The sequence below is a fragment of the Arvicola amphibius genome, chromosome 7, assembly GCF_903992535.2.
Source record: "Arvicola amphibius chromosome 7, mArvAmp1.2, whole genome shotgun sequence".
Taxonomy (NCBI): Eukaryota; Metazoa; Chordata; class Mammalia; order Rodentia; family Cricetidae; genus Arvicola; species Arvicola amphibius.
In genome coordinates this window covers 97,966,098-98,110,276 of record NC_052053.1, presented here as the reverse complement: position 1 = coordinate 98,110,276, position 144,179 = coordinate 97,966,098, and the positions used below count along the sequence as shown (strand labels likewise).

The 144,179-nt window shown below is 43.2% G+C and overlaps 2 protein-coding genes across 2 annotated transcripts; one reads left to right on the top strand and one right to left on the bottom strand.

Annotated features, from left to right (window-relative positions):
- Positions 1 to 10,954: 10,954 nt before the first annotated feature.
- Ccdc177 (coiled-coil domain containing 177) lies at positions 10,955 to 13,066 on the bottom strand. The gene has a single exon (XM_038335750.1). It carries the CDS (start codon positions 13,064 to 13,066, stop codon positions 10,955 to 10,957), a length of 2,112 nt encoding a protein of 703 aa, XP_038191678.1.
- Positions 13,067 to 46,316: 33,250 nt separating this feature from the next.
- On the top strand, positions 46,317 to 142,107 carry Susd6 (sushi domain containing 6). Its single transcript, XM_038337185.1, has 6 exons — positions 46,317 to 46,577; positions 91,904 to 92,131; positions 132,153 to 132,350; positions 133,460 to 133,598; positions 137,643 to 138,070; positions 140,667 to 142,107. The coding sequence occupies exons 2-6, from the start codon at positions 92,011 to 92,013 to the stop codon at positions 140,690 to 140,692; spliced, it is 912 nt and encodes a 303-aa protein (XP_038193113.1). The 5' UTR covers positions 46,317 to 46,577; positions 91,904 to 92,010; the 3' UTR covers positions 140,693 to 142,107.
- Positions 142,108 to 144,179: the final 2,072 nt, after the last annotated feature.

Genomic DNA, 144,179 nt, shown 5'->3' with positions numbered 1-144,179 from the left:
GTGCTGCCAGGAGCAGACATGTCTCATTGTCATGAACAGTCCTAAGTTATTAAAACATCTAAAATGCGATATTCTGTAGTCTTTGAAAGATATGAAGAATGCCTATGTAACTTAAAATATCTCTATATAGCTCAAAAATCTAACTAACATAACTACAGGTTTTAATATTATTGATAACTATCCATTAACAACCTATATACATTACATTTTTAAATGAACTACACAATCACAATACATTAATCAGTATCAGAAATACACATACATATAACAAAATTTACCTTAAATTTAAATCACTAAAGCAAAATCCATATCAATGCAAATTATTCATCTCCATATAATATCCCCCTTTAAATGTAAAAAAAAAAAAAAACATTTATAAACAATATTTGGGAACATGGGCACAGTTATTTCTCTCCAAACTGCTTCCTGCTGAATGGGGGCGCTGTTAATCAGATCTTCATGGTGTAACGTGTGTGCCAGTTTTATCTCAGTCATTAGTTGGGTGAAGTAATTTTCTGAAGATGTTCACAGCAACCTTTCAGGAGGGCGTGGTCTATCATACCATATTGGGATAGAAGCAATCCATAGGGTCTCATTTTCTGTAAAAAGAAAAGAAAAATCTCTTTTCCAAAGTATCATATCCTTAGATCCAAATTCTGAAGTCAAGGTATTTTCAAGATATCTTTCTTGGATTAGTACAGCATCATTTGTAATCAAATATCTTTTAGCAGCTGTTGCTCCTTCCTCAGCATTCAAACAATTCAAAAAGAGCATAATAGCATACAGTATCAAGATTCTCTGTGTATTTTCCATCTTTGTGCGGCTTTATTTTAACCTCTATTTTGTTTATTTTTACTTTTATTTTTTGAGACAGGTTCTCTGTATATCTTTGTCCTGGAATAACTCTGTAGAAGAGGCTGTCCTTGAACTCTCAGAAATCCATCTGTCTCTGCCTCCCCAGTGCTGGGATTAAAGGTGTGTGCTACAACACCTTGAACTCACAGAGATCTTTCCCTCTCTGCCTCCCAGGCATTCGGATTAAAGGTGTGTCCTGCCACACCTTGAAGTCACAGAGGTCAATCTACCTCTGCCTCCCAAGTGTTGGGATTAAAGGTGTATACCACCACAACAAACTACTTCCTTTTTCTTTCTTTCTTTCTCTTTTTTTTAACTGTAAGAACTTTAACTTTTAGCCTGCATTATTTTTAACTCACTGCAAACCATTTAGAGGTTTTCTTTGTCTTTGAATCTCTCTTTACTGTATATCTCTCTTTTTCTGACCACACGAGTCTTTACTTTACCAAACAATATCAGTAGGACTAAAGCCGTGACTTTGGCGGCTAGATCCAGCCCATTCCCTAGCTTTCCAGCCTCATGGCAGAGGTACCTCAACTCTTTGGCGGTTCAAGGTCCCTGCCAGAAAGCAAGCTGCAACAGTGTTAAACAACACTCAAAAACTCCATAGTCAGGACCGCCTGCTTGAAAGAACCAGAGTTTGCCCTGGCAGGATGGCTCAGAAAGCCGGCATTTTAAAACGACACAGCTTTTTTCCTGCTACGGCTGAAAACCGAAAAGCATGCAGTTAATTTTCATCAACAACATTTAAGTGTTTCGTAGCCGAACCTCTTAAAGGAGCTGCAATGTTTTGCAGCTGAAGCTGAGTCAGGAAGCCTCTCTTAGATGAGAGTGCTTGCTTGCCAGACCCGAAAAATAGAGCTTTACTCTATTCTTTCCCAAGCTTTCTCAAGCTTTCTGTGGATTCGGTTATCCACGTGGGCGCCATTCTGTAGTGATGAGCTGTGGGCTGCTTTCCTGCAGCCTTGCTCCTGATCGCCGCACTAGCTTGTGCCCCGAAATAATTACACGGAAACTGTATTCTTTTAAACACTGCCTGGCCCATTATTTCCAGCCTCTTACTCACATCTTGACTAAAGCATATCGAATAATCTGTGTAGCACCACAAAGTGGTGCCTTACCAGGTAGATTCTAGCGTACGTCCATCTTGGGCTGGAGCTTCATCGCATCTGGCTTCTCTCTGAGGAGAGGCACAGCGGTCTGCCTAACTTAAGAGAGGCATGGCATCTTACTGATCCTTCTACCTCACTTCCTCTTCCTGTTCTGTCTACTCCACCCACCTAAGGGGCGGTCTATCAAATGGGCCAGGCAGTTTCTTTATTAGCCAATGAAATCAACTCAAACAGAAGACTCTCCCACATCAGCTTGGCTTTGAAGGTTACATCTACCCCTGGTCCCTGCCTGGTTTTCTCCTTCCTGTTCATCCACATGCTCCTGTAACCATAGTATTTTGACTCGGTCCCAGAATCAGCAGAGCAGGGACAATAGGCAGAAATCTATGAAACTATGCACTGAGGTGAATCTTTTCTCCATTAAATCGTGGCATGTAATCTGTCATAGTGACGTAAAAATAAATACAAGGAGGTAGGAAGACACTGCCAATGGGAGTTTACCACAGTGGCAAACTGAACTTGAGTTGGGCTTGTCTTCTGCAATGAGGATGGTCAGACTTGAATATGTAATATGAACCACCTGGGGGCCCTGCCCCACCCCCCCAAAAAAACCAAAATAAAACAAAAAAAAAACAGCCTCTGATGCAAAGGGTCTGGATGGCGCTCAAATGATTTGTCTAACAGACTCCCAGGTGGTATCAATGCTGTGGTCAGTGGATGTCTTCATTCAGAAGATGCTGGAGCAATACTTTCAAGTAGGAATGGTTCTCAACCTTCCTAATGCTTCGGCCCTGTAATACAGTTCCTCATGCTGTGGCGACCCCCGACCACAAAATTATTTTCATTTCCATTTCACAACTGTAATTTTACTATTGCTATAAACTGTAATGTGAATATCTGTGTTCTCCCCTGGTCTTAGGTGACCCCCGTGAAAGGGCTGTTCAACCCCCAGGAGTTATGGCAACCCACAAGTTGAGACCCACTTCAGTGGAGCTTTCTGTGACGTTCGAGATTTGTGCCCCCCTATATCATGGCCACTCCAACATGTGACCGCCGACCACTTGCCAAGATGGAGCTGAATTTTCAGTTGTATTTGAATTTAGTTAGCTAAAATTTAAGCAGACACATGTCACTCATGAGTAGTCTTTTGGGAAGGACAGTTTCACAGCAGTGGCTTTCAAGTTTGAGGGCATGTCAGAATCATCCAGAGAGGTAGCTCACACCCAGATCGAAGGTCCTACTGGTCTACTGGTCCAGGGACCACTCTTTGAGTTTTTCTGCTACAGAAGGTGCATTATCTCGGATGTGGTAAGATTTAGCATCAGTACACTGGCCCCTTGACTCTCTGGGCAGTGAATTTTATTCCACCTTGTTGTCAGAAGGACCCATGGAGTCCAAACTTTAGGAGTCCCATAGATATATCTACTAATGGGCTACAAATAGCTGTGGTTGGGACACTCTGAAAAGACCTTTATAAACTTATAAAATACTATTCCCACTGATTGTAGGAAGCAACAAAACACACTGCATAAATAATGTGTATTGTCCAGCCAGGCTAACTGGGTCTAAACCAGCTCTGCACATTTGTTGGGTGACTTTGGAAAGACTGCTTAGTGTCTCAATTTTATCACCTCTAGAATGGGACTAGGCACTTGTTATCTCAAAGACATCTTGTGAGAGTTAAGTGCTTTAAAATGTGACCAGTGAAGATGTCTTTGTGGTTAGAGCACTAGCTGCTCTTCCCGAGGACTGAGGTTGGATGCCCAGCATCCACATGGCGGCTCAAAACATCTGTAACTCCAGTACGAGAGAATCCTATGCCCTCTTCTGGTCTTTTGGAGCAGGGCACCAGGCACACACCTGGAATGCAGACGCAAATGCAGGCACAACATTCACATGCAGGGCTGGAGAGATGGCTCAGAGGTTAAGAGCACTGGCTGCTCTTCTAGAGGTCCTGAGTTCAATTCCCAGCAACCACATGGTGGCTGACAACCATCTCTAATGAGATCTGGTGCCTTCTTCTGGCATGTGGGCATACATGGAGGCAGAATATTGTATACATAATAAATAAATAAAAAATTAAAAAATATTCACATGCATAAAATTAAAATGGTAAATGATAAAAATATTAAATATCATCAGCATGGCATAAGGACTTTGAATGCATTAGTTATTATCATTCTTGTAATCCTATCCCAAATTTAGCAAATTTTCCCATCTGCTCTGCATTTTGTTCATCCTGTGAGTTCTTTTCAAACAAGCAGCTATTCCTGGGAGGCACACTCTGCCTACTCTCACTTTTGCTGAGGGCTCTGGGACCTCTAAGATCCCCTGGGGCTTCCCCTCTAGGATAGCCAAGGACCGAAGAAAGGTGACAAGTGGGAGCACACCCAGCAGGGTGCTTCGTTCTTTGTCTTCACGGCCAGTGCACAGCCAGGGCCAGCACAGGCCAATCCATCTGCTCAGTGTCTCTATGGATCAATATAATCCATATAGCACAAATTCCAAAATGACCACCCATGTCAATTCAATTTTACTGCCTAATAAGGTAGATTAGTAAACAACATACCCACTCCTACCCCCACCAACCTGAGACTAACACATAGCCCCAGGGGAATCGTTATCCCAAGACCCCCTTCCTTTGAGATATTTGGGGGTCTTGTCATACAGTGATTAACACAGACAACTCCAGAAGAGAGACCATCCAAATCTCGTACCCACCCACCCCTCAGTTTCAGGCTTAAGCTTAAGTCTCCCTAATTCCTTCCTTACCACACCCTAAGACCAGTCAACACTGCCCACTAATTGCGTGCTGTTTCCAAAGATTTTAAAGAATGAACTATTTTAACAACTCCCTACCAAGTAGGATCTATGTCTCCATTTAACCTATAACAGAGAGGCAGGCAGGAGAATGCTGGATTGGTCTAAATGAGCCAAGGTACCTGCTCCTTTGACAAATCCCTTGCTCTGAAAGTGTGGTAATCATGTGGAATGGATTTTTATGGCATTGTGAATACCATTCATTCTCTTACTCTCAGATGGCCCCAGACGTCAAGAGCAGAACACCTAAATTCCATCTCCCAGTCAATCAATCACACTAAGTGAAGGAACACCCTAGAAAGGCGGGGTATAGTACATCCTGAAAAGCCTTGGCCATCCTTGAAGCTCAGTAGAGGACCTAAAAAATGCAAATACCACACTTAACAGAACAGAGTCTGAATCAGTCTGCAGATGAAACCCTTCCGCTCTCTGGAGGGAGGTGAAAGGAAGAGACCCCCCTCCACCAAAGACTAGCTCGATTTCCCTTGTGAATAGGCTACCGCTCTCTGGGAGAGCATGGGGGCCGCAGGTTCCTTCCCCCTTCAGAACACCAACACTAGGGTTGGCAGGGTGTGTGTGTGTGTGTGCATACGTGTGTACAGACAGTAGTAGATGTGGATCATCTTCCTGACAGCTCCGTGAATTGTGGAAGAGTCAGATGCAAAAACAGGGTATCAGCACTGTGCCAGTGGAGAGGAAGAAAGGCATAAGCCCTTCAAAGTGACAGATGACTTAAAAATCACATGGGACTGGCATTTCTGCTCATGAGGGGTGTGATTATGCATGATGAATGGGTAAAGGCTCTTGTCATCATGAGGGGCAGCAATAACTTTGCAAATGGTTGTGTTATCAGCAGTCCTCCGAAGAAAACATCCCACATCCCATGCCTTGACATCAGACAGCCTCTAGCATGGACTAACCCTGACCTGTCAGAAGCCAGGCAGTGTCAGAGGTGGCTGTGAAGGGCTAGGGGCAGACTGCTGGGGAGCAGACAAAGCAGGAGGAGGTGCATTAGGGAGAATGCCAGAGAGACCCATGTTTTGAGTCAATGAGGTGCCCTTCTGTAGAGACATGTAACCAAAGCATGTGACCAATTATAATACTTAGGCTCTACTCCAGAAATACAAAGTCAGGCACTACATAGAACACTTAGCAGTTCTAGAATCTACAGGTGCCTGCTGCTGGGTCCCTAAGAGCCTCTTTCCAAGCTGTGCCAAGTGATGCCAAGCATTACTAGAAATGATGATGCATGCCCGCCATCCTGAGTGGCTTTTGATCAGGAGGATTGTGAGACCGAGACTAACCTGTGCTGCATAGAGACTGTCTCAAAAACAAAGCCCACTTTAAAAACGCCCGTTTCCTTCTGCCCTAGCAAGCTTCTCTAAGACATTAAGATAGAGCTGTAGTTATGCAGTGCGGGAAAGGCAAGTCTCCATAGCAACCTGTGGTTGATGTCTGTTACCTAGATGCTGCTCATTAAAGGGAATGGGATACTCTTGTTTAGTTAACTTTCTCATCAATTTAGACTTAACCAGAAATTGCTTGGGGGAAACAGTTCTGAAATGTTAACTTTCTTGTCTTAGCAAGAACAGCTGAATGGTGGAGGAGGCACTCCATTTGGTGAACTTGGACTTTGCATGGCCAAAGGCTTGGTTTTCTTGGTCCACAATGATGATTTATGCCTCTTCTCTAAACTGACATATATCATCCTGGAAGGTGATATTCTTGGTCTTTCTCTTTCTCTCTTCCCTGCCTTATAATTTAAAGCACATGGCATTGTAAACTTGACCTACTTAACCAAGCCTTTTGTGAAGAAAAAAACGAGCAACAATGACTAGATGATAGTTGACTGGCAGATGGCCTGTCTCTAGGAGTCCAGAAAGGCTTGAAGTTAGTATCTCGAGGGACAAGTAGGTCTACTTGAGAATGTATATACCCAGGTGGGAAGGTAGGTAAACGCAATGTTCATGACTTTGCACAAAATACCCTTCAGGTCAGTAATCCGAGATTCAATTTCACCAACATCAAGAGTGGTATTTGGGACTGGTCGTGCTGGCATAGACTTTAATCCCAGCACTCAGGAGGCAAAAACAAGTGGATACCACAAGAGTTGAGGCCAGGCTGGTCTACAAAGCGAGTTCCAGGACATCCAGGGCTACAGAGAAACCGTCTCCAAACACAAAGAAAGAGTAGTATTTTTCGCATAGTGGGTGCTCAATGGATATTCGCTGATGACTGCGGATCTGCACACACATCTGTTCTATGCAGAGTGCCTCTGATCGCCGTTTGTCTGTCCATCCATCCACACCCCCAACCTCCCCTCCACCCAGTATTTACGTACTTGTCCTAAGTAAGGTTCCACACCATGGACTACAGGAGAATCCATGGTAAATAAGATGCAGCCCCTTATGTAGAGTCGCATCTGTCTCAACAGACTGTGTGATGGAAGGAGACTAAGTGACAGTCTACAAAATATCCAGACTACAGATTACCTTCTCATGGCTGTATCTTGGATATAGTTTGCCCCTCAGACAGTTCATGTGCTGGGGCCTTGGTTCCCACGGCGATAGTATTGAGATGGTGGGATCTTGAAGAGCTGGGGCCTAGTGGAAGGTATTACATTATGGATTCCACCCTCTGACGGGATGAATGCTAGTGTTGCAGAATGGACTGGGTCTTGCGGGAGCGGCCGGATTCCTTAACGGGTGGGTTGACACACAAGCATGTCTGGTTTCTCCTCGGTCTCTTGCTTTCCTGTCTTATGTGTGAAACCCTTCCCAGGTACCTGAGATGTGCCGTCCCCCTGTAGCCCTCCAAAGAAGGCAAGTAAATACTGGTAACATGCTCTACACCCCCAGAACTCTCAGCAACAAATCTCTTTTATTTTTATCTTAGCCTTGGGTATTATGTTAGAGCAACATAAAACAGACCAAGATATCCCTCTAGCTCCACTACCCTGCAGACCTTTAGCCTTTGGCAAATCCTGATTACTGCTCCATTGAAAGCCCAGTCTGTATGCTTCCAAAAGGGAATTTTCATTTTCCTGTCCAAATGGGTGTAGACGCTGGTTCCTGCCACAGCAGAACAGACTGGTGATTTCCCCAGTGATTTCTTCTGAGGTGGTTTAGGTTTGTTTTCTTGGTATTTGGCCGAACTAAAGCTTTTCCAATCCTCTCCCACCCCCACTCATATTACTTCACATTTTCTCTCTCTTGAACATCTTTACTCAGATGTTTCGAGGGAGTAAACGTGAGGCTGTGGCCACTTCAAGGTTGGGATCTCCCAGGTGGCAAGAAATGTTCAGCATGTTCAACTCTGGACACCCGTTAGAATGCTATTTCGGGACAGTTCTTCCCACCATGTCCTCTTGCTGCATTTCAGAGTAAAATAAAACTTCTCTGGAAACTTATATTAGGGGCCCATGAAAGACTTTGGACATTAACCATCTTCAGGGAGAGCCATGAACATTTAAAACATGCAGGTGGCTCTCCTTCCATTTCTGTTTGTGTGGTTTGTTTTGACAGTGTCTCATGGAATCAGTTTAGTTCTCCCCCTACTCCAGCTCCCTCAGTGCTCGGACTATAGATGAGAGCCACCACGTCCGACTTCAGTAGCATACTCTAGCAGACAGCCTGGAACTCGTAGAACCACTTCTTACTGCCTCCAGATTTGAGTTATTTCTGTTTTTTAACTATACTCGGTCGTATGGACTTTTAGGTAAAAACCTACAATGTTTGTATTTTTACATAGCCGTTCTCTCAGTGTCTAATTTGGTGACATTCAGGCCTGGGCCTTTGCATGTGTGACACTGTATCTGCAACGTGCTCCTCACAACCTCTCCTTCTGCACTAAAGCACGACGGTCCGTTACCTTCTCCAGCCACAGTGGTCACGTCACCCTGTGGATAGCCACTGCACCTGCAGACCCAGAGGGACGGAAATGGCAGTCGCTTGCCACTGTCATCCCATGTTTGCACAAACCAGAGATCAGGAACCACCATGCCCATTCTACACCAGAAAGGTGATCTGCCCAAAGTCACACAGTAAGATGGGAAGCAAACGGGGTAGAAGAGCAGGCTGGATCGCCTACGTGCCTCCCAGTGCTTGGCCTGCAGCACCAGACTGCCTCCCCAAACAAACGCTCATGCTTTGGAGAAAGTCGTTTTAAGGCTGGCGCATTCTACAAGGGTTTCAGAAGCAACTCAGGAACCACAAGATCAAAGGTCCATAGTCACATTCACTTTTTAGTAAATGCTCCTGTCTCAGAGACAACACCGGTTATTACAGCTCCCCGACAAGAAGGGAATGCGAGGGGAAAACCACCCACTCAAGAAACAAGCCTTGGTACATAGCTCCTTTCCGGGTTTCACATTATCTCACACGTGACACCTAAGCACGGCTGTCTGCGACACAAGACTACTCTTAGCATGTGATAGGGTAGGGTTGATGAAGGGTGTGGGCAATAACCTGCCATTTTAGGGACGACTCTGCCAGCAGAACACACACAAAACACATCTAACGCAGGACATCTCTACCCTGATTCCTGTCTTTTTGGTACTTTTTTTTACTTCCTGACCTTGATTAATGGCAAAAGGGATGGTTGACTTTCCACTTTCCCTGGTGAAGACGCAACCGAGAGGCAGATAAAAGTGGGGTCAGTTTCAGCTTTGTGGAAGGAGCACTGTATGGGTTAAAACTGCCTAGTGATAACTGAACCTTCTGACCGGGAAGCGGCTTGGCATTGCAAGTACCTCCACCACACACACGCGCACACGTGCGCACACATACACACACACACACCTCACACACTCAATGACCATCTCTCCGTGATGAACTACCCTGTCTATATTACCAGAAACAAACTAGGCTCAAAGCAGTCCTCCTGCCTCCCAACTCCAGGTCAAGAAAGGCACAACGGAGACCAACGAACAACACTGTAGTGGTGCTTTGGATCCAGGAGACCTTGAGGTACCAGAAGAGTTCTGATGGCCCCATCTGGCAGATGGGAAAGGTGAGGCACCAAGAGACTGATTAAATACTTCAGGTATAAATGAGAGGGTACCAGGAATTTAAAGAGGGAAGACTCTTACTTTCCTAGGGAAGAGTGATACCCTACCAACAACAGCACAACGCAACGCAGAGGCAATTCTAGCCCTTCCATCGCCACAGCCACGCAGCCAAGGATGCTAAATTGTCCTCCAGGCACTGAACTATTTCACAGAGGGAATCCTACGCACTCCAGATTCCTCAGGGTTTCACCCTTGAGACTTCATTCGAGGCTGGAGCTTTAGGCAAGAGTGGCCTGGGCAGGCACAGAAGGTAGCTCTGCTTCGTAAGGCAATAGCTTCTGTCTGCAGGAGCTGGCCCCACACAGGGATGTGGCCATCAGACACTGCCTCCACTGAACTACCTCACCATCCACGGGAGCTGCACAGGATGGAACACTGCTGTCTAAGGAAACCACCACCTCCGGGGAGGTGAGGGGATGGAGGGCTTCCATGAAAGCTAAACAGCATCATCAATCCGACCCATTTCCCATGCCACGTGGGAGAATAAATGATTATTATCTGCAGATGATTGTCTAACTAGAAAGCCTAGGGACTCAACTGAAAAAGATGATGGGAACAGGAGAATTTGTTTAGGTGTCCGATTAATAGTCCAGTGCTCGAAACAATAGCTTTTGTGGTCATTTGTGCGTGAACTAACATCTTCGAAGAGCTGTGCTTTCTTGGGAGACTTTAAGTTCTGTGCAACTTGTATTTTGGAAGATAGAGGTGAGTCTGGGCTCTATCTCCTCGGCTGATGCAAGTAAAAGTCATCTTAGACACAAATGTCAGAAAGATGTCCAAGACACCGACACCTGTGGCAGAAAACCCACCATTCACCTCTGTGCTCTCTCCTAGGGGGGCCCTCCCCCTCCCCAGCTATTTTCTGTTCCAACCCAAAGACACAGGTGGATGTGGGTAAATTGTGCCATGTCATTTCCAAACGATGTCAACGGTGGCAGATGGAAAAGTACCACGTCTGGCTTCTCATTGTCTCATGGTTCATTAGTCTGGAGAGTTCATGGTATGGCCCCCGGACTGGAGATGTCTAGAGTTTGGTCCAAGTGGCTAAGGGAGGCCCCGCCTGGCTCTATAAAGCAGTATGGCCTGCGCAGGGCAGCTGTCATTTACGGTCCAGGCTGGCATGTAGCTGGGCCTCTCGCACCATACGGTCAAATGAGCGCGTGTTGGTCTCCTCCCTCACCTTCTCCCGCACGTGGAAGGAGGCCCGGGCTGTGGAGCGAGCACTCTCTAGCGCGCTTCGCCTCTCCCTAGACAGCTGCTCGCTGCGCTCCAGCTTGCGCCCGATGGCCTGCAGCAGCTCCCGGCGGCGGCAGTCTTCGTCACGTTCCACCTTCTCCTTGTTGGCTCGCTGGGTCCTCTCCTTCTCCAGACGAGTCTGAACCACGCGCCGGGCTTTCTGCTGCACCGCCTCTTCGGCCACCTGCGCCGCGTGCTGCAGCCGTCGCTCGCCGGCCCGCGCCAGCGCCTCTAAGTGCGCCTGATGCTCGCGCTCTTTGCGCTCGGCCGCCTCCTTCGCCCGCCGACCCTGCAGCTCCTCCTTCCGGGCTCGCTCCCGAAGCTCCCGGGCGCGCTGCTCCTGCAGCTGCTCGTAGTTCTCCTGCGCGCGGCCCAAGCTGGCCTCCAGGGAGCTCCGCAGGCCCTCCCGCTCCTCGTGCTGCTGCCGGACCCGGCCTCGAAGCAGCGCCTCGTGGCGCGCCCGCTCGGCCCGGCTCAGCTCCCGCTTCTCCTGCCGCAGCTGCCCCTCCTGGCGCTGCTTGGCCCGCGCCGCCCGTTGGGCGCGCTCCCGGCGGGCCAGCTCGGCACGCTCCCGCCCTTCCTGCAGGCCCTCCTCGCGCTGCTTCAGGTTCTGCTCCTGCTGCAACTTGCGCTGCCTGTCGTCGCGCGCCGCGCGCTCTGCCCTCTCCCGCCGCAGCAGGCCCTGGCGCTCCGCCAGCTCTCGCCGACGCTCCTCGCTGCGCTCGCACTGCTGCTGCCGCCTCCGCGCTGCCTCGCGCTCCTCCCTGCCACGGCGGCCCCGGCGCTCCTCCACCTGTGCCTCCCAGGCGCGCCGGCCCTGCTCCAGCGCGCGCTGCTTCTCGCGCTCCTCGCGCTCCCGCCGCTGCTCGGCGCGCACGCGCTGTTGCTCCCACTGGCCGTGGGCAGCGGCGCGCTGCTCCAGCAGCAGGCGCTCCTCCTGGTGTCTGGCCAGCATGAGGGCGGCGATCTTGCGATCGCGCTCGGGGACTCCGCGCAGGCCTCGCTCGGCGCGTACTTGGCGCACAATGCGCTCCACGTGCTGGGCGGTCTGCGGCGAGTGGCTCAGGTCGCCGAGGCTGAAGCTGCGAGCCGTGAGTGGCGCCAGGTCGAGAGCCGAAGGGCGGCCCAGGGGGTTGGGTGCAGAAGACGCTGACCCCGCAGGGTAGCTGTGCCTGGCGGAAGCTCGAGGTGGCCAGCGAAGCTCCCGCAGGCTCTCCCCGCTGTAAGACCCGGAGGACGAGGCGCCGGATTCGGAGCTGAGGGCACCGTCCCGCCGGCGGGACAGCGAATCCAACGAGTGGCTCTTCCTACCTGTCCGAGCAGTGGCGGGCGGAGGTCGGGTCCTGGCGGGGGGACTGGGTGAAGTCCTTCGAGCCACCCGCGATGCGGGCGAGGCCGGGAGGCTGCTGCCGCTGCTGCAGCTACTGCTGCTGCCCGCGCTCAGCGCGGAGGCCGAGGCCGGGGCCGGGGCTGCAGCCGGGCCCTTGGGTGTGAACAGGCGCCGCTTCTCCTCGCGCATGATGCGCTCGCGCTCGGCACGGCACTGCTGCAACTTGGCGAGCCGCTCGGCCTCGTAGGCCTCGTACAGGCCCGTGGCCACGCGCATGGAGCGGCCGGGGGCCTCGCGCACCAGGTCAGCCAGGGCCCGGGGCAGCAGCTCCACTGGCTTGACCGCACAGCGGGCACATGCCTCTAGTGAGCGGGGGCTGGTCAGGACGTAGCGGCTGCCCTCTGCCTCGGGGCAGGCGAAGTTGAAGAGATCGAGGTGCAGCAGCGGGGACTGCTCCCGACGCCCACCTTCTGCTCCGCAGGGGACTTCGGCCTTGCGGGGCGCTGCGGCGGAGGCTGAGGCCGAGGAGGCAGCAGGCTGTTGGGCTCCCTGGGCATCGGGGGGCACGGACGCTGTGGCCCCATCCCCTTCTGAGCCACCAGGCTCCGCTCCCTCTTTCTCCTCTTCTGTCACTGGGTCCACCATAGCTGAGTCTCGTCCTTTGTTGGAGTCCCTGGGATGACGGGGAGGGGGACATAGAGGAATGCATCTGTGAGATGTTTCTCCCTCCTCAACCAATATTTACCCATCCCAAGTTAATCCGATTTCAGACTAGGCTCAGGGGCCTGATGGAACGTAAATCCTAAAACCGATGCCCTGAAAACCCGGGCTAAGCATTTGGGGGTGGGGGTAGGGAACGCTGGGGCTCAATCAGCAGCCTCAGTGTTCCTCAGTCTTAGAACGCAGGGCCTGTGGGGAGACTACATTGATGTTAGGCCCACAAGATGCATCCCCTTCCTGCTAAGACTGAGGCACAAGGCAGCAGCCAGAAAGGGAGGCGCTGGAGGATTCCCGGGAGGATTAGCTATTTGTTTGTAGCTTAGGCGGGCTGCTGGGATGCAGCTTTGCAGGCACACAAAAGGGGAAGGGGCCTGTTCGTGTCAACGTGCATTGCTGTGGAGGGCCCCAGTTGCCAAGGAAGAAGTTTATGGTTGATTTCCCTCTGCCAAAAGGCCCCGGGGCGCAGGGCCCCTGGGAGATGGAAGAGCTGAGAGAAGTCTCCAAAGGCTCCTTTCTGAATGGAGTGATGGATTCTTTCTCCTGCCTCCCGGGCAGGGCTTGCTGAGAGCTCTGCCTGCTTCTTCTTCCAGCCCCCACCAGGTGTTTGCCTGGGATGCACAAGGCACCTGCTTCCGACCAGATGCGCCCGATCTCTATGGCTGAATGAATGTGCAGCTAAGGGTACCATCAACCCCAGTATGGTGGACTCAGACACTAGCCCCAGACACCCACCAGTTCCTTCACCGCATCTCAGGGAAGTGGGCTCGTAGCTCTGTAAACCCTGCCGCTCCGTGCCGGGAGCTGCTAGGTCCCCGGAGGGTTCACTTACCCCAGGTCCGGGCTCCGGCCCCCACGCCGAGGGCTTTTGTTCACCTCTCGCTGCTTTTCCCGGCGCCTCTTCAGTCCCTGCGCCGGCGGGGTCGGGTTACTGCCGGCTGCAGCAGCCAGCGTCTCTCCATGGGGGATTACGAACAGGGCGCACACATCCCAGATGCTACCTACCCGGGGTAGGGGGAGTGCGACAAAGTCTCCCCAAAATAACGTGGCTCTGCTCCCTTGCTCACACTGATTCTTAAAAAAGGAAGCTGGGTTCCCTCGCTGCTGCATCCATCTCCACCTCTAGCGCCAAGGTACCGCAGGTCTTTCTCTGCCTCTGGCGCCTCCTGGTGGCCACTTAAGGGTGTTCATTTGTTTGCTTAGAGGACTACAAAACAGCTAAAACACAGTAACTACACATATTTATGTACGCATATGCAATGCATATATACAGGGAGGTGTGAATATAGCAATATCACGAGAAACCTAATCTTTGGACCCCTTAGGTGGCTGGAATAAAATGGGTGAAATGGAATATTTCTCAAAGGGATCCTGAGAAGCAAACCAACTAGACATCAAGTAATTGGTTAGAATAGGACACCTGATCCAAATTGTGATTTTATTATTTAAAGAAAACAAAGATGGGAGAACGAATGAGAGCAAAATATAATGACACATACGTATGAAGATGCTATTACTTTGTATGCTAACCTAACCTAAATTTAGAAAAAAGCCAAACAAACACAACAAAAACACGCATTTGGGTTTGAGGCAGGCAGAACGTAAGTGACTAATGAAAGCAACTTCTGAATTGCTGGTTTCATATGATAAAAACAAGTTAGTACCATTTAATGAGTGCTGTTTGCTGACACCTCATCCCACCGCTTCCATTTTGAGTGGTAGTGGCCAAAGAGATTCCAGATTAGAATCCTCCGAGTGGTGTGGGTGAGATGTAGCATCAGGGAAGGTCGTGAACTGTGCTGTTGAAGACTCTGGCAGGGAAGCTGTCAGAATAGGAATATGAGTAGGGAAATGGCATGGATATATTTCATATTTTAAGACCATAACTCTAGCAACAACAAAAAGACCAAGGAGGCCCAGTTAGGGAGGCACTGCAGTTACCCAACACGGGGAATGGAACCAAAAACGGAGCAAAGGCAGGAAAAGAGGAGTCGGGGTTCTGTAAATAGAAAGGAACAACACTAGAAGATAAGGAAAGTAAAGGATGAAGGACCACTGCCTGGACTAGTAAGATGCTGTGTGTGTCATGGAAGGACAGTGGATCTAGGGGGAGGACCACCTGGTATGAGATACCAGTGTTGGACAACTGCTCCCCTCAGTCAGAGGAAGGCTGCTCATAGGGCAGCTGAGGAAGTCATATATGAGGTCTATACTGGAGCTAGATTGAGGCTATGTCATCACCAACGTAAGGTTCTTGCACTGGCTAGTTGTAGAAACTTGACACGAGCTAGAGTCATTTAAGATGAGGGAACCTCAGCTGAGAAAATGTACCCCCCAGACTGCTCTGTAGGCAAGACTGTGTTGCATTTTCTTAATTAGTGATTGATGTGGGCGGGCCCACATTTGGGTGGTTTCATTTCTGGGCAGGTGATCCTGGGGCATATCAGAAAGCAGGCTGAGTAAACCTTGGGGAGCAAGCCAGTAAGCAGCACCCCCCACTGCTGCTGTATCTGTGCCTGTCCTCAGGTTCTTTCCTTGAGTTCCTGCCCTGACTTCCTTCGATGATGAAGCTGTGATGTAGAACTGTAGGCAGAAATAAAATCTTTCCTCCCCGAGTTGCTTTGGTCATGGTAGTCTATCGCAGCAATAGAAAGCCTAAAAAAATTAATAATAATATGAGTGAGATCACCCAGGGAGGAAAGATGCATTGATAGGAGGACGTCATTGATGGGACTTCAGAGGAAAAAGATGTTTCCATGAGACCAGTATGGAGTAGAAGGGGAGTGTGCTGTGTAGGCAGAGCACTCAGAAGAATGCCAAGGGCTACAGAGGTCCACATGGGTTTCTTCTGGAATCAAATAGCCAAAGAAACTAACAGTTACCAGCCTTGGGTAACACTGGCAAAAACAAACAAAAAGAAAAAAATAAACCAGAGGAGTGTTGTACTGGGAGCAGATGACAAAGCGCAATGGTGGCTGAGGAGGTGGAAGGTATTGATCCTTTTGACTCTTAGGTGATGATGTCACAAGCTGTAAGGTTTGACCTTTATCCTACTTACAAGCTAGCAAGTTAGCCTCCAGGGTGCATAGATGCTGGCAGAAGACATGATACTCTTGGGCCAGAAACAAAGTACTTTGTTACTCATGACAGCAAGAACATGAAGTTCGTTTTTTCTTGATTGGAGAGTGGGACCAAGTAGATACTGCACACAAAATGGGCATATGTTACAGTTGGGGCGCTCTAATCTTTTAAAGGGGGCTGTAATGTTTAATCTTTATCATCTTGATTGGACTTAGAAACACCGCTAGGTGTGTCTGTAAGGGCATTTCCAGAGAGAGAAGACTCAGTCTGAACGTGGGAGCACCATCCCATGATCCAGGGGGCCTGGACTGAATGAAAGACTGGAATGAGAGGTGGGGGCGTGGCTCTGTTGGTAGAGAGCTTGTCTGACACGCACAAAGAGCTGGGTTTGAGCTCTAACAGCGTATGAAACCCTGCATGACAGTGCACACCTGTAATCCCCGCACTCAGGAGGTGGGGGCAGTCAGAAGACTCAAGGTCATTGACTCAGAGGCTAACCTGTGCTGCATTATAAAGACCCTGCTGTCTCAGAAAGGGACAGAGAAGGGAATGTGAGCTCAGCACCTATAGTCTTCTTACTTTCGTACATCTCTGTTTCCTGACTGTGGACACAATGTGACCTGTCACTACGCCTTCCCATCATAATGGACTGTTCCCCTTTTCAAACCGTGAATCAAAATAAGTATTTTCCCCCTTAAGTTGCTTGTTTCAGATATTTGGCCATAGCAATGTGAAGAGTAGCTAAGACAGGAGCTAATCACAAACATGGTCTTGCTTTGTCCCAAGGGAGACATTATTTTAGTTATCCCCTCTGAGCTGGGGGAAACCGCTATCTCTGTTGTTCGAGGATGCTTGGTGAACAAGCATCCATGCAGCAAAGTCTACAAAAGTCTTTATAAGACATGAAACATGAAATAGAAAAGGAGTCATAGGTCACATGGCCAGTAAGAGGTGGGCTGGGGTTTGGATCAGGATCTGTCTAATACTGAAGTGAATGCCATGCTTTGTACTTCCACACTAAGCTGTGAATCTGGAGAGATGTCGATTCAGGTGGTAATAAGTGGGGTGGACAAGTCAGCATATCCATGTCTGGGTGTTCCTCTGCAGAGAATCCCATTAAATTATCTTGCAGAACTAGAAACACTATACAAGCAAACATATTTTGAACGAGCAGTGGTAAACACCATTTATTTTGATTATTTTGCTAAACCACGTAGATATGGTCAAACCAATAGGAAGATGTGTGTATGAATATATAATTATATATTTATATTATATATAATTACATATATTTACACACACACATATTAGCTTAAATTTGCTGAGAATGCCCTGGAACAACTGATTCTTCTAGCTCTACCTTCCAAGTGCTGGGATTACACAGAGGTGAAGGGCTGGTGCCATCACAGGGAGATTCCCTGCATGCCAAAGATCAAGAAGTTACACCCAGTTTCATTGTGGCACATAGTAGAGAAAGCAACACCCACATGCCCATGGTGGTAACACTGTAATGGTGAAGAAAGGTGGACTTAAGAGGTGGATAGGTTAGGTGCAATTCTACCAGCCTGTGTTATTTCAGGCAATTTTTAAAATCCTTTTTATTTATGGTGTGTGTGTGTGTGTGTGTGTGTGTGTGTGTGTTTGCAGAGGCCAGAAAAGGTTATCAGATGCCCTGAAACTGGAGTTGCAGGCAGTTGTGCCCCAACTGCCGCACACCATCCTGGGGGGGGGGGAGCAGAACTGAACTCAAGTTCTCTCGAAGAGCAATAAGAACTTCTGACCTCGGGTCCGGAGAGATGGCTCAGTGGTTAAGAGCATTGCCTGCTCTTCCAAAGGTCCTGAGTTCAATTCCTGGCAACCACATGGTGGCTCACAAAAACAACCATCTGTAATGAGGTCTGGTGCCCTCTCCTGGCCTGCAGACATACACACAGACAGAATATTGTATACATAATAAATAAATAAATATTTGAAAAAAAAATTCTGACCTCTGAGTCGTCTCTCTAGTCCCCTGACAAGTTTTTTTAAACCCCTCTGACTCTCACCTTTTTTTTTTTTTGACTCTCATCTTCTTAAACACAGATTTATTTTGCCTTACACCAGCCCTTAAAGATAACTTATTGGGTTCTTTCTTAGGCTTTTTAATGCATTAACTCATTAATTTAGGCTAAAGCAAAAACAAATCCTCCATGCAATGTACATATTATTTTCTTTATTTCAATTCCCTTCGCCGTCAAGTGTGTTCGTCATCCTGTCACTCAGGAGTTTGAGGCAGGAGGCTTGAGGCTGCAAGACTCTGTCTTAGAAGCAACCAATGAACAAAAACCCTGAATTCCTCCCGTTGGGCCTCCCTCTTCTGTCTTGGCTCCATGCGCCCTACACTACTCATCCCCCTATCCATATACTCCTCTTTCTGGAGAAGAGGTTTGGTTTGGTTTTTCTTCCCTTTGATGTTCCACGTCAGGAGTTAGCTCAGTTGGTTGCCAGTTTTTGTAAATCAGGTTTTACTGGAACCCAGCCACACGTATTTGTTTACATATTGTCTGTGCTGCTTTTGTATGGCAGGGGCCAACCTCAGTAGTTTGGACAGAGACCTCATGACTCACAAAGCTCTACCTGCTTATTATCAGGTTCCTGGTGGAACTGTTTCTCAACCCCTGTCCTAATGACTGACAACTGCTTATGTCAATCATCAGCTTACAGCTCCACATCTACCCTGCTGTCCCTGCCCTGGAAAAACAGACTAAGTCCTTCCCACTTGGCAGTGAGCCTCACGTGCAGGCTCACCAGGGGAGGGGAGAACCAGGGCAGGCATGGGGCTCCTGCTTCTTCCTGGCCACTGGCGTTTTCCTATTCTTGCTACCTGACTAGTGATACAGACGCGTGGGAACTTCCTGTGGCACTGTCCTCCAACTGAACCCCCAGAACAGTCCCTTGGTGATGCCTGGGTTTAGGGACCACCTTCCTTTGCCCTCCTGAGGTAGACATTGCCCGCCGTAAGCCTTGTGTCTTCTAGTATCTTGACTCTCCAGCCTCAATTCACCTGCAATTTTGAAGACCATTTCCTCCTTGTACAACAACTGTGGGACAACGTGCATCAGGCAGACATATTTGCTGCCTCAAAGACTGCAACATCACCTTTTCCAAGAAGGCCTGAACCGTGATCTCGAGGAAGGGTCCTTCCTTTCACTGTCCTTCCTTGAGCACCCAAGGCCGAGAAGGATTTTAGACCTCTATGTGTGTGTACATTCATTCCCTTTTCTTAGTGTAATTCCTCTTTAAGTTTCCTCTGTTTAAATTACTGTGGCTTTTTGTATCCCAAGTGGATCCAGACCAATATAATTAAAATATCACCATTCTTAATTTTTGAGATTAAAGAATTAAGAAGAAATCTCAAATGTAAACCAGCGGGTAAAGGTAAGATTTGACAAAAGTATGTTATATTTTATGCTTTAATAAGTAATATGTTCTGTGGCTGGAGAGATGGCTCAGCTGTTAATAGCATTTACTGCTCTTCCAGAGGACCTGGGTTCAATTCCCAGGACCCACATGACAGCTTACAACTGTCTGTAACTGAAGGATCCAACACCCTCACACAGACATAAGTACAGGAACAACATCAATGCACATAAAATAAAAATAAGTAAAATTTAAAAAGTAATATGTGCTAATCAAAATAGGAAATTAGACAATACAGAAATTAGGAAGGGAAAGGGTCACCAGTAGGAAAAGGTCCCTCATAGACCATCACTGTTTCAGCTTGGTATGGCAACGGAAAAGATTTCAGCTGCCCTGCAGGCAGGCAGAGCCTTGTCTGTTTGGGTCACGGCTGTTTAGGAATGTATCCTTCCTGCCCGGTGCATCATTGAGAAGGAATGGGGTCTGAGTGGTGCTACACTGTTTGTTATGTGTTGTGAAACCGGCTGCATCAAAATATTTTGAGCTACTAAGCTGCTTCAGTCAATCTGTGGCATTGAACGTCTGGAGCAGGTAAAGCTCTTTCCTGTAGGGGAGCAGGAACCCACAAATTGGTGGCTGCACTTTTGTTTCCTGGCCTCCCAGTCCCCAGTAATCACACAGAAATGACTCTGAGGCTTAATAGTAATTAGAAACTGTTTGGCATCTTAACTCAGACTTATTATTAACTAGCTCTTACAACTAAAATCAACCCATTTCTGTTATTCTATATTTTACCATGAGGCTCATGGCTTGTTACCCCACATCTTGCTTCTCCCATGGCTGCTGGAATCCTTGACTTCACCTTCTTTTTCCCTGTCTCTTTGCTTGAATTTCCTGCCTAGCTATATTCTACCTGACTATTGGCCAAATCAGCTTCTTTTTAAACCAATGGTAATAAAACATATTCACAGCATACAGAGAGGCATCTCATATCATCTCCTCTTTTCTAATTAAAAAGAAAGGTTTAAACTTTAACATTGTAAAATTACATATAACAAAACAGGCATCAAGCAAGAACTGCAGTTACAACATTTAGTCTATGTATATTTGGTGAAATTAAAGAAAATATTCTATCATTTATTCTATCTTTGTGAGTCTAAAGTTTCATAACTAATTTGTCTTTTATCATAACTAAGAAAACTATAACTATGTAGTCTTCAACTCCATTGAAGCCCGAAGAAGGATATAATATTACCTAAGTAAACAGAAAGTGCATTGTAACCAACTTCTAAAACTCTAGAAATGACAGAGACATCTGGCTGCCTGGACAGTCACCCAAAGTTCTTCTGTAACATTGGATCATCCATCTTCAGCTTATAGGCCTAGAGTGTCTGTCAGATTTCTCAGTGAAGCAGGAAATTTGAAGGACTGTCTTGCCTATTTTAGAAAAATTTGTTACTTTCTTCTGTGCCCTACAGAATGTCTAGCAGACTCTTTCATGAAGCAGGAACCCTGAAGGGCCATCTCACCTTGCTTTGGCAAGTTCAGCAGTCATTTTCCTGTGGGTCCTGCATGTCTGGTTTATATAGCATACAGTCAAGCAGTCCAGGCAAGAGGAGTTTCTTGCCAAATGGCTAGTCTTGCCACATTGAAGACAAACTCTGTAAGGAGCTTCTTCAATGCCCATCTGCTCTGCCAGGAGCAGATGTGTCTCACTATTGAGAAAAGTCTAAGTTTTTAAAACATTTTAAATGCCATATTCTGTCAGTTTTTGAAGTGTTTGAAGATTACTTATACATCTGAAATATATCTCTGCATATCTAGAAAAATCTAACTAACATGACTATAAGTTTGGCTGTTACAGATGACCATTAATTTGTATTTCTTAACTATACATTACATTTTTAAATGAGCTATATAGGCATAATACCCTAAATAATTGTAGAAATATACATACAGTATAACAAAACTGACCTTAAATTTGTATCAATTTACAAAAATCCTTTAATGAAGAACATAAACATATATACAGTATAACAAAATTAACTTTAAATTTGTATCACTATAGCAAAATCCATGTCAATGCAAAATATCTGAGATTAACAATTGTCTCTTTATCTTATATTCCTATATTCCCCTAAATCTAACAAGCATCCATAATCTACCAAATAACCAAAGACTATCTATACCCCCCCAAACTCTTAGAAATATGGACATCATTTTCTCTAAACTGCTACCTACTATCTGTGGACAAAGTATCTTTAGAGTCCCTGGTAAAATTTTGAGATAATGACCAAGTCCTAGAAGGACCAGTGGTGACATTTGTTGATAGCTATCACCTGTCAAGGTTCAGGAAATCTCCCTTGATCAAAGCTGGTCCATCTTAACCTGGAATGCGTCCATAGCCTCTTGTTTCCTGTGGAAACAAAAGCAAAAGTGCTTCTCCAAAGCAATGCATCTTTTAAGTTCCATTTTACAGATATGTTTTTTGACTTCTGTTTTAAAGCTAAGGCATTTTTAAAATATTTAGGTTGTCACATTTTATCAGTCTCTCTTTCAGTCCCATGTCTCTGAGCAGCTGTTCTTTGCTTTTCAGCAACCAAAAAAAGTTCAAAATCGACACAATACCATACAAGATCCAGACTCCCTGCGTATTTTCCATCCTTATGTGGCTTTTTCTTTTATATTGCTTTTACTATCTCTTTAAATATTTTGTTTTCCTTTTTAAAACTCTTTATTTCTTTTTATAACTGTCTATACTCTTCTCTCTCCCAGGCCCACATACATTTTTTTAAACACACTGTGACCCATTTAGAGAGGGTTTTTTTTTTTTTTTTGGGTCTGGATCTGTCTGTGTAAGCATAAGGACCTGAGTTCCTCTCTTCCGAACCCACATAAAGCTGGGCACAGTAGCACGTGTCTGTGATTACAGCATCCCTATGGTGAGATGGGGCACAGGGACAAGACAATCCCTAGACACTTTTGAGTCAGCTAGCATGGGAACACAACAGTGAATAGCAAGAAACTCTGTCTCAAACAAGATGAAGGGCCAACACCAGCACCTGACGATGTCTTCTGAATTCCATATGTGTGCCATGGCATGCACACACCTGCTTACACACATCCACACACAAATCAAACACACATCCAGTCTTTAAAAACTACCCACATAATGGAGCTTGTCATCAAGGAGGCCTAGAGGGACCATTATGATCAACCCAGTGGTGTTTTTCTCTACGGCCATTCCAACCAGAGCCATCCTAAAGGATACTGAGGAGGGACCCTCCTTCCTGAGGGTGATCATGAGTTGGGGTGATCCCCTTTGGACATTTTATTGGTGGCATGTGAGTCTGCATAGGCGTGAGTGTTGCTCAGAAGCCGTGCTTGTTTCTAGCGTCTCTGTCTCTCTCTCTCTCTCTCTCTCTCTCTCTCTCTCTCTCTCTCTCTCTCTCTCTCTCTCTCTCTCTCTCTCTCTCTCTCTCGGGGTCGTTGCCCTGTTACCTCTTCCAGCAGGCTATGTTGGAGTCAGATCCATTGTTTTTCACAGGCCTCTTCCCTAACTCCGCCTCTTTATCTCCTCATCTCCATCTTTTTCTCTTTTTAAAAAAGATTTACTTTCCATTTATGTGTGAATGTATGTGCACATGTGTGTGGATGCCTGTGGAGGCCAGAAGAAGCCAGATGCCCTGAGACTGAAATTCTAGACAGTTGTGAGCCACAGAACCTGGGTCCTGGGAACCGAATTCTACAGGAGCAGAAAGCATCCTTAACTGCCGAGCCATCTTTCCAGGCCCCGTTTTTTTTTTCTATTTTTAATGGGGAGTCCTAACTTCAAACGTTGTACACCATTGCCCAGTATAATACCTTAGACCAGTTATCCTGAACTGCATTCCGAGATAAGTCATACTAGGCTTCTGGAGACAGATGTCCCCTCTATATGCGTCGCTTAGAGATCAGGCATTTGCCTTCAGGATCCCTTTCACACATTCAAATGTGTCAATCAGTCACACAGCAGCAATAAAAAATGCCCTGAAAGGTTTCCACCGCAAGCCATCGGACCGTGGGAGCTAGTGTAGAGTGCTTGCCTAACACACACAGGCCTCAGGTTCCATCTCTGCACCACAAAACAGCACACCAAGCTTAGCCTGGAAGTCTGGAAGCGTAGAGAAGGAGAAGACAGGGCTCTTGCCATGCGTTTCAGGAAGAATAGCAAGTCCCAGACTTTCAATAAGCTGATAAGTCAGTTACAAGAGCTGCAAATAAATGTGGCTATAAAGCAGAATGTGATCGACGCTTTGCTAATTAGTTGTACATGATCAGTGCCTCGAATGCTTGAGACTTTCTTGATAGTGTTCACTTGCTAGAGCTACCGTAAGAAAATGCCACTGGCTGAGTGTCTTAACCATGGAAGTTCAGGTCTTTGCCTTTCTGCTGGCTGGAAGGAAATCCAAGACAATGTCAGCGTTTTTGCTTTCTCCCTTTCTAGATTCTCACTGTGTCCACACGGGGGCCCCATCTGTATTTCCGAGTTTTGATCCCTTCTTCCTTTTTATGTAAGTGTATGTGTGTGTGTGTGCGCACACACATGTGTGTTTAGAGTTCAAGGACATGCAGTTTGTCTTTCCTCAAGTTCTGTCTGCTATTCGTTCTCTTTCTGGCTCAGAACTTATCAAGAAGGCCATGCTGATTGGATAGCAAGCCCCAGGGCTCCTTGTTTTCACATCCTTAGCTCTGTCCTAAAAAGGTGGGCATCACCATGCTAACTATGGTTTCTGGGACCAAACTTGGGTCCTTAATGCTTGCCAAGGCATTGACAGACTTAGCTATTGTTTCTCCAGTCCCTAGCCTCCTCATTTACCTCACTTATCAGAACACTAGCCACGTAGGAGTTAGAGCCACCTAGACGATTCCTTTTAACTCATAGAGTTTTTGTTTTTTTTTTTTCTTAATGACTCTGATTGTAGTCACAAGGGAAGGTGTCAGCATCTAGGGATCCAATGAATATGAACGTTGAGGGGATACAACTCAACAGAACATTGGTAAAATGGAAACAATGACTTCTGCTACCTTCAGCCACTCGGATATTGAGTGTCTCCTGGGTGCCAACCACTGGGACAGCAGTGGCATAGCCTCTCGTCATGGAGACAACGATGGGGGAATCTATTATAAATCCACCACGCTGTGCTGAGAAGGACAGGCACGCCTGGGTGGGCATCTAATCGGGTAAGCAGTAGACAGGCCTGAGCTGAGGCTGCAACGGTGGGGACAGAGAGCAGAGGAAGATATCCAAAGTCTACATGAGAGGGTTGAGAATGTAGCTCTCCGTGGTAGAGAACTCGCCTCTGTGTATGAGGCTCTGAGTTGAGACAGCTCACACAATTGGTGAGTGAACCTGTGGGGAGTTAAAACCCCTAGGTTTCTGGGATGGGCCACCGAGTGAGAGTGGAGGGGAGATAGTGTTATTTACTCAGAGTAGAAAAGCCGAATTAGGAAAGGCAAGGTCGATGAGTACCACTTTGAATGTGTTGGGTGGCCGTATCCATCAGGTTGCTTAAGGATAAGCTCACGTGCTTCAGAGTCTATAACCAGAGTTCAAATCCCGGTTTGTCTGTATCTTGACTCTGTGGCCTTGAGGAAATTACTTAGCCTCTCTGAACAGCCATTTGACCACTATAGAATGGCTGTAATAAGGAACCTTTTTTTTTTTGTCAATAAACCCTGCTTGTCCTTTGAGTTTATGGCCTTGTTCTGTCATGTGTATGGGCATTTTGCCTGCAGGTATGTCTGTGCGCCACTTCTGTGCCTGGTTGGTGCTCAAGTAGGTCAGAAAATAGTGGTTGGGAACCCCTGGGGCTGGAGTTACACATGATTGTGAATTGCTGTGTGGGTGCTGGGGCTTGAATCCTGGTCCTTCTGAAGAGCAACCACTGAGCCATCTCCCCTGCACTTGATTGGCCGTCTTCTAAAAGGGGGAGGGGCTATAATACATCTCACAAGGTTGTTACTGAGAATTAAATGGGATTAAATATGTTCAGCACATAACACAGCATATCCGTGTGCCTGGCAGAATAATGAAAGGCAGTTATTACTGTTAACTAAACTGGAACGAAATGATGAGCAAATCCAAACTTCCCAAACTTTCTTTTGGTGGGTTTTCTTTGCACTTACAAACCATGTCTCTAACTGGTATCTCAATTCCTCTGCTCCCTTTGGGAACGTTGCCTTTTTTTTTTTTTTTTTTTTTTTTTTTTTTTTTTTTTTGGTTTTTCGAGACAGGGTTTCTCTGTAGCTTTGAAGCCTATCCTGGAACTAGCTGTTGTAGACCAGGCTGGTCTCGAACTCACAGAAATCCGCCTGCCTCTGCCTCCCGAGTGCTGGGATTAAAGGCGTGCGCCACCACCGCCCGGCTGGGAACGTTGCCTTTTATTTTTTCCAGTTGCTGCTGGAAATGAGAGAATTTCTCTGCTGCTGGGCTCCTGGACAGAGTTGAATGGCCCCTGGGTTAACAGTTGGTAACGCAATGTGAGCTCCTACCTCCAGGTGGTGCCACTCCTTCTCATCAGCGCATAGTGAGGCCCTGACACCTGACCAGCTCTTTCAACCCAGGAGTGTGGCTCTTACCCAAAGGTCAGTTTGATAAGGGGGCTGGATGACAATACCCATCTTTACTGTGGAATTGATTTACAATCCACCTCAAATGTCATCCCAGGGAGGTCCTCAATGACCGAGTCTTCAGTTTGGGTTAGGCACCTCTGCACAATACATAGTATTTGGGTGAGTGGCAGTATATAAAATTTAATGTCTTAGCCTTCCTTCTTTTCCTCCCTCACTCCCTTCCTTCCTCCTTCCTTTATGTCGTTTTTTTGTTTGTTTTACTTTTATTTTATTTTATTTTATTTTTTGAGACAGGGCTTCTCTGTGTAAAAGCTCTGGTTGTCCTGGAACTTGCTCTGTAGACCAGGCTGGCCTAGAACTCACAGAGATCCTCCTGCCTCTGCTGGGATTAAAAGCATGCACCACTACGCCTCCCTTGATTTTTTTTTTTCAGTGTTTCAAAACAGGGTTTCTCTGTGGCTTCGGAGCCTGTCCTGGAACTAGCTCTTGTAGACCAGGATGGCCTCAAACTCACAGAGATTTGCTGCCTCTGCCTCCCGAGTGCTGGAATTAAAGGCGTGAGCCACTATTTCTTCCTTCCTTCCTTCCTTTCTTCCTGCCTTCCTTTCTTTCTTTTCTTTTCTTTTTCTTTTTTTGACAGAGTCTTACTATCTAACCTAAGTTGTCTTGGAACTTTCTACGTAACTCAGGCTGGCCTGGAAACATAATCCTGCCACAATCACCTGAATTACTGCGATTATAAACTTAGTACTTTATTACAGAGAAATTAAAGTGTGTATGTGCATGCGTGTATGTCACACACACTCTACACGCCATAATGCTAGTTTAACAGTAGCTATTTTTCTTACCCAGTTCAAGCCCTGGAAAGAGACCTTCGTGAGGGGAGGACCTGTGTTTTGTGTCATTTTGTCCCCAGCTCTTATGCTTGATATACCATAAAGGTTTGTGAAGCAAATACTTGCCAATAACTTGGCCCCACTTCTTTTCCCTCCTTTCCTTAGAGCTTCTCCCCACCTGTGCCTCAGCATTTGAGAGGCAAGCAGGGAAGCAGCTTTGGGCATTCTCCCCAGCACTGAGGACAAAGGAGAGACTGCCACAATGCCCTCCTCCACCAAAGCTGTGGAGAGACACAGCATGGGTTTAGGACCAGATATACAGCGCTCTCTCTCTCTCTCTCTCTCTCTCTCTCTCTCTCTCTCTCTCTCTCTCTCTCTCTCTCTCTCTCTCTCTCTCTCTGTGTGTGTGTGTGTGTGTGTGTGTGTGTGTGTGCATGCTCTATAGAGGTCAGAGGACAACTTGTAAAATTCAGTTCTATGTGGGTTCTGGGGATTGAATGCAGGTCACCGGTTTTGGTGGCAAGTATTTTTACCCACCTTGGTAGCCCTCAAATTACTTTTGTGGTTTTGTTTTGGTACTTAGGATTAACCTAGAGTCTTGAATATACTAGACAAGTAGTCTACATTGGAGCCAAATCCCTCATCAAATCACTTGGTTGTGAGTATCCATGCCATGGCTTACAACAAAAGCCTTGTGCATAGGTACATCACGGAGCCATACAATAGAATAACCCACCAACAACAAGGGCAGAAATTGTGTCTTTGTTAATCTGATCCCAAAATATTTAAATGCTCCATAAACTAGATGGAAAGATAAATTCCTAGACACTCCCTGACTCCAAAAGACATCAAGTACATTCTAGAGACACCCTCTTGAACTCCGAATTCCACAGTATATTGCTTAGAACTGATGAGGAATTCTGCCTGGGGGTCGGTATCAACGTTGAAGGTTAAATGTGTAAATCACACCTGTTGGCTCCTTGGGCTGTGGAGAGCCAGCAGGTGCTGGGTAGAAAGGCCTGCTGAAGTCAGAGCAAGTGCATGCAAGCCCTCCCTTTTAACTTTGTGCCTCTTTCTTCATTCTTATCCCTCCCCGGCAGCGTGGAAATCAAAGCTGCTCGGTAGACAAAGTCACTGCTGGAAAAGCCACAGAAACATTGCTGCCCTTTGCTGCCGGGGCCGGGAGTGGTGCCAGATGGGAGAGTTTGTGAGGGAGCATCTCAAGTTTTAGATTAAACCTCTGGAGCAGATGTTGCTGGGTGGGTGGCCAGCATGGACTGGGGTGCAGATGTCTCAAGAGACCACAGGACAAAGATCCAAAGACACTGTACAGAGGCAGAGAGGAAAGGTGGGGTGTCAGGCTGTCACCCCGGAGATGAGGAGCCCAGGAAGTCTTTTCAAACTTCACAGAAAGAAGACAAAACAAAGGAGCATGTTAATAGCTCCCTGGCTTTTAAGTTACAGAGTGTTCAAACATAGCCCTCCCTACATCTCCTTCACAAAATACACAAGACAGAGTCCTTCCTAGATCTCCATCTGGAGTGCTTGACACAGAGTCCGTCTTCTTCCAGCTTTGAACTCAGCCTCTCTGTTTTTAAAACAGGAACAATTTAATGCCTGAAGTTTGCCAAGGAGTCAAAATTTAAGAATTGGTAGAACTGCCAGGTGGTGCACATCTTTAATCCCAGCACTTGGGAGGCAGGTGGATGCCCTGAGTCTGAGGTCTGGTCTACAAATTGAGCTCCAGGAGAGCAAAGGCTGCACAGAAAAATGATGGAGGAGAGTTATCTGTCTATGTTTTTTTTATTGGTTAATTAATAAAAAAAACTGCCTTGGCCCTTTAAAAACAAAAAATTAGGTAGGTGGAGTAGACAAAACAAAATTGTGAAAACAAGGAAGTAGAGTTGGAGAGACGCTTTAGGCATTCGCCATAGTGAGTCTCCATGCTTCTCCTCTCCAAGATGGACGCAGGTTAAGATCTCTCCTGGTAAGCCACACCTCGTGGTGCTACCCAGATTACTAAATATGGGTTAAAGAAAGATGTAAAAATTAACTAATAAGAGGCTACAGATAATGGGCCAGGCAGTGTTTAAAAGAATACAGTTTCCGTGTAATTATTTCGGATATTGTTCTTTTACATTTAAAGGGGGAGATGATATAGATATGAATTTACATTGGTATGGATTTTAAGGTCAATTTGTTATATGTATATGTATTTCTGATTTTGATTAAGCTATTGTGATTGTAGTTCATTTTAAAAAATGTAATGTATAATTAGGAAATATAGGTTGTTAATGGATAATCATCGATTAATAGTCAAGCTTGTAGTCATGTTAGTCATTTTCTAGATGTACATAGATATATTTCAGATAGACATTCTTCATATCTTTCAAAGACTACAAAATATGGCATTTAATGTTTTAATAACTTAGGGTTTTTCATGACAATGAGACACGTCTGCTCCTGGCAGCACCAATCTACTTCGAGAGGAAGATGGGCATCGAAGAGGCTACTTATGGAGTTTGTTAGCCATTTGGGCAAGAAAATGCTCTTGCCTGGACTGTTGCATAAACTGGACACAAGAAACCCACAGAAAGAGGACTGCTAAACTTGCCTAAAGGTGAGATGGTCTTTCGGGGTTCCTGATTCATAAAAGAGTCTGCAAGACGTTCTGCAGGACACAGCAGAAAGTGACTGAACTGTCTTTGAAATTTTTCTGCTTCATGGAAATGTCTGCTGGATACTGTGGGCCTGAAGCCCGAAGATGGATGCCCCAACGGTACAGAGAAACTTTGGGTGACTGTCCAGGCAGCGAGTTGTCTCTGTCATTTCTAGAGTTTTATAAGTTACTTATTTCTTGTTTACTTAGGTAACATTATATCCTTCTGGAGTCTTTGATAGAGTTAAAAAATAAATAGATAGTTATAGATTTCCTTAGTTATGATAAAAGATAAAATAGATTTAAATATTGTAACTGTAATACTTGCTTGATAACTGTTTTGTTATATGTAATTTTGCTATGTTAAAGTTAAAGCCTTTCTTTTTTGTTTAAACAGAAAAAGGGGAAATGATGGAGGAGAGTTATCTGTCTATGTTTCTTTCATTGGTTAATTAATAAAAAAAACTGCCTTGGCCCTTTAAAAACAAAAAATTAGGTAGGTGGAGTAGACAAAACAAAATTGTGAAAACAAGGAAGTAGAGTTGGAGAGACGCTTCAGGCATTCGCCATAGTGAGTCTCCATGCTTCTCCTCTCCAAGATGGACGCAGGTTAAGATCTCTCCTGGTAAGCCACACCTCGTGGTGCTACCCAGATTACTAAATATGGGTTAAAGAAAGATGTAAAAATTAACTAATAAGAGGCTACAGATAATGGGCCAGGCAGTGTTTAAAAGAATACAGTTTCCCTGTAATTATTTTGGGTAAAGCTAGCCAGCGGCGGGTGGCGGGACGCAGCCCCGCCGCTTCACACTACAGAAAAACCCTTTCTCAAGAAATAAAATAAAATAAAAAGGATTGTTAGAACGAACGTGGGCACCACACCTGTGAATGTGTCTGCACCCAAAGCTGAGTCACTCGGGCACAGTTGACCAACCTACATCCCTCTTGAGAAGAAGTTACTTGATGGACCACGGAGGTTTACCTACCGGAAGACATCTGTCTCCAAGGCACGCCCGAAATCCCACCACTGCCACTGAAGTACTATGTAGACTGACTAGTCAGGGCAAAAAAAGAGAAGCCAATGAAAAGGAAAGGCCAGGGGCTGAGGGCGGGACGGGGTTCAGCGCTGGAGCACTGGCCTAGCGTGAATGCGGACCCAGCACAGCCACACTTCACCCCACTTCCTAACGGACAGCGGAAGATCTGAGGATACTTGGTGAAAGGTCAGCTTGACCAACTCTTCTAACCTGCTCAAGGCAGCTTTAGAGGAAAGACACAGCTCAGGGTAGAAAAACAGTCTGTAGGCGGGTAATGGTGATGGGTTCTTTTCTCAATCCCGACGGCCATTGCTAAAGTCAGGCTCACCTCATGGAGTTGCAGTGCATGCGAATGTGCATTTTCAATGGACGTTGTGTACATGTGTGATTCATTAAAAGCCGTCACTAGCAATGTGACTAGCAATGTGGAGCTAGGATGTCCTATTAGCTGAATTTGCTTTGCTGTCATTGTTTGGCTGAGCTCAAGAACTCAGCATATCCTTGGCTGGTGACTTCAAAAGTGTGTTTCCCTGGAGTCCCTAAGAGGCTGGAGCCATTGAAGGGTTCACATGAAAATGACATTTACATTTGAAACCAGTTTCTCTTCGTCATGTTTCCTCCCCTCTCCCCCGACACACGCCATTCTCAGCCTTTGGAAGAAGGGCTTTCATATATTGCTAGTCATCCTAAAGTTGATTTTCCTCAAAATATTTCTTACTACCAAAGACAGTTGGGCCCTACCCCACAAATGAGCTCCATGGGGCAGGGCAGGAGAGGAAGCACATGTTCCCTGCATTGGAGGGCTGGCAAGACCAGGAGCCGGGAGCCGGGAGTAAAGTCAGGAAAGGATTCGTCCCATAGCAGTCAGAAAGGGTGTGCGGGGCTACCAGTGACAGACTAGAATCCTTGACTTAGTGGGTCACTTCATACGTAACCACGGTAAATAGTAATTCCTTGTGAACAAATTTTTGGTGATGACAGAGCTTTCTGTCCTTGCCAGGATCCACAGCAGCTGCTCTCCCAGGCACGGGGAACACCTGTGTCAATCTGGAAACCCACACTGATGGACCCTTACAGTCTTTCCGCCCCCACCCCCTTTCTCTAAACTTCCTGCCACCTCTTGCAGATTCTTGGGTCTATTTCTCTTACGGAATCCTCTTGTATACTGCTGTCATTACCAGGAATGGCTAGTACCTGGGTGTGCACCCTACGTGATAGTAGATTACGTGCTTGGAAGAGCCCTGCCTTGCTTTAATTCTCACCACCTTGAAATTCTCAATGTTTTTCTTTTTTGGGAGACGTGGTCTCACTAGAGAGCCCAGGCTGGCCTCCAGCCTCCGTTCCTCCCACCTCCATCTCCTGAGCACTGGGATTCTACCCTGCTATGTATGACTCAATTCTTTCTTTTTTTAAAGGAGTGTGTGTGTGTGTGTGTGTGTGTGTGTGTGTGTGTGTTACATGTGTGAAGATACTCTTGGAGGCCAAAAGAAGACATTGGATCCCTTAGCACTGGAGTTTGGGGTGTTTATGAACTGCCTAATATGGGTCCTGATATCCAATCCTAGCAAGTGTTCTTAACCCCTGAGCTATCTCTCTTCAGTCTGAAGCGACTCTTTTTATTTATTTATTTTGAAATAGGGTCTCACCTGTGTAGCCCTGGTTAGCCTGGAACTTACCTACCTGTGTAGACCAGGTTGGCCTTGAAGTCACAGACGTCTGCCTGCTTTCTGCACCAAGAGTGCTAGAATTAAAGGCACGTGCCACCCCACCCAGCAGGTCGTGCCACCCCACCCAGCACGTCTCAACTCTTAACAATTGTATCTTTGGACCTGTGCTTGGTTGGTGAAGTTCAGTACAGCCCTGAAGCAGGAAGGTGAGCAGTAGAGATAAGACACCAGGTGGCTGGTCTATAGGCACACCTATGCTTGTGACAGTTTCTGTTTGTTTGAAACAAAAGTTTCACTATACATCCCTGATGTATAGTTCCCTGTCGTAGAACTCGCTGTGTGCCTTGAATTTGCAGCCATCTCTTTGCCTTTGTTTCCTCAGGGCTGGGGTTACAGGCACGTGCCACCATGCCCTCTCTGTCCAAAACAGTTTTTAGAACTACTGGGCCTAGATTGGTGGCACATATAGGGACAGCAGCAGCAACCACAAGAGAAAGAAGAAGCTACCCAAGTGCTGGGATCCTCAATGGAAAGTCTGCTTCTCTGACCATGGCTGTATAAATAATACATCGGGTTCAAGAACAGGAGAAATTAAATTTAAATATCATTGCACTCAATGGATGGAATTTCATGAGAAACGCTTGTTAAACCCGTTATTAACAAGGCAATTTTAAAATTAATTTTCTTATAATTGAAGCCACAGTGAGAATGCATAAATGGATGTTTTAAATTATATATCAAAGCTGAAACTACTTTTGGTTTCTTGTGTGACTTTTACAAGCTACAGAAAATGTCAGAAGGAACATCCAAAGACCATCATGTAAGCCTAGATCTATAGCGGAACTCAGAAAGCACAGTGGTAGCCCAGTACTATTTCATATTCATAATGAGTAAATAATTTAAAGGCCAAATTTTGTGACCCAGTATAGGCAGTAACACCTATTTCTTGCTCTTTGAACAAAGATACCACGGTTTTTGGTTTGTTTGTTTGTTTGTTTTGGTTTTTCAAGACAGAGTTTCTCTGTAGCCTTTCCAGGAACTAGCTCTTGTAGACCAGGCTGGCCTTGCTTCTGCCTCCCAAGTCTTGGAATTAAAGGTGTGTGCCACCACCGCCCGGTGACACCATGTTTTTATTTTGCATTATTCTTTACAGATCAGCCTTAGGCTTTGAAACCCCTCTCTCTTTCTTTCTTCCAGGGAAGTCATAGATATTTATATTTGAAGAATTCCAGGCTGGGTATGGTGAGGCAGTCTTATTATCCTAGCGCTCAGGAGGATCAAGACCAGCCTGGGCTACAGAGTAGGTTCCAAGCCAGTTCAGGTAATAGGCAAAGATGAGACTAAGCATGCCACAATGGGTGGGCATGAAAGCCGTTTGCATGAAGAATCAAATTCATTCCCACCATCGGGGTGCATCACATCTAAAATGCCAACAATGCTATAGTTGAGAACCCTACTCTAGGGTGCTTACTCTAAGTACAGATTTTAGAAACAAACAGGGCAGCCTCTATGGGGAGTTGAGCTATTGACCAGCCGGTGTCATCCCTGACCTCAGAATCCGCATTTTAACCAGAACCCTGGGTGATCTGTGTGCACACCAAAGCTCGAGGAGCAAGCTAGAGGGTGTCACTCTGTAGACATGTTACAGGGGTCCCTTTCAGTTCCCTAACTGATGCTATGGCAGGTTTTCCCCGTGGGGACTTGTTAGCTGAGGTTTTCTGTCCTGCCCGGTTCCCACAATCGTTAAGTCCCAAAGAAATCACACAGAGAGGTCTACATAAGTTATAAACTGAGTGGCCCATTAACTCAGGCTTCTTATTAACTCTTATAACTTATATCAGCTCATTATTCTTGTCTGTGTTAGCCACGTGGCTCGGTACCTTATTCGGCGGGGCAGTCACATCTTGCTTGCTCTGTGGCTGGGCCAGGACTGCAGACCAAGCTTTCCTCTTCCCAGAATTCTCCTGTTCTTGTCACCCTGCCTCTACTTCCTGCCTGGCTACTGGTCAATCAGCATTTACTTAAAATATAATTGACAGAATACAGACCATTGTCCCACACTTGGGACTCATCTCAGTTACTTCTCTCATATCTGGCAAAAGCAACTTTAGATAGGAATAGTTTGTTCTGGCTAACAGTTGGAGGGTACAGTCCATTGTGGCAGGAAAGTTTCGGGGGTGTGAAGCAGCTGGTCACGTTGCATCTGCAGTCAGGAATCCTCAGATCACTTTCTCCTTCTTATTTAGTATAAAACCCGAGCCAATGCAGCAGTGCCTCCCACAATTAGGGTGGGTCCGCCTGCCTCAATTAACCTAATCTAGAAACTCCCTCACAGACACATGGAAGGTGTATCTCCCTGGTGATGCTAGATCCTGCCAATCACTATTAACCACCAGACTCTAAGGACTGTGCTGGGCCATTCCACATTCTTCATTTCTTGCCCATTTCCTAAAGTCCTTATAGGTATGGCATAGGCAAGCCCGGGCGCAAAGACCCTGTGAGCCACGTCCCACAGCATCTCAGCCCCGGTATTCAGATTTTAAACGTACTTTGCTGTCAAGCAAGCCTACAGAGAAAAGGGCTAATGCCATCTGCAGTTGGTTTCAGTCTGCCTATGCTGCAGCAGGCTGGAGGGTAGGGACGGGACCCTGGGCATTCATCTGACTTCATAGCCTGAGACTCTGAACACATGGCCCTCTCTCACTTTTATCTACCTTCTGCTCACACTCAAGGCTCACTTATCAGCCCTGTCCAGAAGCATTTGGCGTTCCTCGGGGTCCCATAGTTGTCGCCAGACAGACCTGTGACATTGACTCCAAGCTTCAGGGTCTGCAAAGACGTGGTAGGAAAGTGGACAAAAGAAACTTGGGGGTTGTGACAAGGGGCATATGGTTTCCTGACCATATGAATTCAAACTTTAGACTTTTTAAAGAGAGGTAGAAAAAATAGATTCTAAAAATATGAAACACTCTCATTTTATCTTACTGCAACTAAATGCAAGCTTAAACAAACAACAAACCACAACGCATACCAAACCCCTCTGTGGGAAGCTGGGCCTGAGATACACAATCTGTTATTCTGGGCTATGTTGACACTTGTCCTGTGGTTGAACTGTCGTCTTGTCTCCCTACTCAGCAGCTTGAGTGCCAGGCCGAGCAACAGAAGTCCCCCGTGTTCTTGTGAACAAATACATGAGGGGTTCTGTTCCTTGCTTGATGGTTCTGGCCATGCAGTATATTTAAAGCCTAACACTGTAGGCTGTTTGGACACCCTGGGGAGTGTTTTAGGCTGTTGAAGATGAGGACACCTTTGGTGTTTAGCAGGTGGGGTCTAGAGCAAGACAAATACTATCAAACATTTATTTTTTGCTTATTGTGTGCCAGGCTCTGGTTTTAGCTTTTTAATGATATGAGATCATTTAATCTTACCCAATTTAATCATTTAATCTCACACAATCTTACCCAGTATATTCTACCACCAACCCCATTTCACACATGAGAGAGCATTGGTTAGTATGCAACAGGCACGCTATCCCTAGACTGTACAGAAGCATCCTGTGTTGCATAGATCCCTGCAAGCATGCCCTCGTTTTGTTTTTATTTTATTTTATTGAGATCAGGGTTTTGTTTTGCAGCCCAGGTTGACCCGCTTCATGGTCCACCTGCCTTCACCCAAATGCTGAGATCACAGATATGCAGCTAGCCTTTAGGTGTTTAATGTAAGAAAAAAAATCCTGTTATGATTAGAAATATAGCCATCATGTATTGAAGAAGAAAATCATGAAGTTTTCACTTGTAGATCTGAATGGCCTGTGTTTTCAGTTTTGCAATGGGGGCATACTCCACTCCATAAAACAGAGTAAGTGCTCTGTGGGTCTCGCAGAACAGGTTGGTTTTAGAGGCAGGAAAGAGGTAAAGAAGGCACGAACAAAAACAAAAAGCAGAGCCCCCATTTCAAAATCCTTTTGTGTCAGTTGGGGATGGAGGAGTAGAAACAGAAAAGTTTAACTTCGAGTTCGCTGAGGATACCTATGTGTGCAGACCAAGTCAGAGGAACCATTGTTATCAAGATGACTGAAACTGGCCTGCTTGCAAAATTTGGCTAACTCTTTAATCTTGGTTTCTTTGAAAGTTAGACAAGTAGTGTAGTCTCAGATTAACAACTTGGAACTTTGGCCCAAGTGGCTCCACTTTGATTTTTACCAGTGTAGACTTTTAGTCCAAAGACTGACCTTCTGACATTTTTATTTCATGTGTGTAATTTCACCGCCCAAAGAACACGCTGCATTTTTAAGCACTTTACTAAAGAGCTTGACTTTCAAAAGTCAAGGAAGCCTGTGGTGACAATGCCCAAAGCTTTTATGTCACTGAAACCACAGCCACGTTGTACTAGTGATTGCTGTGGCCATGATCCAATCAGCTTACTCTTTCTCTTCTCATCTATAGTTAGAGCACGAAACTGTTTTTGTAAACTATATACTTTTTTTCTGTGGGTGCAGAGAGATTGAGGAAGGGGATTCATATGTAGCCTGGACTGGCCTCCAACTCTTGCCAGTATCCTCTTGTCTCAACTTCCTGAGTTACTGAGGTTACAAGTGTACACCAGCACACACAGAAGTGTATGGATCTTAAATGTGCATCTTTTTATGAACCTCCCCAACATGAACATGCCTATGTCATTAACACCCGGATCAAGAGGCAAAACAGGTCTGGGATGAGCTCAGTGGCGGAGCTTAGCATGTTTCTTGAGTATGTTAAAGGCCTTTAATTTGGTTCCCAGCACTGCAAAAACAGAAGAGTCTTGGAAGTGATGGCACAAAATTATAATCCTAGCGTTTGGGAAGCTGAGGCAGGAGGATCATAAATTCTAAGCCAGCCAGAGCTACAACAGCATGTTGTTGAATATTATTTTATGTAAAGGGGTGTTTATTTGTTTATGATCTATTTGTTTGGTGATGTAAAGATGTGTTACATTTGTTTATGTTGCATTTGTTTAATTATGTAAAGATATGCTGCTGTATTACCTTGACTGCCTAAGGCAACTGATTGGCCTAATAAATAGGTAGACAGCAGAGGCATAGGCGAGGCTGATAGGCAGAGAGAATAAATAGGAGGAGGAATCTAGGTTCCAGAGAAAACAAGAGAAAAGGAGAGAATGAGGAGGAAAGGGAGGGAGATATCCAGGGTCAGTCAGACAAGCAGCTGTCAGCCAGTCAGACACAGAGTACGACGTACAGAATGAAAGAAAGGTAAAAAAAAAAAAAAGCCCCAAAACATAGATAAAGAGAAATGGGTTAATATAAATTATAAGAGCTAGCAAGAGCTGTGTGGTGATGGTGTGTGCCTTTAACCCCAGCACTTGGGAGGCAGAGGCAGGCAAATCTCTGTGAGTTCGAGACCAGCCTAGTCTACAGAGCAACTTCCAGTACAGGCTCCAAAACTACACAGAAAAATCCTGTCTCAAACAAAACAAAGCAAAACAAAATGAGCTAGCAAGAAACGAACATAAGGTAAGACCGAGCGTTCATAACTAATAATAAGTCTCGGTGTCATGATTTGGGAGTGGGCCGGTGGCCCAAAAGGAAGCTCCAATAGCGAGGTCATGTACCAGCATTTTCGTCATCCTGGTAGTTCAGTCCTGACCAGAACTTCCCTTACAGGTCACTACCATCCCAACTATGTAGTGGTATTTCATTTGTATTTTAATAAATAAAACTTGCAAAAAGTTCAGAGAGTAAAACAGCCACACTGATCAGTCTTACAGACCAGGCAGTGGTGACACACACCTTTAATCCCAGTAGCCACACTAGTTTGCCATAGTAATCCGGCAGTAGTGGTGGATGCCTTTAATCCCAGCCCTAGAGAGGAATATAAAATGGGACAGCTCACACACACAGTCTCATCCTGAGATTACTGGAGGCAGGGTCGCCATTTCAGACTGAGGTAGAGGTAAGAGCCAGTGGCTGGCTGTTTTGCTTTTTTGGAGCTTCAGGTTGAACTTCAATTTTATTAATCGTGCTATGTGACTTCTAACACATTAAATGAATTTTGCCTACCTTTGAACTTGATAGAAATAGTGATTAGTCAAAATGACTACAGAACAGTAAAAAAAACATAGCAAAAACCCCACCCTAAGCCTTTGAGATTTTTGTGACAGAAATAAATGGCCATAAAGACTCTTGCCGGGAAGTGAATCTGCCAGAGTGATTTTCTGGAATCTGACGGTATTTTGTAGACACTAGATTAGCCAGTTTGCCTCTTGACCTGGACATTCTGAAGGACTTATCACTCTGGTTCCCAACACAGAACTTATCTCAGTTCTCCTTATCATCCCCAAAGAATGCTTTTGATGTTGTGTGAACCCCAGCCCTGCTTATCTCCGGTGGAACCTCACCTAGCTGCTGAACTGAGCCCACGTCCCAGATTTGCAAATCTTTTCTGCACCCAAATAAAACAGTCTGTTATTTTAGTCTCATTTATGATTTCTTGATTTGCAACAAAACCCACGGCATCCATTTTTAATGTCTGACTCCCTTTCGTTTTGGTTCTATTTATGAGATTCATTCACGATTTGGAAGTTTGTTATTTTTATCTACTGCATAGTAAGCTACCATAGAGCCATACTATAACCAACTGTTCCATTCCACCATTGGTGGACATTTGGGTTGTCTTCCGTTTTTGTTTGTTTGTTTCGTTTTGTTTTCTGTTATGAATTATAGTGCTATAATCATTTTTTGTTTTGTTTGATTTTCAAGACAGGATTTCTCTGTGTAATAGCCCTAGCTGTCCAGGAACTAGCTCTTGTAGACCAGGCTGACCTCGAACTCACAGAAATCCGCCTGTCTCTGCTTCCTAAGTGCTGAGATTAAAGGCCTGAGCCACCACCGACCGCCTGGCTCGCTATAATCATTCTTGAACATGTCTTTTAGAGAACACGTGCATGCCTTTCTTTATTTCCTGCAGTAACACTACAGGTAGTTCTGCTAGGGTTTTCATCCCACGGTAGTAAGGGCATCATCAGGGTCTTGCTCTGCTAAAGGGCATAGATTCTGAGGCAATGCTTGAAGTCCCCTGGTTTGATTTTTTTTTTTTTTTTTTGGATTTTCGAGACAGGGTTTCTCTGCAGCTTTAGAGCCTGTCCTGGAGCTAGCTCTTATAGACCAGGCTGGTCTCGAACTCACAGAGATCCGCCTGCCTCTGCCTCCCGAGTGCTGGGATTAAAGGCGTGCGCCACCACCGCCCGGCTTTGTTTTTTTTTTTTTTTTTTTTTTTTTTTTGGATGTCCCCTGGTTTGAATAATTGTTTCTGCTCATGGTCTGTTTGTGCCACAGCTGTTGCTCCTGCTGTCCTGTTCTAGGTGCTGGAGAGTCGCTGAAAATGCTGTTTATGGAGAGGGCTTGAGATTTATGTCAGGAGGCTGGAAGGCTGTGGTCAATATTTTCATTACCACTAGAGGTCACCTGCTTCCTCTCAGATCTGGTATCTTCATCGTCCATGGTAACTTGGGTTCCAACTATATCGAGAGAAAGAGATAGAGACCTGTGGGGCTAACACCAAACACCTCTGACCTGTTCTGTGGGCCCACCTCCCATGTTCTCAGTTATGTGTAAGGTGTTGAGGGTCCGGCTGCCTCCTTGGGTAATCCACCTTCACTCTAGTGGCGTTGCTGGTGAGTTTGGTTCATCCTAGGCCACCTGTGCTGGGCCACCTCCTCCACTATTCCTGTTCATTCACATCTGTAGATACAAGTGTTGACAACTGTTGTATATTTTTTCTTTTTTTTTTTGTTTTTTTTTTTGTTTTGTTTTTTTTTTGTTTTTTTTAGACAGGGTTTCTCTGTAGCTTTGGAGCCTGTCCTGGAACTAGCTCTTGTAGACCAGGCTGGTCTCGAACTCACAGAGATCCGCCTGCCTCTGCCTCCCGAGTGCTGGGATTAAAGGCGTGCGCCACTGCCGCCCGGCTATTTTTTCTTCTTAGGTATATAAATTTGATATTTCAGATGCAAGTGTTTGACGGTGTGTGTTGAGGTGGGAGCTGTAAATGCTTCCATCCTGATTTGAGGCTGTCAGTCCGATGTTGTTGCCTATGGAGTTGGAAAGAGACGCCATAATAGTATGACATTACTATTCCCAACATACAGAGAGAGCAGATGTAGAGAGACTTGAAAACACACTGTCCTTACCGTGTGGAAAAGTAATTAAGAAGTGATATTTTGAGTGTCACAGTAATATCACACTTTATTAAATGATTTCTATGTGATTTAATTTTGTTTAACAATAAACTTGGAAATTTGATTGATTTATTTACTTATTTGTTTATTTGGTCCTGGGGATCGGACCCAGGACATTGTGCATGTGAGCATGTGAGCCCTCCGTACCGCAGCTGTCAGGGCCTCCCAACCCTGACGATCTGAAGGAGGAGACTTGCTGAACCCATCATACAGTTCCCTCTTCACTCCATTAAGTCACGGGAAATGAACCACCAAGAAACCTGGAGGAGGAAGAGTCACCAAGGGACAGTGGTGTCACAAGACTGAGAGCTCTGTGGGTGAGGTTTGTGGGTTGGCTGCAGCCACAAAGGCCATCAGCTGTCCCCTGTTCCTTCCTCTTTCCAGGCTGGCCGTCTCCCAGAGTCCCTGCCCAGCTCTTGGGCAAAGGTGATCTGGTTGACTGGCCTCGGTGTGTGCCTGTGACAGGACCTGGCATTTCTCTCCCGCTGGGTTACCACCTGGGCCACCTGAGGACACAGCAGATGGACTCTCATCTTTGAATTATTCTCTCCCTTTCTCACCGCCCCCTCTCTCTCCTTTCTTTCTTACATGGTCTCATTGTGTCGTCCAGGCAAGTGGATGCTATCGTGGTTTTCTTTGGTGTGAAAAATGGGTCCAACACTTTTACCCAGATTACTGGATCTGTCTTGGGAATAAAAATGTGCTTAGAGTTTTGGTGCTTTAGAAAATCGGGAATGGGGCAGAGTCCACACTGACTGGCCAGGCAGACTCCAGGACACAATTCCTTTCTTTATTTGTTTAAAATTTACTTATCTGAGAAAGGGTTTTTTCTTTGTATCCCTGTCTGTCCTGGAACTCCCTCTGTAGGCCAAGCTAGCCTCAGACTCAGAAAGATCCACCTGCCTCTGCTTCCTGGGTGCTGGGATTAAAGTTGTGGGCCACCAAGCCTAGTCAGTGCTTATTCTAAGTCTGGGGGTAGGGTTGGGGTGTGCAGAATATTGCTCTGGTTGTTGGGATTCTAACCCTGACCTCTGCAAAGCCCTATCTGACCGGTTGTCTCTGGAGATCTGGGTATGAAGTCTGGCTCTCACAGGCTCCCATTAATCTGTGGGAAGGGGTATTCTTACAACAGTATCAGCTGACAAACCCAGAGCTTCCTCCTTGGATAGAATCTTCTGCTCAGCTTGGGCTGGTGGAGTCCCAGTGGTCCATTCATACTAGACTTCTGCTTTCTTTAGCAACTGAATACTTCTACTTCCCTTGGAGACAAGTAGGTTTCCCTTCTTGTTCTGTGAAGACTACCCAAGGATATTTTTTTTTGTTTTTTTTTTTTTTTTCAAGACAGGGTTTCTCTGTAGCTTTGGATCCTGTCCTGGAACTAGCTCTCGTAGACCAGACTGGTCTCAAACTCACAGAGATCCACCTGCCTCTGTCTCCTGAGTGCTGAGATTAAAGGCATGTGCCACCACCGCCTGGCTCACCCAAGAAATCTTGAATTAAAACATGAAACTGGAACTAATGCCTGTGTGAGATGAAATAAGCCAGTTATCTCCTGTGGTGGTTTGAAAGAAAATGGCCCCCAAAGGGAGTGGCACTATTGGGAAGTGTGGCTTTGTTGGAAGGTTATGTTTGTAGGTATATTCTTGTTGGAGGAAGTATGCCACTGTGGAGGTGGGCTTTGAGGGTTCATATATGCTCAAGCCATGCCCAGTGAGACAGTCCACTTCCTGTTGCCTTTTGTTCAAGATGTAGCTGGTACCGTGTCTGCCTGCGTGCCATGATGATAATGGACTGCACCTCTGAAACCGTAAGCTACCACCTCAATTAAATGTTTTTCCTTTGTAGAGTTGCCATGGTCATGGTGTCTCTTCACAGCAATAGAAACCCTAACTGAGATATCCCCTTACCTTAGCTGCCTTGGGTAAAATAGGGGGTGGTCCTGGCTCACTTTGAGGAAATTCTATGAGGATACAGTGAGATGGTAGGGTATAGACACCCTTTGAAAAAGAGGAACAGATACATACAGAGGGACCATTGTGTCGTGCCTGTGCTCCTCCCTTCCGCCAGGAGTAAGAGAAGCTGCATGATTTTTTTTTTATTTTTATTTTTATAAAAGAATGACCTTTGGAACAAACAACAAATTCTGGTTTGGCAACATACCTGCTGCGTGGGTTTTGATTGGTTGAAACCTCTCTGTGAGCCTCCCCAGTAAAACGATGCTGAGGCTTGACTTGGAAGGTGGTTACCGGAATTAGAAGTTACAGGGATAAAGATCCTGCCAAGTAAGTAGCTGGCACACAGTAGGTTCTTTATACATAGGGGTTATCATTACAGCGGTTATATGTCATAACCACAGCAACAATGATGCTGTACACCCCCACTCCCCATTTCCCGATGAGATAAGCTTCTCTTCTCTGTTCCTGGGCCCACATACTCCTGGCCGAGTTCCTGGGAAAGGACAGAATACTTTGCCTCTGGACTTTTTCCTAAGGTACTGACCACCTTAGCTGCTTTGCTCAAGACTGTCCTAACTTTAGGGCTGGAGTGCCACAGCACCCTCACACAGACACACATGCAGTAAAAAACACCAATGTACATAAAATAAAAAATAAATAAATTAAAACGTGTGTATCTGCTTATTTATTTACCTCTACCACCACACACATGGAGGTCAGAGGACAATATGAGGAAGTCAGTTTCTTCCTTCCTCCAAATGTGTTTAGAAGACCAAACTCAGGTCATTAGGTTTATGCCTTTCCTGGATGATCTATCTTGCCAGCCCTAAAGTTTCAAAACAATTTTTAAATAAAATTGTAGGATAGGATGCCATATGCCTGTATTCCTGTCTCTCAGGAGGTAATTGAGAAGATCTTCAGTTCAAGTCTAGCTTGGGCTTCAAAGACTCTGCTTCAAACCAAAACCAAAAAAACAATGGCAGGAGGCCAAGGATATAGCTCAGTGGTAAATGCTTGCCTAGCATGCACAAGAACCTGGGTTTGGAGTCTGCGGTAATGGTGCATCCCTTTATTTTCCAGCTTTCAGGGGTGGAGGGACAGAGGCAGGTCTGTGTGTTCAAGGCCAGCCTGATCTGCAGAGTGAGTTCCAGGACTGCCAGGGCTACACAGAGAAACCCTGTCTTGCAGGGTGGGAGGCCGGAAGACCTAGGTTTGATTCCCTAGCACCATAAAAATAATAATAATAATAAAAATCTTTCTCCTTAAACCAGTATTCCTCTTGTGCACTTGAGAATCACACAAGTTCAAATTATTCTTAGTTATTCTTTCACAATTTTACATAATTACATATATGATATACTTTGATCATATCCCATAGCCCCATCATCCTCTTGTCTCCAGCCACCAAACCCTTTCTTCTTACCAGCAAGTCACTTTTCTCCTACTTTGATGACTTTTTTTTTGGTGTGTGTGCCCTTCTTGTGGGAGCATGGTCTAGCACACAAAGCATTCTTAACCTTTATCTTAGGATATCTCATCACTGGCAAAACAAACAAACCAAAACCAAAACAATAACAACAACAACAAAAAAAAACCCACAAAAAAAACAACCAACCAAACAGTCAAACCAAACCACACCACAACCAAAACTTTACCCTAAGCCAGGAGTACCATCCTCATTTTGCAGGAGAGTAGAGCGAGGTTTATTATAAGCAGGATGTAAGATCTTTGACCTAGATCTATAAGGAGCATTGGACCATAAGTTATGAGGGGTAGGAAGGAGGGGAGAGGTTGGTGAGCCAGGGTTGATGAGAGGGAAAGGGGATTCACCCTGGTCCTGGTCCTGGTAATACAAGGCAAAAGCAAATACATAAGTGAAGCTAAACCGAAGCACCACCAAGGGACAGGAGCAGGGCTGCACAGTAAGAAGGGGCAGTTGGAAAAGGTCTCTCCAGGTAAGGGAGCAGCTGCTGAGGACTCGGGTGGGACAGGTGGTGGCTTGTTAGAGAGCTTTCAGCCATGTTGGAAGGCTGGAGTGTTGGTTCTTCAGAGGGGTGATGTGGTTGGATTTCTGCCAGCCTGTTGAGCACCCTGGGCATGATCTGTGCTGCGGACTTTGTTCTCCGTCAGTGGACTCTGGTAGGCAGTGAGTAACCATACTGTTTCCCGCTGTGAGATGTGGCAAGTCCTTCGTGAGGTCCCTTATTAATGGTCAAACTGCCACACATGACTGGAGACTCACCGGCCCTCTCGGAAGATATGACCTATGCCTTCATACCCAGTTTCTTCCCTTGCCTCTTTCTCCCCCGTCTGTTTGTTTACTCCGGTCTCTCCCTTATTCTGTCCCCTGATTCACCCCTCTTTGTCCCTTGGATGTTCCTGCTAGGACCCCAAGTTTCAGCAAGCAGGCTACAGTCCCACGGCGTTTCTCACCTTTTTCTTTTTGAGATAGGGTCTTGCTTTGTAGCTGAGTGGGCCTTGTTGTTGGAATTCTCCAGCCTCAGCCTCTTTCTAAGTGCAGGATTTACAGGCTGTTCAGATCCTGCCAGGCTGATGTTTTCCAACCCCTTAATGGTCCGGGCAGTGCGAGTGGGAAAATGAGTAGGATACCAGGTGTCCATTCTTCCGAGAGGAAAGGAGGAAAAGGTAGAAACACACCAGGGGTCTCTCGGAGGCCCAGTGGGAAGAGCTCTCTAGCGGGTGGCTGTGCTGTGGTGGTAATTCACAGCACCTTTATTGAAAGCTCTCTAGGTAAAAGGCCCTGAGGTGTAACTTTGTTCAAAGGGCATCTGGCTAAAGAAAAAAAATACCTCCCTCCCAGTAGAGCTAGGTAGGGCACCTGCCTAGAAAAATAGAAAAGGGCAATTCAGCTAAAAGGCCTGCCTGATTTACGAGCCACGGATTTTCAGGAAGGACTGTGGCAACATTATCGAGCACCTCTGGGACAGGTCAAGTACAAGGACACCACAGGCACTAAGAGCCACAGTTTCCACTGTCGTGTGGCCGGCCACCCCTCTGCAGTGAGAAGTCACTGTTAAATGGAGGCAGCGGGCCAGTATAGAGTTTGCTCGCTGAGATGTGCCCCTGAGCAGGGCAAAACCAGAGGCCATGCCTGCAGCTCCGGGTTCCCCAGCCCTTGTCAGTTTTCCTCAGTTTGAGATCTGGAGTGTGCAGATATAGCACTTCGGGACACCCATTAAAAAGATTCCCGAAGTCCACCTCAGCTGAATCTACAGTTCCATACCTACCTAAACCCTCGGGGCACTTTTGAGGTCGTTAAGTTACACACCATAACCTAGAGTACTGCTTAATAGGGAGATAATGACCTGCTTCAGAGATAGGTCAAGCAACGTGTGCTACCGAGCCTCTTAAACAGTAATATACTTCTCTACAAATGACAGTAATTAAAACATCCAAATAACAACCAAACAATACAGTCAAAGAACTGGAGAGCGCTCTGGAAAGGTGGAGAACCAGAGTCGACATTACAGCCGTCACAGCTAGAGCGACTGTCTCTTTAAGGGCTCCCCAACCCCACCCTTTAGGGGCGTGTCAGACGAGATCGACGGCGCGTGCGCGCGACTCCGCGGGGGCGGTCGCAGCCGCGACGCGACGCCGGCGCTTGTTGCGTGCGTGCCTGGCCCCGCCCAGGCCCCCGGCCCGTCCCTCCTCCCGCCCCCTCCGCGGGGCCTCCCCCGCCCGCGCTGTGCAGCTGGGCCAGTGACGCTGGCTCGGCGGCCGCCGCGTTCCATCCTCCGAAGCCGGCCCCCGCTCGCGTCCTGCTCCTCCCGTAGCGTCCGCCAGCAAAGCGCCAGTCCGGGGCACGCGAGGTGTCGCGGAGACCCGACAGGGAGTGCAAGCAGGCGGGCGGGCGTGTGCGCGCAGCGGCGGCGACGGAGCGGGTTCGGCGGCGCGGGAGCTGCGAGCGCCCCCTTCCCGGAGGTCTCGGCGCGACTCCCCGGTGAGTTGTCACTGGCGCGCGGGGCCGGAGGGCCGGCTTTGTGTCAGCGGCGCGCGCGCGGGGCTGGTTGTCAGGGCACGGGCGGGCACGCATCCCCCGCCGGGACACGGGCCTCAGCGCGGCCGTCAGCTCCCTCTCTGGTCGCTCCGCTCAGGTCGCTGGGCCCGGACGCTCCGAGGGCGGCGGCGTGGCCGTGCGGTGCCGGGGGACCCGAGGATCCGCGGCGGGCGGAGGCCCTCGGTGTGGCCGCGCTGGCCCTTCCCGCCCAGCGAAGCCGCGGCCCGGCGCGACGGGACAGGCTCGGCCGAGGCCGGGTTTCCTGAGGAAATGGTGCAGCCGCTCGCGTGTGCGCGTGAGCTCTGGTCGCCACTTCAGTCGCTGAAACTTTCTTATTATGTGCACTGAAACTCGCCCAAGCCACTTCCTGTTTTGTTGTTGTTTCGAATGCGACTGCATCTAGACTTTCTTTTTGAATCCTTAGTAAAATCACAAATATTTGTGAGTCCGACGCTCCCCCTCGGTTGTGGTTGTGCAGCCACCGCGGTGGAAAAACTTAACCTGTAACGGAACTGGGAGGACAGCGAGGCCCGGGCAAAGAGGCGTCAAGTTCATTGAGAACTTCACGGCTCGGCCGAGGCCTAATGTTGTCGCCACACACTTCTATGGTGACAAGGCAGTATGCTGCCCTTTGTTGCTTTTGCTGACTGGGGGTTGAAGTGCTCTGTAAAGAGAGAGGTACGGGGACATTCTCCAGTTCGGTGAAGCCTCGGGTGTTGACTCCTCTCTAGATCTGCAGTCCTTCTGCTCTTCACAGTGATCAATTCGTTTTTGTTGTTAGAATCCCTTGAGTTAAAAAAAAGATATATTCTCATATTCTCTCTCTCTCTCTCTCTCTCTCTCCCCCTCTCTCGCTCTCTCACTCGCCCCCTCTCTCTCCCTCTCTCGCTCTCTCTCTCTCCCTCTCTCTCTCTCTCTTTTGTGCTCTGGGAATTCTACACCCAGATTGTCACCATCTAGCGGAGACTAGTAGAGACATGCCCTTGGCATTGGCTTCTTAGTTTTGAGCTTTGTACTTTTTCTTTAGGTGCATATTCAAATAGAAACGAGCATTGTCTGAACTGGAGGGTGTTCTTATCCTTCAGTAAAGGAACAGTTTCATAAAGCAGGGATGATGTGCAAAACTTCTTAAGGGTTTACTGTGTACCAGGCTTGAGCTAAAAGTTTCCCTTAAAACAAATACGTTTATTTAGTGTGCTTGAGTTTGAGTGTGGGAGCTTGTGTACATATGCACCATGATGCTGGTGTGGAGGTCAAAGAACAGCTTGGCATGAGCCAGTTTTCTGCCTCCGAGAGATTGAACTTAGGTGATGAGGTCTGGTGGCAAGTGCTTTTAACCACTGGGCTATCACTGGCCCAAGTTTCACTTTTGATCTCACTTAAAACATTTGAGGCAGGGTGGATATTATTCTTGTTTTCCCAATTGAGATAAAAGCCACACAAGTTAAATAATTTAAGGCCACAAATGTAAGTTCTGGAGTCCAGATATTTCTCAAAGCACCACTAGTTGAGGCTGTTCCCCTAATTATAAGTGCCCCTAACTCTCTCCTGGATGCACATTTATGGTCAGCTTGCACAGTGCTGCTTGTTCACCTTTTTAAAGTAGTTTTCATTCTATTTTGTGTGATATACAGCATATGCCAGTTGCCTGATATTAGAGATACTGTGATGAGTAAAACTGAAACCAGACAGGTCTTCATGGAGCTCTGATTTTTGTCCTCCCAAGGCCTCTCTTTTTTGTTTTTTTGAGACAAGTTTTCTTTGTGTAACAGTCCTGGCACTCACTCTGTAGACAAGGCTGGTCTTGAACTCAGAGATCTGAATGCCTCTGCCTCCCAAGTGCTGGTATTAAAGATGTGCACCACCATGCCTTGGTTGGTTCTCAGTCTTTTAAATTTAGTTTATTTTGGTTTATTGTGGTAATTTTCATTACTCTTTGCTGCTTTTTAGAAACTTGTACCCATTAAGTTAAAGGGAGTACAGTTATTAGATTGAAACCTGTAGGTGGGATTCCTGTCTACAGAGGGACTTTAGATATTGTAGTAGAAATGATACATGAGTCAAATCCTCACCTATTGCTGTAGAGAAGTCTCAGGGTGTGCAGTCCTGAGAGCAAACCCACCAGATGGCAGTTTGACTTGCTATGCCCAGCTTCCCCAAATATAGCACTCAGGCTCATAGGGAGAAGAGGAAGACAGGTAAAAAGAGGTGCTGCAGCCTGGCAGGTGGCAAGACCTCAGCACTGTGGTTTCCTGGCTGGTCTTCATGGTGCGGTGATTGATCTGGAGTTCTTATGTAATGATGCATCTTTCTGACAGGGGATTTCCTCCTCTGCTGTTGCTGGGGCAGCAGTTCCTGCTCTACTACTTCCTCCACACACATACATACATGTAATATAGTAATTCACTTGGCTTCTAAAAGTAAGACTTTTTAACAAGTTTATTATTATTTTGCTCACATATGCTTGTCCATTTCTCTGTTTAAAACTTGCCTTTGGTTGTGCTTATCTGCAATCTCAGCACTGGGGAGGCCTGAGGTAGGAGGGTCATGAGTTCCAGCTAGCCTGGATACACACATAGTGAGACCTTGAATCAAAATCGGATAACAGAAACAGACAAAAGCCCCCCTAAAACCAGTATCCTTGCTCTCATTTCGTTTTTCTCCTTGTGCTTTTTCTGTATCTTTAGCTCTTTTGACATTCTCTACTGCTCGTATCCTCTGTAGGCTTAGAGAAATAATAGTGTCTTAAAGATTCAATTATGGAGCTGTAGTGAGGGCTTAGTGATTAAGAGTGCATGCTGGTCTTGCAGAGGGCTGGAGTTTAATTCCTAGCACCCAACCGGCTCACAGTCATTCATAACTCCAGCTTAGGGGGTTTGGTGCCCTTTTCTGGCCCCTGAAAGCACACAGACACCTACACATAAACAATAAAATCTTAAAACTTTTGTTAAAACTAGGCATGGTGGCGAATGCCTTTAATCCAACACTGGGGAGGCAGAGTTTGAGGCCAGTCTGATCTACATAGTGAGTTCTAGGACAGCCAATGTTACAGTAATGTGAGACCTTGTCTTAAAAAAAAAAGAAGAAAGTTAAAAATCCAGTGAGGAGTATGATTTTCCTCATTCAAGTACCAAAAAGGTGATCTGGGAGAATAAAGCAGAACCATTTGCTGGGCATTTGAAGGAAAGCCAGAGAACATATGGTGCTTGTGTTTTCCCTTTGTTTCCCTGTTTACCAAGTGACAATTCATGAGAGGTAGTGACAGGTCCTTATAGCCCTCTTTGCTTGGTTACCCATGTTCCATACATTAAAGATTTTACTGAACTGTTACATAGAGAAACCCTGTCTCGAAATCCACCCCCCCCCCCCCCGCAAGAAAAATTATTTCTTGCTGGGCAGGGGTGGTGATGACTTTAATCCCAGCACTTGGGAGGCAGAGGCAAACAGATCTTTGTTAGTTCGAGGCCAGCCTGGTGTACAGAGTGAGTTCCAGGACAGTCTCAAAAAAAAAAAAAAAACAAAAAAAAACAACCACCAAAAAAACCCACCACCACCACCACAACAAAAAAATTGCTGTGTTGCAGGCTTGAATGTGAAGATTATAACATTTGGGTTAAGGGCAAACATTGAAACAGTATGTAACAAGAGAATCTTTAGTTTCTCTGAAAATTGTTTCTATGCAGAGATCACTCTCTATCTCAATTCATTTCCTGTTATTGTAACAAAGTACCTGACATGTGGTAATTTGTAAAGGAGAGAAGCTTATTTGACTCACAGTTCTGGAAACCAGGAAGTTGGAGAGCTTGGCACCAGCGTCCTGCATCATAACACAGCACAGGGAATCACATGGTAAAATAAGCAAACTTGGTAACTTGAGTGTCTTCCTCTTGTAAAGTCAGCATGGATGCACCACACTCGAGACCTCACTAATCCTAGTTATTTGCTAATATATCCATTCCCCTTTTAGTCCCCAAAAGAATTAATATATAACTTCGAGGGTTTCTAGTACCTGAACTTTTAGGGGGCACATTCAAACCATGGGATGAAGAGGAGGGAGGATCTTGAATACAAGGTTAGTTTTGAGTTGTTTAGTGAAACCCTGTTTTCAAACAAACAAACCAAAACACAACACCCACATGTGTAAAAATAATGTGCCTTCACCTGGTCAAATGGTTTTTAGAAAATTTATGTTCATAAGGTATATGGTCACACTGTAGGACACTTAAGAACTTAAACAGTGAAAAGTACTGTGATGTGGGAGGACTGTTGGCTCGCTGATGGGAGGAGCAATGCACCTTAAGTTGGGGCTGCAGGCTTTGTGATGTGTATTTGAAGCCGTTGATCTTGAGACCCAGGAAGCAGTCAGGCAAACCTTGGGGTGACTGACTTTGGGCATCAAGATCTATTTGTTTATCATGACTGAGATTCAAGTAAGTAGTAGATGTTTTCCTTTGGTTGATGTATGATCATGAGTAAAAATCTTTTAGGTGAGTTCGTCAGGCACCTGTTGTTTACAGGCACTGGCTGTTTTCTGTCTTTATCCTCTTATCTGGCCTGTCTGTCGTGCACCACCCCCCATCTTTTTTTAGGCTGGAAACCAGCAAAGTTTCTTTATTTGCTCTTTGTATTCTGGTTCTCGGTGGTGTGTAGAGATATCCAGGTACCTGGTAGATCTTGAAGTGGTACTGAGCTGGGTCACTGCAGCTTCGATCCCAAGGCGGAGGGACAGTTGAGTCTCTGAACATACTAGGTATAAGAGTAGAAGGTTTCGTACAGCAGCTGTAGTGAGAACTGAGCAGGGCTTCAGACTCTGGGGCTGTCTGTGATGTGTCTCCCTCCTGGAGCCATCTGAAGGCTGCATGCCAAGCATTCATGCCGTACTCCTGAAACAGGATATTAACGAAGCATTCTCTTAAGCAGAAACAGATGTAGTTGCCTGTTACTGTGGTCAGTGCTGAGAGAGCTCTAAAATTACCTGGTAGCTGTGTGCCCTGATATACCCCTCAAGAGTACCAGTTTAAGTGTTCTGGTTTTGTTTTTCTGCAGTGCTCCATTACTTGACTTAAGAAGCTAGCCTGGGATTCCTCATGACAGCAGCCTTTTCAGACTGCAGAGGTGGTGACTAGCAGTTGTTTATTACCCAGAGCAGGATCTTTTATGTTGAAAAGTTAAATGGCTCGGGATTCTTTTCTCCTGTAGTTTGAGATTAGGAGCAGAACCTCAAGAGAAGAGATTTGAATAAGGACTCTTCCAGATTCCCCTTTCTTACTAGCCTTTCTCAAGGAGCACATGTATCTAATCTGCCCAGACCCAATTTACCACCAGCAGTGACTCCTCTGCACCCACAGGAGTTTAGGATCAGAGTGGAGTTGACTTTATGTAGACTGTCCTTGCTGAAGTTTTCTTTGGCTGGACTAGACTTTGGCCTTTGACTAGGCTGTGAATGCATGCATGTTAGTCCAGTTCTTCCTCCTTTGGGCCGCTCTCAGCAGATCTCTGTAAATGAAATAAGTGGAAGTCTGAAAAGGGGAACCAAGAAGCTGGGTTGCCTATTTTACATCTTAAATTGTAATTTTCTCTCCACACTGTTTGAAGGGAGGTTGAGGGGAAATTTTTCCTTTAGTTCCCATTAAAATGGGAAGACATTTAAAGGTTGAAAGGTTGAAATATACAGGGCAAAATACAGGGCAAAAAAACCAAAAAAACAAAAACGGTCATTATTGTGCAACCTAACACGTCATTTCTGTATATTTTTTTTCTAACATCTCTTGTGGTAATATCCCTAAACATCCAGGTTTGAATTTTGTTTTTCTCAGTTTTATTCTATAACCACTTTCTTTGACTCACCCTTAATAGTTCAAATGGCTTTGTGGTTTTATATATATGTACATATGTTTATAGTTTCTAAATTTGCTAAAAGAGATTTTTGGCATTTGGCATATTATTTGTCATGTGCCTTTTTTTTGTTTTGTTTTTGTTTGTCGAGACAGGATTTCTCTGCATTTAACAGCCCTGGCTATCCTGGAACTTACTTTGTAGACCAGACTGGCCTTGGATTTACAGATCCACCTGCCTCTGCCTCCTGAGTGCTGGGATTAAAGGTGTGCTCCACCACCATCTGACTCATGTGCCTTTTTAAAGAATTGACTTCGTTGGCTAATAACTTATATATCATAAAAATCCACCCATTTAAAGTGTGGCTTCCTTCACTTAACATATTTTTGAGGTTTGTATTATCGTGTGTTATTCTGTTTATTACTGAGTAATAGATCTTTGTATAGATGTACAGCTTTTAAAGACTATTTAATTTAATTAATTTATTTATTTTGAGTTTTTCGAGAAAGGGTTTCTCTGTGCAACAGCTCTGGCTATCCTGGAACTCACTTTCTAGACCAGGCTAGCCTCAAACTCAGAGATTCACCTATCTTTGCCTCCTGAGTGCTGGGATTAAAGGTGTGAGCCACCACTGCCCAGCTAAGATTTTTTTTTTTTTTATTTTTTTGAGAAAAGGTCTCAGTATGTAGCTCTGGCTGTCCTGGAAATCAGTATGTAGGCCAGGCTGGCCTCGAATTCATAGAGGTCTACCTGCCTCTTTTTCCTGAGTGCTGGGGTTAAAGGTGTGTACCACCACCACCCAGTCTATACCACTTCTTTATGCATCAGTTCATAGACATTTACATATACAATGCAACTGTTTTTAGTATATTTTTAGAGTTGTATAAGATCACACCAATCTAATTTTAGACTATTCTCATCAACTCTAAGTGAAATCCCTTACCAATTATTTTTCTGGAAAGGTTACCAATGGTTTACTTTCTTTCCTTTCCTTTCCTTTCCTTTCCTTTCCTTTCCTTTCCTTTCCTTTCCTTTCCTTTCTTTCTTTCTTTTTTTTTTTTTTCAAGACAGGGTTTCTCTGTAGCTTGGAGCCTATCCTAGAACTTGCTCTTGCTCTTTTTTTTTTCTTTTTTCTTTTTCTAGTTTTTCGAGACAGGGTTTCTTTGCAGCTTTTTTAGAGCCTGTCCTGGAACTAGCTCTTGTAGACCAGGCTGGCCTCGAACTCACAGAGATCCGCCTGCCTCTGCCTCCCGAGTGCTGGGATTAAAGGTGTGCGCCACCACCGCCCGGCTTTGCTCTTGCTCTTGTAGACCAGGCTGGCCTCAAATTCACAGAGATCTGCCTGTCTCTGCCTCCCGAGTGCTGAGATTAAAGGCGTGCACCACCAGCGCCCAGCACCACTGGTCTACTTTCTATGTATGTTCACCTACTTGGACATTTCATATTATTGTAATTTTGAAATGTAGTCTTTAGCAACTGATTTCTTCCATTCTAGTTACTTTTTAAAAAATGCGTATATTTTGCCTTTATACCATGTTCATGCAATTCCCTTGGATGCCAGAAGATGGTGTTAGATCTCCCGCACATATACATACAGACAGTTGTGGGCCACTATGTGGGTGCTGGGAATTGAACCTGAGTCCTCTGGAAGAACAGAGGTGTTCTTAACTGCTGAGCCATTTCTTCAGCCCTACTCACTATTCTTAAGGTTTATTGGTGGTATAGCATTTATCTGCAGTTCAGTCCCAGTTTATTGCCAGGTAATATATCTTTGTAGAGAAGATATACCACACCTTACTTATGTATCAGCTGATGGATATTTGTATTGCTTCCACTTTTGTTTTTGAGTACTGTCGCCATCTGTTGTCTGTATGTATATGTGCGTGTATGTGTGTGTGTGTGTATATATATATATATATGATATATATATATATATATATATATCAATAATGTAGTCATCCATTCTAGACTGGATGAATTTGAGATCCTTCTGCTTCAGCCTCCCAAGTACTGGGATTACAGGCATGTCCCACCACAGTCAGCTAAGAATATCCTTATATAAATTTTTATGTAGATATGTGTTTTTATATCTTGGGGCTATATTTTAAAGCTGCATCCGTATATCTGGCTTTAGGTTAACCTACTTGATGATGCAGTTTGAGGAAAAACAATGTTAGAACAAAATCTCTTCGTCTTGTTCTGTTGAGATTGCCCTATGGTACAGAACCTAATGATGAGAGTTGACAGAGTAGTATTTAAATTTAGTGCGCATATACTGCTTCTTAAAAAAAAAAAAACTAGAGGGCTGGAGAGATGGCTCAGTGGTTAAGAGCACTGACTGCTCTTCCAGAGGTCCTGAGTTCAATTCCCAGCAACCACATGGTGGCTCACAGCCATCTATAATGAGACCTGGCACCCCCTTCTGGCATCTGGGCACACATGGAAGAAATGCTGTACACATAATAAATAAATCTTTAAAAAAAAAAAACTAGAATATTTTCAGTGCGAATCCTCAGTTCTAAAATGCCATTTCAGAGAGACCTTTATCCAGTAAGCCACAGTGCTTTCATTATTAAATGTGATCTGTAATTCTCAGAAGCTTTTCCTTTTTTTGTAAAACTTGTGCTGGGGTTCCATGTACCTTCTGGGGAGTCAACCAGTGGGATAGTGAAGATCTAAGTGCAGTGCAGATGTAGATCTGAGAAACAGATCTAAAGATAGAGCAGTTTTCACGGCCCTCATACAGGTAGACTTTGGCTACATCTGAGTTTTTAAAAAAAAAAAGAGATCAGGCTAGACACCAGAAAGAGCAGATGGTGCTGCTGAGAGTGTCATTTCCCTATGGGAGCTAGCGCTGAGCATTTACATCAAGCCAGTCATTTTACTGGAAAAAAGGCTTGTTTCCTTTCGCCCTTGTCCTAATTGGAACTAGCCTTCATAATCAGCAGCAGGTTTTGCTTTTCTGGCTTCTAGAGCATTACTAAAAGCCCTTGAAACTTACACAGTTTCACCTAGTTGTTCTTTATCAGAGTGTCAAGACAGTTTCTTGGGCAGGGCATATGCTCTCCAAGATAGTAAAAAATGGGGAACTTTAGTTAGCCTTCTCGTATCTGGAACCAAGCCAAGGATTAATTCTTCTGGAAAGTTCTTCAGGTGTGTGTAAATAAATATTCATGAATGCAGCTATAACTTAACTGGCAGAGTTCATTGTCTAAAATGTTGGGGTTTGGAGAAGTCCCTGCTATTAATACAAATTCTATTCCCAAGTCTTAGAGTTTCAAGAGACCCAGTGAGGAGTCAAATTATGTTTAATTTTATTTAATTATTCTTATTTTTTGAGAAAAGTCCTGTCTATTTAGCCCTAACTATCTGGAACTCACTATGTGAGTCAAACTGGCCTCCAGTTCACAGAGATCCACCTGCCTCTGCCTTCACAATGCTAGGATTAAAGGTATGTGACACCATACTGGCATAAAATTTTTGACTATAGGTAGGTTTCTGGGTTCCATTAGGTTCTTGTGCAACAAAACAAGTATATGAGGAGAAACTGTAGGCTCATTAAAATTGGGAGAAGTGGACTTTGAAGTCTAAGATCCTCTTTCCTTCTTAGAAGAAAATGGAGAAATGGAGGCTCAGTGCTTACTTTGAAAGGATCAGTGGAGAAGGAAGCCAGGCTCCTTCCTCAGTATGATCACCTTTGTCATCTTGTTTCTTCTTGTTCTCTGGGCCTATCTTTAGAAAGTGTATTGGGTCCCCAGCCAAGTTTGTGATTCATATTGTTTTGTTTTGTTCTGAATAAACTCATGTTCTTCTATGGTGTGTTGTTTTTTGAGACAGGATATGTCACCAAGTCTGGCCTGGAACTGGCAAGTAGCTGAAGATGACCTTGAACTGTGATCCTCTTGCCTGTGAGTCTCAAGTGATGGACTGTAGGCTTCTATCCTGATTTATTTAGTACTAGGGATAAAATCCAGGGCTTCAAGAATGCTGGCAAACATTCTATTGTCTGAGCTACCCTAGTCTCTGCAGTGGTAGTTTTGATTCTAATAGTGAGCAGCACTGTGTCTCTTTATGATGTTTGAAGGCGTACTTTTAAAAAGGGGACCATTTTATTTTTGAGAGAGAGAGAGAGAGAGAGAGAGAGAGAGAGAGAGAGAGAGAGAGAGAGAGAGAGAGTGTGTGTAGGTATACTTGAGTGTGTGTACTCAGAAACCAGGAAGGGGTGTTGGATTCTCTGGCCTTGGGATACAGGTGGTTGTGAGTCACCCAGTGTGGTTGCTGGGAATCAATCTCTGGTGCTCCAGAGGCAGTACATGTTCTTAACTACTGAGCCATCTTTCCAGCCCAAGGGAATGCTTTCTTTCTTTCTTTCTTTTTTTTTTTTTTTTTTTTTTTTTTTGGTTTTTTGAGACAGGGTTTCCCTGTAGTTTCTAGAGCCTGTCCTGGATCTAGCTCTTGTAGACCAGGCTGGCCTCGAACTCAGAGATCTGCCTGCCTCTGCCTCCTGAGTGCTGGGATTAAAGGTGTGCGCCACCACTGCCCGGCTGGGAATGCTTTCTTAGTATGGGTACAGTTGCATGATAGCTAGGCTTCTTAACTAATACTTTTTCCCCCCTGTGTTGTGCTTTTTTTGTGATTCAGAAATGGTACTCTACCACAGGCCAGTGGGTTGTGTCCTCTGTTGTTTTTGCTCTCCTTAAGTCTTCCAGGTGAGACAGTGGCAGGTGCTGTTAGCATCCTAGACATGGTAGGATTGCTTGAGGTTGGAAGAAGACAGCAGTCATCTGGAAGAATCCTACACTCTACCTCCTTATTACCTTTCTCCCTCCCCACTCTGTTTTCTTCCTTCCATTACCAACAGAACCCCTTCATAGCTGTGGGTTTGACTTCCTGGCGTTTATTATGTGTGGAATCAGCCACCTACTTAAAAGACACTGTGAACACATGTCTGTAACAGTATGTCTCTAGTCAACTAGGAAAGAAACAGTTTATATATTCTCTTTATCCCATTCCTGAAAGCTTTTAGTGAACAAAGTTTTATATTTGGTGCTATTGTTTTGTTTTGGTTGGTGTTCTCAGAGCATTTCTAGACCATTAGTGAATGGTATGCCGACTGTACACACTACTATTACTAGTCTTTGATTATTTCTCGTCCACCTGTAGACAGACGCTCTGCTCTAGGCAGGCCATCTTCTTCCTTGTTTAATCCTATGGGGATTTTACTTGTTGCATAACAGTGTAGCAAGAAAAACAGACACTGGGTTTCTTAAGAGTTGATTGGGCTACTTTTTTTTCCTGTTTATATGTATTCTAAAGTTATAATAATTTATGAGCAGATAATCACTTTGGGTTTTAGACTGGTTAGAGGCAGGTAGGTAGTTGCTGCAAAAACCAAAAGGAAGCAAATTTATTTATTCAGCATTCATATCGGCTAGGTGCCATGTGCACATTTTGTTTTTCGAGACAGGGTCACTCTATACAGTCCTACGGTTTGCTATGTAGATCAGGCTGGTCTCAAACTCATAGAGATCCTTCTGCCTCTGCCTCCAGATTAAAGACATGTACATACCACCATGCCCAGTTCATATATATATATATATATATATATATATATTTCTAAAAGAGAGTAAAATAGTCACAATACTTGCCTTCATGGAGTTACCAGTCTAGAAAATACCCAGGAGTAAACTTGGAGAATTCTGTTGTATACAGTAGACCCAAAGCCTTACTGTTCTGGCTTTGTTAGTGTTTTCTGTATATTGGGCTTTCAATGACCCTGGAAGGGAGGATGGGCCTGGGGAAGAATCTTTTGGGAGTTCCTTAATCTCACTAGCAGTGAACTACTTGCTAGATCTAGGAACTTGATCTAGTTGGTGTAAGGCTTTTTTGCTGTTTAGCTTTACTTAATCAGATTTTAATCTGAGGGTGTTTTGGAACTCTGGAGTCTGTGTCTTTATACGTGTGTTGTGTATGTGTGTGTTTGGGGGGGAGGGTGGAGGTCAAATAGTAGCCTGAACTGCCTGACCTCCGAGAAGAAATTACTAACCACACAGATAAAAATATACAGAGATTTAGGACTATTGAAAACCTATGTAATTTAACTGTTTATAAAGCCACAGTTAAATAATGTTAGGAAAAGATCTTACCAAATTAATAATTCTAACAGGGCATGGCCCACCATATCCATAACTCAGTCTACTCAGACTGTGGCAGGTGGGGGGGTTCTCAAGTTTGAGGTCGGCAGCCATATGGTAAAACTCCATTTCAAAAAAAAAATAAGAATTGTGTACCATGTGTGTGCCTGTTTGCTGAGGAGGCCAGGATCCCTTGGTACTGGAGTTTTCAGGCTGTTATGACTGCTGGGAATCAAACCAGGGTCCCTTGGAAGTGAAGTCAGTGCTCTTAACCGTTGAGTAATCCCTCCAGTCCCAGGCTTTGAACTCTTGAACTTCTTGTCTCTGCCTTCCAAGTGTTAGGAGTTATAAGTAGGTACTTTCATGCTTGGTTTATGTGATACTGGGAATTGAACCCAGACTTTGTGCATGCTATGTGTGTCCTCTACGAACGCAGCTACATCCCAAGCCTTGTACTACCCCCTATTTTCTATTGAGAGAAAAAAGCAGTAAGAATGTGGGAGAAGGGAATAGATAGGATAAGTGGTCTGTATTCCATAAGTACTTTTTTCCCTCTTTCATCCCCCCCAAGTCTTCATACTTTACTTTATTTATTTGATTTCGGGGACAGGGTATCACTATAAGATAAGGGTCTGGAGAGATGGCTTATCAATTAAGAGTACTGGCTGCTTTAGAGAACCTGGGTTATAAATTCCCAACCCTTGCATGGTGACTCACAGGGTTCTGGCTGAGCGGTGGTGGCACATATCTTTAATCCCAACACTCAGGAGGCAGAGGCAGGTGGATCTCTGTGAGCTTAAGGACAGTTTGGTCTGCAGAGCAAGCGAGTTCTAGGACTGACTCCATAGCTACTGGGAAGCACTGTCTCAAAAACAAAAAAAACAAAAACAAAAACAAAAAAAAAAGATAAAACCCTCTTCTGGCCTCTGTGAGCATCAGGCACATACATGGCACACAAACATACATGCAAGCAAAACACCTATACACATAAAAATAATAAAATATTTTTAAAAAACACTTCAGGATTCTTTAAGTGTTAGGGTTGAAAGCAAAAAAGATGTGTCTGCTAATTTGAGGGTGCAAGGTTTGTTTCTATAGTCCTGTTTGCTTTTGTACAAAACAAAACCTTGGTAGGTATCAGTCATGCCCTAAAACCAATTTACACATTTGTTTTGCAACTTAGAGAAACAAATATATTTAGCACTGAGTGTAAATTTAGTTATAGATAAGGAAATAGTTAGGACAGGATGATTTGTTTCTTTTTTCTTTAGAAATAAATAATTTTGTTGGTGCTTGTTATTTGTTCTGTGTATGCTTCACCAAAAGTACATCCTTATTTTTAGGAATATAAGTAAAGAGTGGTAACATGAACAGATGTCAGAGCCATTGCTGACACCTTTAATAGGGAAGGTATAGATATGGTAGTGCTAAAGTAAAGAATTTTTCAAGTAACACATCTAAACTTGTGTGTTAATTGTACAAGAATTTATTGAGTGCTCTCTCTAATATTCTTTTCAGCCCGGTTTAACACTTGATACTTTATCTGAGTTGTTCTCCAGTGTTTTAGTTAGTCTTTTCTTACACATTTCAAACCCTTATGTGTGTTTTAAATTTTCTCTGTTTACTCTACGGGCTAGACGTCTATATTACTAGCAGCCAAAATGCAAAAATTTCTGCATTTTATAAGCTATTCTCACACAAGGCATGTCATTTCATATAAAACATATAGAACTCCCTATACAACCTTGGGAGTTCTTCATCTGTGGATTCAGCTAACCTTACATTGACAGTTTGGGAGAGAAAAATGTGTCTGTATTGGGCAATATGTAGACTTTTTTTTTCTTGTTATTCTCTAAACCATATAGCATGACAATTTGTACAGCATTAAGTCTTACAAGTAATCTAGAGAGGATTTAATGTATATGGGAGGATATTTGTAAGTAACTGCTATGCTATATTTAAATAAGGTACTTGTATCAGATTTTGGTATCCACAGGGGTTTTTGAACCAGTAAACCTTGTGCCAAGGGACAATTCTTGAATTTTAGTCCTGTTATACAAATGGGAAACGCAAAACCTTTGACAGTGAGTTGGAATTTTAAAAAAATTAATTCTTTTAATGCATGTGAGTGTTTTGCCTGTATGTGTGTATATGCATCACTTGTATGCTTTGGGTCCTCAGAGTCCTGAAGAGAACAACAGATCCCCTAGAACTAGAGGACATTACAAATGGTTGTGAGCTGCCTGTTGGGGCAGCTGGCCCAATCCCTGCGTTCAGGGGCGTGGCTGCCCCAGGGGAGTAGGATACCCCTTTTTAAGGATGGGGCATCGGAAGGAGCGCGTTTGCTATCCCCCGCGTTACCTTCTGCTCCGCTGGACCCTTGGTTCTGTAAGTTCCCTTATTTCCCCTTTTATACCTTCTGCTCCGCTGGACCCTTGGTTCTGTAAGTTCCCTTATTTCCCCTTTTATTAAAACTGATTTATTATAAAAGGACTATTTTGGTTATTTCCAAACCCCTCTGACCGCCGGTACCCGCCGGTACAGCTGCCATGTGGTTCCTGGGAACTGAACCCAGGTCCTCTGTAAGAGCAGCAAGTGCTCATAACCACTGACCTCTATCTTCCCTCCCCTGAAGAAGCTACTACTATACTTATATAATTGAGATGCTGACTCAGCCTTAAATCCAACATTGGTAGCTCATGCTGGGAAGTGGAAACTTCCAGGGATTTCAGATCCATAAAACTTACTTGCTGGCTATGTTATGGCGGTAGCTCATTTTCTGTTCCCTTAGCTCAGCACAGGAGTCCCAAAGTCAGTATACTGTTTTTGTGTATTGATGGGGTAAAAATTCAAATGTGGGACTTGGGGAGATGGCACAGTAGTGAAGAGCCAGTACTGCTCTTGAAGAGGACCCAGCATCCATGCTGGGTTACTCACAATTGCCTGTAACTCCAGCTGTATGGGGGTCCAGTGCCAAAGGCCTCTGCAAGCACTGGCACTCAGACATATTCAGACACATGCATGAAAAATGATAAAAAATAAATCTGAAAAATGTGAATATTTATAATCTGAAAAGGCTGCCTTAATATCCTAAGGAAGAATGTTCCCATATAATACAAAAGAGGAGGAGGAAATTCCCCAGGGACAGAAATACTATCTCACAAGCTATGTGGTTGAGGGTCAGATAGAAGTAAAACAAAGCAGAAATTCTGAGTTCATTAGGTTCCAAACACTGTGCCCTGGGGATTTTGAGAGGCTCCCCAAGCTCACCCCAAATTAGGTATTGTTGGAATCTTGGTTCTAACTGTCCCTTTGTAGTCTTCTGATGGACTCTTAGGCTGGTGGTGTTTCTAGGCTAATGAGGGCTTCTGAAGACACTTTATTCTTTTGATATTGCCAGGAGGAGACCAGCATGGTCTCTTGACTCTAAACCATTGTCCTTGTATTGTTTGCAGAGATTGGAGATGAGATTGTGAGCTGCAAGGACATTATAGCTGTGGCTGCCTAGAATAGAAATAATATGAAGGAGTGCCAGCATTCTTATACCAGAGATGTACTTGGGCAGCCTGCCTGCTTTTTCATTTAGTTGGGAAAGTGAAGGCGTAAAATTGGCTATGGGTCAAGTGCAGTTTCCCTGTTCCTGTGTCCTTTGTAAATGACAGTTGTTTTCAAAAGGGAGTACTTAGTAGGAGGCAGGAGAGAAGGTAGTGGGCTTAGAGTAACCTTGTTCAGTCTCTGCTCTTTCTACTTCCCAGTTGTATGACCTTGAGTGAACTGAACTTTAATCTTTAGTCTTTAAAATTTGTTTTAGATGAGGTCTCACTATGTAGTCCAGGCTAGTCTCAAACTCTTGGCAATCTTCCTGCCTTAGCCTTCTTAATGCTGAGATTCTAGGCATTTATCACTGTGTCCTACTGATCTTTCAGTTTCGTAGTTTATAAAATGAAACTGACGGTCACACCATCTCTAGAAAGGTAGCTTATTAACGTATTAATGATTACTTAGGGAGGGAATTCTAGGTCATAAAGAGAAACTATAACTTCATCTTCCTTCATTTTCTCTTTCTTTTTCTTTTCTTTCTTTTTTGGAGGTAGGTCTCCCTATGAGTAACTCTGTATGTCGTAGAACTTGCCATGTCAATGAGGCTGCCCTCAAACTTATAGAGTTTGACTAAACTATAACTTCTTAAACTATTTTTCTGTGTTACTTGATTTTTATAGTAGTGATGTTTAATTTGAATAACTTATTAAAACTGTATTTAATACAATTCATATGAAAATCAAATGGACATATTTAAAACAGAAGGCACAGTCCTTCAAATAGCAGTTTGAGTAAGAAATGATAAAAGCAGCTGACCCTTGCTTTCATACTATTTTTTTTATCTGAGTACATGACTGTGAATAAATCTTTTTGCTGAGTCTCAGCTTCTTCAACTGAAAATGGGGGTTAATAATTGCTGTGAGTTTTGAGGATTATATGAAGTGAGAACTGAAGTGCCTGGCACATGGGAAGTATTCAGCTAACATTGGGGTCAGCTCTTATTCTCATGACTATGGCTTGAAGTGAGGTGGGAATTACACTTTAAAGTTACTGAAGGTAAGACACAGGGTGATTAAGTGACTTTGCCTCCCTCCTTCACATCCTCTCTGCTTCCCTATTTCTTTCCCTTCTTTTCTTTTTAGATAGGATCTTGCTCTAAAACCACCACACCTGGTTTCATGATTAGGAGGTCTTTCTTAAAGCCGAATGTTGAGTTACAGCAGAAATAGCACTGATGCCTATGTGGAACAGGTCTGGAAGTACCTGTTCTGTTAGCATAAGACTATAGCAAACTGGAGGTCTTGGAGGTGTCCATGCTTGTACTGGCCAGGACTGTGGACAGTGCCATGGTAGAGCACACTGGTCTGCCCCCCAGGGGTTAACAAGCCTCTATTTTGGTGGGGCTGAGGCCGGTTTAGGACCACATCTTTCCCCCCACTTTCTGTGTCAGAGATGGGCCACATCCTGAGTTACTAAAGGGTGGAACTTGTTTCCCTTTTCCCCTTTCCACATCTATCTTGTTTTGGTACATAGCAGACTGTGGTTCAAGTTTCTGAATTGTCAGGCCCAGAACATTCTAGTCTATCCACTGTGGAGCAGTCCTTGCTTGCTGCTGACCACGCTGAGACCACAGTACTGGAGCTGTGTTTACATTCTCCTTTTTCCCTTGTCACAACAGCCTGCACAGACAGGTTGAGCTGCCTTGGGAGAAGATCTCCCTCTCAATCCACTTTTGTGCTCCCATGATTATCTGCTTATTGTTGATGGCTGAAAAGTTTAAGGAGTTACCCCTGAGGTACCAACTTTTTCATATTAAGACCATCCAGGTGCCTGTACATCTTTAGGAAAGTCTATTCTCAATCCTTTTGGCAGGAGTCTTAGGAGGATCTTAAAGGAAGAGAACCTCTTACTGGTAGCTAATTTCAAAATAATAATTAGTGGAGAAGCACCCTCTTACCTCTGTGTTGAGAGTTCATTTTAAGTACAGAGTGCTCAGGACTTTTATCTTTTTCTCTAGTATTGATCTGGTTTTTGAAGGTAGTCTGTTTAAAGTAATGCTGGTGACTAAAAGTTTTGGACAAGGTTCTTATGAAAGAACCAGGTTGTGGGTTTATTTCAAGGCTAGCCATGAGTTTTCAGAAGTAGCTTTAGGATACCAAGAAGAGAGACCTGGCACAATGTTTTGGAGCTGTCATCAAGGATGCTACCTTTTGGGAATCAAATTATAGGCAGTCCTTGGCCTCTGAAAACTTGTGCTTGGATCTTATGAGAAATTAACCAGATGGGGGCCTGTAAATGGTTTAGTGAACAAAGGTTCTCATTGTCTGAGTTTGATCCTGAACCCACTTAAAGGTGGAAGAAGAGAACTGATTTCCATAGGTTATTCTGATCTCCACATTCATGCCCCCTCTTACAAATAAATAAATAAATGGAAATGTTGAAACTTTTTTCTTAAAAAAGAAATGAACCAGATGGTATTTCTAATAAAACTGACTGATGTTCTTGCTACCAGGATAAAATTAACCTATAAATGTGGGATTGTGGGTGCTCTTGCTTTAGGAGTTTTGGTCACACATGGCAGGTCTGTTCTTACCATATAGAGACTTAATGACTCTTCATTTCCATCCCTTCTGATTAAGGAGGCAGGTGCAAAGTGACCAGAAGGTTGCTGATAGGACCATGTGTCCACTACAGAGTGAAGTCACTCTTGTAGAGTAAGACTTTTGGATGTACAGGTATGATACCTTGAGTGATTTTTATCTAAGTAGTAGTATAAAGGAGGAAGGAACATCCTCTTGGAATTATGACAAGGCAGGAATTATTGGGTAGAACTGTGATGGGTGTTTGACCTAGGCAACCTGGTTTCACTGTATAGATCAGGACACCAACCTCAGCAACATGAAGTATTGTAATTTGCTGTGTTGAAGCTAAACCAAAGTTGTAGTTATTTCAGAGTCAGTGTTTCTTTAATGGTAGACAAAGTCAGTGGGGATAGGAATATTGAAGTGTGGGATGAGCTGGAGAGTGATACAAAACAGCTTAAGAAAAGAGGGTAGGACCATGCAGAGGTATTAGGAGCGGATTGTTTAGATGAAGGATGTGGGAAGGAAAGCCAACAAAAACAGGCTGGGGGGAAAAAGTGGAAAAAGAGAAGAGGTATACTTTGTATACTTGGGGGATGGGGGCGTGTGCACTGTTTGAGGATAATTCTTTTGTAAGGGATGCTCCCTGGGGTTTGCTTGGGGCAAAGAGGACCAGATAGTCTCTCTGTTTAGGGAGGTGCAGTCGAGCCCCCACAGGAAACCTTTTAGTCCCTGGTATTTATAGACTGGCCTAAGCTCTGTAAAAGGCAACTCCCACTTCAATTAGCAAGGCAGCATTATGTGCCTCTGAAGCATATATGGATCCCCATTTGGCCTGGTGGGAGGGCCTGAACAATGTCCCATTACATTAGCCTGATTCCCTGTTGTTTCAGAGGTCATTTGTGCAGGGGCCATACTGAAATTTCCCTCTAAGTGACCTCTGGCTGCTCCCTTCCCTCTCAGGAATGAATTGGAGTCTGGCCTGAGAATAGTAGCCCTCTTGTCTGTTAGGCTGGCTAAGAATGTCCAGGAATGATGAATTCTGTTTGTTCCCCATCCTCTGGCTACAGGGCTAGGGTTGTTCTGTTCATAGTCTGACAACTGTGTAGTCAGTCTAATTTAACATAGGTTTATTGACTATGTTCCAGTATGGGTGGGCGTGGGAGGAGGGTATTCAGAGATGATGGAGACAAGTCTCTGGCCTAAGGAGGAAGACTGCTGTGTATTCAGTTCCTACCGTTTAGTTAGTTGTTTTTCCTTATTGCAGGAACTGTCCATAAACTTCGAGTCTAATCTAATGTAATGGCTATTGTGAGGCTTTAATATAGTCACAATGGATTAAAACACATAAAAGCCAAATCTGTATAAACTAAATCAGTATAAGGTAGGATGATACTAAATGCTAACATGTGTAGAATAATGTTTTTGTTTTGTTTTGAATCAGCATTTTGAAATGTATCCAAAGTGGCTTCAATCTTATAACATAGCCAAGGCTGCTTTTTCACTATTCTTTTGTCTCCCTCTCTTGAATTATGAGATTACAAGCATGTGCCATCATATTAGTGAAAGCTTTTTTGTTATTAGACACTGTTCTTATTGTTTTGTATGTATTAATTGATTTTCTTGGGAACTTTGAAATTGTAACCATTTTGTACTTATTTTATAGTTAAAAGACTTTTTTCTTATAAAAGACTTCCTATATGCGAGGCAAATGCTGTACGCTGTGTTACATCCTAGCTCTGTTTTTGTTTGATTGTTTTTGGTTTTTTTGAGATAGGGTTTCTTTGGATAGCCCTGACTGCCCTAGAACTCATTCTGTGGACCAGGCTGGCCTTAAACTCACAGAGATCTGCCTGCCTCAGCTGCCCAAGTGCTGGAATTAAAGGTGTACTCCACCACCTCCTGGATTTTGTTGTTTTGAGTCAGAATCATGTGTCTCATGATTCTGAGAAACTTTCTATATAGTCAAGGATAACTTTAAACTTCTGATCCTCCTGCCTCTATCCCTCAATTTTTGGGATTGCAGGTATACATTATCATGCCATTTATATAGTGTTGGAGATTGCAACCAGAGTTTTGTGAATGCTAGCATGCTTTACCAATAACTACATCCCTCTCTAGTCCTTTTTTGATGTTTTATTTTGAGAAAGGGTCTCACTAAGTAGCCTAGGTTGGCATTGGTTCATTTTTATAGCCCACACAGGGCTTTGAAATTGCCATTTCCCTTCTTTGGGCTCCCAGGTAGCTACTGTGACAGGCCTGTGCCCCAGGCCTGACTTTAAAAGGATTTAAAAATCTTGCCTGCACTGGCACACCTTATAAGTAGCAGAACCAGGCTGTCTAAACTCTTGACCACATACTGTAATGATTTTCTGAGCTCACAATTCATGGGTAAACATTTACTATTTCTGGCTAAAGCACAGAGGCACAACTTTCAAGTGAGTGCATCTTTACTCAGTTTACAGATAAGTGCAGAGACCCCAGCTATATACTTTATGTTTAGATTCTTAAAGAACACATCACACCACACTAAAACAACAAAACCCCTCCCTCTTAGCCATTTCTGTATATATTTTTATTAAGAATGTCTGAATTGGATCATTGTTATGCAGAGTATCCATCTTTGGCAGTTAATTTCTAGAGAAATGAGGCTCATTGGAAAAGGCAAAGAACGGACAGAATTAGTATCTTTGAATTTCCGTCACATTCGACTCCATGTGTCAGTGCTGTGGCTTTCGTAATCTATGGTACCTGTGACTGAACGTGATTGTCCATCTCGTTTGCAGTTCAGGAAATTGCTCATCCAGTCTTTCAGCAGCTTCAGAATCCCCATAGAATACCCAAAAATATTACCTGAAGTGTGTTTTATAATCACCTGGTCATGATGACATGAACACAGAAAGGGAACTTCTTCTTTTTTTTTTTTTTTTTTTTGTCTGTGCATACAAGAAGCTTTAGTATAAATAAGAGGTTCAGGAGAACAAGGAACGTCCTGGGATCTTCCATAATTTAAGACCATTCAAAAGCACAGACCTTAGTAAGGCGTGGAGGAGTGGGGTTTGGACTGGGATTGGTGGGCCTTGAGCTGTCCTCTCAACCTAGGGACACTGTGGGGCTGAGTTGTGGGTTGATTCTCTCCAAGTGACGAGTCACATGTTGGGTGAGAAAGGGATGTGGTTAACACTGATGTTTCAGAGGAATGGGTCATTGTACTTGGCAGTGGATAGAGGACAGGGCTGAGGCCACACAGGCCACTAGAAGGGGAACTATTTTGGGAATTTGGAGAATGAAATATGCCAAGTCATAGGAGGAAATAAGGGGTAGGGAGGGTGGTGATGAGGTAAATATGAACAAGATACAACAATATATATGAACATGTCATAATGAAACCCATTGTATTGAACTCTATTATAAAACAAAAGAAAACAAAACAGAAAGGTAAAACTGTAGCACCCTAGTCCTTCAAAAGTCAGTGCTTTCATGGTTGGGGCCCTGGCATCCATGTGTTCAAGATTCCTCTGCTCATCTTCGGAAGTTCCCAGCACCTCGGGAGGTTGCACAGCTGTATGCAGCAGTCTGAACAGTCTTTAAAGCTTCCTGTTTGTCTTTTATGAAGGTGTGTCTTTATCTACAGTTCATCTGTAATGTTTTTTAGAGTTACTTTTTAAATGGATATGTATGTCTGTATGCCACATGTATGTGCGTATCTGAGGAGGCCAGAAGAAGGTGTTGGGAACCCTTGGAACTGGAATTACACTGTTGTGGATTATCTGACATCATTGCTGTGAGCTGAACTTAGATCCTCTAGAAGAGCAGCAAGTGCTCTTAACCCCTGAACTATCTGTTCAGTCCAAAATGATGTTAATATTTAAGACTTAAAGTACCTGACTGAAACACATTTATACCTCTACCAAGATTGTATGCTTTGGGACCAGAGTGCTTAGTTTGAAATCTCACCCAATATCTTTCTTTATGACCTTCGACTGGTTATTTAACCTCTGCTGCTAGGTTTCCCTGACTAAAACTTGAGATAATAATAGTACCTACCTTTTAAGGTGGTTGTGAGGACTAGATCATATAGTAAGTGCAAAGTGCTTAGATGCATGCCCAGAAAATAAGCAGTCAAATGCTAGTTATATTAATAATAATGGTGTCATTATCTTGAGTATCCTGGGATGGAGTTTTGACCACTTCTGTTACACAGAATGACAAAATGTCCCTCTTCCCATTAACACAGCCAGGCCATGATCTTGTAAAGGACTGTTTGGCATCTCTAGGAGGCCTGATCCTGGGGAAAAAATCATGCAGTAACAGGTATTCTCAGGTCATCTCCTAGATTTAGCTTTCTGAGGCCCCTGTGTGAAAGAATACAGTGTGACTTTTCTGGGGTGTTTGAATCTGTCACTGGTGGGAGGGAAGTACTTGTTTAGAAAATGTCAGAGAACTCACCAAGTTATAACTAACAACACTTTGTTCTTCCTTCAATCTGCTCTCCTTCCCCCTTATGCTTATTTAATAGAAAAGTACTGGAATGTACTTTTCCTGTGTGAAGACACACATCTGAAGTTTGTTCTTTCTGGATCTTGAAAATCTTTTAGAAATCACAGATTGAAGGCTAGGGATTTAGCTCTGTTGGTAAAGTGCTTGCTTAGCATGCTTGAAGCATTGGGTTCCATTCCCAGTAAGACATAAAGCCTGGCTTGGTTGTGAATGACTTTAATCTCGCAGCACTTGGGAGGCAGAGACAGGTGGATCTCTATGAGTTTGAGGCCAGCCTGGTCTACAGAGATAGTTCAGGACAGCCAGTACTACATAGAAGAGACAGTTGCAAAAAAAAAAAAAAAAAAAAAAAAATCAAGACTAGCCTGAAATATATGAAACTCTACCTAAAAGAACAAACAAAAAAATTACAAATAAGGCTTGCTTATTTGAGACAAGGTCTTGCTATAGCCCAATCTGGCCTTTAACTTTCCATTTTCTTGCCCTAGTTTGAGACAAGCCTTTTGCAGTGTCTGTGCCTTACGTGTACTGTCCCCCTCAGAGTCATCACTGTGAAAGGTTGTCACCCAGTTTCCAAGGGCGTTGTGTAGTTGGAAGCATTTTTGGCCTCATACGTTGACACTTGGTTCCTGGTTTTGTACTCATTTTTTGCACAGCAAGGGAGTAAGGACTCTTGGGTTCCTCATCTTTGTAGAAACCAATCAGGACTTAGGGATCAGGGTTGGAAACTGTTGGTTCTCCTCTCTTCTCACTAAATGTATTCTGGGAAGGCTCTGCCAAAAGGGGAAATTGATTGTGTAAGAAGGGTACTTCCCTTATAGCTTTCAAAGCAAGATGCTTCCTTCCCCTTTTCTCTTCTTGCCATAATTGGAGTTACCAGTAAAGCTGTAGTGCAGAACTCTTGAGATGTGTTTGTCACAGTGTGATGGACAGAGGAGTTGCCTGTGCTTGTTCTTATCTTCTCATCGATCCCCTTATAAACATGAATTACAGGAAATCACAGCTAGCATATAAAACCACAGACAGATGGGAAGAATGGAATGTGTAACCCCCATTCCCAGAAGCAAGCAGAGCACTGAGCTGATTGACCTTAGCATTTGGCATCTGAGCCAAAGCATCGAGGTCTAAAGATAATGATACCATCTGGGGATGGAAACCTGAATCTTCCAGTTGTGCGCAGTGCCCCTCCTTCTGTGCCAGTCTTGTGCCACCTTCTGCAGGTTCCTCTCACCAGTATCCCAATGAGGCTTCTTTTGTGTTCTGACTAGCCTTTCAGGTTGCTGTAGTTGCTCTTGCCAGGGTCAGCTAGCACCGTGCTTATAATGTCAGGGGATTAGGTAAGGGAATAAAAACTGTATCAGAGTGTGGCACCCCTTTGCTCTTTCCTTCCTGTGCTCCTGGAGGCCCCTAGGTAATACTGTGGAACTGGACTAGGTCAGGTTTCCTGCTGAAGAACAGTTCTTTCCCACTGCCTACTCACCCAAGGGTGAGTTTCCAAGCTGGCCTTACCTGCAGAGTCAATTGAATGCTTAATACTTTGTGGAGCCTGCAGGGTGGCAGAAACGAGGGAAACGAGTAAGAATTTTCCTGAGGATTTTAGATGGAATTTATTTTCTGTTCTTCCTTGACCCTTGGACTTTCCCCATCTAGGATGTTTAACTTCAGTGTTCTGCTCCAAAAGAATTATGTGTCCCCTCTCTTTGCTTTTTGATAATTTTTTATTGTTGTTTTTAAGATGTGGCATTATTGTCTAGCCTAGGGTCAAATGTGTGACCCTCCTGTGTCAGCCTCAGAGAGCTGTATTACAGCTTTATACCATTGTGATAGAACTGCCTTTCTTTACTTTCTTAGCCTTCAAAGCTTTTATGTCCAACCTCTGACTTTCTTCTAAAAGGCCTTCTTTGATTATCTTGGTTCAGATTAATTTCTTTGTTTTCTATTGTTTTCATTATTTTGTTCATAACTCATGAGTAGCTGTTGCTTATTCTTCCTCATTTTCTCATTATTTATACTTCACAGTTCAACATTTATTGCACCCACATAGACTATTGAACTAGGTACTCCTGTCTTGGTTATTTGCTCTCTGAATCTACAGTCTCCTTAGCTCTATTGAAAGTATTGGTGGGCTTGAAGTCTGTGCCTTCTGTACATTTTACAAGCTGTGTAGAGAAAGTTGTTAGAACACGATAAAACAAGGAACGTGGTTCTTAAAATTTTCAGGTGGCCCGAGGGTAGAGCAAGGATCTGGAGGCTGGGTGCCATTCGGGAGTTTTTAGCATATTGGGAGCCAAGACCTGAGAGAAACTGGCAAGTTCAGGCATGGTCAGACTTGTGTCTCAAGAGTTTGTCCAACTTTGAGATTCTCCTAGAAGCTGAAAGGTTTGGGTAGGAAATATGTTTATTCTAGAAGATTGCTAGGGTTGTTGGAGTAATGGTAGGAGCAGGTGCCTCTGATCTAGGTTTTTTTTTGTGTGTGTGTGTGTGGCAAATCCTCCAGCAGTAGGTGTGCAGGATACCTAGTCACAGGAAACTTACAGCTTAAGGGACTTGATAGGAGCACCAGTAAGCACATCTGTCAGACTAAGGATTTATTTATATGTATTTATTGACATTTGTATTGGTTTTATCTGGGCAGCTTGGAAATTTGAACTTGTTGTGCAATTATGAACAGCATTTTCTTTGCTTTGTCACTGGCTGGGTTTATAGGCCTATGTTAGGTTTTTAATCTGAGTAAAATCTTGGATAAATAATAGAATCTTGGATAAAATTAAAAGTAGTGTCTTCTACTTTTGACTTGGAGGTATAATTTTAAGCATCATGTTGACCCCCCCCCCCTCCCATTTCTCCTCTGAACTATCTAGGACTGTGGAATACTTGATAGCAACTGTGGGCAGGGACAAGCTTCAGCAAGATAAATTCCTTGGATATATCCACATTTGCTGAAACTAGGTAGAAAGTGTGGTTACATAGAAAACCCAGGGAGTTGTCATTTTTGTGGAAATGAAACTTATGTCAATTTTATTCTCATAGTAAGACCGCCAAACCTTTCTCTGCCTTTATAGATCCTTTATTTTTAAAAGTGGACTTTTGGATGGCAGATCTTCTACTGTTAAGGTGGATAAGCTAGTAATTGATTCTGAGAATTCTGTGTCTTTGAAAAATGCTGCTCCCTCTTCCTGTTCTTTTCTACCTAAAAAGATGACTTGCATTTATTTACCTAAGTGTTGCAGCATTTTGTGATAAAGTTTAGTTTTGTGGTGATGGAATTAGTGACATATGGTACCAGGTACACTGATTGAGTTGTGAACTAGTATTACTACTCTGTAAAAATGTTTTTCTTAGTAATTTAAAAATTTTAAATAAACTTTATTATTAAAAATTGCAAATAAATAGAAAACACCACATTCCAAAATTAAGCAGACCTGGTCTATTTAACTTAATGAATTTCTATACAGTTAGAGTAGGCATTCAGAGTGGAAACTATGGAGTTTTACATTTTACATTTTGTACTTACGTTACCACCCAAAACAAAAAATCAATGACAGAAATAGAACTAGAAAAACAATTAGCTTTATATCCTCTCTAATAATTTGTGTTTATTACCTGCATCCACTCCTTCCTCACCCCCTTATATTTAGCCTTCCTATTCTCTTCTTATGTTATACCTACTGTACAACCTACATTGTACATTTGTTTATGTATATTATTGGCTAGAGTCTATATAAGAGAAAACATGCACTTTTTTCTTTCTGAGATATGTGACCTCACTTTATTGCACATTCTAAGTTTATTTTCCTGCAAATTTTTGAGCTCTATTTTCTTAAGAGCTGAGTAGTATTCCTTGTGTGTGGGGGGAGGGATATCAGATTTTTATTGTCCATTAGTCTGTTGATGGTCAACTCAGTTGTTTCCAATTCTTTGTTATAGTAAATCAAGAAGTAATAAACAGGGGGATGTAAATATCTCTATTGTAGGGTATAGAGTTCTCTGGATATATGCCTAGGAGCAAAATAGCAAGGTCATTATAGTTCTATTTATAATCAGTTTGGAGAGCTGTCTTCATTCCTTTCCTGTTTTGTTGTTATGGTTTTTGTTGTTGTTGTTGTTGTTTTGTTTTGTTTTGTTTTGCGAGACAAGGTTTTCTCTGTAGCTTTGGAGCCTGTCCTGGAACTAGCTCTTGTAGACCAGGCTGGCCTCGAAGTCAATAGATCCCTCTGCCTCTGCCTGCTAAGTGCTGGGATTAAAGGCGTGCGCCACCACTGCCCATTTTGTTGGAATGGATATTTTGCCTTTTTTGAGGAAGTCTTTACAAAGGTGTAATGGCTCTAGAACTCAATGTAGTCATCCCTTTTTACCCTTAGCTACCATTCTCTTAATGGGAGCCTTCATCTGTTTTAAGAAGCAGAGAAAAAAAGTTCTGGAAATCAGAACTGCTTTCCCCTTTTAGGAATTCAAGGTTCAAAGAGTGATTTTTTTTTTTTTTTCGAGAGAAGTCTGGATAGGGTCATCTCACACAGACATAAACACCCTCACCTCCACCCATAGCTTTCTTATGGTAGATGTGAAGGAGTTCAGGGTACAAGGCCTGAACATGGCTTTTCAGTCCTTGCATAAGTCAGTTCTTTTGTCAGGCCACTTATGTGCCCTGGCTTTTCCTAACTGGTTTTGGCCCTGAAGGCCAGTGTCAGAAAGCTTTTATGATGACTTTGTGGTCCTGAGGATGAAACCCAAGGTTTCATCTTATATGCTGTGTAAGTGCTGTACCACTGGACTACAAAGCCATCATTTGACAATTACACTGGAGTATGTGGTCAGAGGAAGAATCTGAGGGCTGTGCAGGCAGCAAAGGTATTTGGTTATTAGGCTCTTTTTGTCGTACCTTTGCTTCAAGGTCTTGTAGTAAATGATCACCAGGAAGTAAATGGGATAGTAAATAGATCTGACCCTTATTAGCCTCTTTGTGTACTTTTTAAAAAATGTTTATTTTGTGTGCATGGTACATGGAGGTTAGATGACAACTTGGAGTAGATTCTTTCCACATGGTGTTTTGGGTCCTAGGGTGTACTGGTCTTTCCCTAACTCCAAACTCCTTACCCAAACTCTTTCTGAGCTCTGTGGGTGCTGGAGAACTTTAGATAATGCTATTGATTTTGAGCTATGCCAGCCTCCAGGCACTCTTGTAAGCATTGATGGCCCTTAGTTTTGTTCTGCTATCCGCCATATTCAGTCATCTGCCTAGGATTGGGGCCATCTGTTGCTTGTGTGTGACCTGAGTAGGGGAAGAGGTGTAGGGTGAGCAACAACCTGTTTTTTCAGGGACTGACTGCATTGATGGGTCCAGGGCTCCCTCCCCAACTCTGACTTCTGTTGCAGGGCATGTTATGCCTCATCTTATCTCCAAGTCTTGGTTTTGTTCCAGCTGCTGCCCCCTAACCACTGTGCTAGAAAACACTTGCTAGTTTTTGTTTACTCAGTGAGCGCTTTACCCTTTTGCCCTGGCCCTTGAGAATCTTTGTTATATAAAATAGCACAGCAGGAAGAAAAACCAGGGAAATAAAAACCTCCAGAAATGAAACTTAGGATCTTTTAGGTGTAATGATGAGCCTCTACCTACAATTTGTAACTTTGAGTTCATGACATTGTTTTCCACATTTCCTCCTGGGATATCTTCAAACAATTTGTATGGGCTGAGTTACTACTTGAAAGAATTATAATTTAGGTCATGGGTCAAGCTTGCTTTTCTTAGCTTTGTGCAGAGAAGGAAAAATGCAAGGGGAAAGTAATGTGCTCTCATCATTCTTGGTAATCTTGAGTTTAGAGGTTCTGAGCTGGCATAAAATTGTGTGTGTAAACTACTAGGAGGTGGGGTTATCAAGGGAACTTGGGCAAAATATTAAAAGTTATTTTTTACTAAGTGAAAAAACAACAGAATAGTGACTCAAAGTTAGCATACTATAAAGCAAGATTTCCCAAATGTTAATGCTCAGATGGTTATCTGGAGAATGTTAGGAAATGCCGATTCTGATTGAGTAGATTTGGAATGAAGGCTGAGAGGACACTGTTTCTGAAAAGCTGTCAGGTGATCCAGTACTGTGCTCGGATGAACCTTAGTTGGAATAGCAAAGCCTGGTCCTCTTGTTTTTTTGTTTTTTTTTCCCCCCATCAGAAGGATTGACCTAAGGAAGGCAGGTTGGTACAGACTTTCATGTTTTAAATTCAGGACTAGCTAGTATCTAAAAGCATTCCTTCTCTCTTATATGAGCTCTTGACTTCTTGATGCTTATTTTGCTTGAGTTTGGCCCTACCTCCACAGATTATATGAATCTTTTCCCCCTTTTGGTTGGTTTATTGTAAACAGATAAGACTAAATCTAGATTTTAAAAGAATTTTAAAGGTACAGGAACTCTAACAGAATATTGAGTCCAGAAAAATATCATGTTATGCCTAGAATTACACTCAGTGGTTGAGCTGAAGTAGAAAACTAGCTGTTTTCATTCCTAAGGTCTACTTTGCTCTTCCTCTGCCTTGTTTTCAAAAATTAATTTATTGCTGGGTGGTAGTGGCACATGCTTTTAATCTCAGCACTTGGGAGGCAGAGGCAGGTGGATCTCTGTGAGTTCCAGGATAACCTAGTCTACAGAACGAGTTCCAGGACAGCCAGGCTACACAGAGAACCCACCCCCCTCCCCCATTTTTTTTATTTGTATGGGTGTTTTGTCTGTGTGTGTGTCTCTGTGTTGCAAGTGTACCTGATACCCACAGAGGCCAGAAGAAGTTGGAGCCTCTGTATGATACTTTATACAGATGGGTATGAGCTGACATGTAGGTCCTAGGAATTGAACTTGGATTCTATGGAAGAGTAGCCAGTGCTGTAAACTACTGAACCACCTCAGATCTGAAGCTCCTCTCTTGAGAGACTATAGACTATAGTCCTGAGTTACAAAGAGAGGATAAAAATGTGTATTTGAGAACCTGAATTAAGATATAAAACTTTTCTATGGTGAGCAGGTGTCACACTAGCTGAGTATCATCAGTAGATGTGACATATCTACAGCTCAGCTGAGCATTCATTCACTTGGCCATAGTTCTTAACTGCAGAGTATTGACCTTGGTCAAGTAATTATTTGTTTTGGGTAGCTAGTCTGCATATAGTAGAGTGTTTAGCAGTATTACTAACCTTAATCATTAGATATCAGTTGTATCACTAATCATTCCCAAGTTGTGATAGCCAGAATTACCTCCAGACATTAATATGAGAAAGCAAACCAACATTCTTGGAAAAATAAATTACCAGCTTTTATGTCTTCTCTAGAATGTAGATCCTGGGCTGGATTATGAAGAACAAGTCACCAAAGCAGAATATGTGATGAGATTGCAATGCTCTGGGCTAGATTGCATAGCTAAGATCTTAATAATTCATATTCCAACTTGAGTTATTCTGTTTCTGCTCAAGGAGCATGATTCTGTTCTGAAAAAAGTTAACTGAATTTGTAGAGGCCCATCAAACACACTAACACACACGCGTTGATACTTGAAGACGATACTGGCCGGGCGGTGGTGGCGCATGCCTTTAATCCCAGCACTCAGGAGACTGAGGCAGGTGGATCTTTGTGAGTTCGAGGCCAGCCTGGTCTACAAGAGCTAGTTCCAGGACAGGCTCCAAAGCTACAGAGAAACCCTGTCTCCAAAAAATAAAAAATAAAAAAATAAAAATAAAATAAAGAAAGAAAAAAGATATTGTCATGACATGCTAATAGATCTCATTCCTAGATGTTTATTTGATTTATTTTGTGATGGATTGAAGACCTTCTGACTCACTTCTAGTGTGCTAATATATTCCATTGTTGTTGTAGGATGGCACAGGGTTACAGGTTAGAATGTTAGTGGATATAGGTAATTTCCTTTAGTATAATCCTAAAAGAGAGTTTCATCTCGTTTCACTTCTTGGAGGATACTATAGTTGTAAATGTTTTTTAGACTATTGAATCCTTGTGCTCAATAGTAATAAGCACCATGGAAAATATTTGAACACATAGTTATTACTGATAGGGTGGAACTTCCATTGCCTCTTGGCTTGCTTGGTTTCTGGCAGTGGGTCTGCTATAAATCTTTGTTTCTCTATATGTAGTGGATCTATCCTTGCCCCACCCTAAGCTGCTTTTAAAGTTTTCTTTTCTCTTTATTTTTCAGTATTTTGATGATGATGTGCCTTGTATTTTTGTTTTGTGCTTCTTTTTGAGATTTGGTGAAAATCTTGAATCTATGACTTTAAAGTTTCCATCAATTAAAAAAAATCTTTGACCATTTTGTCCTCAAAGTATGATTTTTTTTTTTTTTTTTGCCTCACTGACTCTCCTCTCCACTCCTTACTCCAGTTGTCATAGGGTATTTCATACTGTCCTATAATACTTTCTTTTTAAACTTCTTTTTTTCTTTTTCTTTTGGATAGTTTCTCTTGTTACTTTGTTTTTTGTTTTTCAAGACAAGCTTTTTTTGTAGTCTAGTCTTGGCTATCCTGGAACTCCCATTGTAGATCAGGCTGACCTTGATCTCAGAGATCAGCCTGCCTCTGACACCCAATACTCAAGTTAAAGGCTAATGTTGGAATTAAAGGCATTTGACCACCACTTCTTGAGACTTTTATTTTGTTTTTGAAATCCTTCTCAGTTACTTTACCTTTTAAACCTCACCCCCTTGACCTCCTCCAAATTCCCAGCTCAACCCACTAAACTTGCTGAACTCTGCTTTCTTTCTGCCCTACTCTATAGTTTAGGACCTCTAGGGCTGGAGCACAGGGGTTTGCTGCATTTATGTCTGAAAACCATTGTTCAATCTGTTTTACATGCTGTTTAAAGACAGTGCTAGTAAGGCGGTTGGTTCATTGGGCAAGGGAGTTAGCCATAGATTTGAGCACCTGAGTTCTAATCCTCAGAGCCCAAATAAAGGCCAGATGTCCAGTATGCGATGGGGAGATAAGAGGTAGAAACAGGAAAATCCCTGACTTCATGGACCAGTTAGCATAGTCTCTGTAGAAATAAAACAACAGAGACCTCATCTCAAATAAGGTAGAAAATGAAGACCAATGACCTGAGGTTGTCATCTTACCTCCACACGTGTACTATGGCAATGCACACTTGGATATTCATTCATATTCTCCACCTGCACCCACATATACAGAAGAGTAAAGCCAGTCTCTCTTATTCTATCATAAATAAAGTAGAAGACCCTCAGGCTGTTATCCCAGATGAATTTTTAACTTAGCTATTATTTTCCTGAGAACTCAATCAAGGTTAGATTATGTTAATTTCTTCTTGAATACCCCTTATGTCCAAAAGAATGAGCATGTCTCAGTATTATGTTGTGCATGGTATAATCTGTAATTTTACCTGTATTCTGATGCTGTACATTCTTAGTAGAAAACCAGTATGTGCTTCCAGGTATTACCCTGGCATGAATGTAACAAATATGTATTTGGAGTCTTTCAGTATTTCCTGAAGATGGTACCATTAAACCTAGACAGTTAATTGAACTGACAGTCACAACTGATAAGCAGACAACAAATGTTTGGCTGTCAGCCTATTTACTAGTTAGGTCCAGACAGCTCAGTAGGTATTAAGTCTTAACTTGCTTTCTGAAACTGTGCCATCTAGTAATATATTGAATTTTTTTAAAAAAAAATGTTCATTGGACTCTGCAATTCTACTAAGCAAGTGCTGGTACCCTACTTTTTTCTTTGCTTTTTTTTTTTTTCTCCTTCTCCAAGACAAGGAAGGTCTTACTCTGTAGCTCTGGCTGTCTTGGCATTCACTATGTAGACCAGGCTGATCTCAATTCACAGAAGTGTGCCTGCCTCTGCCTTCCAAGTGCTGGAATTAAAGGTGTGCATCACTATTCCCAGAGTAACTCCAAATTTATGTGTGACAAAACTCGTATCTGTTAAGCAGTAAGCATTCATAAGTTCTATAAGAAGCAAGAACCAGGATTTGACTTCTGTTTATACGGTCATAAAAGCCACATAGGATTTATTAGACTGTGTTGTTTGACTATATATATGTTTCACTTCTCTTCTGGGATGCAGCTCCCTTCCTGTTTTGTCTTTGACATGTTGGTTGCATATCTCTCGCGTCTTTTCACCTTCTACTTCATATTGTAATGTTTTGTGTTTCTTACACATACAAATACACAGAAATCAGTTAACTCTTTAAGAACACATGCTTGGAGAGCACTGTTCCCATTTAATTATCTGTCCTGTGACTGAGGCAGATGGGAGAGCTGACCCTGAGGTCATAAGATGTAAGATTGGGAGAGTGGCCCCTGCTCCTTGCCTGGACTACACAGTAAAGCTAGTTGGCCCTGAAGGAGTAGGTGTGGGAGAACCAGCCCCGAGGATGTGAAAGCAGGAGAACTGGCACTGCCCCTTGCTCATCACTACAAGGTATGAAGTAGCCAGGGCAGTGCTGACGAGCTTACCCTGGTGATGAAGACAGGAGAGCTGGTGGACTGACCAACCTGCAACTACCCTGGCCCAGAACCAACACCCACCCTATCTGTGAAGTGGGGGGAGTGAGGTGTGTCCCACAGAGCCAGAGCTGCAGGATCTCCATGACACAGAGGAGCAGCGGGATGTCCAAGAGGAAGAGTCCTTCCTACTGGAGGGCCCAGCGTCAATGGTGTGGCAGAGACCAGGGGCTACGAACCATACCAGTGATTCTTTGTGATGAATGCCTGCATGTAAAGATCTATGGATAAAGGAGTTTACTGTGTGACTCACGCACTGTAGCTTCCTTGACAAGATTTCCCCTTCTTTCTTTTTCTTTTTCTTTTTTAATTTATTTATTTGTTTGGTTGGTTCATTGGTTTTTCAAGATAGGGTTTCTCTGTGTGGCTTTGGAGCCTGTCCTGTAATTCAGTTTGTAGACCAGGCTAGCCTCAAAAACTCACAGAGATCTGCCTGCCTCTGCCTCCCAAGTGCTGGGATTAAAGTCATGCACCACCACCACCTGGCCCTTTTTCTCTTAAATTTTATTGGGTCAGAGGGGGAATGCGAGGGACCAGGAGATGAGTGGGATTGGGATGCATGATGTGAACAACACAAAGAATAAATAAAAAGAAAGTTTTTTTAAAAAGACATGCTTTTACCCTTTGTACCCTCATGGAATCTTTTACTTGAAGGTTCTCAGTATGTGTTCGATAAACTCCGTAAGTTCTTTGGGAAAGTGTGTTAGGAATGAATTCAGAAACCATGTCTTGAGAATTAACCATTATCTCAAGTAATTTAAGATGCTCTTTCTTTGGACTGTGCGTTTATCCTAATCTCTCTTTTTATAAAACATTTTAAATGTATTTTTAATCTTTGAGAATTTTATACAATATATTTTGATCTTATCTACCCCCTTATTCTTACTGCTACATTTAAAATTTTTTTTGTGCGTATGTACATGGCGTGTGTGCATGCATTCATATGTCCTGTGAGTGAACGAACGTCAGAGGACGCCAACTCTGAAGTTGATTTTCCTTCTTTCCTCAGGATCAAACTCAGGCTTGCGCAACAAAAGCACCTTTACCCACTGAGCCATTTACCAACTTACTGTCTTTCAGGACACTACTGATCTTTTCAAAGTTGGGTTTTTTTTCTTTCATTTTGTTTTTGACAGGAACTTGTTATGTATCTTGTAGCCCAGATTAGCACTGAGCTTGTGATTCTCTTTACCTTTCATATACTGGGGCCAACTTTTTTTGGTGTCTTTACCTGAAGTTTGACAAATTCAAGATTACTTTTGAAGTCTCCATCTAAATGTTTTAGGGACTATTCCTTAATGTAGATTAATGAGATTCTATCTCTGTTCCTGAATGAAGACCCTACCTAGAGAGAACTTGAAATAAGATTTTGGTTGGAACTAAAACATATTGGATCATTTTTGGTGATTTTATACAGTTAGATGTCCTGCAGTCATTGGGGCAGTGGTGTGGGACTAATCAAAGGGAAGGAACAGTTGGCAAGTTTCTGTTTCTTGTTTTTACTTGGACCTGACCGTCATCATGAAGTCTGGGTAGTTTGTGAGGGAGAAGACGGGAAGAACCGTGGTTTACTTAGGAGGCTTGCTGGAACTCATGTAAGATGGAGAATAGTCATTCGACTCAGATGAGTCTTATTTGACCTGAGTGTTGCTACCTCTGTATAGTACTTAGAAAAGCCCTGTGAAATAGGTATGCATATAAAAACTGAGGCTCAGTCAAGTTGGATTATTCAGACCTTGGCGTTATGACATCTGAAGCACCTCTTGTGTTTGCTCAAGGTGAGTTTTTTTCAGTTAGAGGCGATACATAAGTAGAACCCAAGTCTCTGACTTCCATTGAGCACATTTTTTGTTTTTTGTTTTTTTTTTTAACTAAAGATTCCTTCTCTGTGATTATTTTGTCTCCTTTTTTGCTCTCTATCCATTTAATTTCAGTGAAATTGACTGAAATAGAGGGAAGGATGGTTTAAGTTTGGAGTTTTTGGTGAGCTTTTAAAGTTTTATTTTTAAATAGGCAGCCTTCCAGACAGACTGGGAATGTAGCAGAAGGCCTGAGAACCAGGAAGTGACACAGACCTGTTTATATCATCCCACTTGAGGGCCTTTGGAAAGCCATCCTCGTAGATGGTAAAAAGTAAACACAACTGCAACAGCCTTTTCCTTTGGGGGTTGCTATTTCTGACGTGGAGGAGGTGTTTCCTGCACAGCTATAACTACTTTGAACACTAACGTCTGGCTCCTAAATTTCCTCTCCAGTGACATATATAGATAGGTATTTATTTCTTTTTACAGACAGAAGCATTTTGTGATTCTAGGCAGACAAAATGGATTGCACCCTCTTCATCCTTTTGAGTGACTTAGTCTTCTGTTTTGTCTTAATTGTTGTTGTTGTTTGATATTTTGTTTTTTTGATTGATGCAAGTAAGTAGTTTCTGTATGCAAAGATTTTCCCAGAAGTGTGATCACCAGTATGTACTTGAGAGTAGGGTACATCTTACCCCACAACACACACATCAAAAGTCTTTGTTCTTAACTCCTTTGTTTTCTCTTAGCACTATAAAATACTTTTTTTCTTTTGGGTCCTAGTAACAATTTGGGTATTATAGATAAACATGTACTTCTTGAGAATATTGTGAATTCCTTGAGAATAAGATACCGTATATGGTCTCTGTAATTAACCAAACCTTGCATAGAAGACAGCTAGTAAAGATTTGCTGAATTGCAATATAGTCAGTCTCTGGAAACACAGAGCCCTAAGGGTTCAGATTGAACAAGTCACCTTCTTGAACTTTTTTTTTTCAAAGTGAGTATTGGAGCCTGGTCCTCTCAGCTCTGCTGTGAGTCATGAGGAGAGTGTGACGACATAAAGATCTATCTCTGGGGCCTAGAGACCAATTGCTGCTGTTTCTGTCAAGCATGTTTTGCTACCTAGTCAAAACTTGTTGATATGCCTCTTCTCTTCATTTTATGCAATGATTACCTGTGGTAAATGCAGCTTGTGAGAGAAACCTGTATGGCTTCGAAGAGAGGGATATACATGGTTGTCTCAAGATAGAATTGACTCAGGAGGCAGAGACAGGAGAATATGAGTTCAAAGATAAAATTGAACGTGACATTTTATTTGGAAAACAAAAGAGCAGGGCATTCTTTAGGCAAATGGGCATTTAATTTTTCATGAAGCAGTAGTGCTTTGTGAAAAACCTTAAAAAATATTTTGAAATTTGGACAGAGCCTTATTTAAAGCTGAGGAAGGTTCTCTTTAACTTATTGGCTGTTTTTCATTTTGTTTATTTTTTTAAAATCTGAATTGACCTTGTGCATTGAGCCTGATTTCAGGGTGTTTCTAAACCACATACAAAGGCTGCCCTTTGGAAGTCCAGTGGGTATCAGCCATAGCATGATAAAAAAAAAAAAAAAAGGGCCCTCATAATCTGAAGTCTGCAGTTTCAGATCCATCCTATAGCGTGTGTTTATTTTTTTTTCCACCTCACCTAGTCCAATAGTATCAGTGTTATCCAGTTTGTAGATGGGAACCAAAAATGACGTTCCCTAGACCACCCAATTAATTCAGTTTAAATAGACCAAAGTCTATTAAACTGGCCTGGTCTATACTGTTCATGAGAGATACTTAGCTAAACAGTTTTCCTTTCATTGATAAGGAAATAGAAGCATAGGAAGTGAAGTTTTTGTCATAGGTCAGCCTGTCAGACCATGGTAAAGCTCTTCCTTAAAAAAAGTGACTTCCTGACTACAGATTCGAAATTTATATGGCTGAGTTCCTTGCGCTCCTTATTTTCCTGTCAGAGTCAGTTTTGCTTTGTTCTTCTCTTCTGCTCTTTTCTCGTGTGCTTTCCTCTCACCTCTCTAGGCTCCTGCAGTGCTCCAGTGTTCCTTGTGTGTAGAGGCTTGGGGTGGTTTGGTTTGGTTTTGGTTTTTTCTCTCTCATTGTTAGGTGTTTGTTATTTTTGGAAAGCACTTTGGGAACACTGTGTACTAGATGGTGGGTACAAATGTGCTGGTGGATTGACTAAACTCTAAATGGGAAAGTAGACTCTCCTGAGTTCACTGCAATGCAGAGGGAGATAGGTGCTGAAGTTTGGGCTTGGAAAATGAAAGGGGAAGGGCTACTAGGATAGATTTAACATTTCTTCCTTTTAGCTAGAACTTTTGTTGATTTACTTTTTCAGAGGAAATACTTTTGGGTCCCTTCTAGAAGACTTTGAATTCCTTAGACCTAAAAGGGTCCATCCCTGTGCACTGGGAAGACTGGATGGCTTACTCGATGTCTAGCCACTGCCTAATGCTGAAGCTGGACCTAGCTGTCTCCTATGTCAGGTTCCTGCTGTAGTCAAACTGTTGCTAGGTCCTAGAAGAGAGGTATTTGAGACCGAAAGAGAGGATTGAAGGAGGATATGGTAGTTAGTGTGTCTGATCTTGGGAGAAAGTGTGATGCCCTGTGTGTATCAACAGCAATTCTTCTGGAGCAGCATAGAGGTATAAGAAATATCAAAGCAATTCAAGAAAATCTGGCATGTTCCAATAACTTTTAGGTGGCTTAAGAGGAAATCTGAGGGTAATTTTTATAATTAGGAGAAGATTAAATTTCAACAAAAGTTTGTTTTTAGCTAGGAATGGTGGAGCACAGCTATAATCCCAACAGTTGGGAGGTTGAGGCAGTAAGATTACAAATTCAAGGCCAGCCTGGGTTATCTTGCCTCACCTTCCCCTCTCCACTGCTTTTTTTCCCTGCCTGCCTTGAAATGCCAAATGTTCCTTAAATCCCAGCAGAGAGCATTGTGGTAGTTGAAGCACTGAAGTGTGAGTGGCTGAGTGGAAGCAGAAGTTAGTGACGGAAAGATCCACAGGAGGAAGAACTAGGAGGCATCAGAAAAACCTCTATTGTTTGTAGGTGTGGTAGGAGGTCCTGATGATTTCAAGGTGAATGGGAGTGAAAGGGGGAACAATGCAATCCCTTCTGGAAGGTGAGAGCTAAGGAAGGGGAGTCACTTTGATTGTTCTTCTCTGGGAACTCTGAACTTCTTATCATTACATTATTTAATGTAATCAACTGCTTCATTCTGTTTGTACTTCAGGAAATGGTCTTTGTCCTTTCTCATCGTGTGGCAGGGAGAGGATTGGTGTAGGTGGTTGTTGGTCAAAGGAATACACTATTTTGTTCTAGACTCTTTTACACTCCATTTCTTTTCATGTTAGTCTGAGACAAGAAAAGACTTCAAATTTGTTCTCTTCCCAGTTCCCTTTCCTGAGTAATGGCTAAATGATTCATAGTTTATTGAAAATTTTGTCCTAAAAATTATATGTGAACTGAGGCTGACTGGCCTTCTAGTACATGGGAGTCAAGGCCTACTGAGACAGGCCCTTTTGACTCCAGAGAGGAGCGCTCAATGTAACATAACTCCCTGCCCCCACCTTCAAAACTGTGGCGTTCTCCCCAGGGGTATTCTTCAGGGCATCTGGGCAAATGGACAAAGATGTGTGCCTGGCTGCCTAGAGAATAGGGTCCATACTATTTCATGGTTGCTGCTTTCTCAAGCATTGAACTAGTTTTGAAGGTGACTCTAGGGCACCTTTAACCTTTTTAGCAGGCTGTGTCATTAACCTGGAAGCATTTATGGTAAAGTAAGCAAGTAAGCCTTACGAACTTTGGGCTCAAGTTGCAGGTTCTGGCTAAGATTGCACAGGAGCCCCAGATCTAGTTTACAGATTTTTTTTCCCTCTTTTTTGGGGGGTGGTTGACTGAGCTTCATCAGAGCATACTGAAATAATCAAAGCAAGCAATACCCCTCTCCCACTTTATGAAGAAGGAAACAAGAGGAGATGAGATGTGACACCCCAAAGTTAAAATCATAGCTTAGGGGCAGTATGGAAGCTTAGCAGCAGAAATGAGTGCTCATTACATTTAGCAGGATACAGTCCGCTGGATTTTATTGTTGTTAGTTCACAGATGTGAAGAGTTAGCACCTTGTTCTTATGGGGCTAACCATCTATAGCTCATTGAACTTACTGCTACTGCCCTTTTTGGTGACAGCAGCTGGGTTCCCAAGAATGGAAACCAGAATAATGAATACAGGTTTTCCATGTCTTTTCCTGTCCTGAGTTTTGGAGGGGAAAGCACTACTTTAGGAAGACTTGGGTTTCATGAAGAGAAATGTAGAAGCAATAGAAAAGAATTCTATGGCAAATTCTATGGCTGAGATAAAACCTGAGAATCATTCTTTGAAATGGAAATAGAAGCCAGAAAGCCTTGCTGCCTGGTAACAGAAGTATGACATACAAGTAGGCTCAGGTCACCTATAATTTCAATTGTTACATTCCTGTGAGGATGGATGAATGCTGGCTTTGAAAACTGAGGCTTAGTTGTAATTATTTCTTTTCAATCATGTTGTATGTTTTAGTTTTTATTTTTTTTAAGATTTATTTATTTATTTTATATATACAGTGTTCTGTCTGCATATATGCCTGTAGGCCAGAAGAGGGCACCAGATCTCATTACAGATGGTTGTGAGCCAACATGTGGTTGCTGGGAATTGAACTCTGGACCTCTGGAAGAGCAGTCAGTGCTCTTAGCCTCTGAGCCATCTCTCCAGCCCTAGTATTGTTTTTTAAATATAGGATATAAGACTGGAGATGATTCAGTGGTTAAGAGCCCAAATTGCTCTTCCAAGGGGAACCAGTTCAATTCCTAGTATTCACATTAGGTAGCTTACAGCTATCTAAAACTTAACTACAAGGGACCCAAAGCTTCTGACCCTCATGGCACATGCATGCACCTGCATGTACTTCCTACAGACACGCAACTATACATAATTGAAAATAATAAAAATAGATCTTTTAGAAAGTAGAGGATGTAGCCAGGTGGCCCTGTGGGGCACACCTGTAATTCCAAATTCTAGTTCTTGGTGGGCAAAGGCAGTAAGATGGCTGTAAATTCAAAGACATCATGAGCTACACAGGGAAGGAAGTCCTGTCTCAAAAATAAATAGATTAATTAATTACATGGTCAGTAACATACCAAAAGAATACTAATGTGTAAATGGATCATTCCCCCTTTTTAAACATTTTAAGTCCTAGTTTTTCTCTAGGAATAATGATACTGTGCTGGCTAGTTTTATGTCGACCCAACCCAAATTAGAGGCATTTGGGAAGAAGAAACCTCAAGAAAATGCCCCCTCCAGATTGGTCTGTGGGCAAGCATGTGGTACATCCTCTTGATTGATAATTGATGTGGGATGACCTGCTCATTTGGGTGGTGCCACCCCTGGGTCCTATAAGAAACAGGTTGATCTAGCCATAAGGAGCAAGCCAAGCCAATAAGCAGCGTTCCTCCATGGCCTCTGCATTAAGCTCTACTCTCCAGGTTCCTTCCTTGTGTAAATTCCTGCCTTGGCTTTCCTCAGTGATAACTGTACCTGGAAGTGTGTGCTAAAATTCTCTCTCATATTATGTCTCTGTCTCTGTCTCTCTGTGTCTCTCTCTCTCTGCCCCTCTCTCTCTCTCTCTGACCCCCCTCTCTCTCATGTGTATACATACATGCACACTCCTGACCCACTGAGTTTGAGTTTGGGATTGCCTGCAGAAGCATGGGTGGGAAGTTATTTGTGGGAGTATGGATGACTTTAGTGGCGACACTACTAAAGAAAGTGATGCCTTCTCTCCCAATTTGGTGGTGTTTGAAACAGAATCTCATTCTGTAGCCCAGGCTGGCCTTGAAGTTGTAGCAGTTCTGTCTCAGTCTCTTGAATTCTGAGATTATAGGTGTGTAGAACCATACATACCCAACTGAAGACTTTTTAAACTTCCATTTAAAGCACATAATTCATAATTTAGATTTGGTTTACTGTATCGCCCTTTCTCCATAGTTACTGGATTTTCTTATAGCTGGTGGTACTCTGGGGTCTTGGGAGTTGACGTTCCTGTTTTACTTCTGAAGCAGTAAACTTGACCATCCTTTACATTGATACTCATTGATAACATTCTGTTTATGCCCCCCTACTTTTTTATTGATTGATTGATTGTAAAAATTCACCCTTCCACTATTCTTTCTGTAGTTGATCAAGGATTAGCTATCATTGGCCCTTGGTTCAGGTAGCTACTTAAGCAGTAAGAGAGCAGCCAGCAGTTGATGTAACAAAACAAATCAGGAGCTTGTACTCTTTTACCTCCCCACTTTTTATTTCCTCCCACAATATTTAAGAGTTTCACAAACATTTGCAGTCTCCTGTCAAGTGCCAGGGCCTTTACTAGCTCTTAAAGATTCCAAAATGAGTGATTTACAGTTTCTGCCTTCAAGGAACTCAGTCCACCAAGGTGAGGCAGATGAATAGCTGTATGTACTAGCCTGTTCAAGCTGAAGTAGTAAAGGGTTCCAAGGAGCCAGTTCTGGGGATGGGCATGTTAGGAAGTGTCAGGAAAGGGACTTTTACTGGAGATGCTCCCTAGACAGGAAAGTCTTGCTATATTAAGTTGATTTGTATTTATCTCTTTGAACAATTAATATGGGTACAAAGTACAGGGCTTAAGAAGATTGAGAGAAAACATTTAGTAAATGTATAGTAAGAATTTTTTATTTTAATTTTTGCTTCTTGATTTTTAACTACTCAGTTCCCCTTCCTAAAGGCAGTGTTTCTTTCTTTTCTTTTCCTTTTTATTGAGTAGGGCAGGGAGTTCAAGACAGTGATTCTCTGCGTAGCTCTGGCTGTCCTGGAACTTGCTCTGTAGACCAGGCTGACCTCAGACTCAGAGATTGCCTGTCTCTGCCTCCCGAGTGCTGAGATTAAAGGTGTGCACCACCCAGCAAGGCAGTGTTTCTTAAAAGTTATTCCTGAGGGACTTTTGGTACATATAGCTATGTGTGTTAACATACACCCTTAAAAAACCCAAGTATGGTTTAGATAGAGTGCTATATACCTGTGTGATCCTAGCACTTTGGAGGCTGAAGAGTTAGAAACCAGCCTGGGCTATCTAGCAAGGTCAACACCAATCTGGCCTACAAAGACATCATCTTAAAAAACTAAAATATAAGTGTGCATTCAAACTTTTTCACACATTAATTTTAGAATTCATTTCATAGTAACAAGGATTTTAATGCCCTGTTTTAAGAAACTGAACAATATTATTGAGTGCACTATAACTAATTTAACCAACCTCCTTTTAACTTTCAGGTTGCCCCAGTCTTTTCCCTTTCTAAACAGTGTTCTGAGTATCCTACATATGTATATGTTATTGCACATGTGTGGTTCTGAGGACAGATCTAGAGTTAAAATCAATAGGTCAGAGAATATGTACTGTTTTGAACCTACATCATTAAGTTGCCTTCCAAAGGCATTGTATATAAAATACAAAATGTTAAGACTATCTTCTGTCAACCAGGTGATGGTGGCGCATACCTTTAATCCCAGCACTTGGGAGGCAAAGGCAGGTGGATTTCTGTGAGTTCAAGGCCAGCCTTGTCTACAAATTGAGTTCCAGGACAGCCAAGGCTACAAAGAGAGACCCTATCTTGAAAAAAACAACAAAAAAACAAAAATTATCTGCTCTCTCCACCAATTCTTTAAAATACCTTCCAGAGTGATCTTAAAAATAAAGAAGATTTCCTGAGGCTAGAGAGATGAACCCATTCTTCTTCCAGAGGTCTGGAGCTGCCATATTAGGCAGCTAACAAGTGTGTGTAACTCCAGTTTCAGAGGATTTAACACCATCTTGTGACCTCCTTGGACCTCTACACTCAACATGTACGTGTGTGTGTGTATGTGTGTGTGTGTGTGTGTGTGTACATGTATACATAATTTTAAAATAATAAAATCACAGAAAGGACTTTACTCTTGTAACTTCCCTACTTAATATCCTTGTCATTATTACCTACTGAGATATACAGACTTAACTCCTTGGCTTAGCCTTCCTCTGAACCTCTACCAGGAGTACTCTGATTCACCTGTATATGGTAACTCTGCCCCTACCTCCATATCTTACACATCATTTAGGATTCAGCCGAGCATTAGCTCCTCTGGGTAGTATTGTTTGACTGTTGATACTCATGTGCAGAATACCAAAGGTACTACCTTATATATATACTCACCACTTAAATATGTACTGTGCATGTGCTGTGATGTGGCACAGGCAGTTGGCATTCTTGACGGTTCCCAGTTGTTGCTTTGAAGAGATGACTAAAGAATGCCTCATGGGGTTATCTAGTGTTGATGTACTGAAATAGTAGTACCATAAGGCTACTGTTATTAGCCAACTAAGGCCCTGGGCATATGCTTTAACATCTTTGACTTTGAACACCCTCCCCTCTTTTTTTGCACCTGAAGGAAAAGCAGCTTAAAGATTCTTGCTCAAGTCTTATTAGTGGCTATAACAGCAATGACAATTGGGGACTTAAATAGGACTGGGTACTTTGTCTGAATCTAAACCTTATATCACTGCTGTTTCACAAAGGTACCTGGGGCTAAGACCCATGAGGAGCAAATATCTGAATATAGCCTGGCATTCTGACTCTAATTTACAGCCATACAAATGTGATCAGAATCCACACATGCACAGACATACAGACTTCTCCATGAACCACTCTGTCTATAGGCTTCAAAGGCTCAAGTTAGTCTGAGTAAAAGCTAGGGACCAAAGATGCTATTGTCACAATTACCAGGGGAAAGAGTTGAAACCCAGTAGCTAGCTCTGTTCCTGATCCTTGCCTAATGTTTACTAAAGATTTTTATAACTGTTTTCTTTTAGACTGAGAGAACTCATCTTACTGCTTAAAGTTGTCTTCTCTGGGAGGAGTCATGGGTTTGAGTCAAGGCTTCAGATATATTGAAGTTGAGTCTAGTTAACATCTTTGGCCAAGGCTCAGGGAGTCCTTTATTGGGGTTATAGATGGCAGACCCGCTAATCTGTGTCTATATAGCTTTATATTGAATATATAGAACTTTAAAAAAAAACAAAACTGAATAGCCAGGTGGTGGTTATGCTTCACCTTTAATCCCAGCCCTCAGGAGGCTGAGGCAGGAGAACCTCTGAATTCAAGGTCAGTCTTATATACAGAATAAATTCAAGGACAACTCGGGCTACAAAACAAAACAAAACTGAAGTAGGCTCACTTTATAAACGTGTCATTAACCCAACATCTTCTCTAAAGACATTTAGAAAATAATTCTTAAATTCTTGACTACTGATTGATTTTATTTGTTTGTTTGAGACAGGGTCTGCCTCACTGTGTAGTCCTGGTTGGTCTGGAACTCCTTGTGTAGACTAGGTTGGTCTCAAATTCACAAAGATTTCTGTGTCTGTTCCTCCAGAACGCTGGGATTAAAGGTGTATGCCACCACACATGGCTTGGTCCCTCCCTCCCTCCCTCCTTCCCTCCCTCCCTCCCTTTCTCTTTTTTTAAATAATACTTTTTACTCTTCAGAAGCCAACCTGAACCAAAATGGGTGATGGGGCCAGTTAGCAACTACAGGCTGTCTTCCACATCCCCATTCTGTCAAGGATAGTCAATAAAATGTCACCCCTCTGGTCACAGGTATCAGGTCACAGGTGTTAGGTCACAGGTGTGTGGGTTGAGCCTTGAATAGTTTTGAGATTCATGGCTGTCGAGTCAGGTCCTCAGGGGCTCCTTAGTCTCTAACAGGTTAGGCCTTTGTGGCCTTGGCTCCTGCTGCTGCATTCCTTCTCTAGGCGGTGTAGTTATTCCTTTAAGACATGTGCTCATTCTGTTTTTCCTTTTGGTTAGCTGAAGTTGCTTTGAGGCCAAGTGACACAGGCATAGCAGCTCTGTGTCAACAGCTGCTTTCTGCTGGAGCTCATAAGTCAGTGGTCCTAGCAGAGCAGGAAGAAGTCTCTGAAAGCAGCACTGATTTGACTAGCCATGCAGGTGACGTCCAGGTGAGCTGGAACTTTTTGCAAGAGTCTGACTCCTGGACCAGATTTTGACAACAGCTGGCAGCAAGTTCTGGCAGCTCTCCAAGAGGAGCTGAAAACCCACTTCTGTGCTCGTCTCTTCTCTTGGCAGTAAGGATTCATTTGCTAGAATTTTTCCAACTCAGTGTGGGATTGTGGTTTCCTTGCAGAGTGTTTGCTTCTAACCAACTTATGGTTGAAATTTTCACTTTACTTAAGTCTTTTTGTCTGTTTGTTTGTTATAGGTGAAGCTACTTCTGGCTGGCTTTAGGATTCTCATTTCTGGATTTTAAAGTCTTTCTTTTTTAAAAAAAAAAAAATAAATAAATAAAAAACATCGGACGGATAAAAGATGTGCCATGGCAGGATAGCACCAAAGAGCAACTCAGCATTTGTTGTGACCTCCGTGGGGCATGGAGTGTTTCTTCAGCTAGTGATCCTTAGCACCCTGCTTGGAGATGGATTAACCTCTGGTAAGTAAGTCCAGATTTGCTTTCTGTTTGTGGGAGGAGCCTGGGGTGTAAGGTATGGGGGACACTTGCCTTTTGTCAGGCAGTTTGGGAAGAACTTTTATTTTCTTTTTTTATTCTGGAGACCTTTCTTTGGAACTTAATGAGCAAATACAAAGAGGTGGGGGAACCTGCTGGTGATTACATTATCTCCCTTTCTTCCAGTTGCTGGTATCTTCAGGCAAGAGAGAGGTTTAGAATCTGGGGCATGTGACATACAGGGAAGGAAATAGACTGTGGTTAGATTGCTTGTGTTCAGAGTTCATTCCTACTATCTATGATCCTGAGCAAGTCACTCTGTTACTGTGAATGTCTAGCTTCCTCGGCTGTAGAGTGTGTTAATAACAGTACCTACCTCACTGAGAATTGTAAAGGAATCAATGTTGCATAGTAAACACTTAAGGATGCTCACTTTTTATTTGTTTTTTTACTTGTTTTTCTTTGCCTTTCCTCAGACCAGGTACTTAGTTGAGATCCTGTATCTTAGTGAACTGACCACTAACGTTGAATTTTGGGCAAAGCCACTTAACTGTCCCATAGCTCAGTTTCTTCGTGTGCTAAACAAAGGAGTTGACCTTATGACCTTGAATGTTACTTCTAGCTCCTCAGTCTATACTTTGATGACTGAGAGTTTTCTGATTGATGCTGATAAGCTGGAATGTTCCCAAGAGAGACTGAAAATTCAGGAGTAAGCCATTTTGAATTTGTTGATCCTTGTTGTTTTTAACAGTAATCTAAAGTCCCTTATCACTTCACTTTGTGCAGCATCTAGACCAATTTTTTTCCAGAAAGTACATATTTGGATGTACTCCACAGGCATTGGATGATATGCCCAAACCATCTCTGTATTTGTGAGTCTTGATATGAACATTCATGTTTATCAGTATTAGAATTGCTGCCAGAGTTCTTTAGAACGACCTGGATGGCAGTTTTCTTGGATATGTTCCCTGGAGAGTTATCACAAAGCAATCTAGAAGGGGACTATAGTCAGATTTTTCTTTGGGCTGTCAATAACAACATTGAGAATTATTATTAATCATGAAAGCTTGGCCTTAGCTTAGGCTTGTCTCACTAGCTTTTACTGTCTTGTGGCTCATTACCTCATCTCTCCATACTGCTTATACTGCTTCCTCTGTGTCTGGCTAATGACTCCACACTTCTTTCTCCCAGAGTCCTCTCTATCTCCAGAAGCCCTACCTATACCTCCTGTGTAGCTATTGGCCATTCAGCTCTTTACTAAACCAATCACAACAATTTATCGTGACACAGTGTACGAATATCCCACAACATTTCCCCCTTTTGTCTAAATAAAAAAGAAGGGTTTTAACTGTAACATAATAAAACTATATACAATAAGAACAATTATTAACTAAGAATTACATTTATAATGTCCAGTCTATCTATATTTGGCAAATTCAGAGAAATTTATTATCTATCCTATCTTGGTGAGTCAAAAGTTTTGTACCTAATTGACTTTCTATCCTAACTTGTATTGCCAGCCCAAAACTATCTTTTTAGGCCTTAAAACATTTTCTTAAATAAACAAGTTAAACTTTTGTATCTTTCAACCTTATATACTTTATACCTCTTTTGTGAGTTTCTTTCCTGAAAACTGTAATTATAACAATCTAGTCTGTAACCCCATAAAAGATCTAAGAAGGAGGTAATGTTTAGTGGTGATGAGGTGCCTTATTTGTGGCTGTGGTCTTGTAACTCAGTACTTGCTCTTCCATTACTTACCGTTTCTGTTACCCTTTTACTCACATATACTGATAATGGAACAGGCTCACTACTTATTTTAGTAACATTCTTCTGAATTGTTGAGAGAAACAGTTATTGATTCCATGTTCCATTATAGCTTTCCCTAGCATGCACATTCTTTCTTTTCTGTTTCCCTTCTGGGTCATACCTTTCCTTCCTAGCCATGAGGAATCTCAATATATCACTCAGTACTATTGATGATTAGGACTCCATAATATGGGATCATGCTTGTATGAAAAGGAATATTAAAAGTAATAGGTATAGAAATATAGTGGGAAAGTTGTCTTGCTTGCTGCTCTTGACTCTAGAGCAGAAGCTAGCAAATTATGGCCCCATGCTAACCCTCCCCTCCAACTATATAGCCAGAGCTGGTCTGAAAAACTTGATATAATGGTATGATGCAGGTTGGCCTTGAGCTCCTTTCTTTGACTTCTTAGTGTTGTGATTACAGGTATATACCACCTACCATGCCTGGCTTGCTACCTGCTTTGCATGACCTGCGTGCTAACTATATTTTTAACTTGTTGAAAAAAAGCAGAAAAGTAATATTTTGTGACATGTGGAAAGTATATGAACTTTAAATTTTAGTGCCTATAAGTAATATTTGAATGGAACATGGTATGTTCATTCTTGAGTATATTTTCTGTGACTACTTTTATGCTATAATGGTTTATATTAAAAATTAAAATTTATTTTAAAAGCAAGAATTAAATAGATACAATAAAGACCAAATCTGAATTATTTGGCTCTTTGCCTATAATTTCAACATTTAGGAGACTGGAGAGGAGGATTGTCCATGAGTTTAAGGCCAGCCTGGGCTGCAGAGTAAGACCCTGCATCAGACAGACGAAAGATTTGGTCCTTTATTCAAAGTTCTGTATCCCCTGCCCCACCCCCACAGTTAGTTTATACTCAATAACAAATGGTGTTCAATAGGTATGTGCTTGAATGGGACAGCTGTCAGAGCTAGAAGGAAGGGTTAACTTCTCAGCTAGATTTCAGAGGTGGTACTTTTGCCTGAGGTCTTAACAGCTAATGGTAGGGCCAGGGACAGAACCTGGACCAGTGCCTAGGACACTACTGAAACCTGCCTCTCCCAGAATTTCTCCCAGGAAGCTGCCCTAGCATGTTAAGCAGCAATATTGGTAGCGGAGTATCAGAAGTCTTTAGCCCTTTTAGTCTCATTAAAGCCATCTCTCCCAATCCACCTTCCTTTTTATTGGCTCTATGCTTTCTTCCTTCCATTCCCCACCCCACTTTCCCTCTACTCACCACCGTCCGTACTTTCCACCCAAGGTTTCAGAATAGCTAGATAAAGGGATTATTACTCTTCAATGTAGAGAAACTATCTGTTTATAATGTGGGCCCAGACTAGAACTAGAATGGGAATGGGAAAGTTGAAACTGGTTTGTTTTTATTTTTTTACCCCTCCCCATTGCAAAGACTCCTTCCTCCCCTACCATCCTAACATTCAAGCCATTTTTTATTCCTCAAAATGTGTACTATCTGGTAGCCAAGTGCAGACAGCTAGATGGGGCTTCACCATTCCTAAGATCCAGTGTGCCAAGTTGTTGCCAGTGTTTCCCTCTGTAAAGTGGCTTCTAGGTCTGAAAAACCTAGAGCACACCTGCATGACTGTGACTGCCATAAGCAGTGTGCCAAGTATATTCACGAGGAAACCAAGACTCAGATACTGTGAAGCTAAAGAAAGGCAGTTCCTTTCAGGAAGAGCCTCTGCTTCCCCTTTGTGTGTGTGTTTTGTGAGAATGCATGTGAGTTTGTAAGTTCTTGTACCTGAACATATGCATGAAGAGGCCAGAACAAAACAACTGGTGTCTTCCTCCATCGGCCTCCTGACTGACTTGAGACAGAGCCTCTCGCTGAGCTAGGAGCTCCGTTTTGGCTACCAGTCCCCTTGTCTCCACTCCACAATATAGACACACATTTATAGGCTTTTCATGTGGATGCTAGGGATTCTCGCTCAGGTCCTTAAGCTTGTATAGCAAGTGACCTTAACTTACTAAGCCATCTCCTCCAGACCACCACCTTCTTGATTTCTTACCTGTTTTTTGTAGCTGCTCTTGAGTACCCATTTCAGAGACAGCTTAGAGTGAGTGTTAGTAAAATATATGGCCTTGTTACCAGTGTGCCCTCCTAGATAATAGACATGCTCATTTGTCACATTTATGGCTCTGAGAATCCCATTGGCTCATAGGTAATGCCTTCCCCAAAGGCGTGCAAGCCTAGTCTCCTGATTATAAACATCTGTGGAGTCTTGGTTATAATCTCAGGTTAAACAGAAAAGAATCATGTGTAGAGAGGCACTTGAGAGTTCTAGGGTAAAATTACATTATTTTGGGGGCTTGAGTTTCATAGCCATCCTGCCTGCCTTCCCTTTTGTCTATCTTTTTTCTTCCCTTCCTCCTCCTCCATGTTTTTTTTGAGACAGTCTCAACTATGTAGCCAGACTGACCTTGAACTAGTGATCTTCTTGTCTCAGTTTCTCAAGTGCTAGGATTACAGCTGTGTGTTACCATGCCTAGCTGTTGTTCCTCTTATCTATAGCTCAGGATTTAGAATTATATTAGCAAAAGTATTAGAGAAGCATTAACTGAGGGCCACATTTTCCTGGGTGTGTTTTTTTTTTTTTTCTTTAAACAGAAGATTATTGGAGAACCCTTTTTAGGTTTCGCAGAAGAAGCATATCGTGCTGTGGGAAGACCAGAATTAAAAACAAAATGTTTGTATATGCTACTTTAACTTTCTTGGACTAGAGAGGAACTAGGACCCAGCTGTGGGGCAGTCTCTGAGCTTTTTCTGTCTGCTTAATCTAAAGAAACCTGAAGTAGAACCTTGAGCAAATCGCTTGACCTCTTCATTCTGCTACTAAAGAGAATATCAAGTTGGTGTGTTGTATAGACTAATGACAATGATTGGAGGGCACATGACATTTAAACCTGATGTAACTTAAATAACAACAGCGTTGTTACGTGACTTATCACTGAGTCACTGAACAGGAAACTTTGTGAAGACACCTTTGCTCTCATGAAAACACAGAACTGAACACTCAGAGTCCGTGTTTGTCTGGTGAAGAGATTTAGGAGCAGCTGTTAAATTTGACCAGTGAGAAAGGGTTGATTACTTGAGGAATCCCTTTTGTCTTCCCAAAAGCTCATGTTTGCACAGTTTGATGATCTCAATTGAGCTGGCCTGCTGAGACATACCAAAAGTTTTGCTTTGCATTCTCTGTCCTGACAATATTTACTGACAAACTCAGTATTTTTTGTTTCTGATCACCTACTCCCCATGTTGCCATGATGCATAAGACCATGTTAAGCATCACAGTTCACACAGTGCAGTTTTAAAATAGTGGGGAAAGCAGTTCTCTCTCTCTCTCTCTCTCTCTCTCTCTCTCTCTCTCTCTCTCTCTCTCTCTCTCTCTGCATGTCTACACAGCAGAGTGAGAAAGGAAACTACTTAGTTTTTGTTGAAGATGGAAATTGCTAAGAACCAGGTTCTCTGTGATAGGATGTGGCTTTGGCCCTAAGCACTACTGTACCAGAGAGGTGTTGACAGACCTCCTTGCCTTTCCTCCCCATCTCAGAAGGACCTGGAGGGAGATAATGTACACTTATCTGGGATGGTAGGACAGCAGATAGGAGTACATAAGGAATACCATTTCTGTGCCACATTGAGTGAGAGATGAACTGAGTTGGGTGCTGGATAGCTTACTTGGACACATAATTGCAAGTGGTGGACCTGGCTGGGATTTGTGTTTGGTCTGACTCTGCTCATGACATCAGCCTACCTGTACTGGATGGTAGGTGTCCTTGGACCCGTTTCTTAGGTTTCCGATTGAAAGGCTCATACTAGCCTTCAGAGACTTATTCTGATAATAAGATAAAGACTCTTATCTGTGTTCTCGCCTTGTGAATAAAAAGGATACAGGAGTCATCTCTGGGATACCATGTTTCCCTCTGAAGTTGTATTCTTATCCACAATGGCTCTTGGTTGTTTGGTTCCAGTTTAGACATAGGGTTTGCCAAGGCAGTTCTATTCTTGGAAAGGAACAATGGAAGCCATAGCAAAGTGTTTCTAAATGAGGATGTAGTTCCAAAAACATCCTTAAAACATCTTACTGTCAGCTGCAAACCCTACTGACAAAAGTGATGTAATCTCTCTATGGGGTAATTACCTGTGACTATAAAAAGACTTAGGGATCGTGGTAGGAGGCTGGATTGGTCATTGCTGGGTTTGTTGAACCCTGTTGTCATGAAAAGACATTGAAAAATTACTTTCCACAGACTTAATTTTGTCATGTTTAGAACATTCAGGTACATGGTACTACCTTTGTACTGTCTTTCTAACAAATGAAACCTGAGCCCACCAAATTGAATACCTGACGGAATTTCAGTTGGTTTAAAAATCTTCATTAAACACAAACTTCCATCTCTTCAACAGTGGTATCCTTTCACTCTGGTCTAACTTGTTAATTTAGAGGTTATTTTTCTTACCTGTCCATGTTTTTCATCAAAAGAAGATTACAGAGTGCTAAAGGGGAAAAAACAGTTGCTAATCAGAGTCTCTAATGATTGTGAGTAGGTTTCTAGATGAACTTCCTACCTACTGGGAGATTCCATTCTTCTTTGTCACTCAGGAGTATAAGCCTCTAAAGGGTGTGAGCAGCTTCCCACTCCAGGTGGCTTATGTTGCTGTGGCTGAGTGCCAGGCCTGTGGTCAGATAGGCATGACTTTGGCCTGCATGTTGTTTACCTTTGGGACTCAAAGGGACAGCAGTATTTAGAAGACTGGCTTTCCATGGTGTCATGTGAATAAGAGCTTCATTGGTTGCTTTCCTTAGCATTTGATCATCCAACTCTTGAGCAAATTAAATACAAGGAAATCCGAATTCACAAGAAGATATGGTTCAGATTAAAACTTTTTTAAAAAGAGAATTATTCCTGTAATTTCTTCGTTTAGAAATGTTAATTGGTGACTCTGTATATACCCTCAATAGCAACTCTCATAGAGCCACTGAGGTTAGTAATGTAGTTTTGTGTTTATTGTATGTAGCTATTGTTTGGCTTCACCTCCCACCTTCTGTTTTAGAGAAGCACTATAGTCATTTAAAAGTATGAACTCCAGAGTCAGGTTATCTATGCTTGAGTATTTCCTCTGTTCCTTGCTGTCCATGTTACTTGAGCTAGTTTCCCTGACCCTACTTTGCATTCCCCCAGAATGGTGTATAATAGTACCAGACTTCACACATTCATTGTAAGGATTAAATAAAATGGCGTTGTCTGGCACACAGAGAAGCAATTCCTTATCGGGAATTCAAATTCAAGCGCCAGTTGATGCCATTGTTCAGTTCAGCTTCTATGATGCCTTAGCTGATTAGTTCAGACTAATGCTATATAAGGTGAGATGTTTCTTGTTCCTTCTGTATCTCTAACATTCTGTTTGGTTCCATTAAGTGTGGCCATGAGTAGAGTTATACCCCTTACAGTTTCCTCAACTGTCTGAATTATCAAATGCTACATGTTGGCTGGCATCTGTGTAAGATTAACATGACTGGGAAAGAGCGAGTGATGCCATCCTCTTTGAGCTGTTGATGCCTTTTCATGAGCAGTAAGCCTTCCCTTCAGTGAGATTGTACCTTGTTGGCATTTTAGGTTTGTTAGGAGCTTGGGAGTCATTTTTGAAACCTTATATGTAAGTTTCAAAATGCCAAGGAGATGTTCATTTAAAGGCAGTTTATTTCTCTAAGCACAAGGATACAATTTTTTAAAAATTACATTTTTAAAGATGTAATCCAACATACACTTAGAAGAATTGGAATTAAAAGAAATAATCTCTATGTTCTCTGTTTGGTGGGTTTTTGTCTTTCTTTTTTGATACAGGGTCTTTGTTGGCTGGCCTCAAACCCACAGTCTTCCTGCTGTAGAGCTTGAAAGCTGTGGTCACAGTAGACCTGTAATACCTGGCTTCTACTTTTCTTACCTGTATTTCCTGTGTTTATTGGCATTCCTTTTTAGAATTTTTCTCATATATGCACATGCACATGCACATGCACATGGAGGCCTGAAGTTGATTTGGAGTCACCCTTGATTACTGTTCATTTTATTCACTGGGCCAGGGTCTCTTCTTACTTGAACAATAGCGTACCAGTCTTGCTTGTCTAGCTACCCAGCTTGTGGTGGGGATGTTTCATCTCTACCCTCCCAACTCTGGAGTTACAGGTGGGCCTTCATGCCCACCCGGCATTAACAAGGGTTCTAGATATCCAGATGCCAGTCTTCACATACAGACAGCAAGCACTAAAACCACTGAGCCATCTTTCCAATACAGAACTTCTAATTTTAAGAATCTTTCCTTTTCTATCTAGATTCTTTGACATTTCCAGGATTGGAGATTTCCCTTCATTTGACTTGACTTTTTAGCTTTGCCAGTAGCCACATATTGAGGTACAGTTGTTTAAACATTCAAAATTCTGGGCAGCAATACAAGGACGATAAATAGATTTTCTTCAGTTTTTCTTTTTCACAAAGTTCTTCTAAATGTAGAAAGTATTTTTGACTTTGCAACTGTGAAGGGTGGCACAAATGGGTTTCAGGAAGTCAGGGCTGAATACAGCAGGATTACAAAATCTTATGACATGTAGAAGGTGAGGTCAGCTCCACATGTGTAGTAGGCACATGTCTCTCCTCCAGGGGGATGGGACTTGTGTTGTCACTGGCTTGAGTTCTGACAGTTCAGCCTTGTTGACTTAGGAAAGGCTTGGGACAGAAGAGTGTAGCTGAGATAACTGCCTGCAGAGAGGTACTGAGTGGCCATGACGACAGCCTGTCAGTGCAGAGGTTTAGGGACAAATGGGAGAAAAGCCTCTCTTTCAAGTTGCTCACTGCTTATGGAGGCCGGGTTGCAAAGGATCCAGTGCTGTAGCTCACCACGGCCCATTGATAGCCATGCACGGTCACTCATACTTGCCAGTCTCTGCACTGTGACGTTAGCCAGAGACTTTCTTAGGCGTTTAGCTCTCTGCTTTATATCCTTACAAAGGAACCTTAAGCTAGAGCAAATTCTCTCTTGCTTGTGGTCTTAGTATTTTATCACAGCAACAGAAAGGAGAATTAATAGCATCTAAGGAAGGAAAATGGGCTGTGCTGTATGTCTGTGCTTAAGTGAAATTAACGAGAGTCTTTAGTTCTGGTCCTCCATTTTCAGAGAATGCCAGCATTTTCTTAAGAATAGAATTATAGGGCTGGAGAGATGGCTCAGAGGTTAAGAGCACTGGCTGCTCTTCCAAAGGTCCTGAGTTCAATTCCCAGCAACCACATGGTGGCTCACAACCATCTGTAATGAGATCTAGTGTCCTCTTCTGGCCTGCAGGTGTACATGCAGGCAGAACACTGTATACATAATAAATAAATAAATCAAAAAAATAGAATTATAATGCCTGGCTGTCTTTGATTTGAAAGGATCAGCCAGTTTGATAAGACTTAGGAAACTGTGACCCTAGAAAACCTGAACTCTTTATATGGAAGATGTATTATAACATATTATATTAAAATCTTAGAGAGCCGGGCGGTGGTGGCGCACGCCTTTAATCCCAGCACTCGGGAGGCAGAGGCAGGCGGATCTCTGTGAGTTCGAGACCAGCCTGGTCTACAAGAGCTAGTTCCAGGACAGGCTCCAAAGCCACAGAGAAACCCTGTCTCGAAAAACAAAAAAAAAAAAAACAAAACAAAAAAAAATCTTAGAAACTTGCTCCAAATTCTAATGACCAAGTAATTATTAATTTTGATTATCAACTTGATGGGATTTAAAATCAGCATAAAAATGTCTGAGCGGGGGCTGGAGAGATGGCTCAGTGGTTAAGAGCATTGCCTGCTCTTCCAAAGGTCCTGAGTTCAATTCCTGGCAACCACATGGTGACTCACAACCATCTGTAATGAGGTCTGGTGCCCTCTTCTGGCCTGCAGACATACACACAGACAGAATATTGTATACATAATAAATAAATAAATGTCTGAGCATATTTGTGAGGTTTCTGCATTAGGTTTTCTACATCAGTTTCTGATGGAGGTGGGAAGACTCACCCTAGATGTGAGTGACACTGTTCTGTAGCCCAGAGTTCCCAAACTGAATAAAAAGGAGAAATGGAAATGAGCAGCAGTGCCCATGGCTCTCTTCCTCTGACTGGTTGCTTGACAGGGCTGCTTCTGCAACTGTCTGGTTGCATTATAAAGAGCTATATCACATTCTTGCTAACAACCAGAATGAACTATTCCCTCAAACTGTGAGCCAAAATAAATCCTTTCTTCTTTATGTTGCTTTGCCAGGTATTTTGTCATAGCAACAATATAAGTAACTAGTAGAGACCCAGAATTGCTATGAAAACAGTTAAGTTTAGTATTTTCATAATCAGCATTGAGCTCTTTATTTAGCAAGTGCATGTTGACAGAAGGTGGACAGGGAGGGACACAGCAAGAGGTATGTAATGGCATGGAGGGCTTCCTGGGAGCCAGATACTGAACTAGTTTGTAATGGAAGCTGTCACTTGTTAGCCTGTAAGATCATCAGTGGTAGCCAGGTACTCTGACCTGGGATGAAGGCAGAGCTGTGATCCATGGTGAGTACATGGCTAGGCCATGGCACTACTGTGTGCTATGATAGTTCATGTGACATCTGCTCTCATGAGGGAATTGAGCAGTGCACTGGAATACACATAGAAGGATACCTGACAAAGATTGGGATGGTCATTGTGAGACTTTGCTCGGGGAGAGAAGTCAGAGACCTGAAAGCAAATGGGACTTAGTAGGCAAAAGAGGCAGGATGGCGCAGGAAGGCTAATAATGCTGTTTCTTCTTCCAGACTGGCTGGTATAAAGCCTATACCAACCATGAACATGGTCTGTGATTTTGAACTAGATTCTTAAAGTCTGTCCTTGGTGGTTGAGTCCGTAATGTTGAAATGCTACTGTGCACACCAGGTGCGGTAGTGGCAAAGATAAAATGTTCCAAATATCATCTCTGTTTCAGGATGTCACCTTAAAGTGGCAGACCATAGTCACCTGGTGGGGACCTTGGAAGGGAAGAAAGTAGTGTAACATCTGCTGTGTGTCCTCCTCTCAGGTTACTTTGTATTTAAGGCTTTGGGATGTGTTAGGGTGTGGGTGGTGTATGTGTTTGTTTGTGTGCATATGTGTTTGTGGAGGCCAGAAGTTGGTTAACTTTGGGTGTCTTCCTCTATTGCTCTTGGTTTTCTTTTTTAAAATAGGGTCTCTCGCTGAACCCGTAACTTCCTAAATTCAGCTATGCTGGCTAGGCAGTAAGGTCCAGGGATCTACCTGTTTCTGTTTCCTCAACACTGGGTTTACAGGCACACACTATCATATTTGGGTTTTTAATTCATTGCTAGAATCTGAACTCAGGCCCTTACCAAGCACTTAATCAATTGAGATATCTCCTCAGTACCCCATTTCACTTCTTTTAAAACTGGAACTCAGAAAAACAAAAACAAAACCCCAACTGGAATCAGGATACTGGATCTCTAAACTGGTGTCCCATTGCTGTGGGTGGTCAGTGTATGATCTCCTTCACTTTGGTGGAATATGTTCAGAAACTGAAATTTCCAAAAAGAAGGCTGGTGCTGATCACAGCCTAAAAGTTCAAGAGTTTAAACTGCATAGCACCAAGAAAACAATTTAGTGTCCTTGGGCAGAGTCAGGTTGCTGCTGGTGGAGATAGACAACCTTCCCAGTGCATTTCAGAGCTGAAGAGGAACAAACTCTCTTGTAGGATCTAAAGGGGTTAAAGTGTGCAAGAAAAACAAACACCAAGGGATTGACTCTAAGCGAGGAAGTAGGAGGGTTAGAAAAAGATAAGTTAAAGTACAAGTTGTAGAAGAAGACTGAGGATGATAAGATTGGTAGTTGGGCTTCAACACCCCCTTCATCCCTCCCCGCCTTCCCCCGCCTCCCGCCCCCCCAGTTTGGGGACAGGAATCAACAGACTCTTTTATGCAGCCTTCTCAGCCTGCCTCTGGGGGAAGAGTCCAAATAGGCCCTCCATCCAGACCCTTTCCTACCACAGCTCAGACAACCTGTAAAGACATGCTTGACAAGGGCTTCTTATTTCTCTGATGCACTGTGAAGGGTCCCCTGTGGGTCTTGGCTAGCATCATGGATTCCTTGGGGACACCAAAGGATGTGGGAGGTTCTCACTTGATTAGGGAAGGAAAAATACTGAAGATACCATCTGGCTCATGTGGATGTATTCCAGGATTCATCATTTGTGATCTGCTCTGCTGGGGTAATTGGGGAAGTAGGGTGAGGACTGCTCTATTCGATGTTTTCTAGATTGCAGAGATGTGGCTCGGTTTCTTTAGAATGGCTTTCGTTCTTAGTACCCTGATAGGAAGTTTTGAGGCTTTGCGGTTCAATTGTCCCTTCTTGCACTCAGAAAATTGATTACTAAAGTATTTTAACAAATATAATGTTGACTTTTTATACCCTAAGTCACAAGAATGGCTTTTGCTGATAATTTTTTTGGGGGGGGCGGGCGGGAGTGTTTTGGTTTTGTTTGGTTTTCAAGACAGGGTTTTTCTGTGTAGCCTTGGCTATCCTGGACCTCACTCTGTAGACCTTGAACTCACCTGCCTCTGCCTCCATCCAGATGCTGGTAATTATTTTTAAAGTTGCTTTTTTAAATTTTAGATATTAATGTTTATAATAGTTTATAATCTTTTTTATTTAAATATTATTTATTTATTTATTATGTAAACAATATTCTGTCTGTGTATATGCCTGTAGGCCAGAAGACCTCATTACAGATGGTTGTGAGCCACCATGTGGTTGCTGGGAATTGAACTCAGGACCTTTGGAAGAGCAAACAATGCTCTTAACCCCTGAGCCATCTCTCCAGCCCCAACAGTTTATAATCTTTAATGTTAAAAAGCAAGTTGAGCTGGGTAGTGGTGGCACGAGCTTTTAATCCTAGCATTGGGGAGGCAGAGACAAGCAGATCTCTGTGAGTATGAGGCCAGCCTGATCTAGAGTGAGTTCAGGACAGCCAGGGCTACCCAAAAAAACCCTGTCTCAAGAAACCAACAACAACAAAAAAAGTTGGTTGCAAGTAAATGTAGGAATAGTAAAGATTGTGAGATTGTGAATAAGGAGATTTATAGTGTATGTGTCTTAAGTGGTGGCTGAACTATGAAGATATAAACCAATGGGATTATTATGGAATTAAAATTACAGGGAATTATTATGGTTTTTTCCTTCAGTCAGCATCTCTTTCTGAATTAATCTTGAACTAGTTTGCAGACTTAATCTGTTGAGTATATCTAGAACTTCCAAATGTAATAATTTCTTGTCTATGAGAGTAAAGAAGGTAAGAGAAGAAAGGGAAAGATTGTTGAAAAGGAGTTTTAAACATTTTAAAGTTATTTTTTAAGTATAAGTCCATGTATGGGTATGTGGATATGAGTACAGGTGCCTGCAGAAGCCAGAGTCAGATCCCCCTGGAACTGGAGTGAAAAGCCGTTGTAAGCTGTCTGGTTTGGGTGCTGGGAACTAAATCCAGGTGCTCTAGAAGATTAATACATGTCCTTTACTATTGAGACATCTCTTCAACTCCCCAAATAATTTTTTTTCAAGAGACAATGGTCATATCAGACAAGGGTATTATAGTTAGGACATTAAGTCTGGTATTTGTTTTCTTATTGTGAATGTGTCCTGTTGTGTACTAGAGAAACAAAAGGCCAAGAAAAGTGTGTATGGAGTAAAGGTACCAGCAGAGTTCTTAGCTATTCTCTTGGGCTCCGGTTAACAGTATCTGCGATGCTAGAGAGTGGAAACCCACTCTCTTCTCTGCTGTGTGTCAGGGTGTATCAGAGGGCCCATAACACTTTCCATGGTGAAACCCCTATGGATAGGAGTAGGATTCTCCCTCAGTAAATGTCTATGTCAGTTTTACTGAAGTACAAGTACTTAGCTGCTGTGGATAGGATTTAGGCAGAATGGCCTCATACCAGATCTCTAGTCATTGTCTGGAAACTGGTCTCCCCAACTAAAAGTTGGTGTGGAAAATACTGCTTCATCAATAACTAGGTGAGGCCCTTAAGTGGGGTTGGAGGTCAGGCATCAGATTTCTTTCCTAAATCCATGCTTCTACCCTCCATCATCACCTTGCATACTTGGAGCCCTCAGTGGCCTGAAACTCAGTTTGTCTGCCAAGTTGGCCTCAAACTGAAAGAGATCTGCCTCCAGAGTGCTGAGACTAAAGGTGTGTGCTACCACACTTAGCCATTTGTGTGCTCTTTTGTGTGGTCTTGTACCTACATAGCAGAAGAATATGCTGAGAGGCTAGTCTTACTTTTGTGGCAGTTATATGGGCTCCAGGCTAGAAATTCTAGATGTCACTCGTGTAAAGAGGTTTACGTGTGAGGGCACCAATGGACTGACCTTACAGGTTATCTATCCCAGTAAATAACCTGTAACTCTCAGATTTGATTGTTCAGACCCTCTGCAGGGTTTATTAAATGTGGGCTGCTGGCCTGCACAGAGCTTCTCATTCAGTAGATCTGGAGTAAAGTTTGAAATTTTTACATTTCTCCTGAGTTCCGCTGGTCTGAGAATCATATGTTAAGAACTACCAATTACACATGGGACGAATGAAGCTATCTTACCCTTTTCATAGCAAATTTTGGTGAAGTGAGGAGAGACGAGGGTAAAGATTCTGAATCAACCCACCAACTAACTTAATTTTAAAACTAGGAAAATCTAAATATTAAGGGAGGGTCTACAGGCCTTTGTCTTGTCTTCTCCAGATTGGTCTGGCTTTTGCAAACTATCCAACAGAAAGGAGTGGGACTTGGTAAATCCCTGACCTGGGTTACTTTGGCCATTTCCTCCCAGTACTATTCTGCCCTTCCTGGCAAACTGGGCTCTAAAGGCTACATTGCATGCATTACAGGGAGCCTTTCCTAAGCTTGGGCTCCGTGGTATGAAGGAACAAGAACCTGAGCTGGGGTACTTTGCCATCAGTCCCATTTCCAGCAACACTTGCCCACGCGCCCTGTAATGCTAAGATATATCTAATATCTTTCCCTATATCAGAAACCTAAGAATGATTGTTACTTGGTTTGAATTTTCCTGTGAAGACTTTTGATAAGCAGCACTGAATCAGAATGGTGTTCAAAGACTGGCTGGCCAAAGTAAAAACAAGTTGTCTGTGTTGCTTTCCTAATGCCTGCTTCCAGAGAAGAATGACTTAATGTGTTTGTCATATCCCCACCCCTATACTCAAGATTACCCTCCACACTTCATTACAAGACTTCACAGGCTGTTGATCTGTTTTTATTTCCAGGGTACATGGGATTGTTAGCCAACTTTCTCCACTATCTGGCACAGTGTGGCCTGTATTATGGGTTGTAGCAACAGGAAATTGTATCCGTCCCCCCTTTTTTCCCCTGTAGTTTCTCCCTTTATAAGACTTGGTACAGTTGTCTTCCTCTCCCCTGCTCACTTCCCTCCTTCCCTCCTTACACCTGTACTCAGTGTAATTCCTTCCATTCCATTAAAGCTGCATACCCTGTATAAGTGTGTGAAGCGTCTCTTCAGGCCTCTCAGTCCCCTTCTCTTTTCTGTCCATGTTATTCTGGGTAGCTATGAGTTAGAGAAGGTTTTGTCCGAAAGGAGTTTGCTGTTCTGCAAGCTGAGTTTGACCCTGTTTTCTGCCTTTATTTCCTGCTGGAGCCTGGTGATGTTTGTATTGGCAAGCTAAGGGACTTCTGACTTGAAAGGAATTAACATACTGCCTCAGAACCATTGTCTGGTCCTGTCTTTCTACCCTGTGACAAGGGAACTAAAGATTTCCCAGCCTTGTTAATTGTTTCTATCCTCTCTGATCCAGCTGGAGCAGTTTCCAGGGAACTCAAGCACTGACTAGCCCAAGATCTCTCTTAAAACAGGCAAAGATTGAGGTTGATTTCATTCATTTTTAAGTAAAATGATCAATCTTTTGATGATTTCATTAATTTCCTCCCTTCTGAACTCCCTCTTGTTTGCAGTAATTGGAAATCCTGACTGTTTCTCATTTCCCTGACCACACAAGCTTTAATCTAGTCAGCTTGGTACCGTATTCTGCTTTTTATCCGCTTGAAGTGTGGTTTGAAGATGATTTTAATGACTGGCTTTGGCTGGATTTTCCAAAAGCTTAGGCTGTTGCTGTGATTAACTTCACACCTACCTAGAGCCTGGGTGGGACAGATAGAGAAGAATCCTACCACAGAGTGCTCTCTTCTCCCAGGAAGGATGTCTGCAAGTTTTTCATTGCTCATTTTTAGTACTCAGCATTTATAGACTTCCTGGAATGTGACATGCACTGTTGAGGTTCCCAGCACCTCTCTTTAGCCCATGTGGGAATGCAGAAGCTTCAGCAGTTCAGATTCCAGCAGGGTGCTGGCTACCCAGGGATCACCCGGCCTGCAGTAACGCCTGTAAACATTTTAACAGTTGTAATTCTATTTCTTGTGCTTTTCCATTCTTGACTCTAAGAAAAATAAATAATACAAACCACCTCAGGAGGCCACAGTCAAAGCAGATAGTTGTAGCTGCCTGTAACAGCTAGATGTAGAGCAGATTTGTGCATATTTTATTGTGTTGTTATCCTTGTAAGCATGATGCGATTCATAAAGGATGAAGCTGGGATTTGAACCCAGATCCTTCTGTTGTAAATCAAATACTTTTTTTAAAAAGAGATTTATTTTTATTTTATTTGTGTGACTGCTTTGCTTGCATGTATGGATGTACCCCATGCGCATTCCTGATGCCTATAGAGGCCACAAGAGGATGTGGAACTAGAATTAAAGGTGGTTGTGAGCTGACATGTGAGTGCTGGGGACCCAACCTTAGTTCTCTACAAGAGCAGCAAGTATTCTTAACCACCAAGCCATTTCTCCAGCCCCTCTAATATTTTTGTGCTACATAATTTTGTCTGTTTTGTTTTAACACTGACCTCCCATGTCACTGTCTAGTATTGTTTTAATAACTTAAAATGTTTTGCTATTTTGAGACAGGATTTTCTAAAACTTGTCTCAGCATCCTAAGTGCTATGATTGAAGGCATGCACCCCTACTCAGCCTCTTGAGTATTATGGACCATTTGTGTTCATGTAATAGGTCCTCTCACAGGACGGAGGGTCCTATAGTCTAAGTGAGGGCAGGAAAAAAGAGGGAATCTTAGTTTCTCTTGAGTAGTTCACACACTGAATGACTTTAGCAAAGCTTTGAGAAGAGCTGAAACTTAACTGGGGCTGGTAGAAAGGAAGAATCCAAATTGGGTTTCAGAGAAGGGGAGTTTTGGTTGTTAGTTGACTTCTTGGCACTCTGGGGTGCAGGAAAGATGCTGAGATTTGTTTGATTTCTTCATTAGACTTATAAAAAACTGTGTCATTTGAGGTGATGCTTTTACCAGTCTGCTGGGCTGTAGTGATGGTAGGAATCCTTTAACTCTACCTGAATAGAAATTGTGGGTAGACAATAAGAAGTTCAAGTGTTAGTCTCAAGCAGCATTGCTTGGCAGCAGGCCCTTCCAATAAACAGGCAGGAGCAAGTGATACTTTGTATTGTTGCAGTCCTCCTGTGGGCCTCTGTTGTTAGGACTGTCAGCTCTACAAGTGTTACCTTGTGTGTAGGTAAAAGTGTTACCTAGGAAGTTGGGAAACTGGAATTTAAATCCAGATCCTCTCATCTATACAGGTGTTTAGTCTGCATGTATGTGTGTTCACCATGTGGATATACATACTACAGTATGCTCACACAGGTTTTGGCTGTGGCTGCAATTGCAGCTTCCAGGAAGGCTGTGGCATCAGGATTCCTTAGCCCTTCTTACTGGCCTGTGTTACAGTTCTTGTTCCAAGGTCTAGACCTTCAGCCCATTGACAGCTCTCTGAACTCCTGGCAACTAGAGCCTGCAGTTTCTCTTTGGCTCCTTCCTGCTTTTATTCTCCCGCCTCATCTGTCTGCCCTCACTTGTCATCTCTCTCCTATGTCCCTTCTTATGCCCTACTTTCTCTTGAACTGTTCAGCTGCTGCTGCTTCAGCTGTCCAGTAGCCGGCCACCTTGCTGTTTTCAAGCCAGTCCTGCCAACCTTTTGGCTGTCTCTCCATACAATTGTTCTTCTCAGCCTGCACTACTAAAAGTAGGCAAGAAAAGACCACTTGAGAGAAACTTAGCCCTGGTGCTGCAAAAATAATAGGAAGCAGCCTAGGAGAGGTATTCCAACTGACTCACCAAGTGAGCCTAAAGCAGCCTGCTTATATAGCCCAGGAAGGAGTGGTTGAACGAATCAGCCTTCCTTTCTTAGCACCAGTAGTCAGTCTCTGCTGGGCCACCAGCAGTACTTCCTTTCTGGCCTAGGGTTGCAAGGTCATCCAGAGTTCACTGAGGCTGTAATAGCAAAAAGTCTGGTGAAAACTATTTTAAACGGCCCTTGCCGAGGCCCTGCCTTTAGGATCCCAGCTGCAGTTTTCTCAAGGCTGGAACATTGTAGATAGCTAGAGCTGGTAGATGATAGCTGGTCTGTCTATTTGACCAACCGTTCTTTTAAGGTAGACAGGCAGAAAGAGATTTTAACAGCTGCCAATTAAGTTGTCAAATTGCCTTATTCCCCTACCATCTTTCCTTATTTACAGGAATCCTTATAATAAGAACTCAAAAAACTTAACCATTAACAGTGACTTTAGCAGTGCTTAACACCTGCCCAGTAACCCAGGGAGTGGTGGGTCTTTTTCATCTGCCCCAGCACCCTTTGTTTGCTGTGCTTTTAAAATCAGATTTACATCCCTATATAGACCTGAGGAGCAGACCAGCAACCCACATTCTTCAAAAAAATTTAAAAAATTAAAATGTGAAACAGTTTCTCAGATTATCAGTTCTCCTCGCTGAAGAGAAGAAACTGATTTTTTTTTCCTTTCACCCCATGCCCCCCTTATTCTGTGGCAGTTGGTGAAGGTAGACCACACCAAGATACCAATCCAAAAACATTCTGGTGCCTTCTATGGTTTCAGAAAGCATGAAAGGTCAAGGCTCTGGATTTCTACATCCTGTCTCAAAACAAAGACAAAAATATGTATACAGGACTTGTGGCATATACCCCTAGCAGCAGGACTGTTGGATTGTGGGACATTTATGATTCCTACATTGTACATCTTGTCAGTTAGCTCTCCAAAATAATTGTGCCAGTTTTATGAAGTATAAGAGAATTATTTTTTCTCAACAATTTCTTGACTTGCTTGTTACAGCTTATATTGTGAGTTTGTCCATCTAATAAATAAATTAAATCTTTATAAGGCTTTCATTTTTATTTCCTTTATTATTTCTTAGTTTGTAGGTTGTTTTAGTTTTAATGACTGAGATTCTTGAAAGAGAATTTCAGCCTTGACATGGTTGAAACTATTATTACCACTGAGTTATTTGCCCTTTTTGCTCTCCTGTGTAGGAAGCTTAATTTACAGGGGCTATGTGATATCATTTACAGTGTTAATATCCATTTTGTGTTTTTTTAAATATTTTATTATATATACAACATTCTGCCTGCATGTATGCCTGCAGGCTAGAAGAGGGCACCAGATCTCTCCAGCCCCCCTCATTTTGTGTTTTTTAAAGAATTTATAAATAAATTCGTTATTTTCAAATATAATAACAGAAAGAAACAGATTCTGCTTTACTGGCTCAGAGTCCTTAATAATTTTGATCCCTTCCTACCATAAGAGGTATTCATTCACTATGTTGCTCAGACTGTTTGGCCCCAAATTCCTGAAATCAAGTGACTTACCTCGCTTCTTTCAGCCACCAGGTTAGCAAGAACTACAGGCACATACCACAGCATCTGGCCTGTACTCGAGCACATAGTACTTTCTCCCCTGCTGCTAATGTCTGTAATAACAGTAAAGGGACCTGAGAATAGTTTAAGAACCAATGCTGTTTCAACTGTTATTTTTATTAAGTATTTTTTTTTATCTCTGGGATATGGTTTATTTGTCCTGCTTCAGATATTCTCTCAGGATGTATGAGATGGATTAGCAGGTAAAAGTGCTTTCATGTAAGCCTGGTGGGGGAGAGAACCAACCCTAACCTCCACAGGCACACTGTAGTAGCACATGTGCCCCCACACAACATGTGTACACACATAAATAACCAGTTTTTTAATTTAGAAAATATATTCTCTTATCCTAATTTTATAAAGATAAATTCTAATATTTTCATCTAGAAGTTTTAGGGTGTATTTTATTACTGGCACCTCCCATTTCCCAGGACTTTCAACTACTAGAAATAATGTTTAGCTTTATGTCTTTTCCCAAGACATAAAATTGGTCTGAGGATGGGATGTGGGTGGGAATGGGAGCAGGGATGCAGAGGTTCTGCCACTTTCTCCAGACTGTCTTTTAAAGAGAGGCATCTGGCGTTTTGCAGACTACAGCAATGATTGATTCCCTGATGTGGTGCATATTCTTTGAATCCCTAGTTTTATAGCTTGCTGTCCAGAGGCCAGAATCTGCCAGTGACAGAAATTCTAGAAGCATCCCCTAGAAGCACTGGTGTTCTTATTTCTGGTGGTATCTGTGGGGGTGGATAGGTGGGCACACAGCCAGTTAATTAACTGTAGTCAAGGACACAAATGATAGCCCACTCCATGAAAAAAAAAAAAAAATAGCTGACATCCAAGGTCTTATATCTCTTACTGGTTTTCCTCTCTCCAGTATCATCTCTGTTGCTCTCCACAAATCTCCCTTCTGTCATGCTGCCAAAATAACTGTTAAAATATCAGACTTGGAGTGATTACACACAAGCAGTTTTAACCCTCAGTTTTTCTTCTAGCTTTTGTCCAAAACTTACATCCCTATCATACATCATGGCATTGCCTCCTGTGCCTTACTTATGCTGTTTTTTTCTAATTCAATTGTTGCCCTCCAGTTGTCTCTCAGACCTCAACTCTGTCATAGTGAAAGGATGGGTCCCTTAGCCTCTCTTAACTCAACCCGTCCAATTAAAATGAAGCTTTCCTGGTCACACACTTTCAAGTTATCCCTTCTACTGGGGGCAGGATGGCACTTGTGCTTGCTAAGCAAGCACTCTATCACTGACCTAAATCCCTAACTCTCTTAAGTTAATTTCTGTCTTTGTTTTAATTGTGGCTTTGTAGGAGGAAGAAAGATGATATATCTCTAGCCCTTCCCTCAAGTTCCTTCCCATAAATTCTATTTATAGGGTTAACCCCTGTCATTTTGCAGCCAATTGTTTAGTAACTGCAAGAAAAGAGGATTTCTTACTTGTGGTTTAAGCAGCTGATGGAGACACCCTAATAAATTGTCTTTCAGCGTAGACAGGGGCACATTGAACAGACTCATAGAAACACTTAAGTTCTTCCTTTCCCCACCTTTGATTTTCATGCTGCTCATTTTAAAAAGTAATAAATTGCTGTCCTGGTATATTTTAAAAGTGATGTGTGAGTTGTTACTACTGCCTAAAGGAAGGTTCTAATCAGAGAAAGAATTCTGGGTAGTACAGCAGATTCAAAGTAAAATTTAATAAACTTGGGTAATAAAACTAAGGCAGATTAATTTTTGTTTTCTGAAATTGTTTTGTAGCAGGAATCCATGTGGTTACCCAGAAAGGAAGCTCCTAATTTATGGTCTAGGGTCAAAACAGCAGCAATAGTGGGAGATAGACTGGAAAAGAGGAGGGCCCTACAGAGACACTGTGGGAATTTTCTACATCCAATAGAGTTGAGCTTTCTTTAGCAACTTGTTTATGGCCTTTTCATTATTCTTGAGAATAGCTACTGTAAAGACGAGGTTAAGTAGGACAATAAAAGGGGGAGAGAATATTACATATTCTAGTCATCAGGAAAATGCTAGGGGTCGATGTGTTACAAGCTGCCATCTAGCCCAGGCAAACAGGCTAAATGGGAATGAATTCTCAGGTTTGGTAGAGGTTTTATGCCAAAGAAATGGGATTGGAACCCTCACAAATGCTGTATGACTATATAAGATGTTATCAAGACATGGGGGGAGGGTGTTTCAGACAGGAACCTGAGGGACATTTCCTTTGTGGCTGATGTTTTTCTTTCTTCTTCCATGACTGATGAGTACTTCCAGTGTCATAGTAATATAGTAGTTTTAATCTGGGAGATTGATAAACCTTGCATACCAGGCAGATTGATAGGAATTTTCTGTTTTTCCTAGTCCCTGCTCTGTATACAGAGACTGTTCTTTCGTTTCCTGGCCACTCAGACCCAAACAATCACACAGAAACTATATTAATTACAACACTGTTTGGCTTATTAGCTCAGGCTTCTTATTAACTAACTCTTACATCTTAAATTAATTCTTTTCTATTAATCTGTGTGTCACCATGAGGCTGTGGCCTACTGGTTAGGTTCTGGGCTGTCTGTCTTCTTCGGTACCTACATGGTATCTCCCTGACTCCTCCTACTCTCTCTCTATACATATCCCTTCCAGCCTGGCTATATTCTCCCCTGCTGTAGGTCAAAGTAGCTTTATTCATTAAGCAATAAAAGCAACACATATACAGAAGGACATCCCACATCACTGTCCTGAAACCAGTCACTCTAATATAAGGTAGAAAACTAGGGCTGGAGAGATGACTCAGAGGATAAAAGCACAGGCTGCTCTTCTAAAGGATCTAGGTTCAATTCCCAGCACCCACATGGCAGTTCCCAACTGTGTGTAACTCCAGTTCCAGGATCCGACATCCTCACATAGACAAACATGCAGGCAAAATACCAATGCACACAAAAAATAAAAGAGAAAACCACCTAACCAGGTGTATGGGATGCAAAATGTACCCTCCCTGCTTTTTACCTCTTTTTTAAAAAAAAAAAAAAAAAAAAAAAACAAAACAATAGTGTGACTATAGCAAAAAGATTTTATCACCATCCAAAAGAATCATTGTGCAGTTGTTTTTATGTAACAAGTGCTGTGATGTAACTGCAACGTGATTGGATTTGCACTCAAGTTTTTGGGGCACATCCATTGTTTAAGATACGTAAAGAGAGCTGGGTAGTGATGGTGCATGCCTTTAATCCCAGCATTCAAGAGGCAGAGGCAAGCGGATCTCTGAGTTCGAGACCAACCTAGTCTACAAGAACTAGTTCCAGGACAGGCTCTAAAGCTACAGAGATACCTTGTCTCAAAAAACAAAAAACAAAACAAAAAAAAAAAACAATAAAGAAGAAGAAGACAGACAGACAAAAAAGGAAAGAAAAAATATATGTAAAGAGGAAAAGAAGAGTCTAGACTTCAGGGACCATTTAGGATCAGATGCATCATCTGATAATGCTAGGATTCTGGAAATTACACTGAGTTCCTGTTCCTGTTTTCCCCCTACATGCCCCCATCTCTCTTGTTTCTGTGTAGCAGCTTTGCCAAGGATAAAGGGTCTAGATGTCAAATCCTTTTCTCTCTCTGCCTTGGCAGGGAAGCTGATCTGGTTTCCAAGAAACCATTTTTGCACTTGGGGGCTTTTTTTCCTTATGGGAAGTTGCTTCATCATTTCCCAAAAATGCACAGCACCTCTTGTTTAAACAGGGTGCCTTTTAAGAGCTTTGGAGCCTGCAGCAAGGGTGGGGTTGTGAAATCTTTTGTTTGATGCTTGATGCAAGTTGGAATGTGGGCTGTCTGTAGGCAGAAGTCTCAGATTGGCCAGGACTGAGTCAGGAGTGGCCTGTGAAAAGCCGAGACTCCACGGAAAACAAGAACCTTGGGTGTTTTTGAACATTTGGCTTGTCTGTGATATCAACCTCTGGACACAGGCTGTCTCGTGTTTGTCCAGTGACTTAAATGTGCTCCAGGTGGTGAAAGTAGGAAGTTTTGTCATGAGTAACTCATAGCTGCTGGACAAGGAGGACACACACATTTTAAAATAGTGAACATTGACGAGGTGACTGAGTGGTTAAGGCAATGGACAGCCAAAATAGTGAACATATTGTAGAATGTGTGCTTGATTGTTGGTATCGGATACTTGAGTTCAGAAAAGGAAATTTCTGAAGGAGATGCTAAGATACAGCTAGTCTTTGATTTGGGTTTGAGTTCAGCTGTGGAAAGGCACTTATTTGGCAGAAACCCTGATACTAATAGAAAGAAGTTGGCACCATTTGAAAGATTCTCGAAGAAACATCATGATGGAAAATGTGCTTAGAAAAGGTTAACCTATGAGAGCAAAATGGAGTATGCCTCTAGGTAGGCAGTAGAAAGAATGCCAGCTGCCCATAATAGAGAAGGAAACCATGAAGGTAGGCATTGGGAAAGAGGGGTGGCTGACAGAAAGGTTGCCGTTTTTATCTTTGTCTTGCTGGATCATGCAGTGGTGGTACCACTTTCTCTCATGGGACCTAGCAGCTAAAGCCCAAGCTGTTGCTGGCCTTATGACCAGCTATTGGAATAAATAGCTTTAACCTGAATAAAGCTTTAACCAGATTCTGTCCAGGTGGAGGTGAAGTTCCCAGTGATCCCAGTGGAGTCTAGCATAACGTGATCATTTTAGAATGAGATTGACTGAAGATAAATGCCCAAGTCTTGGGGACATCAGTCACCTCATATGTATTTGGCAGTGAAAGTGTTTCTAAAAACCCTAGCCAACGTTGAGTGAAATAGTCTTCACTTGTATCTGTCCGCTTTACAATTTTTTTAAAAAAAAAAACAAAACTTGGGAAGCTTTGGGATTTTACTAAATTAAAAGAGATAAACCAAAATAAATCAAAGGTGTTTTTTGTTGTTGTTTGTTTTCTCAAGGCAGGATTTCTCTAGCCCTGGCTGTCCTGGAACTGGTAGACCAGACTGGCCTTGAACTCAGAGATATGCCTGCCTCTGCCTCCTGAGTGCTGGGATTAAAGGAGTGTTCCACTCTGCCTGGCTAATAAAACTGTTTGACTTGGCAAAAAGGTTTTTTAATAGAGAGAATATAATTGTTGCTCTCGTTAAGAAATGGAAATTGGAAAAAATTAATGTTTATTGAGAGATCCTGTGGGAATGAACAAGCATAAATACACTCATCTCAAAATTCTATTAATTCCTCATAGAAGTGGGGAAGGTAAGATGATTTCCTACAGAAAGTGAATGTATTTCCCTTCTATCTGCTGGTCCTAGGTGGAGCTGCCACTCCCCACAGACCTGGTTCAGGTACTTGGCAGAGACCCTAGAAAGTGAGCATTTCTTTGCGAATCAACCCCATTTGTTGCCAGGTTATGATGAGACTCCACCAAGGAATTTGGGGCTCATAAGGCAGAAAAAGTGCTAAGGAGGAGCCCTGAGTTTTCAACATAAGCCCCATTTTCTGCCCTTAAACAGCAAAATCTTCCTCTTTTCTTGAAAGCTTGTGTTTGGGTTTGTGTTGTGAAGTACCTCACTATGGTTGAGTAACAGTCCCCTAAAATAGCCCTCTTCTGCCAGAGTTACAGAACTTTGCAGTTTGTCTTTTTCTATTAACTGTGAGAGGATTGAGGGTACCCAGGAAGGAGAAAGCACCAGGCCTAGAGTTCAGAATCAGCCCTAAAGCATATTTTAGTTTATGCCCTTTCAGCTGAGTGGTTTTGTTTGGTTTCGCAGGCAAAGGACTGACCTTAGAGGACATTGTCCAGTTGTGTTGGAGAAGTGAACACATTGATTCTGTTTGCCATAACTGAGCTGCTCCCAGCTGAAGAAACTCTTGTGCTATCAATACTGTTCCACCAGGAGGCCTTGCTGGAAGCATCTTCAGGGCTCTGTCTGCATAGTTGACAAGTCTTTTCAACAAAGTGTAGGAGCTGGAGAAGCCCAGGATGAGCTATCATGTGAGTTGCAGGCTTATATAGGTGCTGACTAACTTGGCTTTCCTAATGAGGCACAGCAAACATCTGACTCTGGATGCAGGCATGCTTTCTGGGAAATGCAGGTGTATATGTTGAGTGCCAGAGACCCGTGGTTGTAGCCACATTCATCATTTGCAGGTGAGGGTGCCTAAGAATATATTGTATCACAATGACTCTGAGCCCTTGGAAGTGGGAGCCTCCAAAGCAAAATTGAGCGTTTACTTCTGGACATTTAGGAGCAACCTGCTTTCTGGTCTGTTGTAAATCAACACCCAAATACCTCTGAGTAATAAATTTGGACAGTTGTGCAGCAGCTGATAAAGAACTCGATATCATTCTGTGAAAGCAGACTCATACTCTAAGCTGTGTTGCCTGTTCCCTATATTCTGCCTGAGAACTTTTAGGATTTAATCTTCATTTTGTAAGGTTAAACTGAAAATGGGAAATGAAATTGCTGATTCCACTTATAAGAAGTGTAGGTCTTATGAAGTTTACGTACTTGAAGAATTTGCAGTTTAGTCAGTGAATGTGTCAGAGTGGTGGGGACAACATGACAACAATGACTGTGGGCATAATATTGACTTGAGTGTGAGTCAGCAGCCCTGCTCAGCAGTGAAGAAGAAAACACATGTACAGCTATGGAGTGTTTAAAATACCCAGACTGTACTGTCCCCCGTTATAGTTAAGTGGCAGGGTATAATTAAGCATTTCTAGTGTCCTTTTCTGGCTGAGAACATGGCTTCCTTTTAATATGTAAGCCCATTGTGTGACATTGAGGGGCCATTCAGGAAGTAGGGGGACAGGTTCTACTATAACTTTAAGTCATACAGAAATAAAATTTCTTTAAAAGGCTTTTCCAAAACTGGGAGAGTGTTTTCTGGAATATATTGTGTGGGTCCCTAGCCTCTTCATGTAGCAACAACTACATTGTGCTCACTCATATATGCTCATTTCTGTTGTCTTAATTCCACCTAGATATATTTAAGCCATGATTTTAAGTCTCTAAAATAAAAGCTGCCCTGTTCCAATATTGTTAGCTTTCTCTAACTTACAAAGCCTCAAGTTTGAGGAGTTAAAGAGAACCATCAAACAATAAACCAGCTCCTAATCTGTGCCTTTTCTATTTTCTAGCCCTTGTCCCCAACTTTGTGAGTATTGAGTTGTTAAGTATGTGCTTTAAATAATAAGGTTTTTAGGAAAAACTAATTAATATCCTACACTGGGTTACCATTGTCCTAGAAAAATCTCTGGTGGCAGTATTGGGAGCCTCTTCAATGCCTGGCTTGTCACTGAGTAGAGTTGATAAGCTACAGTGTCTTTTATAACTGCTGTTACAAGATTTTAATTAAGAGAATTCAGCTGTGGCACCAGCTGGGGATGTCTGGCGTTGTGGAACATTGCAATTAGATACTATATATTCTATCTTCTTTTTCCCCTTTCAACTTTTGTGGTGTGCCTTTGAGAAGGAGCTTTTAGTCTCAGCAGTATAAATACTTTAATGTGCTCAATTATGTAATCATACAGTTATACTCCTCTGTGTACATACACGTCATTTTATGGATTCTTTAATCCCTCTTCTAATACTGAAATGTCTAGTCTGCTTTTTGGTTGGAGGCAGACAATGCATTGAGCAAGAAAAGGAGGACCAGAGACGTTAAGTGATTTTTTTTTTCATCTGGTTATGCCCTATCCTTCTGTCTCCCTACTTTATGGTCATGTTCTTTTATGGCTGAAATAATTAACATCTCATTTTCCTAGCAAATGCCAGACAATTTATGTAAAATTAGATTTTTATAAAACTCTTATTTATCTTCTATTAATTTACAGATGGAGCCTTTAAAGTAAGTTACGTCATTTTTCCCAACTCTCTGTTCCAAGCACATGTAGGGGCATAAACCTGGCATAGGAGAATCTGACATGCAGGCACAATGGGACCCATTGATTTCTGGCATTGAGTTTGTGCAGAGAGGACCTGTGACCCCAGCTGTTAGAACTAGAACATAGGAGCAGCTGCTTTCTGAGGTCCAGTCCTCTAGGGATGTACGCCATCTGCTGCCATGTGGCAGCCTGGGAAAGAAATTGACCCCAAGTCATCTTTTATTCCTTTTCTCATTACCCTCCAGTTCTTTTCCTGTCCTCTTGCAAACCTGAGAAGCAAGATGACTGTCCTAGAAAACTTCCATGATTTTCTTCCCCTTTTCCTGATTCTACCTCACTGCACATCCAGTTCTATTGGGAAGAACTTATTTCAGGAGTATATAAGCAGATTTTATATGCCTGGCTTCTTCAGGAGAAGAGTTAGTACCATAAAGCAGACTTTCATTTTATTATGAGCTGTGCACGTCTACATTTTAGGACTGGAAGGACCCTTAGAATGCTCATCTCTTAGGAGAAGAACCCAAAAGTTCACATTCCTAGTCTTGCATTTAGGACCTTTGATGGAGGACTCTCATTGGTTAATAAAGAAACTGCCTTGGCTTTTTGATAGGGCAGGATTTAGATAGGTGGAGTAGACAGAACAGAATGCTGGGAAGAAGGGAAGTTAGTCTGACGCCATGCCTCTTCTCTGAGACAGTCGCCATGAAGTCAGCCACCAGGTCAGACATGCTGAATCTTTCCCAGTAAGCCACCACCTCGTGGTGCTACACAGATTACTAGAAATGGGTTAGTCAAGATGTGAGAGTTAGCCAATAAGAGGCTACAGATAACAGGCCAGGCAGTGTTTAAATGAATACAATTTGTGTGTTGTTATTTTGGGGCATAAGCTAGCTATGCAGGAGCCGGGCGGGAAGAAAAGCAGGCCTGCCCGCAGCTTCTCACTACAGGCCTTCTCTAATTATCTGAATGGGACACCAGGCTGACATCTCTCCCTCTGCATTCCCCTAAAATAGGAGCTGACTATGTCGGCCTGGCTGGCTTAAACTTGCAGTGCTGAGATTAGAACTGGCTGCAACACCTAGTTTACCAGTCTGTCTCTGTCTCCTGCTAATACTGGACATATTTGTTACTTTTTTGTTTGTTTGGGTTTTTTATATTTATTTATTTATCTATTTATTATGTATACAATATTCTTTCTGCATGTATGCCTGAAGGCCAGAAGAGGGCACCAGACCTCATTACAGATGGTTGTGAGCCACAGATGGTTGTGATTGCTGGGAATTGAACTCAGGACCTTGGGAAGAGCAGGCAATGCTCTTAACCGCTGAGCCATCTCTCCAGCCCCTGTTTGGTTTGGTTTAAGACAAGGTTTCTTCCTGGAACTCACTCTGTAGACCAGACTGGCCTCGGACTCATGGAGATCCATCTGCCTCTGCCTCCCTGAGTGCTGGGATTAAAGGCGTGTGCCATCACCCCCAGTTTATTTGTTATTTCTTATACACAAGCCACCTCCTTTTGCTTTTCTTTCTTTGCCGTATTTCCATCCCCAGTGTGTTCTTCCTGCTCTGCTTATCTCTGTCATAGTCCTTTATCCTGTGGTCACAAGTCCTATTTACCGTCCAATTGGAACTCTAATTTCTCCTTCTCTCCTCATTTCTCCATTGGGTTAATACTTTTTCAAAAACCTCTTATATCCCATATTGATTTATGCTGTGGTCACTTACTCACCAAGAGTCCCCAAGAGAGTAGGGCCTCTCTCTTTTTCATCATTCTACCTGCCTTCCTCCATTGCCTGGCACAGTGCTTGGTACTTAGGAAAACTTTCTCAAGGGAATGGATGGATAAATGTGATCCTTATGTGAACTCTGAAGCTTAAACAGAGAGTAGATGAGATGCTACTATTTATTATAGGCTACTTTGTCTATAACCCTAGAGCGACTAGATTCTCATCAAGGACAGATGCTGTATTATTTGCTCTTGAATTTGTAGCACCAGGGACATAGTAAGTATTCGATAGATGATTTCTAAGTTAATGAAGTAACAATAGGATGAAGAGTTTTCATTTTTTATTGTCTTCTAGGTAAAGATTATTAAATCTACTCTTTAGATAGGATTAAGGGATATTTCCATTTACTAAATGTTGCATTTGTATGTTGCTGTCTGTAGACATATAGAGTAGGTAAGGCTCATCTGTAGGCATAAGTAGGTGAGGCTCTGTCAGATAGTATCTCCTGACCAGGATTGTTAGACTGGCCATTCAAAAAAAGGCTTGCTAGAAGCTGGGTACGGAGGGATATACTATAATACTAGCTACTTGGAAGGTTGAGGCAGGAGGATCTCAATTTTGACTGTATAACAAGGCCTCATCTTAAAACAACAGCAAAGGCTTTCCAGAATTTAATAGCCACCAAAGGGAATAGGGTCATAAACTTCAGCCTGATTTAAAACCTACCTGGTTGCATAGAGAGTTCTAGGCCAGCCATGGCTCTATGGTGAGACCCTGTCTTAAAAATAATAAGCCAAGTGTTGTGGTACATACCTTTAATCTCAGCACTCAGGAGGCAGAGGCAGGCAGATCTCTGTGAGTTCCAGGTCAGCCAGGGAGACATAGAGAGACCCTGTCTCAAAAAACCATAATGCTAAATAAAACATTGAATTCAGACTATATAATTTGTCTAGACCCAAGGTTTTACAAATTAATTACAGACTGATTTTTGTATGTATGTATATATATGTTTTGTTCTGAGACAAAAATCTTACTGTGTAGCCTAGGCCAACTTTAAACTTTGTATCAACTTCCTCAAACACTGAGATTACAGATCTATGCCACCATGCCAAGCACACAAATTGCTGTTTTGAGGTTGCTTTATGTGATAGTCAAGGGACACATGCCAGAGCCAGACTGATTAGGTACAGGCTCATAGAACAGGCAAATCCTAGACCTTTAGTAATGATCAGGCATTTGCTTTGGACTTTGCATAAGTTTAGACTAGATTGACTATAATTCAAGGCCAGTCTTGTCTTCATAGTGAGTTCCAGGCAGCTACTGCTGCATGGTGAGACCCTGTCTCAAAAAAAGAAGAGAGAGAAATTTAAAGTAGTGCTGAAGAGATGGCTCAGTAATTAAGAGCACCTGCTGATTTTGCAAAGGACCTGTGTTTGGTTCTTAAGACACACATGTGGCTGCCCACAACCACTTCTACTGGCACCTGCACATACAGAGACAGACGTATACATACAATTTTAAATGAAAACTAAGTGTGGCTTCCTCAGAGAGCAATACATGGAAGGAGGAGTACCAGGAAAGAGCATAAGAAGAGTAAAGGCATTGCTGAGCCTGTACAGAGCAGCCTGATGGTCATCTTGTTGAATGTCATCACTGGGTGACAGAAGGGAAGAGCAAACAAACCGTCAGACAGGACTGGCACCGCTCAGTGGTAGTGTTTCCATAGTATTGTGAGACCCTTGGTTCAATCCTCAGCAGCACAAAACAACAAAGAAACAAAAGACCCCACAACCCCCAATAACAGTACAAATACTCTCACTGTTCACAATCAGCTGACATAAATTCTTCTTGTGGGACATGCAAACCATGATTTTATAGTGATGTATATGTGAGACAAGGTGATTCATGTTGATAAATGCTATTCTCTTCCTCATTTGCACCTCGTGGGACAACAGAGACTAAGTTTGTTTTACATTTAAATGTATGCTTCTTAAATGGGTATACCTAGACATTACTTTTAGATGGTAGAGGAAATGAAGCTACAACTTTGACCTTTATATGATGCCTCTAACTGTTTTCCCTGGAATCCCTCAGTTTATTATCATAGTTATCCTCTGACAGTGAGCAGCTGTCTATGGTGTCCTCCTCCATCAGACAGCTTAGGTGGGAGCTAGGATGAGGAGATGAGACTGGGTAGCCATTGCTACTGAGGAAAAAATAAACTCCTTTGATTTCTCTTGACCTTTCTCTACCACCCAAAGGTAGTACAATAATATGTTAGCACTCCCAGAATATCCTGACTCCTTAGCTTTGTGATCATCTTTCTATCCTGGGCATAGAAAACAGCTATGAGCTGTGCTCCATAGCTAACTGAACTGGGAGAGACTGGTGGCTAGCAGTGTTGGCTGACTAGACTGGTGGCCTAACCTGGAGTAGCAGGATAAAGGAGAATACCCTCTTGCCTGACCCTTCTTCTAGCAATCATAACACTGGGAAGGGAAAAGGACCCAGCCCAGCTGTCAATCTGTTCTCCCCTCCTTCCTGAGCTGTGAAAACAAGAAGAGGTGAAAGGGCAACAACATACAGAGGCCATTTGTCAGCCAAGTGCTATCTAAGCTCTGCAGCTGAAAGGGGACTGGCTCATCTGCTGAGATGATGCAAAGAAGGAGTTTCCATCCTGCCATTTTCTGCCAGTCCGCTCTCTGTAGCTTCAGAGCCTGTCCTGGAACTAGCTCTTGTAGACCAGGCTGGCCTTGAACTCACAGAGCTCCCTCTGCCTCTGCCTCCTCTCCAGTGCTGGGATTAAAGGTGTATGCCACCACCACCCGGCTCTGAAATAGTCCCTTTTTATGTAAAGTCTTTGTCCTGCCCCATTCAAAACTCAAAAATATGGGGTTTAGTTTAGTTTACTCTGTAAAGTAAATGTAAAAATGTTTTAGTGTCTATTTAGTGTCTATGCGCATCCTTTTCATGAATGTTGTTTTTATTAATCAGCTCATTACACTGGTAGAACTAGATATTGCTGTCAAATAAGGCTCAGAGGAAGACAGGGCGGTTGATAGGCCACAGAGTGGATCCTTGGGTCAAACTCAGATTTATTTGTTTGACACCTAAGACCATGCTCTACCCTTTCTGGTCTGATCCTGTTAGGCAGGCAGTGTGTTTTCATGATTAGCTAGGGGCTGATTTAGAGAATAAGAGATTTACTTGCAGAGAGATTCAGTTATGTGGCCCATTCTAGTTAGAAGCAAGACAGTATTTGCAGTGAGTAAGCTTTTGCAAGCTCTATACCATTTTCTATTAAGTATTTACTATCTGTCACTGGGGACCAAACCAAATCCCTGTCCTGTAGTGTGGACAGATGGGTGGTGGCTCTTAGTGGATAAATGGAGGAAGGGTGATTTGTGGAAAAATAAATTCAAAAAATGATATAGTAGTAGTTTATGAAGAGGAATGAAGTTGTTACAGAAACGGAGGAAAAATAATAAAAGTTCCTGATTACTGAACACTTAGTATGTAACAGACCCTGTGTTTGTCCTATGTATTTGAATTAATCTTCACAGCAACCATGTGAAGTAGACATCTTTGTATCCCTGTTTTAGATGAGGAAACTGAGGAATAGATCTTTCCAAGACTGTAATGGGTAACTTTTGAAGGTAACAAACAAATTAGACATCTAATTCTGGACCCACACTAACAAATTCTAACCTGTGCTCTCTGGCAGTGGCTAGAGAGGTGTTCAAAGAGCCACAGCCTTGGAACCCCAAAGCATAAAGTAGGAGTTTCAGCTGGCTGTGTGTGCTTTAAGGTTAGGATCCTTGGCCAAGGAGAACAACACTTTATTCTGAGTGACTATGGAGTTTTTGTGACTCTCTCCAAGTAATAAGAGTTTCTGTGTTTGAGACAATAAAAGAAAATACTTCTCCTTCCTCTGATGCTACTGGTTATGAAAGAGAGGGAAGGAAGGAGGGGGAGGAGTCTGGCCCTAAAACAAGGACAGTCTAGACTTGTCTGCCCGTTGCCGAGAGCAAGGCTTGAGCTAGGCCTTTCTTAGGAAGATGATGGGGACTGAGATTGGCAGTAGTGAGACAGCCTAGGTCTCTGTGGTTCTTCCCTGTGCCCTTCATCCCAGCACCGTGTCACACCATGAGAAAGGCTTGGGCTATGACAGGCGGACCCTACCCACAGTGTGTGGGAAGTTCTCTAAGAAAAGAGATTCTGACTGGACAATGGGCTTCCTGTCTGACTGCTAGGAAGGTTTGTTTTATATGAGAAGGTTGCAAATGGCTTGAGAAATCATCTTGATTCCCTTTCACTGCAGCCTGTTTTAGATTTTTGACTTCTCAAGTGTTGATCACTAATGCAGAAGGCCAGGAGAGCCATTCAGAAGCAGCCCTTGGGTGTCTTCTAAGTAATGAGAGTTCTGTTTTCTGGCTCCCACATCAAGCCTGAGGCAAAAATCTGCTCTTTCCTGTATAGAAACAAGGTGCTGCCAGCCCTTCATACTCAGCTCAGTTTAAAACTACTGTAGAAGTTTTTATAAATGAACCTCTCAAAGGTGTGAGGTTAACCACATAGTCAACTTCAGAAAGATTTTCAATGTCAGACATGACCCTGATCAAGAGGTGTTTTAGTTTAGTGCCTTTGTGTGCTGAAACAGGCCTAGAAATGACTTCAGTGTCTGCTTACAGTGTCCAGATTAACCTTGTTGCTGAACTTCTCACTGAGGCACCTTTGGCAGGTTGAGGTTTGGAGGAGAAGCTAGTCAGTGAGATTCTCTGATACGTTGCACCAGCCTTACCTGCTCGTAAGCACTGAACAAGTATCATTAACTCTCTTCCTTACTTTCTGAATCTGTATTGTGCTATGAGTATATTTAAGACAAATTTGTATATGCGTGTGTGTGTGTGTGTGTGTGTGTGTGTGTGTGTGTTTTATGAAAGATAAAGGAATTCCATGTGTAAACTGCTTAAAATAGTGCCTGGCATGTATCAGTAAGCATGAGCTGTTAAGACTCAAGTTGTGAAGGATATCTCACAGAAACCTTTGACCATCACTAGATGGTCTTCTTTCTGTATTTATAATGCTCTAATTCCAACTTGTCTGGGATGCTTTTTGCCTTCTCTGAACAAGCATGTGTAAGTCAGCCTTGAGGAAAGTCATTCAAATCAAAAGAGTCTCCTTGTCCTCATGTGTAAAATGCTTCATGGAGAAGGAACTCAGGAAAGTTGCTTGGTGCTCCTAGTCAGCTGTGTACAGTAACTACGTGTACAGTAACTACTGTTTCCTACACAAAACAACATTATAGTGGTATACTGTTTGTATTTTAATAAATAAAGGTTGCCTGAAGATCAGAGTGCAAAGTAGCCACACTAGTCAGCTATAAAGATCAGGCATTGTTGGCACACACCTTTCATCCCAGCAGTCATACTAGTTAGCCATAGGGGCTGGGCAGTGGTGGTGCACACTTTTAATCCCAGCACTAGGGAGGAATAGAAGACGGGAGGAAGGAGACAAGTCTCAGTCTTGGTCTGAGGATTCGTGGAGACAGGATCGCCTATTTCGATCTGAGGTAGAGGTAAGAGCCAGTGGCTGGTTGCTTTACTTTTCTGATCTTCAGCTTGAGCCACAATATCTGTCTCTGGGTTTTTATTATTTGTGCTACACAACATATTTGAACAGCTTTACTTTCCATAATCACCTTGTCTTCTCTCTAGCTCTACTGCTAATAAACTGGAAGTAGAAATTGAACCTTTACATATCAAGAAAGAGTTTTACAAGTGAATAGATACTCCTAAATAACCTTAAAAGGGTCCTCTGTGAGAAATGCTTAGTTTTTACATGACTGCTTTTTTTGTTTGTTTGTTTTGCAGGGATGGGGAGGCAACATCTCACTGTCTAGTCTAGGCTTTCCTCTTGAACTCAGAATCCTCCTGCTTCAGCCTCCTGGTGGTGGAATTATAGGAGTGTGGCCACCACACCTGATCACGTCCCATGCTCATCATATAGATCTTTGTGCTGGTTTTTTTTTTTTTTTTTTTTTTTGATCCACAAATCTATCTTCCAATATTTAGCCCAGGACTCCTTTCACTAAGACTCTGCTGACCATTAACATAAGCCTTTACTAGCCCTGTTAGTTAGCTTTCAGTTGTTGTGACAAAATCCTTGAGAAAAGCAACTTAAAAGGAGACAACGGCTCACCATTCCAGCCCAGTCATTTGAGCCTGTAGCAAGGAAGGGAACACATGATGAAACAGCTCTTTTCTCCTGGGGGTAGCCAGGAAAAAGAGAGACAGGTGGAAGGGGAGGAAGAAGGTCATGCTGCTAACAAGCCAAGGAATTTGGACCCTAGGTTCTATTCATACTGTTAATGCTCTTTCTTGTTACTTCTAATTGTTTTCTGTAACTATAGCTCAATAGCGCATTTACAGTGCTACCTCGGCCCTGCTCCAGTGATCATCTCTCTAGAACTGAGACTTGAGCATGGGACCTCTTTCTCTTCCCCTCCCCCACTGTCAGTTCCCAGGAGAGCTTCTCTCTGGCCATCTTCTTTCAAATTAAACACTTTTTTAAGATTTATTTTTTATTTTATGTATATGAGTGTTCTGCCTGCTTGTAGTCTGTACATCACATGCATAAAACATCTGTAGAAGCCAGAAGAAGGCATTGAATCGCTTGGAATTGGAGTTATAAAGGATTGTGAGATACCCCATGTGCTGCTAGGAAGGGAACCCTGATTTTCTGGAGGATCAGTCTTTGCTCTTAACTGCTGAGCCATCTCTCCAGTCCTCTAAACATCTATTTCTTTGTGTTCATTTGTATCCCGAATGGTAACATATTTTAGTGTGAAACTATGTTACTTCAGAGCTCCAGTGAACACTTAAACACAACACAGTTAGTTAAACCTGCAGCTCCTGTGTTTGATAGTGTATTTTCTTGGTGCCTGTTAGCCAGAAACCTCTTTTGTTTAGTCTTTTGAAAACATGCTGGATATTTAAATGTTTGCCAACCCTTCCCACCTCTAATCCCTTAGAGTCTGGAGGCTGGCTGCATACCCCTACTTTCTATAGCTTCCTACTTGTCTGAAAGGGTTCAAGTATTTGTTCTGTTTACCCCGAGGCCCTTCCTGGAGTTTTAATTTTGCTTGTTGAGCTGTTATAAAAATGTGCTGTAATTTGTCTCTTTCCTGAAAGACTGGGCACCAGAACAACAAAAACAGGACATTTAGAAGAGCTTTTGGGTTCTTGTTGGCTTTTGAGGTGTGTGTGAGGCCAAGGTGAGCCTGAAGCAGAAACTTCAGCTGGATCAGTTCTCTCTAACTTACCTTCCAATGCTGCCTGGCTAGATGGTCACTGAATGCTCCCAGTATGTTATGTTAGTTTCCCCTGGAGACACTGCCTTCTGATGGGTTAGCCCCTTCCCCTGTAAACAAAGACTTATCAATATCTGTCATGTACTGGGCATGGTACAAGACAGTATCAGATACTGCTTTACTTGAAATTTATGGAGCTGAGTGTTCCTGTTGAGAAAGTCTCAGAGGAGACAAGCCTTTTAACACTAGGGCCCTAAGTATCTGTGGGCAATGATAGAATTCAGAAACAGCAGCTAGGAGAATGAATCTTTTCCCCTGTAAAGTCATCTGGCTTTCTTTCCCTTTTAAAAATTAAGTAATATTGCCAAATCAGATGAGTTCATTGTCTTCCCAGGGTTAAAAACAAAGCTTGAAATTCCCTCTTTTCGTGAAGCTTGAAATTCCCTCTTTGCGTGAGGAATTGCCCAAGAAAATCTGAAGTAATAAGAGTGTCAGCCTCCTGGCCAGGACCATGGCTTCCTGAAGTTGCTGGGTATTTCATTTGGGCTTTGGTTTCCCTGGATGGTCTTCCCTTTCCTGTGAACTTCAGGCTTCACTGAAGGCCTATACTTTATCTTTCCTGTGGCCACATTCCCTCTTTGGACTAAAGAACATTTTGCATATGTGCCATTGATACCTTAAAGTGGTTTTGCCTGTTGTTTTCTGATCCTTCATTCTAAAGCTTCTTTATTTTCTTGAACCCAGGTCTGTCTTGATGCTGAAGCTGCTGTATTCCAGCTTGCCACCTTTGAATGACTTTCATAGATAAACACAAAATAATTTTTATACCAAGTTTACTTTTGTTATACTGCTGAAATAATCTGGTCCATCTTAGATTAGATTCAACTGTTTTTGTAAAGAACCTGAAACATATAACAAGCTTCTCTTACTGTGAGTCAAGGTCCTTGCTAAGGTTTTTTGTTAATCAGTTTAGCTAAACTGGGATACCTTGAATTCTCTGGGTTTAACTTACATTCTCTAGTCTCATTGCATATGTTTCATATTATCCCTTTCCCTCCTGATGAAAAGAAGCGCCACTTCTCCCAGAGTTGTTCTGAGCCCCCATACAAGCTGCTATTTCTGCTTCTCTATGCTCCCTCTCTTGAAGTAAGAATCCCATTCTTTGGGGACATATTAGAATAAGTCTGCATGTGGAGATTTTCTTCGAAGCATAAGGGAAAACTACATGCTGAGTATCTTTGGAAGGAACTGATTGGCCAGAGCACAAGGGGATGTCTGGCTTTTCACTGTACACCTTATGTTTTTTAACTTTAAGCCACATATATGCTGAGATCCTATGTATTCATGGGATTTATAGAGGAAAAAATATGTAGCAGAATAGGCATAGCCTTAGAATCCTAGCCCTTCCTCTGACATCCTTTTCCAAGGATTCTGGCTTGTGGGTCCTGCCTGCTTTCAGGAACTGCCCTGAATGTTCAACATTAATTATGCCCAGGAAATGAACCAATTAGATACAGTCTGTAGGAAACAAGAGTCAGTCAGAAGGTCTGGGGGGGGGGGGGTTACTACTCTGAACAAAAGATGGAAAATGAAATAGTAAAACAGCTGGTTTGCTGGCCAGCTCTCTGAATGACTTGGCTACCACTTTGAAAACTACGGAAATGCATACATTCACTTCCTTCCTGTTCAGGACTTTGAGCTGTGTAGGTGGTAGGGATATCAGAGGTGTGTCCTTTAAGGGGATAGGACCTCATATTTGGATTCACCTTCTAGTTCCATAGTGTCTGTCAGACTTATTGATCCTTTGGCAACTTTTAAAATTAGGGACTTTTAAAAAGTTGTTGAGCTGGAACTATATAGCTCAGTGGTAAATGTACTTAAATGACAAAACGAGAGAAGATGACATTCCTACCTTTAAGGATGTGCAGTCTGAGGGTGAGGATCTTTTTTGCATCCAATATCTTCCCCCAGCCAGACTTGAGTCAACCTGCATAATAGCATTCTGGGTCAGAGTTAGTGGGAGGCTGCAAGGTTATGTCTACAGAATGTAGTCTGGGGCTTTCACATGGAAGTGAGCCAGGGCCTTATCTTGATAGTCAGACACTCTTGTGTAATTCCCAGTCACTCTGGGCCTGTTGGAGGAAGTGAGAAAAGGAAAGATCATTCTGATTCCCACACAGATGTCTCTGTGATACAAGGGATAGGCTGGCATGTATGTAGTCAGCAAAACTGAATTTACTTTGGAAAAATCTGTGTTGTATCTTGTGTTTATAAAACATTTAGAAAGTTGGAGGTCGTGAGTGCCTGGTTATACTGCCTTCTCCCAGGCTAGCCTTTCAGGGAGTCCTTCATGTTACCACTGGACTCCTCAAGTATAGCTAGAAACACCCCCCCCTTGCACTACCTGACTTGGAATTCAGTTCTGTAATCTGCCTGAAATAGAAATAATTTCCCTTCTCCTAAGAGCTGCGGAGACCTTCCAGCCCCTGTGATGCTGTGACAGCCTCTCTAAACCACATTCCACAACACCCACACCCTGTTTGCCATCACTTTAGTTGACCAGATGAGGGAGTGAAAGGAAGTGATCTTGGTACACATAACTTTATAAATCAGTCAGCTCATGGGAAAAAGAGCTCAGGGTTAGAATCAGAGGACCTGACTCTGGTCCCAAGTTGACATTTACCCTGCCCTAATCTTGACGAAAAGTTGCTTCCCTTTGTGGGATTTAATAGTCTCATTGTCAGAGGGAAGAAGTGATAATTATTGCACAAAACTTTAAGAGATGATGATGACTTTAAAACTATATTGTCATACCTAAAGGAGAAATGTGGGGTTTATTGTGGGACAGAGGCAAGTGAAGCCTGGCAGACAAGAGAAGGTGCACAAGGCTTGGGAAACCTCCGAGGAAAGCTCTCTGGAATCGTCTCAGAAGCCAAACTCATGTTTTCAGTTACACCAGGGAGTCCTTCCTGGAATTGTTGTGAACAACCTAACACTTGCCATAATGAGTTGCTGGAGAGATGGCTCAGCGGTTAAGAGCACTGGCTATTCTTCCAAAGGTCTTGAGTTCAATTCCCAGCAACCACATGGTGGCTCACAACCATCTGTGATAAGATCTGGTGCCCTCTTCTGGCCTGCAGGCAGAATACTGTAAACATAATAAATCTTATTAAAAAAAAAAAAGAATCAGGTCCAAATTACAGCAGGTACAGAACTTTTCTGGAGTCTGCTGGCCAGTGGGGAGTAGAGAAATGCTGTAAGAACCCAGACTGACAAGTGCACTTCCCTGTCTGTAGGTGACAACTTGAATTCCAGACTAGTTCAACAGGCTTTTCCAAGGATGGTTCTATGCTCTTAGTATTTCAGGACCATGCTACTGAGAGCACATGCCCATTGAAAGCCTCTTTGTGACTCCATCTCCCAATGTCTTTGCAGTGTGTCCTCTGCCCCCAGAGCCAGAGAATGGTGGCTACATTTGCCACCCCCGACCCTGTAAAGACCCCTTGACAGCAGGCAGTGTCATCGAGTACCTATGTGCAGAAGGCTACATGTTGAAGGGCGACTACAAATACCTGACCTGCAAGGATGGCGAGTGGAAGCCGGCCATGGAGGTTAGCTGTCACCTCAATGAAGGTCAGTCTACAAGTGAAATGGGGTGCTGCTTGGATCCTGCTTTTCTCCTAGTTTCTGGGGAATGGTGCATGCTTTCTTGAGCCCTCCCTTAGTTACGTTAAGCCCTTTGTCCCCGCTTTCTTTGGTATTCCGTGTCTTTGTGGATGTCATTGGGGTTGCTGGTGCATGTCATGTTGCATGTTCTGTCTTTAATGAGGCATCTGCCTGACTATGTAAAATTCCTTTGATGTCAGGATCTCTGTTTGTCTAGTCAGATGTTGATGACCTTGGGCTGTATTCTGTCTGCTAACACAGCAAGCAGCGAGTACAGCGCTAACACATTTTCCAGTGTCTCTTCCATTTCATTTTTCCCTTGAATAGAAAGTGACGGTTTTGTTATGGAGCTTTGTCCCTGCTGTACAGAATCCTTTTTCTTTGCTGCCCTATCCCCTCCCCCCCAATTTAGACCTGATTCTAACAGCGCCTACTAATAGTGAGTCAGACTGAGAGAGGATAAAGCATGGGCAACTCATTATGGCAAGTGTTAGGTTGTTTACAACAATTCCAGGAAGGACATAAAAATACAGATTCTTAGAGGAAAATGTGTTGTATGTTGTATGGTCTTTTCTCTTGCTTCACACTTGGGCTTCGAGACCAGAACATGCCTAACCCATAACACCTCAGAAGAGGATGGGAAACAATATGGGGTTTACAATGAAGGCTGAGGGACTTAGGACAAGACCTTAATATTTGCCCACTTCTTAATTATCCATAATTTCCTGGGGGAAAATATGGTAGAATTTAAGGTAGTAGGAAAATGTGGCCCTTTTAATGGTTTATGTTCACCAGCTTTCTATTGGTATTTTAAGAACTCCAGATAAGTGAGTTTAGGTACCAGTTGAACGGGGGGTGGGGGGGGGTCATCTTACTCAGGAAACAGGAAAAGGAAATGTTTCCAAAAACACCATACGTACATAGGCCACTTTATAAGATTTTTTTTCCTGAAAGGGCCCAGCTGTAAATAAATGTTTCTGTATATTACCATGCAGGGAATATTTGTCTACATCATCCATAGAGCTCATTTGTTATGTTTCTGGGTACCAAATGTTTGTAATGACTTGTTTCCTTAGACAAAGAAACGCACACGTCCCTTGGGGTCCCTGCGCTGTCCATAGTGGCTTCCACTGCCAGCTCTGTGGCACTCATTCTTCTCCTCGTGGTGCTGTTTGTACTGCTGCAGCCAAAGCTGAAGTCTTTCCATCATAGCAGGTGAGCACAGTGTTAGTCAACCATCTTCGTGAGACTGATCTTGGACTAGTTATAGGTAGTTGTTGGCATATAGCCTCCACTAGTCTGTATCTTAGGGAAGTGGAGAAGAGGGTCTGGCTGTATGTTAAACTCCTGGATGCACCTGGCACTGTAGTTTTGTTCAGATACATTACTTTGAACCTAATGGGAACATTACAGACAAAGAAACTGAGGCATTCACATTATATCTCAGGTTGCTTGCAGAGCTGAGATTTGAACCTAAATCTGTTCGACCTCAAAGCCATGGCATTTCCACTTGTCTCTGGAGTGTGGTCCCAGCAGCATTAGCATCACTCCTGAAATACTCTGGAGCTAAGGCACAGTGCTGGGATTTATAGTTCTCTGTATGATGTTGACACATGCTTGCATTTGCAAGCTACCTCTTCCTGCTCCTGGCTTCTAATCCTTAGTGTACCTTGGTTTCCCCCAAGTTCTACTTTATTCAGTTCAGAGTGGGATTGTGACCTTATCATTTTCTAGAAAGCTTCTCAGATCATTTTAATGTGTAACAAAAATCCAGGACCATAGTACCATTCTAAAATCATAAGAAGTGGGTTTTCTCCTCTGCAGATTCTCCTTTCTCTCTTATAGTGTATTATAATTAATTATCCTAGACTCAGGAGATGGGAGTGACAAGTGGTAGCAGTGCCCCAGTGGGAATGGCTCTGATGGGGGACTTTTCTCCTGCACTACCTTGGCGTCTGTAGTTGCTCAGTGCTTGAGGGTACCTCATGCTTTTGAAGAATAGGCCATTTATATTCATTCATGGTCCTACATTAGTCACTGTTTTAGCTCTCAGGCACAACAGTCTAGACAAAACCACATTCTATGAAATGCTCCAGATTTGGAACTTACAAATAAGGACTACCCTGAAGTGAATTTCTGTATGGGAATGTGATTTTTCTTTCTTCCTCTTGTTTTGTGTAGAAGGAAGGAGGAGTAGCAATTATCTTTAAAGAGGTATTTTGAAGGGAACTATTTAATTATATTTACTATGTAAGTGGGCGTGTGCCATACCATGGTATACATGTGGAGATCAGAGGACAACATACACTAAATAAATGAATATAATTTTTTGGTCTTTGGTTTTTGTTTTGTTATTTAAGGCAGGGTTTTCCTTTGTAGCCCTCAGTATCCTGGAACTCACTCTGTAGAGCAGGCTGACCTGGAACTCACAGATATCTGCCTCCTGAGTATTGGGATTAAAGGCGTGTGCAACCATGCCCAGCAAAAAAAAAATTCTTTTGAAGTTTCTCATTCAGAAATCTCTGGGTACTTTTAGATGCTAATTGTCCTCAGTGTATACATTATTTGAATTAGGCAGCGTAGATTGTGTCTGCCAAGTACAAGTAAGGAAATCAGGAGCTAATCACTTGTGAGCAATGGTAATGCCGGTATAGGCTGGCATTTGTTCTGTGCCTCAGTGTGGTAAACGAAAGAATGTATCCTTCCTCATCTAGGTAGAGTTCTTGGTAAAATTTAACTTAAGTTCAATTATAATGAAAAATAATTACACACATCTAGGTATACATCCTAGAAAGCTGGCCTGGGCACCTAAAAAACTGTCAGAGTCTTGAGGCTAGAGAGATGACCCAGCAGTTATGAGCACTGGCTACTCTTCTAGAGGACCTGAGTTCAATTCCTAGCATCCACATGATGGCTTACAACTATCTGTAAATCCAGTTCCAGGGGATCTGACACCTTATTCTGGCCTTTCAGGGTATTGCTCCACATGGTGCCCCACCTGGTACACAGACATACATGCAAACAAAACAGTCATATACATAAAATAAAAGAATAAAAATTTTAAAAATATCATGTCTTAAAACTCTAGTGGATACTCTAGACTAATGGAAATGAAAGGGACAGGACAACTAAACATAGAGAGTGTATGCGTCTTAGGGTTGCTGATGCTGTGACGAAACACCAAGACCAAAAGCAAGTTAGAGAGAAAGGGTTTACACTTTCACATCCATAATCCTTCACTGAAGGATGCCTGGACAGAAATTTAAACAGAGCAGGAACCTGAAGGCAGGAACTCATGTTCCGGCCATGGAGAAATACTGCTTACTGGCTTGCTTCTCATGACTTGCTTTGCCTGTTTTCTTATGGAACCCAGGACCCCCAGCCCAGGAACGACTCCCCCCACAATGGCCTGGACCACCCACATCAATTACTAATTAAGGAAATGCTCCACAGGCTTGCTTACAGCTCGGTCTATGGAGCTCTTTTCTCAATTGGAATTCCTTCCTTTCAGATGACTCTCGTCTAGTGATTCTCAATCTGTGGATTGCATCCCCCTTGGGGGTCAAATGACCCTTTCATAGGAATCACATGTTGACACAACATTACAGTTCATAACAGTAACAAAATGACAGTTATGAAGTAGCAACGAAATAATTTTATGGTTGGGGGATGGGGTCACCACAACATGAGGAACTGTACTAAAGGGTCACAGCTTTAAGAAGATTGAGAACCACTGTACTAGCCTATGTCAACTTGACATAAAATTAACCAGCACAGTATGTTTGATTCTGAATAAAATCAAAGAACAAAGCAACAATGGATGATTTTGCGGACAGTTTGGGAAGTTTGTATTATAGTACACCTAAACCATTGTTAAGTTTCTGGAATGTAACAACACTGTAAGTTATATGGGGAAAGAAGTCCTGAGGCTTAACCACTTATACAAATTATGTCTTCAGCATGCTTTCAAACGATTCAGAAGGGAGAAAAATGTGTATAACAAGCATGATCCCCAGAAAAGATGGCTGTATGAATCTCTTACAGTGTTCACTGAAAAGAAGCCAAAGGGGTTGCATGTCTAAACACAGAAATTTAGAGCTAAACCAGTGTTAAAGAGTTTGTGTTATAGTCAAAATATTAAAGTAAAAAGAGCCGGGCAATGGGTTTCGAATGCCTTTCATCCCAGCACTCAGGAGGCAGAGACAGGCAGATCTCTGAGAGTTTGAGGTCAACCTGGCCTACAGAGCAAACTTCTGGACAGCCATGGTTACACAGAGAAATCCTGTCTTGAAAAACCAAAGATAAATAAGTAAATAAAAAGTAAGCTAGGCCCTGTAATCTCAGCACTTGGGAACCCGAGGTAAAAGGACCCTCAGAGTTAGTCTGAGCTTAAATAGTATAGCAAGACATGTCTCTTTTAAAACAAAGTCAGCTAGACATGGTGGTAAATAGAAATCAGACAAGTGGTTTCCATGCAAGTCAGGATAGTGGTGGTAAGATCCTGTGGTGGTGAGGAAGTGGGCGTACTGGGATGGGCGCAGAGGATCTGGGCTCCGGTTCTGACCTCAGTAGGAGTGTACACCAGTGTCACCTTTGGATCATGCAGGGGCCTGTATGTAGTCTTTGTCACGTGTTCTTTCCTGCATTTGGGTTAAAATTCACAATTTTATATGTGATATTTATTTAGATATATATTTATTTATTTATTTCGCCTGAGACAGGGTTTCTCTGTAGCTTTAGTGCCTGTCCTGGAACTTGCTCTGTAGACCAGGCTGGCCTTAAAATTCACAGAGATCTGCCTGGCTCTGCCTCCCAAGTGCTGGAATTAAAGGCGTGCACTACCATGCCCGGCAAGATGTCTGAGTGTTTTATGTCTATGTATGTCATGTGGATGCTGGAATCAAATCCCAGGTCCTTTGGAAGAGTAGCTAGTGCTCTTAACTATTGAACCATCCTCTCCAACCCTAAGAACACAGTCTTTAGAAGTATGTAAAACTGGATTCAATCTCAAGTCCATCCCTTACCTGATCTCAGACTGCCAAGCAGTTATTTAACTTCTCTGAGCCAACCCTACATTCTTGGTGAATCCCTACATGAAAGGGCTCAGGTGAGGTTCCAGTCAGTGCTCTAAAGTGTTTAAAGCACTTCCTACTTGATGGCATATAAGTGCTGGGAAATGATGGATTTTGTTGGTACAGTGTTATTGAGTTGCCTCTTTGTTACTCAGATTCTTATTTTGTCTTGTTCTTTCTAATGCAGGCGTGACCAGGGAGTTTCTGGTGACCAAGTCTCCATTATGGTGGATGGGGTCCAGGTTGCACTACCTTCATATGAGGAAGCTGTGTATGGCAGTTCTGGTCACTGCATGCCACCGGCTGACCCTAGAGTACAGATCGTTCTGTCGGAAGGGTCTGCACCAAGTGGGAGGAATGTGCCAAGGGAGCAGCAGCTACAGGGCCAGGGTGCCTGTTCTTCTGCAGGTGGAGAGGATGAGGCCCCTGGCCATTCTGGGCTGTGTGAAGCCTGGGGTTCCCAGGGCTCAGAGACTGTGATGGTGCACCAGGCAACCACATCTTCCTGGGTGGCCGGCTCAGGGAGCAGCCGGCTGACACACAAAGACACTGCAGATTCGGAGAACAGTGACATACAAAGCCTTTTATCCCTCACATCAGAGGAGTACACAGATGGTAAGCGGTCTTTGCTAAACATGGATTATTGCTGGGAATGGGAATGCCCTGTGGGCCACTCTGATAATTGGTATATTTTCACACACACACACACACCTCCCCAAAAAAGATAATAGCCAGGGTATTAGCCTATAAAGTAGATTTTTGGTTCTCAGAATGCCAGGTAAAGCTTTGGGCTCTCATAGGGAGACTTCATTGAATTTTGACGGCTCTGGAGTCTAATGATGTCCACAGCCATAAGGTTCTGCTAACCCAACTGGATGGAGTTCAGGGTATAGAGCTGTTAAAAGTTTTGTGTTCATGGAAGGCAGAAAATAACAAGGAGACCTTGGGCTGTACTGCTGAGAAAATTGTAGCCATCATGTCTTGTAGAGAAGACCGCTGCTTCACTTTACACAGGAGTATATTGCTGGTTTCCTTGTGCTGTCCAAATCATTTAGGCTTGAGTGGTGGGTATTTATGACTGTCCCCATGTTAGAAATGGAGAAATTGGAACCCAATTTCACCTGTCATTTATCCACTGGTAACTGACAGCTGAGATTTAAAGCTAAATGACTGTGACTCTAAACCAGGATTTTTAACCTCAGTGCTATGAGGGCTCGCAGGTAACTCTAACTCCTTTGTGTCAGACTGGCCATAGAGTGCAGTGGTTGTCTACTCATATAATCCACCTCTGCTGGAGCCTGGGGAATTTAACTAAAATTCGAATCTGTCACTTTAAAGAGTATCTATAGACGAATCTCAGTGTAGTTCAGGATTCAGACAAAGCTTAGAAGCTCCCTGTAGATAGTAACACTTTGTGCCTTTCTGAAAGGGCCAGAGGAAACTTCACAGACCCTGTTGTCCTGGAGAGAGGCCATGTCAGACATTTAGAGATGTTTCTATCAGTAGCTTGCCTTAGTTGCTCTTTGTTGGAAAGAGATGCAAGGGCCCTGTAATAACTGATCCAGTTTGGATGTGACAGTTACCTCTGGACTCTTGGGTACATATACTATGAGATGTGGCTAAGGACACGTGGCATCCTTTATCCTTCCTCAGGAGCCAAGGAGGTTCCTTGTTTTTCCTTGATGACTGCTTGTTTGTGTTTTTTGTTCAGGCACTTTTGTTTGTTATTTTGTTCTTGTTTTCAGAGACAAGGCCTCTCTGCATGGCCCAGACTTCCTTAGAAACCATTGTCCTTCAGCCTCAACCTCCCAAGTGGCTAACCACAGCTGTCTCCCATGTGCTGGCTTAAGCAAGCTTTTTTTTTTTAAAGACAGGGTCTCACTATGCAGCCTTAGCTGGCCTGAAATTCACTATATAGACCAGGCTGGCCTCAAACCCACAGAGATTAGCCTGCCTCTTCCTCCAGATAAAAGTATTCTGCTGGCATTAACAGTAATGTGTCATCATGTCTGGCTTGAGCAAACCTTTTTGAAAGCCCCATTTTCTGTTTAGTTCCAAATGAGGTTTCAGGTCTGACTCAAACAGGAAACATGCTCTCTGTTGCATGGGGTATCAGTTGGAAGACAGTGGGGTCTGCATTGGAGAAATTATGGAGCCAGTAATTGTAGTGTTAGCCAGATATGGTGTCTCAGGCCGACAATCCTAGCATTTCAGAGACTGGGGCAAGAGAACCACACAAGTCCAGGTTAGTTTGAACTGCATAGACCCTTTCTCTAAAATACGGTCAGCAAGATGACTCAGCAGGTAAAGGCTCTTGCTACCAAACCTAATGATCTGAATTTGATCCCCGGGCCCCACATGGTAGAATGAGAACTAACTCTCAAAAGTTGTTATCTGACATGCAGGTACAGATGCACAGTATTACATACTTCCTACAGTATGCAGATGTACACACACACACACACACACACACATATGTTTAAAAATAAACAGGAATAAAGTTTAAAATACAATAATGAGGGCTGACTCAGCGGATAAGAGAACCTCTCCTAGAGGACCCAAGTTTAATTCCCCAGCACCCACATGGCAGCTCGCAACTGTCTGTAACTCCGAGAATCTGACACCCTCACACAGACATACACGCACACCAATGCACATAAAGTTAGAAATTTTTAATAAAAAAATACAATAATGAAATAAAATTGAAGAGCTGATGCCATAATGAAGTATTCAGAAAATAAGACACCTACTAAGATTGATAACTTAGGAAGTCAGGAACTTGACACAGGGTCTAACCTTCTCCCCTCTGGTGACATATGAGAACATCAAATCCCAGAGAAACAAAGTGATTTGTCCAGGTTCACACAGATGGCAGATAGCTTTAAAGACATGATGGGTCTTAAGGAGGACTTTGTGGCTTCTTAGAGCAAGATTGGAGAATTGAGAGTAACTAGACCAGCAGAGAAGGGAGGCAGAGTCATGTTGGTGGGACCAGAAAGTGTGTGAATGCCAGGCTCAGGATTGTGATTTTATCATACAGGCGGAGGGAGAGGTGAGACAGAAAGCAAGAAATTCTTACTCACTTAGATGCGTGCAGCAGAACATTTTCCTTCTTTAAATGGGGCTGTGTGGGGTCCCTGAGGTGGAGTCGGGAGTAATACTGAATGACACCTTAGGTAACTACAGTTCTTCCCTCCCTGTCTTTCTGCAGATATCCCACTGTTGAAAGAAGCATGAGGACTGCCACTGGCCTCTCTCCTCTCTGCCCATCCTCTCTCCTCCCGTGGGTTTGAGTACAATGTCCTCTCCAGTTGCCCTACCTGGATGCCTGAGCTGCCACCTGTGTATCTGTGTGTATCTGAGGGCCTGCAGGCCACCCCACTGGATACTCAAGGAAGATTCTCACCATCTGCCCACAGCTGGATGACCTGGCTCTTTGCCTGGCCCAGCCTTCCCATCTGTCAGGGACATGTCTGAATGTGCTGGATTGAACCCTCCCTTTCCCCGAGCCTCTGGGTCCCTTCCAGCCAGCTCTCTGGTGGCCGCCCCACAGCCATGAGGGCCTGAGCACTGCTATGTTTACTTGTGCCTTCCCCCACCCTGTCCAGGTTCCCTGTTGTGCAGGTGGGTTGCTGTTCACAGGCCTTCGTGGCTGTTGCCACCTGTACACAGGGGCTGGGCCTGGGACTGCAGAAACAGATTGAACAGTAAGGCCCTCAGAGCAGGAGTGATTCTTTTCGGGGCCAGAATATGGGTCCCTGAGCTTGCCCTGTGTGTTGACACTGATGGCATCTTCCTTGACTGAGGATAGGTTTGGGAAGCCATGCCAAACATACTCAGCACTCAGCTGTCCAGCCCAGGTGCAGCCTCCTGGCTCTTTGAGTTTCCAAGAAGCACCCAGAAGACCTGTGGGAGGGAAGGAGTTGTCAGATAATGATTGTCTTCCTAATATGCAAGTTCTCACTTCCTGCTTCCAGCATTGGCTGCCTTGGCCTTGGACTCTGTTCCTGGTTAAGGGGAAGTTGCATGCTGTCTCCTGGACTTTGTCCTAGGTAGCTCTGGCTTCCTTGCAGTCCACAGAACCCTGAGATTTGCGAGATGCCAACAAAAGCTCATCTGGGTTTTGGCATTCTGGGCAAGTTGCCCAATTCTAGGTTTGTGGTGATGGAGGGGAGGTTGAGAGGTACAGACCAAGTTCCCCGTGGCTGCAGGCAGCTCCGACCAGGTCCCGAGGGGCCCCCTCGCCACAGTCATGTGCCTTAGCAACTCTGCCCAGTCACTGCTTCTCCTACTCTCCTCCATGCTCCCCGGCTTTGCAAGCTTTGTGGGTTGTGGGTACTCAGAAGCCTGAGATACAGGCCTGGGAGTGAGAAAGCACTGTCACTGTGCTGGGTCCTCCACAGCACTGAATGCCTGGGTAGCTGAGCCCCACCAGGCTTCTGCCATCTTGAGAAGACAGATGTGGTGTTAATGAGTTCTCTCTCTTGCTTGCTTGCTCTCTCTCTCTCTCTCTCTCTCTCTCTCTCTCTCTCTCTCTCTCTCTCTCTCTCTCTCTCTCTCTCTCTCTCTCTCTTTCTCTCTGTCTCTCCCTCCCTCAAGCCTCAAGGCTGGGAAACGTCAGAGCCAATCCTGGACTGTACCTATGATGTTTCTCCCTGTTTCTCCCTGAGCCTATCTGGGGTGGTAAAAATAATAAAAAGCCCAGTGTATTTATCGTTCCTGACCTAACAGGGTTAGCTCCAGGCATCAGTGGCTTCAAATAGGGGAATGACGTCCCCTAGCCCACTGCCACTGCCTCCACTTACAATGCACTTTAGTCCCTGTCATGCCAGGCTTCCTACCACCCTTATCTCCTTTCCTCTCAGGGTAAAGGCAGTGCCTGCTGGCTACTCTCCACCTCACCCAGGAGGCCAGTCTCTTGTGCCAGGTGTCCAGGCGAATGGTGGCTGGGAGTAGGTGCTAAACCTAGAAGACTAGAGCTCAGTGGAGATAGTGCACACCTCTCAGCAGTGGCTGTCATAAGCCACCTCACCATGGGGCTCCTTCACCCTCAGTGATGCCCACCCTCCTCAAGAGAGAAGTGGTGCAGAGGGGAGGAGTCTTCTGAAGGAGCCTTCCTCTTCTGTTTACTGCTCTTCTAAAAGTCTGGGTTCTGCTCTAAGGGTTTTTTAAAGAAAAATGGAAGATCGTTCCCTTTTCTGTGTCTTTACTCTGGGTTTTTGCCCCTTAACAGATTGCACTTTTTGTTTTGGATTTATTTAGCCACATAGGTGACTGGCTTGGCCCTTGGGTAAAAGAACGTGCTGCCTCCTTCCTTCTCCCCATCCAGGCTCGTCTAACTGGAGAGTAAAAGGGCCATGTTCCCCATCCTCCTGTCACTAGTTTTGAGAAGGTCTGTTCTTGAAGTTTCCCACCTGCTGCTGCTGGCACCTGCTACTTCTTCCCATGTTGTTTCTCTTTCTTCTAAAGCAATTTCTTAGCCATCGGCCATGTGCTGTGGTTTTTGCATCTGGACTTGGTCCCTTTCAGAGGGATTGGAGGACTTAATTGCCTTGAGGTAGAGCCTGGCTAGAAACAGGGTCAGTGGCAGATGTCAGGCTGTTGGGCAGGAAGGAGCTTGGAGCAAGTGGGAAGAAGCGAGGCAACCTACTTTGCTGGGCTCACCTCCAGGGGCATCCTGCAGACTTGTCCAAGAGACAGTCAGCACCAAAGGACTTTTAAACCATTTTTTGTTTTGTTTTGTTTTGTTTTGTTGGTTGGTTTGGTTTGGTTTGGTTTTGGGGTTTTGTTTGTTTTTGTTTGCCTGAGGATTTTTGTTTTGTTTTTGTTTTTACTTTTATTTTTGTTTTGTTTTGGGAGACGTTTTTGCTTTTTTTCATACTTGTGCTGACTCAATGCAGGTTTTATATCCTGGTGACTTCCTGTCACAGTCTATCAGTTTTCAAGGGCCAGAATGGTGAAATACATAAATAGAAAATTCCGTCCCTCCATGCCTTAGTTTAACAGGTAGGCTCTATCTGCCCAGTTCTGTATTTTGTGTTGTTTCCGTATTCCTGTTTCACTGGGTGAGAACTGTGAAATGGGCGGAGTCCTGACCACTTTGGATTTGTTTGCTTTTATAAGGCATTTCAATGTACTATAAGCACTCCATTAGCAAAGAGAACTTAAAGTAATACCGTCTTCCCCATTCATTCATCTTGCCCTCCTCCCCCAGCTCCAGCTTTACAGTTCTGCAGAGAAGCCAGGCTACAAGACAAAGGTATACTTTTCCTGCTTTGTGAGTGGCTGAATGGGGACAGAGAGCAGTTGGCCTTTTTCCTCCCAATCCCATCAGAGCTCTTGAAGTACTTGGCTTCCTACATAGCAGTGTTTCCTCTGTTCCTGGGGAACATTCTAGAATAGAAAATGGAATATTCTGCAAACATTTCTAGATCCTTGCTCCCTTCCACCTCCTTAAAGAACAAAGGGGCTAAGCCAGGCAGTAATAGCGCACGCCTTTAATCCCAGCACTCAGGAGGCAGAAGCAGGCAGATCTCTGTGAGTTTGAGGCCAGCCTGGGCTACAAGAGCTAGTTCCAGGACAGGCTCCAAAGCTACAGAGAAACCCTCTCTCAAAAAACAAACAAAAAAAGAACAAAGGGGCTAGAAGGGACACGTAGCATGCCTACTACACAGCTCAATTCCAGGTGCGCTTATGCCTGACCGTATGGTTGGAGCCTCTTGTG

Coding starts and splice junctions, on each gene's coding strand:
- Ccdc177 (XM_038335750.1), bottom strand. CDS start 13,066: ATGGTGGACCCAGTGACAGAAGAGGAGAAAGAGGGAGCGGAGCCTGGT.
- Susd6 (XM_038337185.1), top strand. CDS start 92,011: ATGTGCCATGGCAGGATAGCACCAAAGAGCAACTCAGCATTTGTTGTG. Junction 92,132..132,152: donor TGGAGATGGATTAACCTCTG/GTAAGTAAGTCC, acceptor ATGTCTTTGCAG/TGTGTCCTCTGCCCCCAGAG. Junction 132,351..133,459: donor TAGCTGTCACCTCAATGAAG/GTCAGTCTACAA, acceptor TTGTTTCCTTAG/ACAAAGAAACGCACACGTCC.